This window comes from Pinus tabuliformis, chromosome 2_2 (assembly GCF_031772625.1).
Source record: "Pinus tabuliformis cultivar Carrire ecotype Pingquan chromosome 2_2, CPIR1, whole genome shotgun sequence".
Taxonomy (NCBI): Eukaryota; Viridiplantae; Streptophyta; class Pinopsida; order Pinales; family Pinaceae; genus Pinus; species Pinus tabuliformis.
In genome coordinates, this window is record NC_142300.1 from 648,759,925 (window position 1) to 648,904,103 (window position 144,179).

The window sequence follows — 144,179 nt, forward strand, 5'->3', positions numbered from 1 at the left end:
CAAAATGAACCCATACATGTTGAAAGAACAATTTTGTAGTTTGTTCAGCTTTAATCTGTTTATTACAAGGTATCAAAATACACATTTTGCTGAACCTATCCACAACAACATATAAGTAATCATGACCTTTCCTAGATTTGGGCAGTCCTCCAACAAAGTCCATGCAAACACTTTTCCAAGGATGAGAAGGAACTAGTATTGGAGTATACAAGCCTAGTTTTCTATTGTTGGGCTTGCTTTTAGCACACATGGTACACCCCCTTACATATCTAGAAACTGTCTCCTTCATTTTTGGCCAATAAAAAAATATTTACAGTTGTGCAACCATTTTACCTACCCCAAAGTGACCTGATATTAGAGAAGTTTGTGCTTCTCGAATTATCTTCACTCTTTCAGTTTGAGGAATGCATAGCTTCCCACAATGATACAAGAGTCAATCCTTAAGGTGGTAATCCAATTATTCTACTCGTTTTCCTTGACTTAAAGTTGCATACACATCCTCAAAATCTATATCTTGAGCATATTGTTCAATGTAACTGTCATGCAATACTGAATTATGCTTAAGTATAGAAAATGCATTTATAATTGGTCTAGAGAGCATATCCGCAACTTTATTGTGTATGCCCTTTTTATATCTGATGACTAAATGAAACTACTATAAAAAATCCATCCATTTATAGTGTCTCGATTACTGCAACTTAGTTTGCGAGTGTAGATATGGAAGTGGTTGATGATCAGTATGTATAACTATCTCTTTGCCCATTAAGTAATGTTTCCACTTTTTCACACTCTGTACTAACGCATACGATTCTTTATCGTACGTGGGATAGGTAACCACTGTAGAATTAAATGTCTCAGAATGATAACATATGGGTTTACCGTGCTGTATCAACACTACTCCCATGGCATAGTCACTGGCATCTGTTTAGATCTCAAATGGTATTTGAATATCAGGTAGTGCTAGTACAGGTGTTGTACTAATCTTTTCTTTCAATGTGTTGAAGGCTTTCTGTTGCTTGCCTCCCCACTAAAACACCTTATTCAATCTTATTAAAGCATGTAAGGGAGCTGCAATTAAGGAAAAGTTAGAAATAAACATTCTCCAATATTGTGCTGCTCCTAAGAAGCTTCTAACTTCTGTAGCAAATTTGGGTTTAGGCCAGTTTACAATGACTAGAAGCTTAGAGGGATCTATCTTCAATTCACCACCCCTACTATATGTCACAAATAATTCAAATATGTTTTGCGAAATTCACATTTTGAGAGTTTAACATAAAGTTTTTCTCTTTTCAAAACATCTAGTGTCTGCTTAACATGCTTTAAGTGTTCTTCCCATGTTTTGCTAAATATAACAATGTCATCCAGATATACAATAACAAAATCATCAAGAAAAGGTCGGAGTACATCATTCATTAATCTCATGAAAGTAGCATGAGCATTGGTTAAGCCAAAAGGCATAACCAGCCACTCATACAATCCCTGCTTTGTTTTGAAAGCAGTCTTCCATACATCTTGTTCTGCAACCCTGACCTGATGATATCCACTATGTAAGTCTAACTTGGAAAAATAAACAGCTTCCTTTAACTGATCTAACAAATCATCTATATGAGGAAGGGGATAACGATTCTTGATTGTTATCTTATTCAATGCTTGGTAATCAATGCACATTTTCCACGAGCCATCTTTCTTCTTCACCAAAACGATTGGTGATGTGCTAGGTCTGATGAACCCCTTCTTGAGCAACTCCTGCACCTACTTCTTGATTTCTGCATTCTCTAAAGCAGACAACCTATACATTCTGATGTTAGGCAATGGAGCATCTTGCTGCAAATTAATATCATGTACTATTTCCTTTGTGGGTGGCAGACCTTTAGGTTCTTGAAACACGATATAATATTCTAAAACAACTTTTTCTAAATTAGCCTACTGTTTAGCATCACAACCCTCAAATACACTAGTTTTATCGTGTTTCTTTTCCTTTACAACCATCAGTAAAAATTGTTTGCATGAATTTACAATTCATTTCATCTGCCTTGAGTTTATGAGAGTATAATTATTCTTGACCTTATGAGCTCTTACAATATATTCGATTCCATATTTAACGAGGAGATACTTGTTCTCAGCTCTATAGAAAATAGCTTTTCTATAATACAAGTAAGGGCTTCCTAAAACAATTCCACATATATCAAAAGGAACTACATCTAACTCAACCTCATCTACAAATGTTGACCCAGAAGAAAACTTAAATTTACATTGTTTAGTCACTTGTAGCTACGCTTTATCACTTAACCAGCCTAATGGGTAAGGTTTCTTGTGAGGTGTAGTCAATAATCCCAACCTCTTTACAATTGCTTCAGAAATTAAATTTACTTGTGAGCCACTATCAAACAAAGTATCAATCTTTTGATGTTTGGAAATAACTCGAATATGGAAAATCTCATGTCTTTTTCTCTCATTTTCTTCATTAATAGCAAATTGTGTAGAATTACTAGTAGATGCTTTAGAATTTTTTCCTTTTATACCTATGGCTGCAATGGTTGTTTCATCTCCTAAGTCTGACCCCAAATCTTTCTAAATAGTTGCAGCAGTCCTCTTCTTCTTGCCCTCGAACTTCTTAGGTCTCAGCTCCGGATGCAAGATCCAACAGTGCTCGTCATCAAGCCCCTCTTTCTTACAGTGAGTGCATGAAGACTTGCCCTTCTATGCGATGTTGGCCTTCCTCTCTTTCCATTTCTGTTTTCTTTTCTCCCTATTATTTCTTGCAACGGGTTTGGATGATCCCCCAATTTCTGGGTTCCCATTCTTTCCTCTAGCTTCTAGATGTGTAGCTTGAATAGGTACCTCATCTATACTAGTGGGATTAAACATGAGGATAGTGTGCCTCATGTAGCTATGTAGACCACCTATGTACTTCAACAAAGTCTCAGGTGAGTCTAAATAAATTCCTAGAATCAAAACCCTCTTCCTGAATTCTTGGGTGTAGCCTTGTACACTTTTCCCTTTCAATTGGCGAAGAGTTTGCCAGCTCATCATGGCTTGTTGCATGTAAGCTAGGGGATAGAATTTCTTTTTTATTGCAAAAAAAATTTCACTCTAGACAGAAAGAATCTTACCATGTTTCTTCATGTCATCTTGTGTCCTGCCTTCCCACCATACCAAGGCAGTGCCTCTGAGGCATAGGCTGGCCAGCTAAATCTTACTCTTGTCTAAGTCGATACTCTGCACTTTGTAATAAATTTCAATTTGTCTGATCCAATTATCCAGCTTCTCTGCATTCAACTTTCCATCATATATTGGCAGCTCAAATTTAACATCTAATTTAATCAAAGATATCTTCTTTGTGTGTTTAGGGCTATTAGGAGGTGTGAGAAAGCTTTCTTCTTTCCCTTTTCCTTTTGAGTGGTCATGGAGAAGAGACTCTTCTTCCCCTTTATCCTGTTTGGAGCCTGAGGAATCCTCATCCTTATGTTTCCTAAAGTCCCTATACATTTCCTCTACCATGGACCTCATGGCCAAGAAACTATCTATAAATTGAGGGTCTGGCCCCAAATGACTTTCCTCTGACATTTTCTTCTGAGGATGGACTCTTCCAATTTCTGGGTTAGTCTCAACCAACTCTCCGTCTCCTAATTTAAGCTTTGATCTAGTTAACATTCAACAGCAAAATCCAACACAACTTGTCTAACCTTAACAACCTAAGAGCTTTGATACCACTTGATCTGAAATTCACCCTTAGATGACTTCAGAGAAATAAATAAAGGTATTACAGATTTAAGTGTTGGGGTGTACCTATGTTACTTTATGCAACGAATCAATAAGATTGTGAATTACACAGACATTAAAGCAGTAAAAGAACACAATAAGCAAATACATGAACACAACAAATTTAATAAGGAGTTCACCCAATCCTCCTGGGCTACGTCTCCTGGTCCAGCCTTCAGTGGTGGCCTTTTCTATTGTGTCTTAAAGCATAGTTCTTACAATAAGGAGCTCAATTTGAGTCTCCCTTTAATAGAGAATAATCAGTGGGATGGTACTTAGATCCCCCAAGTCTCTAGAGTAAACAGAGTCCCCTCACTAGATTTCAACCTCAACTGGTCCTTGTAGTATGAGTCCAATTCGGTACTCACACCTGACAGGTCTGCACAGAGGAGTTGCTTGAATTCCTCAAGCCTTCTCAGGAGTTCACAGACTCTCAGACTCTCTCTGTCTCTGTCTTTGTCTGCTCGATGTTGCCTTCTCTCTACAGGTTAGCTCAGCTTCTCTGTTCTCTGCAATTTTCTTCCTTCTGGTCTCTTGACTTTCTACCTTTCTTTTTCTCTTCTTCTATCTCTTATCGTCTCTTGTCATCTCTCGTTGTTTGCATTCTTTGTTTTTCCGTGGCTTAAAGCCAATCTGTTCCTTGACTGTTCACTTCCTCTTCTCAACTCTTCAAATCGTCTGCCTCTGTCCACTGGAATTCCCCTACTTCTGTGTCATCACCACTATGTAACGTTTCACAAAGAGGTGGCCACTTGTCTCCTCACTAACTAAGCACCAGCTTTTACTTGAACGATCGTTATTTCTGTTGCTCCAAGGTTTCCTACGAAATGAATCATCTGCCAGTGCAGCAGCCATGCCAGACTCCAAATCTCATGTGCCTCATTCTATTTCCCTGTCAAATCCGGTCATCCATCGGGTTGATCCTCCGCCATCGATCTGGAGCCTCCAGATCCTACGGTCTCTGTTCATATCGCACGGGTGAGTTGCTCGACCATTACTCACGCGATGTAAGCAGTTTTCTCTCTCATCCACCGGACACGCATCACTTGATGTGTGGCATCGCGTGAACCTCGGCCAAACCCGCTTACCACTTGAAATGCACGCGATATCCTGCTGGTTTTGGGCATGGGACCCACCTTCTGACGGTTTAGGCATTTCTCCATGGTTTCCTATTTTCGTTGTGACCGAGCACTTAGGGTTTTCCTTCACTGAGGGGTTTTCCCTGCGATATGCGATTAGCGCTTCGCGCATCAGAAATGGCCTCCATTTTCTGATCTGGACTCCCCATTTTCCAATTTGCACCAATGCGTAGTCTCCATGGGCTAACGATTAGCGCCCTTTGACCAAGGATCCTCGTTGTTCCGTGCTGGCTACAAACTGCCACTATCCAGAGGTCCTTCCTGATAAGCTCATTATTCATAAGATTTTGAAGCCTGACATAATTTGAAACAATCATGGAAACTCTGATAGTATTCAAGGATCCAATTTGGATCAGTGATGTACAATTCAAACCTTAATTTACAGAATTTATGGATGCTTAACCTTTGTATTGATATATCTATAAAATTTGAGCCCTTATGAGTCCAAATTTTGGCCTATAGTACCATGATTAAGTGATTTCTTAAACTCCTAAAAAATCTTCACCATTTTAAACTTCATTGGAAAATGTTATAGAGAAAATACCAAAATGATTTGTTTACTACTATTTTGAATATTACTCAAAAACCCTAAATTTCATAAGATAAACATCATAAAATATAATGAGTCAATTTTAATTTTTTTTTCATGTAACTAGCTATGTCATCTTAGAATTATGAAAAATTTAGAGTCTAAAACTTCACAAAAAAGATTATATTGAAAATTAGGATGACTCTTTTAAAAATAATTTTAGTAATAGTCATAAACCCTCTCAACTAGATGATATATCTCTGAAAATATAACAAACCAAAACCCAAAATTTTGACCCCTTATACTATGATATTTCTCTTGTATCTCCATAAAATTTTACTATTTGAACCTTCCTAGAGAAATAACTATACCAAAAATTCCAAGATGACTCATTTAAAATTGAATTTAGGATTAGTCACAAACCTTATATTCCATTGGGTATATCTTTGAAAGTATAATGGACCAAAACTTGAAATTTGTATGACCCATATCTTGATATTTTATTTTAGTCACTTCAATATTTCATAGTTCGAAATGTCCTTGAAAAACGTTATAGTGCAAATGCCAAGATGACTTAATTGAAGAAGAAAAACCCTTAGATCATAGCTTTGATACCAAATGTGATGAAAAAAATTCCTAGAAAATGATAACAAGTCAATGAATACAATACACTTCAAGGGGCAGATCTATTTTACAATGATCACAATGCACAAGACAAGATGAGATGATCCTCAGACTAGGTTTCCTCGGTGTGTGTGTGTGTGTGTATATCTATATATATATATATATATATATATATATATATATATATATATATATATATATATATATATATATATATATATATATATATATATATATATATATATATATATATATATATAATGTCTCGAAAATGATAATAAGTCATTGTATAAAATACACTTCAAGGGGGAGATCTCGTTGTACAATGAATACAATTCACAAGACAAGATCAGATGATCCTAAGATTAGGTTTCTTTGGTGTGTGTGAGTGTGTGTAGGAGACAATCGGTACAATTATAGTGAAATGGCATATTGAAATATTTTAGATGACCCACAAACATAACAATACAAATATAATAACTCAATATATAGGGCTTAATATGGGGTTTTATGCTTATCAATACGGCTGAAAACTAATGTGAACTTTTACATATGAAGGAAGAGATGAAGATCACACCAAGGTTTTTGTCTACCACTCTACGATTGATTCATCCAATGTCAGATGGGAATGATATAGTTATCACCTACTCCGGATCTTGGGGGGAGGCCCCCAAGTTCCGAAAATTTAAATGCGAGAAGAAAATAGGAGAACGCACAGTAAAAAAACCACAAAGAAATTTTTTTTTATTAAAACAAATAATAACTATAAAGGCTACATTGTGGTGGACAATCTGTCCTTTTACAAAATGTGACTTGTTAATTATAGCTTTTTTGGTCACAATACCACACGTAATTCCATGGATGGGTAAATACCATAGGTGAATGAATACCATGAGTGGATGTCACTTACAATACCATGGATAAATTCCATGAGTGGATAAATACCATGGGAGGATGAATACCAAGGGTCGATGCCCCTTACAATACCATGGGAAAATACCATGGGTGGATGCCACTTACAATATCATGGGTAAATTCCATGGGTGAATGAATACTATGGGTGGATGAATACCATGGGTGGATGTTATTTTCCATTCGGATCATCACCTTTGATGGATAAATGGGGAAACCAATCACCATGATAGGAATCACCTTCGTGCATTACAAAATGACTCTCCAAAGGACTATGTACATGTTCCCATAATGATCCTTCTTCACTACCATGCATCTCACCTATAAAAGCCTCTAGCATCTAGTTTTTAGAAGATGGCTCACATATAAACATATATAAATTTTGATGGTCCTATTCATTATCCTCTATCAAACATCCACATGAAGCATGCCATAAAATTTTAATGTGGGAATGCATTTTAGCTCATGATTTGGATCTTGATGGTTGTTTTTTTGGAGAGATGAATAATTCCATGACACATCAATGACTAAGCATGTTGCTATCCAAAACATATTTAAGCCTTGAAATTACCAATTTTGAAATATTTTCATATGTTAATTGGGTACACGTTGAAGTTATCCATGCATGGAAACTTTATTGTTGGACATCGAATCTTCTAAGGGCTATGGTGTGGAATGTGAACAATCACAAAAGTCGAAAAGACCTATTAGAATATGAAACCAAGGGTAAAAAAAATTTGTAAATATGTATAACATTGTGAATAATATGCATTCAATTATTTATCTTATATTTTTTTTACATTCTTATGTTGTTCATGCTATTTGAGCCGGTGAATACTTTCCCTGCTCAAATTTGAGCCAATCTTTTTGTGGCCAATTTAGTCCTTCCATTTTAGCCATGATTCTTTGCAAATTTTGATTTATTGAGTATGTAAGACCTGTTCCACTTAGATTTGGCATTCCTTTGCCCCTATAACTCCGTGGTTGTTGCAACAGGCCTAAGAACCCTAATGTTTCCTGTCGTCTTTGTCAGCGAGTATTTCTACTCAATGCTTAATCATTCCTTTTCAGGTGTGATTCTATAAAGCTAGAAATTAATCTCCACACCTATCAACATATAGATATGTTGCAACCTCCATTAGGTTCTTAGTGTTTTCATTTTTAGTGCGCTCTCTCCTATTGTGTCCATTCTCACACTCTACCAATAGAAGGGGTAGATTATACAAGATAATGGATAATATATTAGCCCCAACAAATCACTCACATCATCATCATTGCTTTCTTGTTCAATAAAGGAATCCAGGTCAATGTCATTTGAGGTTGGTTGCAACTTTTTTGTTTGCTTTTTGTAAGCTAGTTTCCCGATTTAAAGCCAAATTCAACACTATATTCTAAAATTTTAACCCTTCACCTTTTCCACTGCCACTACAATCTGTCTTCACCTAATTTTCCCCTTAATCATACATAGAATCCATGTGATTTCACTCAATCTTAATGCTAGTTATTGCAAGTAAACATGCATGCACAGAGGTTGTGAGTTTGAATATGTGGAAGTGTAACACACATATCATAAGGAGTGTGAGAAGAGTGAGATATTTTGGGAAAGTTTTGTAAATCCAAGTCGCTCTAAGAGACCACAAATCGATGCATCATGTTGGACTATGCATCGTGCTAGAGTGCATTGCTAATGTGATGGAAAATTTGAGACATTGGGCTCTACAAGCCTTACGTATATCAATTGTTATCAAGATCATGTGTCTAGAATTCTCAGATGCTTAGACATGTGTTTAATGGAATATAAAAACAAGATAAAAGATTGATATCCTTGGAGGTGAATTTCCATTGGGCCACACTTACTCAAGCTTCCTTTTCTGTGAATTTTTTCTCAACCTCAGAATGATTTTGGCTAGTCTCTACATCAAATTTGATTTTTTCTAGAGACAAATATCATTTTTGTCTTTATTTCCAATGTTCGAAAAAACTTTACTATTTAAAAAAATGTTTTAGAGATGGGTGTTGGTTTGAGTCGGTTCTCCAATTTATTTGGAGCATTTTACCTTTATCTGGATGTTTAGTAAGTAGTTGTTGGAGCATTAAAGAGTAATTCTCATGCTTGCACAATTGAAGAAAATTCTTATGTTTTCCATCTCTAAAATGAAACTCGAACCCGAGAGATATAGTGATTTAATGGCTAAATATTCTTAGCAAAATAAATTGTAGTGGAACTTTCTCTTGGTGCATTTCTTTTGGTACATTTGAACTTACAACCATGTCTTTTTATCAATTATTGAGTTTGAACAAATAAACTATTTGAAATATGCATCATGTAAATGGGAAAAGTGAAAATATGGTGAATGGAGACAAAGTCTGACATTGCAATTCCTTGAAATTCTCAAAGTGAAAATATAGTGCATTTTTGGTTAAAGCTAACACTCGTATTTTGTTGACTTAAGTTGTTGAGAAAATGGCTTGAATTGGTGAAGTATTAGAGTTTCTGAAAACTTTGATACAATCTACTATTGATGACACAATGAAAATCAACAAATCCTTTCTTTCTAACATCAAAATCTATCAACAAAATGCACAATAAAAAATTGATTTTTTGCAACTCAAATCTCAACTACAACAAGAAGAATTAGAGTAGAAGAGTGGTGATTCTAAGATAGTTTTTTTCATAATAACTCGCTCTTTGAGTCTAAATTTGAGTCCCATAAAAAGAACAAAAATTATCAAATCAGTGATGTTGAGGTTGATTCAAATAAAATTCCCATTTTAAGGGCAATTTTGCATAAATATGTAGAATTTTAGGTTGCACTTCCCAAGCTCAACATCAAAATATGGGAAGTGCTTTCCAACAAAAATAAAAAACGAATCTTGGATATGATAAGGATGTATCCTTTCATATTACAAACTATTCCAAACCCATACAGTTTCAAAGCACTTAGTTTCTTCATGACAAATCATATTCACCTCTTCCAATTCCCTCTCCTCTTCCACAATGACCACAAATTGTCAAATGCCAAAATTGTGACAGAGTTAGCCATGTGAAAGATCATTGTTTTGATATTCACCCTTGTGAGAACTATGGAAAACAAACTCATCATTCAAAAATATGTTCCAAAATAAAGCCTCCTATAAGAATGAATATTCACCTTGGATTAATCACTTCTTGGAAATCGGCTTCAACAACCAAGAAGATATTTCGCTGATACCATAGAATTTTTTCTCAAGTATTAACACGCCTTGCAGTAGATATTTCTCCATATTCTAACCTTGTATCTAAAAGGGGGAGAACTAATGGGTATCTACATATAGAAATTCCTTGTATATTCAAACTGCAAATTGTAATATGCTAAAACAATTGACTTGAATCTACTCTACTCATCAGCAAAAACAATTAAAAGTTTGGTAAATCATACAGCATACAAGACAAATAATTCAATCATACATAAAAAAATTATTTCCTGGGGAAATCCACGGCTAAAAACCCCTCCTATCTATATATTTCATTAGTCAAAGAATCTTGATGAATACAATATGCTATGCTCAACATTGAGCTCAACTTGCACAAGTATTTTCTGTCCTTTGCCTCACTGACTTCCTTTGGCCGATACTTAGCCAAATTTCCAAGCCTCCAAGCCCCTAATTCCTTGCATTGTTCCTCAAGGAATTAGCCCCTATTTAATGGGGAAATTCCTTAATTATGAATTGTGCAACCCTCATAAGCCTTTTCCTGATTGCATGCACCATCGGTTTAATTTAGATGATTTTACAACTTATAGTACATTGTCGCTGAACTTCAATCTCATCTGGGTCTTTCTATGATCTAACATGCATGAGTTATTTATGAGTGAATCTTCAGTTTACTGGTTGATCACTGTGAGCAACACCACACTACACTTCAGGTAGCACCCCATTGTTCGACAGGTTGCACCCCACTACTGCAGACTGCAATCCACTACTGCATGTTACACCCCAATTCTATAGGTTACGCCCCACCACTGCAGGTTACACCCCACTACTAGACCTCCCACTAATTCCTCCATCAGTTGGAACTAGTTTAACTGACTTTAACTCAGCTAGATTGACTTAAATCATTACAACTCAAAATAAACTCAACTAGTACTCCTAATTGTAGGAGACACTCTACATGACTCTAGTTAGACCCTCGACTCAAATGAACTAAGCTAACTAAGTCAAATTACCTTAGTTAACTATTACAAGTTGTCATGAGATGTGGAGTTACAATTTTATTCCCAATTTAATTCAAGGACAAATTAATTTAGGATTTTTCTTGATGTTATTTTTAACATTTCTTATTGTTATTTTCAACACTCCCTCTTAACAAGAAAGGAATTCAACTCTATATCAATCTCGTACCTTTGGAATGTTTTTCATTCAACTATTGTCACTGTTTTTGTTTCTACTACAACATTTGCAACCAAAAAGCATCCAAAAAAAACTGAATCAACTGTGTCTGCAACTATATACTAGGAAAACTGTGCTATTATTGACTCTACTACTGAGCCTCCTGCTTTATTTTCAACACTTCTCTTCACTCCTCAGTATCTTACTAACACTTATCCTCCTACTACTGAATACTGTGGGCCCTTGTAACAAGGTAATTATCCATGAGACAAAAAACACCTCAATGGATCCTGCCCAAATTTCTGCACTCTTGGGACAATTACTTCACATCGCCCCACCTCTCACCCGGAGGTATGGTTGCATGTGATCCCTTTGCCAACTTAGCTTGAAATTCCCCCCTACTAGAGGTATCTTCTTGACTGGTTGTCTCCACTCAGTCTCCTGTCTACTTCTCCATCTGTGGTTTCTCCACAACTTGCTAATGCTAATTCTGAGGTTGAAGGTTGAGAGGTAATTCATGCTCCCTCACAACCATCAAGTCCATAACCTCTTCCTTTCTAATCAATGCTTTGCATGCATGAGATAAATATGATCAACTCATATTGTTGTCGATACTTCCTTGCTGCTGTAAGTACTGTAATAATAAGTATTATATCCCCAGATCCTGAAGTACTAGCTTTCATAGGGCTGCTCCCTATGAAGCTATAATCCCTTTGAGTCTTTATCTCCCTATGAGAAATATATCTACTCCTCAATCTACCAATATCAATTATCAAAACTTTTTTTTTTTCACTAAACATTGGCTCATTGATCTACCCACTAGAAACCTTCTTGCTCCATTAATAATTTTACACATAGGGTCTTCTGGATCTTCCTTGAACTAGAGATCCATCAATCTGCAAGGAAAACTTTGAATTATTCTCTTCTATTGTGATTTCATCTCCGATAACATGTATAATTTGGTACAAATATAGCTCTGATACCATGTAGAAATTCATTGTAGATTCAAACTGCAAATTGTAATATGCTAAAATAATTGACTTGAATCTACTCTACTCATCAGTGGAAAAAATTAACCAAACGATAAATCATGAAGCATACAAGAGAAAGAATTAAATCACACATAGCACAATTATTTCATCGGGAAAACCACAACTAAAAACCCCTGCTATCTATATATTACATTAGTCAAAGAATCTATATGAATACAATATGCTCTGGTCAACCTTGAGCTCTACCTACACAAGTATTTTCTATCCTCTACCTAACTGACTGCCTTTAGTTGATACCTATCCAAATTTCCAAGCCTCCAAGCTCCTAATTCCTTGTGTTTTTCCTCAAGGAATTAGTCCATATTTAATGGGAAAATTCCTCAATTATGAATTGCACAATATTCATAGGCCTTTTCTTGACTGCATGCACCATCAATTTAATTTAGATGATTTTACAACTGATACTACACTATCCCTCAACTCCAATCTCAATTGGGTCTTTCTTTGATCTGACATGCATGAGTTAATTATGATTGAATCTTCAGTTTACTGGTTGATCATTACATGCAACATCACACTGCACTTCAGGCAGCACCCCACTGTTCGACAAGTTGCACCCCACTACTACAGGCTTCACCCCACTACTACAGGCTGCACCCCATTACTACATGTTACACCCCAATATTGCAGGTTGTACCCCACTACTGTAGGTTGCACCCCACTACTGCAAGTTACACACCACTACTGTAGGTTACACCCCACTATTGTAGGTTACACCCCACTATTGCAGGTTACTATTAGAAAATTATATATTACAAAGAAATGGAACATATGAAATATTACAAAAACAAAAACAAAGAAAATGCATAAAATAAAAGAGACACAAATATATGTCATTCACCCAATTTTTGCTACGTTCATGGAGAGTTAGGAAGTCCTTCCTTTTATATTATCCAGCAATATGAAGATATAAAACCTACAAGAGATCTGTTGTAATTTCCTCTTTTCTCTCACACAATATCCTCTTTCTTTATTGCTTAGAATACACATATGCACAACTGCAATACAATTTCCTCATATAAATCGAGGGATTTCCTTTAAGGGGAAAAATACTAAATTAAAGATAAATTATATTGTCATATCATTTGCCTAATGAATGACCGAGATTGACTACAAAATTATAATATTTTACAAGGAAATTTTACATCTATTTTTAGCTTGGGGGTCACTGCCGCCAAACTGCCGTTGGGGCGTGGTGCCTCCTAGACCCCCATGGGGGGGCAAGTCTCCCCCCAATATGGAGGGGTGTATAATATTCCTAGGGTATACATCTGGCTTAAACAAAGACCTCTGAATTAGGAAGATAATCAGGCTCCACACCCAACAATCTCCCACTTGGAGACTGATTATAACAACTCCACCGATGCTTCAGTTGGTGGATAATGAATCCACTTTGGAATTGGTCATTTCTCATCTTCATCATCATACTTGAAGAAAAATTGAAAATGATCAAAATCTCAATTTCTCCCTGGTTACAGCTTTTGTTAACATATCTACAAGATTTTGGCTAGTGTGTATCTTTTCCAACTTCAACTGTCCATCTTCTAACACTGACCATATGAAATGGTACTTGAGATGTATATGTTTAGTCTTGGAATGGAATGTTGAGTTTTTTACAATATGAACAACACTCTAGTTGTCACTGTATAACCTTCCCATCTCTTGCTTCTTACCTAATTCATCCATAGACCTTTGTAACCAAATCATTTCTTTACTAGCCTCAGTAACAAGAACATACTTTTCTTTCGTTGTTGAAATTTCAACAACACTCAGCAGTTTTTGAAACCAAACTAACACTTGTTCCACCTATAATAAACACATACCATACATGGTTCTTCTCATATTATCTCTATCACCTGCCATATCTGCATCAACATATCCTTGTAAAGCAATGTTTGAACCACCGCTTGATTTCTGGTACCTCTCAAATACCATAGAACCCACTTCATTTTCATCTAATGTTATTTTCCAGGATTGTTCAGGTACCTACCTAGAACTCCCACTTCATGTGAAATATCAAGCCTTGTACATACCATTGCATACATTAAAATTCCAATTGTTGATGTATATGGAACTTTAGACATATAATCCATCTCTTCCTGAGTCTTGGAACACATATCCTTAGTTAGAAATGGCTAGCCAAAGGTGTACTAATTTTTTTTTTCATTCTGCATATTAAATATATCCAACACCTTTTCTATGTACTTACTCTGAGACAATGTTAACTTGTGATTTTTCTTGTCTCTAATTATTCTCATACCAAGGATTTGTTTTGCACCATCCAAATCCTTCATTGCAAACGGATTTTCCAAATTTTATTTGAGCACATTTATTTCCTGCATGTTAGACCCAGCAACAAGGATGTCATCTACATACAATAACAATATAATATAGATGCCATCATTTTTCCTTTTGAGATAAACACAATGATCAAAATGACATCTAGTATAACCTTGTTTAGACATAAACCTATCAAATTTTAGATACCACTACCATGGAGCCTGTTTTAGGCCATACAAGATCTTCTTTAACCTGCACACTAGTTTGTCCTTCCCTTTGACCCCATACCCTTGTGGTTTCTTCATATAAATCTCTTCCTCCAAATCCCCATGGAGAAAGGTCATATTTACATCTAACTGCTCAAGATGAAAATATTCTGCTGCTACTAGACTTAAAATAGTTTTGATTGAAGTCATTTTAACAACATGAGAAAATATTTCATCAAAGTCTATACCTTTCTTCTATGCAAACCCCTTGACCACAAGTCTAGATTTATACCTTTTTCTACATCCATATTCTTCCTTCGGCCTATAAACCCATTTATTCTGCAATGTTGTTTTACCTGCAGGCAACCTAATTGAGTCCTAATTCTGGTTATGTACTAAGAATTCCATCTCTTTTTTCATGGCTAGCTCCCACTTCTTCCTCGTTTCTACCTTCATTGCTTCTTCATAACATTCTAGTTCGCCAAAATCAGTCAACAATACATAATATAATGAAGGAGAGTATCATTCAGGTGGTCTACTTATCCTGGTAGATCTTCTAACACCACTTTAAGGTGTTTGAGTTGCTTTTTGTTGTTGTTGTTATTGTTGTGGTTGTTTATCGTTATGATTTTTAGACACCTTTACTTTTCCTGTGATCTCATTAAGCACTGTGTATTCTCTATTTTATTTTTCCTATTTCTTTTCCTGTGATCTCATTAAGCATTGTGTATTCTCTATTTTATTTTTCCTATTTCTTTTCCTGCATTTGATCCTTATACAAGACCCTTTCATTGAATATGAAATCTCTAATCCTAATTATTTTTTGACTTTCATAGTCATATAAGTGATAACCAAAATCATTAACACCATATCCAATAAAGGTACATTTATTTGATTTTTCCTCAATCTTTGTTCTATTTTCTTTATTAATGTGGATAAAGGATTCACAACCAAAAGTCTTTAAAAATGAGAAATTTACCTTTTTACCTGTCCATGCCTCCTTTGGAATACCACCATCCAAGGAACTTTAATGCCCCTTGTTTATTAGATAAAAAACACTATCTACAATATCTGCCCAAAATTGTAAAGGAATCTTGCATGGAATCTCATGCACCTTGCATGCTGCATGATTGTCCTGTTCATCCTTTATGACACACCATTTTCTTGTGGTGTTCTTGGAACTATCTTCTCTCTGCGAAATCCATGCTCTGAACAATACTTATCTAACTCTTTGTTGCAATATTCTCCTCCATTTTCTGATCTGAGACACTTCAACTTCTTTCATGTCTCATCCTCAACCAAAGCTTTCTATTTCTTGAAAGTATCAAATACATTAGATTTATTTCGAATACAATAAATCCAGGTTTTCCTAGTTGCATCATTAATAAAATTAACATAATAATGAGAGCCACTAAGATATGATACCTGAGCATGTCCCCATACATTTGTATGCACAAGATCTATTTTTTCACTATTATTTTGTTTCCCAACTCTGAGAAATCTAACTCTTTTTTGTTTTCCATAAACACAATTCTCACATAAATCCAAATCAACATGTTTTAAACCTCGCAACAAATTTCTTCAAATCTTGTGATGTCACAATGTTGTATCTACTCCTGTGGAGGTTAAATCATTAACAAAATTAGAAATATCATTGCATAAATACAATGTACCAACATTTTCTCCTTTTTCTATTATGAGAGCTCCTTTAGTGACCTTACAGGCTTTATCTATAAAAGTAGTTACACAACCTTCACCTCCCAACTGCCCTGTTGAAATTAAATTTTTCTTCAGATCTGGAACATGCATTACCTCCTTCAATAGACATTGGTTTCCATTCTATTTCTTTGTGAAAACTTTACCCATTCCAATGATTTTACAGGCTTTATCATCACCCAAACAAGCCTGTGCAAAATCTCCTTGAACATAATCATGAAATTGTTTCCTATCAGGTGTGGCATGGAATGAGGTCCCTAAATCTACCACCCAGGCATCAATAATATTTTCTAATGAAAGAATCAAAGCATCTTGCAACACATCACTTGTCACATTCACTTTATGATTGTTTTCTTGTTGTGTGTTTCCTTCTTTCCCCTTCCGAGACTTACAATCTTTCTTCAAGTGTCCTTTCTTCCCACATTTCAAGCACATTATCCGTGATCTAGACTTGGATCTACCTTTCCTTGACTTACCGCAATATCCTAGGCTCTTTCCTTTTTCCATTTTTCTACCCCTAGTCTCTGCAGTCAAAGCATTACCTGATGTCTCACTGGAGGTTTTCCTTCACATTTCCTTGCTAAGGATAGCACCAATGACACCATCAAACTTTAAATTACTAGAACCAGAGACAGAGTTACTAACGGCCATAACTAATCCATTCCAACTTTCTCACAATGATCATAGAAATAACAAAGCCCTAACTTCATCATCAAAATTTACCCCTACATAACTTAACTAACTGGTAACCATATTAAATTCATTTAAATTATTAGCAACAAATCCACCTTCTAACATCTTCATGTTAAATAAATGCTTCATAAGAAATTCCTTGTTAAGGCCGAGGGTTTTTCATATAGTTTGACCAATGCCATCATTAAACCCTTTGTTGTCGTTTCCTTTGAAATATTAAAGGCCACCAACGCTGCTAGGCACAACGTTATTGTTCCAAGTGCCTTTGTGTCGATAATCTCCCATTCTGTGTCTGCCATAATCATCGAATTCTTTGTTTTTCCACTCAATGGTAGGTATAAATCTTTCTGATACAAATAATCTCCCATCTGCATCTTCCATCACTGGAATTTTTTGCCGTTAAATTTCTTGACCCTAAACCTACCATCTTCTGCCATTTCTCCCACTCAAACCAAGAACACTTCTCTCATATGGGTTTAACGGAAAAATAGACCATTAGCTCTGCTACCAATTATTAGAAAATTATATATTACAGATCAATGGAACATATAAAATATTGCAAAAAGAAAAACACAGAAAATGATAAAACAATAGAGACACAGATATACGTGGTTCACCCAATTTGGGCTACGTCCATGGAGAAACAGCTAGTCCTTCCTTTTATATTATCCAACAAAATGAAGAGATACAACCTACAAAAAATCCTCTGTAATTTCCTCTTTTCTCTCACACAATATCCTTTCTCTTTCTCGCTCAGAATACACATATACACAGTTGCAATACAATTCCCTCATATAAATTGAGGGGTTGCCTTCTAGGGAAAAAAACCTAAATTAAACATAACTTCTACCATCAGATCATCCACCTAATAAATGACCTAGATTGACTACAAAATTACAATATTTTACAAGGAAATTGTACATCTATTTTTAGCTTCAGGGGCACTGCTCGGACCCCCCAGCTGAGGGGGATGATCCCCCCCACACCCTCCCGCATGGAGGGGTGTATAGTCTTCCTAAGGTATACATCTGGATGAAACAAAGACCTTTGAATCAAGAGGATAATCAGGTTCCACACGAAATAGTTACACCCCACTACCGTAGGTTACACCCCACTACCGCAAGTTACACCCCACTATTAGACCTCCCACAAATTCCTCCAACAGTTGGAACTAGTTTAACTGACTTTAACTCAATTAGACTGAATTAAATAATTACAACTCAAAATAAACTCAACTAGTGCTCCTAATTGTAAGAGACGCTCTACATGACTCTAGTTAGACCCTCAACTTGAATTAACTAAACTAACTAGGTCAAATTAACTTAGTTAAATATTACAAGTTGTCATGAGATGTAGGGTTAAAATTTTATTCCTAATTTAACTCAAGAAAAAATTAAATTAGGTTTTTTCTTGATGTATTTTTTAACATTTCTACTTTCTATTTTCAACACTATAAGACTCAAAGGTACATAATGTGAGCCTAAGCCATAACGTGAGCCTAGAGTGTAATATCCCTCTTAACACTAATTTTTATTTTTAAGAAAAAGGGAATAATTATTTGTATAGGAGACTAACTCATTTTCCTCCTAAATGCATTTATTTCAGAGTATTTACTTTGATAATTTAAATATTTGTTTCTTTATTCTTTTCTCACATTGATCCCAAAGAAAGGTGTGGCCTTGAACCCAAGAGGATTTCATCCCCTTTCCCTATCTAACGTGATCTATAAAATTATCTCAAGTATCCTGGTTCGACGAGTGAAGCCCCTCCTGAATGGGATCATAGGGCCCGAGATGTTAGGTTTTGTGGAAGGTCATCAGATAATGGATGGTATCCTGGTTGCACAAGAAGCAATTAAATCCTTATCCACTTCAAAATCCCCAGATATGTCGATTAAATTAGATCTTTCAAAATCTTATGACTGTTTGAACTAGAACTATCTTTCGACAGTCCTGGAAGCATTCAGATTTTCATCCTCATGGATTAGTTGGATCAAATCTATGATTGAAACCCCATTCTACTCCATTCTTGTAAATGGGGCTCCCTCACGCACCTTCAGGGGATCTGTGGGTATGAGGCAGTGAGATCCTTAACCCTCTTCCTTTCCATCAATGCTACAGAAGGATTAAGCATGCTTATAAAGGTTGTGGTGGAGAACATATCCCTTCACGGGTTAAAACTCACCCGAGCAATGCCTTCCATCACTTACCAACAATTTGTAGATGAAAACAAGTTGTTCAGAAAGCCCACCCTCAGAGAAGCAAGAGAATTTGGATCCATCCTAGAGGAATTTCAACAAGCATTTGGAACATTTATTAATGGTGACAAATCTGATATGTTCTTTTTCAATACTCACCCTTGAAATTAGAACCATATGGCTCGAACTCTTTCCTTCAAAATTGGATCTCTTCCATGCACTTATCTCAGTGTCTCTTTGATGGCTAATTCCTTGAAAGTCTCGCACTAAAAGGACCTGCTAAGTCATATCGACCAAAAACGCTCTAGATGGACCTTTCAAGTTTTAAACTCTAAAGGGAAATTAATCCTCCTAAAAGCTATTTTGTAGGCCATCCCAATTTACCAGCTCTCGGCCCTTCCGTCCCCCCGTAGTATATACAAAGATCTCATAGGAAAATTTTGGATCTTCCTATGGTGAGGTCTGCAGATATGGTCGAAAATGGGCCCTGGTTGCATGGGAAAAATTATGTAAAACAAAGGTTTACGATGGCCTTGGTTTGAAGGACCCAAAATTTTTGTCTCAAACCCTCAGTGCTAAAGTCTGGTGGTAATGGTTGCAAGGTGGACAGAAGGTTTGGAAGGAGGTGTGGTCATCTAAATATGGCTCGGATGGATGGCAGGAGCCCCTAGGATCCCATAATAACATGCCGAGTGGATCCTCAATCTGGAATAGGGAAAAATATAACCAAGTGTTGATTCAAGACCATGGGTTCTGGGCGATAAGAGATGGTAGAAAAGCTATATTTTTGGAGGATGCTTGGATGAAACACCCCAAACTCAGTTTGGAGGACAATCTGTGGGAAATTGAATCCTTCACCACCCATCTTGGCTTGGAAAATGTTAGAGATTTTTTGAAAGACTCCACTGAATCATCGAAGTGGAGAGTTTGGAAACCTAGAGATCTTTGGCCAGTTCTAGATCTGCCTCTAGATTGGGAAGCCCTCACCCTGATCCTGCGACAGTGCACCATTCTGAACAATGGTGAACCAGAAAAAATTTGTTGGGGGCACCTCCCAAAAGGTATGTTTTCTCTTAAAGAAGACTATTCGATTCTTTCCACTTATTCTGATCAAGATCGTGACCCATTATGGAAAAAAATATGGTACTCAAATTTGTGACCCAAGATTTCTTTCTTTCTTTGGATTTTCTGGCATTGTAAGCTCCTCACATGGGATAAAATTAGGAAAGAAGGCTTCTGTGGCCCCTCTCATTCCCCCTTGTGCACTAGGGAGGAGGATTCAACTGATCACTTACTGAACTTTTGTTCTAAATTGTGGGAAATTAGGGACCGACATGCTATATTATTCGGAGTAAGCAATCGATCAGACAATAGTTTAAAGGAATCTTTAGAGTAGTGGCGATGGACGCTCTTCCAAAATCCCATTGCCAACAGAGCATGGTGTATCTCACAGGGATTTTTTCTTTGGAACATTTCGAAAGCAAGGAACATAGCAATATTCCATTAAGAGAACATCTAGACTGACTAGGTCTTAGAAATGGTGATGAGTAATATTAAAGAAACTATGTTAATCTCTCGTTGGTCGGATGAATATTGGAAGGAGATAGCTAGGGAACGAGAAATATTAATCACGCTCAACCTCAATCTAATCCTCTCCATCCTTGGCCCCACTGACTTTAGTGCTCTTAAAGCCCGCTCCCCAAATGTTTTCAGTAGCTCGTCACGAGGATTCCTCAAACTGAAATTTGATAGATCCTCCAAGGGAAACCCGGGTCTAGATGGCCTAGGGGGAATAATTCAAAATGACAAATGGAAAGCTGTGAAAATATATGTAGCCTCATGCATTAGCACCAACAATAACATGGCAGATTTTCTGGTGCTGGAAAAATGACTACAAGTTGCAGCGGATATGGGGGTTGCTAAGATGCAGGTGATAGGAGACTCTCAAATAGTGATAGTCATGCTACAAAAATTGATAAATGGGTCCCCTGTAAACTGGGTGATTAAGATTTGGAGGCTGGAACTCATCGGTGAACATATTCTCTCAAGGATCCCTTCTTTTGAATATGCAATTATGAAGCAGGTTGACCGAGAGGGCAAGAAGGCGGCGGAAAAGCTTGCTAATTGGGGTTATGATCATCAGAACTAGGAACTCATTAGGGACTAGCCCCCACCCATGCAGGATACATCCATGGAATATGTGAGTAGGATCGTGGCCTCAGAGGAGGCCTCCCCGATGGGGGTTTAGGAATGGAGAGGAGCATGTTCCCGAGGGAACACGTGGGCGCCTATGGTAAGCACGTGGCTACAGGATGGCGGGTTGGCCTCACGAACCTCCCATATTACCTTGAGTATGAGAGATAGTAAATAATTATGTGGGAAACCTCAAGTCACATTGGGTCTTGTAGAGGGTGGTGAGCACATTAACATTATGGAGGCTGGTGGGGGTATTCGATGGTCATTCTGTAATGGGTATAGTTTTGGATCCTATGTGTGGAGTGATGGGAGAATAGGAGGGTGTTGCAGAGGTCCTCTGGGCTAGCCAAAGGGTCACCATTGTCGTAGAAGGTTTTGGCCCTATCGATGGGTGTGGGTAGCTATCAATTTTTGAATTGGGCTTGGTAAAAGCAAGTATACAAGGAACATGGTGTATGTGTGTATAACGAGGGTGTTTTTTTTTTTCTTTTGGTTTATTTGGTTCGGTTTCAGTCTAGGATGGTTGTGATATTTCCGTTGGTGGAGCGAGATTATTGAAGAGTGCCTCCTTAGCTAGTCCATAGGGTCTTGGGCCATGAGGTGGTGCCATTGGCAAGCCTGTCGTGGGTTTTGGTTTGTTAGAATTTTGAGGGGTCGCTTTGGGGGGTGTAAGCTGCTGGTTCAATGTGGGAAAAAATTTTGTAAGTCATGGATGCCTGACACTGGAAGTAGAGGCGGTTCCGCGAGAGTTAGTGGTCTTAACCCCTACGTGGATTGTTTGGTAGCTATTGGAAGGGTGGTCTTCGTCTTGCTTATATGGTGTCGGGCTTTCAAGATTGTGGTTGATTCCATGCTTAAGGTGGTCCTCAGCCCAGGTGCTGTCTAATTCAGGTAGGCCAGGCTTGGCTAAGTCCTGGCCTCAGCTCGAGCTAGTGCCTGGTAGTGGTGAAGGGAGTTTGGAAGGTCCAAGTGCAGAGGGTTCAAGTCATGTGGATTTAGGAGGAAAAGGTGGTGGTCGTTCGGGGCATTCTAGATGTGCAAGGTCAGTAACTCAAGGTCATAGACACGAGGGCTCAGCTAGGAGTCAGGCCTGCCTCACTTCTCCCATTCTGGATCGAGGGGGTTTGGTTCATCGTGGTGGTTCTAGGCATCGTGTATCGGTGCATTAAGGTGGCCACGGTCAGTGATAAGGCTGCTGCATGGAGCACTGTAGAGATGTGGTTTAGTCAATTCTAGAATGTCTGGAGAATTCAGAGTGGGTTAGACATGAGGAGCATGCTAAATTGATAGAAACTCTAAACAAAATGCATTATTTCCAATGTCATACCCAGGAGTGTATTGTGGTGGTCTGGCGTGGCCAGATTTTTCTATCAGAGAAGGTCGAGAAACTGGAGGCTTGGATGGCCCATTTCAAGGAGCATGTCCAATGCTCCTTTCATCCTCTGCCACCTCCTGGTACATCTATGAACAACCCAGCCTCCATCACCTCTGACGACTAGCATGGATAGAGGTGTTTTATATGTTTTGTCTGTTTATTGGGGCCTATGGCCTTTGAAATTGTGGATTGTGTCTCTCTTTGTTTTTTTGTTTCATTGTCATATGCTTTCAATGATAGTCAACAAACCTAGTCGGGGTTAGACTACCTATGTTTTTCCTATGATGTATTTCATTTTGAAACTATGAATAGAAATTTGACTTACAAAAAAAATTGATCACAATATGTTTTCTCTACAATTCCTAAATTGATATTTTTTTTATAAACTTCCACTTGTTGTTTTTATTTAAATACCCTAGACTATTATTCATTACTAATCTCATTTTTATTTTTTAGCATTCTATTCCAAAGAATTTCTTTTTACAAAAATCATATAAATTCCTTGTCCTTCCGAGAATCATACATTAAATTCCTTATCACGGATACAATTTACTTTAGTGCTCTTGTTGAAATTGATCTATCAACCCTTGACCATTTATTACTTACATAACATTTCTTTTTAACACTGTAATGTGTTTTTTTCATTTTTATAAATCAAAGGGTTTTTCAAGAAAAAATATATTTTTCATTTACCAACAAACTTGTTTTATATGCCATGCTACTCTCTTTCACTTATACTAAGTTTTCGACATCATTTTATCCTTTAACCAAAACTCCATGTCCTTGTATAAAATAAACATATATCATGAGTATGATATATATGCATTTTTTGGTTTATGATGTATATCATTGGACTTATATTAATTCTTACAATTCCTTTCATTTCTCTGATGTAGTATTGTTGTTCCCGAATTCAATTCATCACATTTGATATAATTTATAAGGTTTTTTATGTGAACTCTCTCTAGAGCCTTCTATGCATATATGTAGCATTCTTCTGCATCTCCACATACTTTCCTTTTGACACGACAAATCAATGGTTATCATGTAATCTGAAGAATTGACGATGATTAGAGTTTTTAGGGTTACTTTAGATGTAATGACTACTTCGTTGGTTTCTATATGTTCATTCATTTCCTCATTCAATTAAAATTTCGTGAAAGTTTCTTTTCTAAATAATGGCATGGTAAAACTAAGTCTACTTCTCTGCCATTGACCGCGTCATTATCTCTTCCAGACATAAGGCTATACATTGACTTTTGTTTGAAAGATATGCTAGAATTAAGTTTTACTAATGTGCCATTTCTAAGATGTTCCATTCATTATTTTGTTAAATTTTTGTGCTAATCTCTCATTATTGACTTTGTCAGGTTCTTACGGCTATGTCTATGTTGTTTCCGTATTAAGGGTTTGTTACCCAACTTTGGTCATCGACCATAAAAGTTCCCTAGAGTTTATTAATGTGGAACTATGTGTCTTATTTGTTTTCCCTTCACTAACAACACCTCTCAGGTGAACTTTTGATGTAAATTTTATTAAAAACTTGTCTTCTTTTATGAATTTCCCAACTAAAGTTTTTGGGTTTTTAATTTATGATGGTTTGGAAAAATTTACACTCTCTCTTTGAGATATATTTTCGTCGGAGAGGTTGTTGAGGTTCTAAGGTTTCATACCTCTAGCCTTTAACTCAACAACCGAAACTGGTAAATATGCAAAAGTTTCCCCTTAAATACATTAATGTTTCAAAAATTGTGACATCTATTATTGATCATTCTTCTTGTAATTCTTTTCTAGAGTTTGTACCCATTTATTTTTTGTTTCCATCTACTTTAAGGGGTAGAAATTATCAATTTGTTATACAAAATATGAATAACAATATTATGGTCTCTCTCCATTCATTTAATATATTAAAATTCATTTGGGATTTTAGGAATTGTCTTTTAATTCTAGGCATTACACGACCACATTCACAATATTTTGTAAGGGTTTTGATTTGTTTATTTCAAATTACCATTTTATATGTATAAACCCTATATGGTTATTGATTATTAAAGTGTATTCATACAACTATGATGTTTGCTAACCTATAGTTTTATAAATGTAAAATTATTGTTTATGTTTCTCTATAGAGTTACATATGTGTGTTATTAATATTTTTTTACTATAGACAAAGTTATAGATAAATTTCTTTGTACACTTTTATTTTCCTTTTTCTTTTATATATGTATTAATAAGGACTCTCTGGTCGCATTGCATATATTGTTTCCCATATCAATACTAAATTTATTTATTCTTACACAGATAATTGGAATAGGATGAGGTTATAATCGTTCCAAGGTAATTATGAAACTCACTTTTAAATTATTATTTCATTACTAATTTTTTTCACTTATTCCTTTGTAATAAACAATTATTAATGAATATCATTGTTTGTTTTCGTTTTCTACAGGCAATTTTCAACACACTAGTTGGATTACCTTTTTCCTTGGATGTTTCCAATTTCTTACAAAGTTACTCCTACAACTCATAGGACATTTGACTATCTCTATCTAGGTCGGATGATCCAAAACTTTGATTTCTTAATTCTTCTGGACGTGACTACTGTGCTCAAAGTCAAATCTCTGAAATGTTTGGTTCTAAATATTTAATAGTTGGTATTTTTCTTTATGTATTTATTAAGATATATCTTCTTCCATGATGGAAGTAACTTGAAGGCTCAAGCCTCTCTTGTAATAATAATTTCTTTGGAACATATTGATTCCATTTACTTTTGGTTAATTGTAAGTTCCTATCTTTTATACAATATCTTAAGGGTTATATATATCCCTTACAATGTTATCCACATGTAGACTCTGAGTCACTTGACTATGTAGAATTCTAAAATGCATGTTTATGTTTCTAAATACCATGTTTTATTTTCATCATATTTTAGATGTATGTTATTTGAATTTTTTTTTTAATATAAACATTTAAATTAAGTGTAAATTTTATTATTATTAGCCTAGTCATTTATATTTTAAGAGAAATATAATCGTTGTGCCTATTTATGTCTTTCAGGGTTTGGGATATTTGCAAGAAAAACTATTCATTGGAATGTATAGGTTTCTATTTCAAATATTTTCGTGAATATTTATCATTTCTGTACATTCTTGTATATATTTTCATTGTAGTTTATATATGTGTGTGTGTGTGTGTATGTGTGTGTGTGTGTGTGTGTGTGTGTGTGTGTGTGTATCATTTTGGACTCAGTCATCAAAATTACATATATGTGCATGCATATATAGACTCTTATACTTCGAGTGAATACTTAAATTTACCTTGTATATTAATTAAGGTTATTATAAAATTTTGTGTTTAGACATATTTGCACATGAATTGTTTTAGTTTCAACAAATTTCCATACAATTTTTATAAATAAAGATAACATAAGTTAATTTATTCTATATAACTATTGTAAAATTTCGAATCTTCACAATTCAATTTTCATGACATCTAGAAAATAAACAAAACTCAAATTTTTCTTCAAACCACATTATAAATTTATGCAGAAATGAAAAATTCAAATACTGACATGAAATATAGATTTGGAAAACTAGTAATTGAGTATTTGGCTCCTCCTAGCCTTCATACTACATCCAACAAGTATCCCCATGAGCATAACAGGTTTGAAAATTCATTTTTCTTGTCCTATTCACTTGCTACTCTCATTGTCTTTCCTAAGACAACATGAGTCTTTCTCAACAAGAAGACAAAAAATGAAAAAAACTCCTTTTTTTTTTTTTTCTTTTTCCATTATCCATTTGGAACTCATTTTGGTAGTTGGTAACTACCTCGACCTCACTAACAAGTGGTAGGTATTTATTAGATCATTAGTGATATTTTGTTTCTCACCCTAAAGGCAACACCCTTTCTTTTAGGGAAACAATAAATTGTACAATTCCATAAAATCATAATAAATTTAATCATTGAGATTATATTCCTAGGACTTGTTACTGGGTATTTAATATTCACCAAAAATTTGTAGCGTTATCTCTTTTAGCTAAGCGTACTCCACCATTAATTTTCCAAACATCTTTTATTTTACTAAAATCATATTAAATACATATTTATTGTCATTGATTATCAGTAATAAATTAGAAATAATTAAATTCTTCATGTCTTTCAAATATTGAAAACGAAAACACATATATACAACTAATTACATGAAAACCTCAAGTCATGGGATATCACATCCTCCCACGCTTGAATATGACATCGTTCTTGTGTATGATCATAGTCTTCCGAAATACATTCTAGTTTGTTAAAACATAGAAGGATATGCTTCTTTAAAATCATCCTCCAACTCTCGAGTTTCCTCTTCCATATTGAAATGTTTCCATTGAGCCTTTAGCAGAGTTATATCTCTATTTCGAAGCATGACTACCCTCCAGTCTAGAAAAATTAGCAGTTCTTCTAGGAACTCTCCCTCTAGTTCCACCTATACAACATTCTAATCAATTATATTAGATGGATCATGTACATATTTCTTTAACAATGATACATGAAAAACATTGTGAACTTTTATATTTGTTGGATGGGCAAGCTTATAAGAAACTAGTCCAATTCTAGCTAAAAATTCAAAAGGTCCATAGTATCTAGGTGATAACTTGGCATAGTTTTCAAGTCTAAGAGTGTTTTTCTTTGGTTTCACTTTTATATACACATGATATCCCATAATAAATTCCTTTTGAACTCTTTTCAAATTTGCATAGCTCTTTTTTTTTACCTTATGTTGTTTTTAAATTATGTCTAACTTGTTTAAGCACTTCCTCCATCTCCTTTAACGTATCTGGCCGCAATACTAACCAATATTTAGTATGGTCCTAAGTTAGAGGTAATTTTCAGATTATGCCATATAGTAACTCAAAGGGACTCATCTTCAAAGAAATTTGGTATCCATTACTATAGGAAAAATCAACTAGATGCAAGTAGTCTTCCCACTTAGTTGGTATGTCCATAACATACATCCTTAACATATACTCTACGATATAATTAGTTATTTCCATTTGACCATCAGGTTGATGGTGGTAGGTTGTGTTAGCGCTTGAAATTTCACCTCAGGCTGAGAAAGGTAAACCTCAAGGCAACATCAAACCATTTAGCCTCGTAGCTAGCCCTACGGGGCAGGAGAAGGCTCTCGCCAGTCTATCTCGGTAAAATCTTCAATAGATGAGATGACCAATAAGGTAACACTGATATTAGGCTAGTAAACTGATAGAAAGGGATTTTTAATAAATGATGGGGTTTTTCTGGGCTGCATAGGGCAAGACATAGTTTGAACAAAGAAATATAATAAAAAACACAGATTATCGACTGAGGCAAGGTAGGCAAGAAATTTAACATCAAATTGAGATTAAATGGGATGGCAAGACTGCTGAGGAGCTGACAAGGGCATAGGAGATGAATCCTTGTCAAACAGAAGAAAACATTAAATATGAACAAACTTATAGGCAGAGCATATAATACTATGAATTCTACCTAAACACTTCATTTGTTCAATTAGAAATGGTCATGAAGTGAAATGAAACATAACAGTTTACATATGAAACAAAAGGAAAACTTATGCTAACTTTCATACCACAGGAATCTCAGAAGTCAGAGCTGTGTAATTTCATTAAAAATCTCTGTCAAAAACTGTACAATGAAAGCTCTGTTCTCCACCAGCTCTCAGCACTCAGAACTCCCCCTTCTGACCCCCGTTTACAAATGATTTTTTAATACATAAACAGCTCAGAAGAAAACCGATCCATGAAAAGATGGAACTGTTTCAACTGGCACTATGAAAAATAGTAAAAAGCCACTCATATTTTCCTAATGATCAGCGCATAGACCGAAAAAAATTTCCCTACAGGTCGATAAAAAAAATGAGTTGTTCAGCTATAATTGCAAGAATCAATCTGATGGCCGATAAACTGGGGCAAGGATCTCCTGAAATCATGACCGAGGATCAAAATAGGCAAATTCGTTCCTATATCTTTGCTTATGGTTGATATCTTTGTTTAATTTTTGCTTTGCGGTCTTTGACTGCCGCGTTACAGTTGTCATTTTAAATAAAACTGATTTTAATAAAAATAGCCTTTACACTAAAATTCTGCCCATTCCAGCTCATGATGACAACTGTGCCTCAGAGAGGGTTACATGGTTGCAATTAGTTGGACAGTTTGCTTTTCCGAAGAAACACTTTTCAACTGAGAAGAAAGCATGTCTGCGTCTTCAATTTCGCAGGTAGATGCATTGCTTGTTCTTTTACCATCGTTTTCTTCTACCCAGCAGCAAAATTGCAGGATTCTTTATGATTGCCCTTGCTATTGCAATGCGTTGCTTCTGCCCTCTAGACAGTTGCACTCCTCTCTCCCCACAATATGTGTCATACCCATCCTTCAAACACGATATGAAGGTGTGAGCATTGGCAGCCTTGGCAACCTCTATAATCTCAGATTATGTTGCATTAGGTTTTCCATATAAGATGTAAACTCCCTTATACATCTCAATCTTAATGTCTTTACATCCAGTCCATCGATTGTGATCATCCCTTGAAATGGATCGTAGAATCGTTCAATCAGTGCTATCACTGTCGACTTCCCTGATCCACTCTGCCCAACCAAAGCTAAACTACTCCCTCTGCTAATCTTCAAACTGAATCCGTTCAATATTATCATATTTGACCGAGTTGGATAGGAAAAGCTTACTTTTCTGAACTCAATGTCCCCTTGGATGTTCAGTGGCTTTATTTGCTCTGGATCATCTGGATTCATTTTGGTGACCCTGTCAAGTATTCTGAACACAGCTTTTAAGGCAGATGAACCTTTAGCTAGGTCTGAAGTCATACTTCCTGCCTCGGCTATCACTCTCCCAGTGCTTACAAGAATGACAAAGGTCTTAAATACACTACCTGAACTGATCAGTCCCTGTTCCACAAGCTTTCCACCGTACCAAAAATCCAAAGCCCAAGTCAAGAATGTCAGGCTTTGAGCACTTGCTATTCCAAAACCAGCTAACCATGACTGTCTCAGGCCCTCCTTAAGAATCCCCCATTGGGTAGCTGCGAATAGTGCTAAGACCATGTCTTTGGAACACAATGCTGTGATTGTTCTGTGGTTTGCCACTGCTTCAGCTGCCATTTGGCTGCCCCGATTTTGGGCCTTTCCAGATTTGCTGGACATGCTTGTCAACAGAACTTTTCAGGTGTAAAAACAAAGAATTGTAAGGGGCTGCACAACTATCACCAGGATTGCAAGTCGCCATGCTACTATTAATCCCAATGTCATTGCCAGGATTACTGCTGAGAGAGTTTGGATGACAAGAGATATACGATCAGACACCAAAGATTTAACCACATTGGATTCATTGGCAAGCTTGGCACAAATTGCCCCACTGGAATTATCTTCTTGGTCAAACCATCCAGCCTCAAATGTCAAGACCTTGGCAAGCATTTTCTTGCGTATCCTTTTAGTGAGTGATTCTGCCATAGCTGCAAAGTTGTAGTGCTGTAGGGGATTTAAAATGAATGAAACAAGGCATAAAGAGAAGAACACCAAGGCATATGACCTTATCTTTGATTTCATTTCTTTGTGATCATTGACAAAAAAGACAGAGATCATGCTTCCCAAGACAAATGCATAAACAGGTTGCACTGCCCCGAATATAATAGCGCATGTACTGCCAACCATGGCTTCTTTCCACTCAGGAGCATTCAATGCCAACAATCTGCAAAAAGAGCCCTGCAGCTCATGGGTGAGTTAGTTGTAGTCGTGTTGTCCAAATAAACAGATTTTCCTATCAATTGAGGGCTTGATCTGCCAACTTGATTGACATTGCTTGTTCTCGTAAAGGAAACTTGAGTCTGAACCCGTAATTCTTCTTCAATCCTTGTCTGCTACTGCAATTGGTATTTTCTCCATATGAGAAAATACTACACCCAAAGGGACAAGATCATCCTTGACAAATGAAAGCCCCTACAGAGATCTCAATAATTGCTGTCTAATATTGTACTCAACCTCAGAGAAAGGTCATGGAGGTGTGTTATCCAAGTGACGGGAAAGATGCTTTGTCCAAGCTTCTGGTACAAAATCCTCTGAATACAATTACTGGAAAAATGTTCCTAGCTTCACAGCACCCAATAGTGAGGTCGAACTTTCAACAACTATCACTTCTGCTTGTGCTTTCGCAGGGATAAGAGCTGAGGAAACTGCTGCCATTTGAAGAGCAGGTGAATCTGATACATATTCTAAAAACACATTTAATGATTTCTTCTTCAAAACAGGGTTTTGAAGAAGAATCAATCTCACACTGACATAAGACGGAGTCTAACAGGTTGTACTAAAGTTTAACTTTGTTCCCATTCCTTCAAATAATCCAGTCCAAAATTTTGAAGTCGATTTCACATCACAGTCTAAAATCATAATTTTGGGCATACCGTGAAGTATAACTATCTCTTTCATGAATATTTATGTAATATTAATAGCCTTAAAGGTAATTTTAACAAGAATAAAATGTGTAGCATTTTTAATCCTATCTACCATTACCATGATTGAGAAATTCTACCCTCTAGTACTTGGCTTCTAGTAATAAAATCCATGGATGTGGTTTCCCATTTCCATTCTAGAATAGGTAAAGGTTGCTACAAACTTGTTGGATGTTGATGGTAAGCCGTCACTTGTTGGCACTCTAGACACTTAACCACATATTTTGTTGTCTCTTTTTCATGTTGGGCCAATAATAATCCTCCTCAACATAGTTATCAGTCTTTGATATCCAAGATGACCAACTATTGGTTTCTTATGTAATTCATTTAAAGAAAATGTTCTCAATTCTGGGTGATTAGGAAAGTAAAATTTTCCTTTGAACAACATAAAATATTTGAATATTTCATGAAAAATCATTTTCTTTTTCACCTAACAACTCTATTTTCTACATTTTATTTTTAACTTGCATGTATTCTTCATCAAATTTTGTTGTTTTTGCTACCCTTTTTATCAAATTTGTTTGTTGGCTTGTTTATGAAATTGTACAGATTTGATATAACTTTCTTCTCAGGGAATCAATAATTTTATTTTTATTTTCCTTTAATATGTAAAATTTCAAAACCATACTCACTTAGGAATGCCAGTGATTTAGCATGCCTAGAATTCTTGTTTGGCTTGTCAAAAGTATATTTGAGGCTAACATTGTTTATCCTTGACTGGAATCTCCTTCATATCAAGCAATTCCTCCACACTTTAAAAATGTGTATGATGTTTTCCAGCATTAAGACATGTCTGTTATAGTTCTTTTCATGTTCCTCTATTTTCATAGAATCACAACCGATTACATAACCCTCTTGCATAAAAACACCTCCCAATCCCTCTTTACAAGCATTTGTTCATACAACAAAATATTTATAAGGATAAGCTAGTTTCAGGATGGGGGTAGTGGTTAATAACCGCTTTAGTTTCTCAAAAATTAAATGGTTCTTCTGACTCCATTCAAATTTTTTCCCCTTCTTTTGTAGATAAGTGATAGGATATGCCAATTTAGAGAAACTTTCTATAAATATTCTATAATAACTTATAATTCCCTTAAATGACTTGACATCAGCTACATCCTGAAGTACTAGCCACCCAGTAATATCTCTTATCTTTTCTGGATCCACAAAAATCCCTTCCCTAGACACTACATGTCCCAAATACTAAATATGTTCTTGTTAAAATAAGCATTTTTTGAATTTGGCATATATCTCATTCTCTCTAAGTGTTTGAAGGACAATCCATAGTGTTGATCATGTTCTTCATTACACTTTGAGTAAACTAGAATATCGTCAAGAACATGAAATTTTTTGGTGAATTAGTCAGTCCAAATGGAATCACTACAAATTCATACTGTCCATATCTTGTTCTCAATGATGTTTTATGTATATCTTCATCCTTGATCATTATTTGATGATATCCATGCTTTATATCATTTTTTGAAAATATTAATGCTCCTTAGACTTGGTCAAACAAGTCATTGATCTACCGTAAAGGATATTTATTTTAATTGGTCATTTTGTTCAATTGATTATAGTTAATACAAAGCCTAAGGGTTCCATCTTTCTTCTTGATAAATAGAATTGGTGCACTAGGTTTTATGTACTTCTTATCTAGAAGCTCTTGCAATTGAATTTTCAACTCCATTAACTCAATAATACTCATCCTATATGGAGCTTTGGACTGGAATTTCTCCAGGAATGAGATCAATAGTAAGATGGGGCTTCACCTTATGGATTTTACTAATGATCTCATTCCTGGAGAAATTCCAGTCCAAAGCTCCATATAGGATGAGTATTCTTGAGTTAATGGAGTTGAAAATTCAATTGCAAGAGCTACTAGGTAAGAAGTACATAAGACCTGGTGCACCAGTTCTATTGTTCCCTTACATTATTATTGTTATGTCGGCTCTAATTATATTATGACCCCTTAGACTCCTATATATAGAAAGGAGGTCTTTTCAATTGTTCATTTGTGTAATGTAAACGAGGTTTCCCCCTCGAAGAGGCTGATTTCTAAGGCGTTCATATATCTTTTCTATCTTTTTGTGAGCTAGTTTCATAACATTTGGTATCGGAGCTTGGTCTTGAAATGATTGTAACCCTATACTTTCAGATCTCAAAGTTCTGAAATTTTCTCCTACAGTAGCCCTCTGAGTCCTCTTTCTAACCCCAAAAGTCTGATCAGAATTTGATTCTCCAAGAAAGAGTTATGCCCAATCTCCTAAGATGGCCTAATTATATAATTTTTCAGTAGAGAAAACTTGTATGATGTGCCACATGTCACTGTTTCAACCTTCAGATCTGAAAGCTATGCGAAAAAAACTATAGTCCGTCCGTTTTCTGCAACTTCTTATGAAATTTCAGTTTGTTGCTCAGAGAGAAGGTTATGACGATTTTCCCAAGGTCACCTGTTTAGGATGTAATTCGGGAGTTTGCAAAAATCCTAACTTCCTCAGATCATATATCCGAAAATATAGTGAGACAAGATATGAAATTCGGACTCGAGATTCAGAACGATTTCTTCTCAAATGGGTTTTTTCTTTAGCTTCTACAACTTCATAGAGAAAAGGTTATAGCGAAGATACCAATATGACCTGCTTTAGATGAAATTATGGAGCTTGAAGAAACCCTAAATTCCTCATATCATATATCTAAAAATATAGCGAGACAAGATCTGAAATTTGGACAGGCAGTTCAGCAAGACTTTTTCTCAAATGGGTTTTTTTTTTGCTTTTGAAACGTCACAAAAATAAAAGTTATAGCAAAATACCACTATGACCTGTTTGGAGCAGCGAAACCCTAGAATCCAAAGCTCTGACACCAAATGTTATGAAACCAGCTCACAAAAAGATAGAAAATATATATGCATGCTTTATAAATCAACCTCTTCGAGGGGGCAACCTCCTTTACATTACACAAATCAACAATTCTTAGATGATACAAATGACAAGACCTCCTTTCTATATATAGGAGTCTAAGGCGTCATAATATAATGAGAGCCGACATAACAATAATAATGTAAGGGCACAATAATAACAATAGTGGGCTTCTATGGGGTACAATAATAACAATACAGGGACTACATGGGCACAACAATATAATAAGGGGGCTGTACTAATAACAATAAGGGGTTACACTAGTAGTATAGGGACCTAATAGTTTCATCCATGGTCTTTGGATTATCAATCTGAATCCTTTCCCTATATGAAAAAGGAAAATGACTAATGAACCTTTGTATTTTTGGCATTTTACTCCTTCAGATATGGTAGATATCTCAACAAACTCATAAAATTATTAACAAAATCATCCATGGTAGACTATCCCAATATTAAATCATGAAACTCTCTAGCTTTTTCATCAAAATACCTTTTGATTAGATATTTATTTTTATATTATTTTCTAAAGAGTTTCCAAGTTAAATATTTACTTCTAATTCTTTCATAGATTTTTTCTCCTCTCAACATAAGGTTTTCTTACCAGTCAAATCATAAGTTTCTATCTTGGCCTTCAAATTTCTTGGATAATTGTAGACTTCAAAATACTTAAACATATTAAGAATCCATGCTTCCACTCCTTCAGATTCACCATCAAAATTTGGAGCCCTGGTATTTTTAAACTTTGCTTGCATCTACGATGTCATCGCCTTATTTATAGATATAGAAGTACTACTTATATACTATGTTCTTCTCCCATATCAAATTCATGGGACTTAATTTCACTAGAAGTTATAGAATTAGTTGTTTCTTTTGGTTCACTTGTAGTTCTCTTACTGTGACTTTTTTTTTGGTTATTGACTCTTTTTTCTTCTAATTTCCTCAATAGATAACCATTAATCTCATCATGTTCTACTTTAGCCTTAGAAAATGTTTCTTGATTGTCTATTATGCTATCTGAGTCTTCCTTCAAGCTGCACACTACTTGCAGTAACTAAAACTCTTGATTTTCCGCAATACTAGTTCCTCCACCCATCATTCCAATTTCAATATCAGGTTCCTCACCACCTCCAAGTGATCCTATAGAGGTATGTCCATTATGTTCCTCAAACATATTTTAAACTTTTATAACACTCCCTTGACAATATGAACATGACATAAATAAAATAATTGTTTCAGTTTTAGGACACATAAAAGGCCTAGTTATGTCACATAACATATATCAGTCAACTTATATTAATGTTTACAATTCTTTTCATCACTTCGATGTGGTATTATTGTTCTTGGATTATATACATCACATTTGATATAGTTCATAAGGATTTTATGAGAAATACCTCTAGACCCTCCTATGTGTATGCGTAGTGTTCTTATGCACCTCCACATACTATGTTTTGACCTACCAAGTCAATGGTTATGGTGTGATCTAAAGAATTGATGGTGGTTAGAGCTTTTATGGTTTCTTGAGGTGTAATGACTACTCCAACCATTTATGTCTATACATTCATTTCCTCATTGTGCTCTGTAACTTTTCTCTTTGTAATTAAACTTACTCAAGGGTTTCTTTGTTGAATAATGGTGTGGGAAAACTATGTCTCTATCTTCATCATTCACAACATCATTATCTCTTCCAAGTAGAAATTTATACTCGTATTTTTTCTCAAAACATAATGATAGAGGTAACCTTTACTAATGCACCATCTCTAAGATGCTTAATTCATTATTTTGTTAATTTTTTGTATGAATTAATCTCTTTATGTGATAATCACTCATTATAGACTTTGTCATGTTCTTATGACTTTCTCTACTGTGTTTCCATGTTAAGGGTTTGTTACACAACTTTCTCCATCAGCCATAAAGGTTCCCCAAAGTTTATTAATATAGTAGTATGCATATTCACTAGTAAAAAATGATGAAATTAATGAATAGGTGACTAAAAACGTTAGTCACCGCAATAATTTCAAGTGAATTACTATTAAATTTGAGCAATCGTAAGTGACCAAGCTAAAAATGACTAACTTAAATGATTAATTTAGTCTAGGGATAAAATATACAACTAGCTAATAAGTGACTAAACTAAAAGCGAATAACTTAAATGTCTAATTTAGTCTAGGATTAAAAAATATGACTAGATAATAAGTGACAAAATTATTTCATGGTGAGACTACCCTACAAGCCACCAAATTTCTATCATATCCATGAAGGTCAACAACAATTTGTGGTTCAAGATATAGCTAATTTGGAACAAACTTAGCTTTAGAACCTAGGATTTTTTTCACCTCTAATGTTTATGGACAAAGAGATCAATTTCTAAAGCATGTGGGAGCCAAACTATCACCTTTCCCATGTTGACTCCTTCTATTGCTTTGAAAATAACAGCAAGAAATGATAAAACTAGAATCCAGAATATTCCAATTTTAATTTGTCCTTGAATTAAAATTGTGAATTAAAATTCAAATTTAGTCTCACCAACTGCTTGAAAATAATTAATTAATTCATCTTGAGTTAATTAGTTGGAGAAATTCAAGTTAGAAGTCTTTCTCAAGTCATGCAAGAGTTATCCCTTGAATTAAGGAAGTTATCCATTAAATTAAGGAGATGAGGTTGAGTTATATTTGAGTTGTAATTAGTTAACTCATTTTACTGAGTTAAGTCCAATTAAATTAGTTCCAAACTGTTTGTGGAATTAAGAGAGAGTTATCAATCAATTGATGCATGCATGCATGCAACTAGTGCTACTCAGTTAACTGGAGATTCTCTCATCAGAAACTCATGCATGTCTATTCTGAGAAAGACCCAATCGAGTTAAATGTCAAGGATAGTGTATTATTAGTTGCATATGTTTTCCTATAAAAGAAACCAATGCATGCAGTCAAGGTAAGGTTCCTTGAGGATTGTGAAATCCTGACAGTGTGTGAGATCAATATGAGAGATCAATGTTCCACTTGGTTGAGAGTCTTCCACTTGGTAACAGGAGGATCACCCAGGAGAAACTACGCAAGGAAATAGGAGGCTTGGAGGGTAGAGGAGAAGGATTAGGAGAAGTCTTGATTGCCTATGAGCATCCAGGAGGATTGTGTTGAGAGTTGGCTAGCTGTGAGAGCTAAGGCTTTGTGTAATTCTGATCTATTTTCACCTTATATGATAGTATGATAGTGGGGTTTTTAGCTGAGGCTTTCCCTTGAGTATTTTCTATGTTTCATGAGCATTGATTCTTCTTCTGGTTATATGTGTTCAACTCGTTCTTGCTCAAACATTTAAGCTTCCACAAATTGATTGTAGAAGTAGGTTAAAGTATTTTTCTTTGGTTATATTGCATTATTGGGTTAACCTGCAACATATCTACAAATATAGATTTGTAGACAGAATTTATACATGGTCTCAGAGCTGGATGTCTAGAAAATTCTACATGTTATCAGAGCCAAGTTTATTGGAGTTGTGAATAGTATATTGAGAAGAGAATTTGAAGTTTGAAGTTCGGGGTTACAGGTGAAAATCAAATTCCTATCATACTTCAGGTTGGTCAATGGCATTCTATGGCTTGAGACTTGAGTATGCCTTGGAAGGCAGCTCAAATTACATAGCATGGAAAGATAGAATGGAGGTTGTATTAGAAGATAATGGTTTAAAGGATTTCATTGATCAAGAAATCCAAAAGTCAGCTTCAAGTAATGCACAAGAATTGGATGAGTGGAAGAAGTGTGTAGCGAGGGCGAGATGGATCATCCTTGGGGGAGTTCAAGACCATATTGTCTTGAGTCTCCATGGGAAGGATACTCCATATTCAATGTGGAAGACATTGAAGGACCTTTGCTAGAATAGTAGTGACCAGAGGAAATTGGCTCTCAAGGATAAGCTTCAAATAATCAAGATGGAGACGGGCGATACTATTTCCACATACCTGAACAAGCTCACCACCTGTAGAGATGAGCTTGGTAGTGTGGGAATAAATACTATCGATGATGATATGGTGAGCCTTTCTCTACTTGGCCTTCCAAAGAGCTGGAATAGCTACCAGGACTCTGTGAATGGAAGGGAGAAACTGTCGAATTGGAAACAACTACGGTCGGATCTCATGCAGGAGGAGATCAAGAGGAGCACTCAAGATGGTTCTTCATCCAAGGATGATGATGAAGAAAATCTAGCCTTAGCAGGTAATGCAAGGAAAGGGAAGGGGAAGGCGTCCCATTCTGAATCGAATCCTTCTCATGGAGGGAAGAAGGGTGACAAGTCTAAAGTGAGATGCTTTAATTATCACCAGATGGGACATTATGCAGCTAATTTCCCATCGAAGAAGTCCAAGAATGGATCCTCGGAAGGATCAGAAGGTGAGGCATTAGCCTCTCAGTTTGAAATGGACTTTAGCCTCATCGCATGCATGGTGTCATCGATGATGTGTTGTGGTTGGTTTCTTGATAGTGGAGTCTTGTTCCACATGACCGGTGATAAAATTTTATTCAGTGCCTTGGAGGAGAAAGACCTCAAGGTTCGCATAGAGGTGGGTGACGACGAAAGGTGTAGTGTTTCAGGAGTGGGCACAGTTTCTTTTTAGAGGGAGCATGGAGCTCCTATCACCTTGACAAATGTGAGGTATGTGCTTGGACTGAATAAGAACTTGGTATCGATCACGATGTTGGAGGACAAAGGCTACGATGTTGTTTTTAGTAAGGGAAAGGTTTTCCTTAGACACATCACCATAAGACAGGTGAAACAAATCGGTTCACGAGTTAAGAACCTGTATGCTCTTGAGGTTCAAGATGCATGAAAAGCCTTGAGGAGCAAGGAAAATGTTAGAGACTTGGTGGTTGAGAGGGAGAGTAAATTACCTCTCAACATGCTCACCCAAAAGAAGTCTGAGACAATTGTGGAGGAACCACAATTGGTGAAGCATCTTCAGGAAGTTGTGGAGTAGCTACAACTAGAGAAGCTGAGAGGAGACTGAGTGGAGGCATCCATTCATCCAGAGACTTCCAGTAGGGGGGAATTTCAAGCGAGGTGGGAAGAGGGATCACATGCAGCCATACCTCTATGTGTGAGGTGGGGCAATGTGGAGTGATCATCCCAAGAAGGCTGAAGTTGGGCAGGGTCCATTGAGAGTTTTTATCTCATGGATTGTACCTTGATATGGGACCCCAAAGTACATAGTAGTGGGAGGAATCAGTGGGATTGATGCATTCAGAGATAAAAGTGATAGAGGCTAGAGCAGTCAGATACCGAAGAGTGTAGAGAAGTATTGACAATAGTGCAGAAAGGTAGATTCAATAGAAGCACAGAGTTTCTAGTCGACAGAGGCAATATCAGTCAGAGACTTTGATGACAGAGGCCTCGTTCTGATTCAGGTTGGATGTTTTTTTGTTTCTGGAGTTGTTGGAGCAACAACACTAGAGAGAAGTGTTGCATGCATGACATTCCAAAGGTTCAGGATCGGGATCGAGTTTAATTCCTTTCTTGTTGAGAGGGAGTGTTGAAAATAACAACAAGAAATGATAAAAAATAGAATCCAAAATATTCCAATTTTAATTTTTCCTTGAATTAAAATTCGAATTTAGTCTCACCATCTGTTTGAAAATAATTAATTAATTCATCTTGAGTTAATTAGTTGTAGAAATTCAAGTTAGAAGTCTTCCTGAAGTCATGCAAGAGTTATCCTTTGAATTAGGAAATTTATCCCCTAAATTAAGGAGATAAGGTTGAGTTATATTTGAGTTGTAATTAGTTAACTCATTTTACTGAGTTAAACCCAATTAAATTAGTTCCAAATGGTTTGTGGCATTAAGAGAGAGTTATCAGTCAATTGATGCATGCATGCATGCAACTAGTTCTACTCAGTTAACTGAAGATTCTCTCATCAGAAACTCATGCATGTCTATTCTGAGAAAGACCCAATCGAGTTAAAATTCAAGGATAGTGTATTATCAGTTGCATATGTTTTCCTATAAAGGAAACCAATGCATGCAGTCAAGGTAAGGTTCCTTGAGGATTGTGCAATTCTGACAGGTTGTGAGATCAATATGAGAGATCAATGTTCCACTTGGTTGAGAGTCTTCCACTTGGTAACAAGAGGATCACCCAGGAGAAACTGCGCAAGGAAATAGGAGGCTTGGAGGGCAGAGGAGAAGGCTTAGGAGAAGTCTTGATTTCCTATGAGCATCCAGGAGGATTGTGTTGAGAGCTGGCTAGCTGTGAGAGCTAAGACTTTGTGTAATTCTAATATGTTTCCACCTTGTATGATAATATAGATAATGGGGTTTTTAGCTGAGGCTTTCCCCTGAGTATTTTCTGTGTTTCATGTACATTTATTCTTCTTCTGGTTATATGTGTTCAACTCATTCTTCCTGAAACATTTAAGCTTCCACAAATTGATTGTAGAAGTAGGTTAAAGTATTTTGCTTTAGTTATATTGCATTATCGAGTTAACCTGCAGCATATCTACGGATCTGGATTTGTAGACATAATTTCTACATATTGAACATCATGGAAAATCTCCATAGATTAGTTATCCTTACTAAAACAAACATTTAATTGGAAATGATCATTAATCCTATGACATTAATACTTCACTATACTTTTTGACCACACAAGGATTATTTTGATGTCTACCATTCTTATTTCATGACAAGACTACTATACAAGCCACCAAATTTCTATCATATGCATGAGGTCAACACCAATTTGTGGTTCAAGATATAACTAAGTTGGAATAAAAGCTCTATAAGCTATGTTATTTTTCCACCCATAATGTTTATGGACAAAGAGATATCAATTTTCTAAAACATGTGAGAGCCAAAGTATTAACTTTCCCATGTTAACGCCCTTATTAAACATCATGAAAAATCTACATAAATTACTTATCCTTATCAAACGAACATTTAATTAAAAATGATAATTAATCATTACCCAAAGCTTGTTTTGATATCACCATAATTCATTTTTGATAAATCAACCAAAATCCCCTCAAATAATATTTGGTAACACAAAGACCTAAATTTTTTCATAAATTAATAAATATTTATAATTAGAAATACCTCTTATTAAAAAAAACTAACATTTTATTTAGTAAAATTTAATTCCCTTAAAAAACACACTAACATTTAACAATAGCCTTTCATTTAAGTTCCATTCAAAGTTTCATGGATTTGTTTCTTTTAAATGTCAAAATTGTTTATTTCCCTCCATTTGAAAAGTTTGTCCATGGCAAAGAAGGAGCAAAATTCTTTATTTCCCTCCGTCTGAAAGGTTTGTCCACTGGGATCCACAGGGAAGAAGAAGAAAGAAGTGTGTGACCATTGCATCGCACTCTAGCTTCAAAATTAACGCCTATTTGCAAGTTTTTGAATTTTTTTTATGAGTAAAATCATTTTATTCCGAAATAAACACATTAAAAGTGGCTTCAAAATTGACTCATGTTTGTAATTTTTTGAATTTTTTACCAGTAAGATTAGTTTATTCCCAAATAAACATGTCAAAAGTTTTATAAAGATGTTATACACAGGGCGGCAGCAACACCTCACAGATGAAAAATTCAGTAAAATCAGTTTATTCCCAAATAAACACGTCAAAAGTTTCATAAAGATGACATACACAGGGTAACAACAATGCCTCAAGGATGAAAAATTCAGAAAGATCGAGGGTTGAGGCCACTTTCGGCTTCGCATGCCGCTAGATTTGAGATCTATTCTCTGCAAGGGGCTCCCAACATCCCATAATGACTTGCTGGGACAAGCATCTTGTGAATCACATTCCCGTAAAAAGGTCCTTGTGTTCATGTTCCGTTTGGTGGTGGATTTCATGTGAATAGAAGAGACTGACTAGTGTTCATGTTCCTCTTTTTAGTGGACTTCATGTGAAGAGAGGAGACCGACTAGTGTTCATGTTCCTCTTTCCAGTGGACTTCATGTGAACAGATGAGACCAGCTAAAGACATTAATCTATCAATACAACCCTCATCTTTGGTATGGATCCTTTCCTCATTCTCAAAATCCCATTCTTCCATTGACTACTGACAAACTCAAGAGTCGAGTGGTTTCCCTTGGAGTTCCTGCTTCTTCCAGTTTTTTCATTACTTTCTATAAATTTTCTAGCATATCTTCAACTACCTATTATTTAATGCCACATCAACATCATTGGAGCCCTTCACTATCACTAGCTATGTTTGTCATGGTCCCCTCCAGGTTTGCAAGTATGACAAATTTCTAGTGTGTTGCTGCCATTTAAAGCCATGTTTGATTGCAAAAGTGGACCCTGTGTGATTTGGGTCAACATTTTTTTGATGATTTTATGTGGGTTTGAGCTATGGACAATTGGCCTTGCTATTATTTAGATGTGGGTGTGAGGTGGGGTGGATGAATTTGATGTGGTTATGAGCCATGGTGAAAGACAAGCCAGCCCTCAATTTTTTTGAAGTCTCATAATCTGAATCCAAAAATAGTATTATTTCACAGAAGGAGGATCCTCTTGTTTGATCCTCATCCTGACAACAATACTGCAGAGGGTGAAATATTCTAGAATGAATGCCTTGAAGGATTATTCTACTTCCAAGAATCATCCAATGTATCAAAATTCAATTAAGTCACCTTCTCATGGCGTAGAACAACATATGGCAAAGACCCAGATATGGAAAAGACCCACAACAACAATAATAATAGCAGTAACTATAGCAGTCACATGGATGTAGATAGGTAGTGTTGTTTATGAATGATTTTCATAGCCTATTTCCTTCTCCTAGAAGTGCCCACCAACAACAAGTTCTGCATCAACAGAAACTCCACCAGCAATCCATTAAACAACATGGAATTTAATCAGTTGGGTTCCAGACCCCACTCGAGCCCAGTAGACCGAGACAAACGAAGCAAACTTCGCAGCAGACTCAGCAAGAAAAATGCATAAAGGTAGAGCCAATGGATGCTTATGACTTTCTTAATTTGGATAAAAGTAGGACAATGCAAGAAATGATTGAAATAGACTATGGGAAGGGCAAGGAAGGGGAAAGAGAGCATGTCTATGGTAGAAGACATGCATAGGGGGAATGACTATAGACAAGTTCAGTCTCAGTCTACATTGAGGACGACCGCCAGTCGTGAAGCAGTGTTGTAGACGTTAATGCGAAGCCACCCATGAGAGATGGGGAGGAACCTACAAAGAGTGAAGGAATCAAAATTGCAGACCGAACTGCATGTATCAGGTTTTAACTTGACCATCCTCACGCTTATCTTTTACTTTTCAGTTGCAACTTCTTAATGTTGAATTGTTTCAAAGTTAACATTTATTTATTGTTAGGCACTATTAGGTGCTATCCTAACACTATCCAATCGACACCTACTATTACAATGAGTAGGATTTTAGAAATATAAGGACATTCACCTCAAAATAGTCAGTTTCAACTGTCGTTTCACTGATTAATTCAGCCAACCATTCTATCGCCTTTTTCTTATGCATGCATAATAAATGCTTCTCATGGACACTATTTCATGATATTTCCTTTCATGGTTAATTTTTTCCAAGGGAGTGTCTCCGTTACTTTCTATAAAGTGTGAGAGGTGTCACTTTGTTTCCAAATTGGTGTTACATTTTTTTTAATAAAGTGACAGTCCAAAAACATACAAAATATGAATTTGTATTTAGATGAAGTAAAAAGACTACCTTTACCTAAAATTTTCCTTACCAAAACTGAAAATGGAAATGTCCTAGGCAACTAGTCTGACCATTCATTATTGTCTTTCCTTAAAGTATTTTCCCTTTTAAATTTGATCAAATGTCAATTAAATTTTATCAACTTTCTTTTTTAAGGATTTTGATTGTTTCTTGGTTTCTCCCCAGGCCATATTTGTTGATACTATTTACTCAATAAAGAACCACTCTATTAGAAGAATGTATTTTTGCAAACTAGTTACCTCATGTAGACTTTGATTCCTCTTTAATAGTAGACAAAATTGCAAATATACTCTTTTTTTTAACATTGAATTTCCAGAAACTAAATTGAATGTATTAGGATCATTAACACACAATTCAATACTAGATAATATTATAAGATTAGATAAGGTGGTTTTATTTATTTTCAATAAATGATTACAAGAGTAGCTCAATGGGACTGAACAATACATCCAACAAATAGAAGGACAATGTGGGAGTGTGAAAGACATTTCCTAGAACAAAAGTAGAAAGAATTATAAGTACATGAAGGAATATAAGTGCTAATATATTTGTTCAAGTGATAGAGACTGAGATCAATGCAATGCAATTGTAGATAAGATAAGAGAATATCATGTTTAATGTCCAACTAATGACCACAAGAGTTACTTAGTGGGATTCAAAAGTAGAATTAGTGCAAGTACATAATGGGAGTGCAAAAGAAACTCCTAATCCTACTCTACAAAAAATAAAAAACAACCAAAAGCTAATCCTTAATGCTCCAAAATAATATAGATACAAAGAAAAACTCATGTCAAACATAAGATGCGGGCATTAGAATCTCATTGCATGTATCATTAGAGCTAGGCATAGGATGAGAGGAGGAAGAATAAATAAACACAACAAAAGAAATGGTTTTAGAAAAAAGGCTTCTAAAAATGTGTAAATGGAAGAGCTTTTTACAAGAGGCACGTCCCGAGATGTGGGCCCATATCTTCGCCATTGTATATTTATATTTATTTTTAAATTTATTGTTTTGATTTTATGGGATTGATATCTTTAAATCTTTCAAGTCAAGTCTTAGTACCTAGACTACCAATACAACAAATTTGACCTTTCCCCGGGGCTTTGACAGAATGTTTGTAACCTGTACATCAGTCTCAATACAATAGAGCCTCCTCGCTCATCGACGTATCATATCCTAGATAAGTAGTATCTAATGTCTATATGCTGGAGCAATCATAGAATACGAGATTCCCCAACAATCAAATACCCCCTTGGTTGACACAGAACATCATGGTGGTATCCATCATGTGTACAAACATCTCACTGAAGAGCTTCCACAATCAGGCAGCTTCACATTAGATCATACTCGTAGCTATGTATTCAATCTCAATTGCTCTTATAGCAATTGACTTCTGCTTCATGCTCAATGAGAATATCGAAGCAGAACCCAAAGAGAACCAACACTCAACAGTTCTTCTTGTGATCCTCCACACTGCCTGCCTAGTCAGCATTCAAATAATCATGCAGCTTCACATTTTTGACAGTTTATCTCAATTCATGAGAGATTGTGCCCCGAAGATATCTCAGGAGATTCTTTGGCACCAATCTAGTGAGGCTCAACCAAATATGAGCCCAACATGCTAACTGAAAAACATATATCAGGACGAAAGTTCACCAAGAACATCAATGCGAATGAGTTTATGAAACTCAAAGGAATTTCCCAAATCTGGTCTGGCATCACTACCATATAACTTCTAAAATTTAAGCTCCATCGAGGTAGTCATGGGCTTGCAATTCACCATTCTAAATCCAAAATCCAACTCCCTCTTAAATTTTCAAAGGAGAGGGTCTGCACCTGTCAAAAAGAGGTCGTCCTCAGAAGGTGTTGGAATGAGAGGTCTATCATCCAAAACCTTCAAGCAATGGTTTGGATCAGATTCACTCTTAGCGAATCTAAGCTTCATCAAACATCTACCAATCCTCTCATACTAAGCCCAGGATGTTTTCTTCAAGCCATAAAGGGCTTTCTTCCACCTATATACATGAGATTCCCAATCATGAATCTCAAACCCCTTGGGTTGTTACAATCTTGTGGACCTGCTATGTGATGGAAATGGTCCCCTTGTAAGATTTTTCCTTCGGTACATCTAAGACATGTACCTTCATGCTCTTCTTCAATTCATGCATCCGAGTCACCATCTGACTCACATCGGGCAGGGCCCCATAAGTAGACCTCTGGTGCTATAGATGAGATGTGTCAACTGATATGGTCCCTAATGGACCATCTTGAAACTTAATACAAATTTCCAATCCTGAACCCATGAGTAACAACATCTTTGAAAATTCTATTTTCAATCACATACCTTTCCATCAATGAATGCCACCTTGAAACCTTTGACTTCCATTGCTGAAATGGACACCAGGTTCTTCTTGCGATCATGTACATAAAAGAGATTCTTGTAAATGAATCGAGTTACCCTCATTCAATTGAAGGGAAACATTCCCTACACCCTTTCCGAGATAGGTGGCATTGACTCCGAGCATAATCCCATGATTGTTTCTATCTATACCAAATCCAAGAGTGCACCCTTCTATTTGATGAAGTGCCTTGAAGCACTATAATTAATAAGATAGATTCCCAAAGAGTCTGGAGGAGAGGGATAATATAAGGTAATGCTTCTTTATCTTATGAGAAACAACATTTGATTCTTCATACCTGGAGTTCCTTGCTTTCTTCGAGTCAACTATATCCTTGATGACCTGCATTACCTATCATTTCTCTAATCATTGAAGATGTCCTTGGAATGATTGTTATCATCATCAAGTGATGTTTCCCTACCATTCGGACACTCCTTCACATAATGGCTGAACTTATTACAAACAAGGCATCTTCCTTTCCTTCCACCCTTAGATCTGAACTTCCCATGAAGTGATCTTTAGGTAGGCCATCAAAAGCTTTTGCTGCACCATATTGATAATGTTCTCTGCTTCAACTTCACCCTTGGTGAATTTTAAGAGGGATGAGAAATCCACTGATCCTATCTTCCTTTCCCAATTGTCTTCAGTGATTTCTCTTTCACTCTTGCTTAGGATTTGCCTTCACCTCAGCTCTAATACCATGTTAATTTTAGGTATATTCTGTGCTTAGATCAATTTATTTCAATATTCACATTTAGCTTGATATCTTTTCGAGATTAGCAATAACACCAGCATTAAATTAAATTGCAAATAGAACATAAATATAGATCGTGAAAGACAAGCCAAGACAAAAGGACACATGATGTGGCGCTAGCCAGGGACAAACCCCAATGTGGGGAAACCCTTGATCAATTATTCTTATATGTTTCTTCAATAGTTCAACAGAGAGAGAGAGAGAGAGAGAGAGAGATAGTACAATTACAACAGAAGTCAACACTTTGACTTATCTAAATAAGAGCATAGATCATACCTAAGAATATGATACATGAGATAGCTGAACTTAGTTGAAGACATGCTGCTTCAATTGATTCTCCAAGGGGACTCCTTCAACTATAATTGTGCTACACCTCCTCATTATGTTGCACCTCACTATGCAACACCATGCTACACCCATCATCACTATGTTGGACCTCATAACCATATTGTCCCATGTGTCATTGTTGCACTATGTTGCCACAATTGTCCCATGTGCCATTGCTGCACCATGCTACCACAACTGTTCCATGTGCCATACCTGCACCATGCTAGCCACTATTGTCCCATGTGGCATACTATTGTCCCACTGTTAGTGACATCACCATTCCATGCTGTTTGTTGTCCCATTGTTTTGTTGTTGTCCCATCACAACTTTCTATCCCAATTGTGCCATCATTGCACTATGCCATTGCTGCTAGCACTATTGTCCCATCACAATGCATTGCTGCACTGTTTCTCTCTGGTTAGGGCATCACCTACAACCCTATTCCTTCACACAACTCAACAATCAGCCCTCCAAAAGACTGTGGTTTACCAAGGGAGTATGCCTCCACTCCTATGCTACCTTTGTCTTCTTGTTTTACCTTAAACATTGCACATAGATGACCTCTAGCTACTAGCTATGGCCTGCAGCCTAGCCCATCAGCTAGATGTAGCTGTGAATCCCTTATACACCACCCAAACAGCCCTTAAACAACATTGTTTTCTCCTCCAGATTTGTATAATATACCTAGGGGGGATAATATGGGGTACAAAGGGAGGTACCCAAGGGAATAATGTAATAATGGAATGGGGCATAGTAATAAATAAAGTGGTTAACCCATATCATATAAGGGACCACAAGTACTTAGCAATAATGTAATAAGCCCATAGTATTAGATAGATGGTATTGAGGGAACCATGGTAATGATCCATGCTATTGTATGTATGAGGCCTATATAGAGGCTAGAGACTCCACATGGAGAGAGGTCAAGGATTGTTGTATGAACAAGCATATGGCTTGTGGAGTGTTCTCCCTCCTTAAGGAGTGAATGTATGGTGTTGTCCTACCTTAAGGGTTTGATTAATAAAGAAGCATTTCTATCTATATTTAGATCTTGTTATTTCTTGGGTTTATTTCTATTATCTTATTTTCAGATCTATAACAAGTGGTATCGAAACACTTTCTTGGGCAAAGTGGAGAATATTTTTTTTGTTATTTTTGCAGAAATTTTTTGGGGTGACAAATTTGCAGATCAGATCCATACGTTTTGGTGCAAAATTTGCAAAATCTAATTGCAGATCTGGATTTTTTGTATACCCAAGTTCAAAAAAAAAAATTGGTCGAATCAGAGTCCGGATGAAGGAGATATCGCTGATCTAAAAAGCAGTGGTGTTGTAGACATTTTTCGGGGCAGCGAGTTTACAGATCAAATCTGTATGATTTGGGGTAAAATCTGCAAAATTTAATTGCATATCTGGGTTGTTGATGAAAAAATACTCAATTTGCAAAAAAAAAATCAGTCGAACCAGAGTCTGGATGAAGGAGATCTCGTTGATTTAAAAATCAGTGTTGTTGGAGACATTTTTTTGGAGCAGTGAGTTTGCGAAGCAGATCTATATATTCTAGTGAAAAATAGGCAAAATCTAATTGTAGATCTAGATTTCTTGTGAAAAAATACCCAAGTTCAAAAAAAAATCAGTCGAATCGGAGTCCGGATGAGGGAGATAACGCTGATTTAAAATTAGCCCTTTTTTTTATAAATTTTTTGTGATGGTGGGACAGTTGCAGTGCGAATCGGAAATTCCAATTCCTAGATCGGGGTTCTACCACATGGGAAGATGCAGAAGGGTTGTTCCATTTCTGAAAATAGGTCATAGTAAAGATTCTGAGCAATAGTGACTAAACTGCGACCATTTCAAATTTTCAGCAAGTAAGTGAATTTTTCCCAAACCCTCTTCATGGCGATGCTATATTTTACAGGAAAAGATGATAGCCCTAATATTGAAGAATTCATACAGAGACAAAAGTTCACATATGGGAAATTTTGGAAGGCTACAGTACCACTTAATTTCCAAGATGAGACGTCCAAATGGTTGCGCTCATTTGACAACAAGCAGTGGACCAAAATTTCAGATGCAGAATTTGAAAGAATCCTTTTAGACAACTGGTCTCACGCTAGAAAAAAGGAGAATGAGACATGTAAGGGGTTATTTTATACTGGTGTCTCCTTATTGTAGGTTCATGGATTGATTTAGAAGGATAAGATGATTGTGTCTATAAATCCTAGTTGCAAACAAAATCTCATAAATGTCAATTTGGCAAAAAAATTGCAAGTGCCAGCAAAACACATTGAAAACACATAGGTTAATGATGAGGATGTGCAAGTTTATAAATATTTGAAGCTTTTGATGGATAAGTATGTGTTGCATGGTGATTTTTATACTTCATATATGGATACATGGATGTTGTTTTAGGATATCCTTGGATGGAATCTGTGGGTATTGTCAATATTAATGTGCAGAAGAAATTCCTGAAGCTCTGGTATAAAAAGAAGAAAATTACATTGCAGGATATTTCCATTAAGACCCAAGCAGAGACTATGGAGGCAGAAGCACAAAGCTCTAATGACACTTACACATTAGATGATGAGCCTTTGATGGTCGATAATCAAACACAAACAGAGGTTGAAGCAGAACAGGTTACTGATACATCAGATGAGGACTCAGTGGTTGAAGTAATATTGGAAGATAAGAAACAACAGCATGCACCACAGCATGTACCAAATACAAATCAGGCTCCATTAGGTGGTTAATTAAAGAAAGATACACTGTTAGTTAAAACTTCAGCTATCACCACCCACATCACCCCGCAAGAAAACAACCAACAAGATGGCAATGAATTAGCCACAAGGACAACAACCCCCACATGATAGACAGAGAGGAGCGGCGATCCACATACTACACATCAACACAGAAGAGCCGCCACAGTCAACTTCCATCTCAAGCGAGTGAGGCACCAGCTAGATCGAGGGTTCACCTTTCTCTTGGATGGCTAGATGCATGTGCATGGTACCAGTGGACTACTCTTTTGAGTAGATCTTATTATTTGTATTCTTCCCATGTTTCAAGGACAAAACATTTCAAGGGGGGTGGAATGTAGTATACCTAGGGGGGATAATATGGGGTACAAAGGGAGGTACCCAAGGGAATAATGTAATAATGGAATGGGCCATAGTAATAAATAAGGTGGTTAACCCGTATCATGTAAGGGACCACAAGTAGTTAGCAATAATGTAATAAGCCCATGGTATTAGATAGATGGTATTGAGGGAACCATGGTAATGACCCATGGTATTGTATGTATGAGGCATATATAGAGGCTAGAGACTCCACATGGAGAGAGGTCAAGGATTATTGTATAAACAGGCATATGGATTGTGGAGTGTTCTCATTCCTTAAGGAGTGAATGTATGGTGTTGCCCTACCTTAAGGGTTTCATTAATAAAGAAGAATTTCTATCTATATTTAGATCTTGTTATTTCTTGGATTTATTTCTATTATCTTATATTTTTGGATCAGATCTATAACAAGTGGTATTAGAGCTATAACAAATGGTATCAGAGTTATAAGCAATAATGTAATAAGCCCATGGTATTAGATAGATGGTATTGAGGGAGCCATGGTAATGACCCATGTTATTGTTTGTATGAGGCCTATATAGAGGCTAGAGACTCCACATGGAGAGAGGTCAAGGATTATTGTATGAACAGACATATGGCTTGTGGAGTGTTCTCCTTCCTTAAGGAGTGAATGTATGGTGTTTCCCTACCTTAAGGATTTGATTAATAAAGAAAAATTTCTATCTATATTCAAATCTTGTTATTTCTTTGGTTTATTTCTATTATCTCATATATTTGGATCATATCTATAACAAGTGGTATCAAAGCTATAAAAAGTGGTATCAGAGTTATAAAAAGTGGTATCGGAGCACTTTCTTGGGCAAAGTGGAGAATTTTTTTTTGTTATTTTTGTAGGAATTTTTTGGGGCGGCGAGTTTGCAGATCAAATCTGTACGTTTTGGTGCAAAATATGCAAAATCTAATTACAGATCTAGATTGCTTATATACCCAAGTTAAAAATAAAAATAAAAAATAAAAATTAATAAATAAATAAATAAAATAAAATTGGCTGAATCAGAGTCTGGATGAAGGAGATATCGTTGATCTAAAAATCAGTGGTGTTGAAGACATTTTTCGGGGCGGCGAGTTTGTAGATCAGATCTGTATGATTTGGGGCAAAATCTGATACCACTTGTTATAGCTTTGATACCACTTGTTATAGATCTAATCCAAAAATATAAGATAATAGAAATAAACCCAAGAAATAACAAGATCTGAATATAGATAGAAATGCTTCTTTATTAATCAAACCCTTAAGGTAGGGCAACACCATACATTCACTCCTTAAGGAAGGAGAAAACTCCACAAGCCATATGCCTGTTCATACAATAATCCTTGACCTCTCTCCATGTGGAGTCTCTAGCCTCTATATAGGCCTCATACATACAATACCTTGGGTCATTACCATGGTTCCTTCAATATCATCTATCTAATACCATGGGCTTATTACATTATTGCTAACTACTTGTGGTCCCTTACATGATACGGGTTAACCACCTTATTTATTACTATGGCCCATTCCATTATTACATTAGTCCCTTGGGTACCTCCCTTTGTACCCCATATTATCCCCCCTAGGTAGACTATAAGGTAGACTATAATTTGAGTCCTTCTTTGCCCAGCAATATGCACCCAAGACGACTCTCAAACAAGCCTAAACGTAGCCCATTGTAACCTACAATAACTTAGCCTCTCCACAAAAAAACCACGCTACTCTTTAAGCTTCCCCACGTTGTCCCTTTGGTCCTTCAAATTGTGGCTAAGTTTCCTACAATCCTTGCTCTAAATCTACACTTGAAACAACCCCAAATAGATTTGTATAACCCTTAAAATTACGTCAGAAATACATTGTCCATATAGCCCTTCCACGCTGTCTAGGGAAGCCTCCTAACCAAAATTCGAAGCCTCCTTCTCCTAATATATTTTAAATATATACTTAGAGATATATATCCACACATGGATGCGTATAGTTTTCATAGGTTAGGGCTTGCTAGGACTGCAGCTAGGGCTGTTAAGACCTCCTCCATAGCTGTGTAGATCCTCCTTCTTAGGACTACGTTATGGCATCCTCCTTAGCATTGCATTAGGGCTTGTAGAGACTGCGTTTAGGACTTCATACTAGGGCTCCTTTGCCTTCTGCGTTTTAGGGCTTCCTCTCTTAGATTTTTCTTCCACTAAAGCCCAGAACAAGTGGAGAATCAGGAGTTGATCCATCAACCAAACTATACTATCTCTGCCAACTATGCCCTGCACTACTAGGCTCTCCTTTGCTCTGCTAAACCATGAAGAAGAATAATTGATTGAGAATGTCTCATACCATTCTCTACTGATGAAGAGAGTGTCATACCACTCTTGTTGACCCCAGATCAGTTCTAAGAGAGTGATTCATATCACTCTTACTGAACCGAAGTCAGTTCAAATTGATCCCATATCAATATTAAAAGAGAGTGTCTCAAACCACTCATACTAATCCCATATCAGTTCCATTGATCCCAGGTCAATGGCGGTCATCCTAGCATACGAAGTACGGTAGACACTGTTAGTGTCAGTATTTGCATACTTCCATCAAGGATCAAATTTTCTCTTTGCATTTTCATTTTAGGGGTCCCATATTGAAATTTTTACATCATTTCATTAGGTCATGTCAAACTGATCCACTTGTTAGCGCTTGGAATTCACCTAGGCTGAGATAGACAAACTCTCAAGGCTACATCAAACCATTTCACCTCGTAGCTAGCCCTACGAGGTATGAGAAGGCTCTCTCGGGTCAGATTCGATAGATCTTTCAATATGATTAGGCTGACCAATTAATAATAAAGATTTTAGGCTAGTAAATTGATAAGGGGGTTGATTTAATGATTTTTTGGGGTTTTTGGTGGCAATTGGTGGAAGTGCAATTCAAGGTGTGGGGATTGAGCACAGTTTTCACAGGGGGATCTAAGGGGCAAGGTAGGAATGAGTGCTGATGCCTTAATTTGATATGGATGATCAGAGATGATAGAGGAGAAGCTAAAGAGGGCAAACACACAATTCGAATCCTCTCTAGACAGTAGAAAACATTAAAATTGAACAAACTAAAAAGCTGAGCATGTCAAAACATGAGTTCAAACTTTACCACTTCATCTGTCCAATTTAGAAGCATAAGAGAGATGTGAAACACATAAAAAAACTTACAAGAACATGTAGAGAACACACCATCAACAATCAGATCCACAAGAATCCTCAAAGATGTCTGTAAAACCCTGGCTTTCCTTGCCTTCAATTGCAGAAATAGATGCACAATATACAATAAATCTTCCTTACACAAGAGTCCAACCATGAAAATGAGAAGGAGAGAGCATAATATAGACCATCTAGACCATCTAACTCCTTTCCCCACCTCTAGGGGTCGAGCTCAGCTTCCTAGGAGCAGTTTGAACAAATTCTAAACTAAGAACTAGAAAATAGGTAGCCCAACAACTTGCCTCTATTACTTAGCTAACTCATCCATGCATTAATTTTTCACTTTTTACATCATGGAAGCTTCTATAAGGGTAAAGAAAGATAAAATCTACCAAAGTGCCATGAAAATATTACATTTATCCATCATCTACAAGTAAAAATAGTCAACCATAGTCAAAACAGTGTTTTTTGACCAAAAATGTGAATTCTGGCAAATCTGGAAGTTCTGGTCGCGCCCCTGGAAGTTCTGGTCGCGCCCCTTCACAGCTATTTTTGGGTGGGTTCCACTGGTCCAAATCAGGTGCAAGATGGCTCATTGGAAAGCTTGGCCTGTCTAATTTCCATCCCAAGTGGAACTTCTGAATTTGGTGTTTATTTGACCCCTCAAAAACCATTTCTCCCAAGGTCACTTTCTGCAACTCAAAAAGTGGGCAGAAAGTCATTTTTTAGGTGTATTTTGAGCTTTTGGAGGCTCAAAACTCAAAATCAGGCTTCTCCCAAGTATTGGTAATTTTTATTTTTGAATGCCCTTTCCAAAAATGCCAAGTTTGCAAAATTCCGAGCAGCCCTTCAAACTGGTATCACCCGGGGTGAGACCAGTTCTTGGGAAAAACCTGTAAATTGCACAAAAAATTCACAAATGACAAAATTTTCTCCAAATTTCTTGAAATTTGGGCTGGGAGTCCCCAATCAAGTACCATGCTGAGTCAAAGAGGCTTTGGCCAAAGTTTGGAGTGGATCGGGCGTTTTCCTTCGTTTTTGTGCTTTGGCCAACCGTCCTTGGAGCACCTTTGTTCTCGCCGGTATTTTTGACATTTCTCTCAAACCCTGACACTTGTGTAAAAAGTGAAAGAGGTTTTTCTTCCTTGGCATGTTTTGGACAAAAACCTCTCTCATTTTTCCAAAATTCATCTTTGATTGCTCAGAAACAGCTTTTGAGTGAAACTTGTCCCGATGTGTGAAACAAGGGATTTTGTCGAAATGGAGCGAAATGAAGGGGATAGAGGGCTTCTAAATTCTTGGGGAAATTTTTGGGAGTGGGGAGGGATGTTAGGAAGCAGGGGAAAGTGGAATCTCAGAGATTGAGTGAGGGGAAGGGGTCGAAAAGGACAAAACACAGGCCAAACCTAGAAAATTGCCATGTTGTAGCTAGAAACTAGGGTTTGTGCAAAAATGAGGAATTTGGCGGATCTAAGGGATGGGAAGTGTTTGATAAGGTACTTTAAGGATAGGGAAAGGTGTATGAACATCAGGAAACAAGTTTTTCCGGTGATTTGACCATCCAAGTGAAATTGCCTTCAAAACCCTAGGAGAGGGAAATGACCTTGCCTAGGTGCAACTGAAGCATGAAAAAGGTGTGAAATGACTCATTAGACACTGACATGATAATGACAACCCTCTGAATGATGATACACTCAGCTGAATGATGACATAGACTGACATTTGGGCAAACCCTAGACCTAATGCCTAGTGACCAAATTTTGGCTTGAAGACTCATTGAAATGACAAAATTTGACCTTGACACTTCAAAATCACTTTGTAAGAGCACATTTGATCACTGTAGGAAGGCTGGAAAGACTGACACTAACATTGATCAAATTGATCCCATATCAATATTAAAAGAGAGTGTCTCAAACCACTCATACTAATCCCATATCAGTTCCATTGATCCCAGGTCAATGGCGGTCATCCTAGCATACGAAGTACGGTAGACACTGTTAGTGTCAGTATTTGCATACTTCCATCAAGGATCAAATTTTCTCTTTGCATTTTCATTTTAGGGGTCCCATATTGAAATTTTTACATCATTTCATTAGGTCATGTCAAACTGATCCACTGATGGTTGTCTTCTCTTTAGAAAATATAATTTCTCCCTCATAGCGTATACTTGCTAACCCTTCTTCAGGTCGTCTTCAGTTATGGTTTCATGGTCAATTTGCAATCATGCTTTCATTAGGTCATAGGGCATGTTTCATTAGGTCTTAGGGTTTCATTTCCAAGGTTAAGAGCATGATTTAAAAGTGTAAATAAAGGGCAGAAAGGGTATGAGGATGATAAATAAGTCAAGCATGATGGCTAATAAGTCATAGTCATTATATAATTATCTTTTAAACTAATGTAATTTTCACCTCAAAAAACATGTTTTTGAGGTGAAAACAGAGTATTTTGAGTTAATTTGTATTTGTTATGTAATTTTAAGTCACTTTGTGTAATAAATGATCCCAGCTACACCAATTCATCTCTCCTTGCTACAAAACAAAGAAACACTGCAAAAATCAGTTCAAGTTGAGCATTATCCACCTGAAAAGAAACAAAGAAGGAAAGGCATTAAAAACAAAGTTTTGAAAAATGTCAAGAAACATTAGAAAGTGGGTTTTTCTAGTGAAAAATCAAAATCTACTCCTATATAAGGTGTTACATCTCATTTTCAAGTTCATCATTCTCATTTGGCAAAGAAGGAGTCAAAAAGTAAGGAAAAGAGGAAAGGTTGAGTGAGTTTTGGGCAAAGGAGAAGTGGTGTTGCGTTTCTGGAGGTTGGCGCTACGCGTTTAGAGAAGTGGTGAAGTGTGCTACGTTTCTGTAGTCTGGCGTTGTGCATTTCAGGAAAGAGAGTTGGCGCTACACATCTTGGCTCACTGCTGCACATCTAGAGATTTCCACAATGCAAAATTACACTACGTTGCACATTGAGAGGTGGCACTGCACGTCTGTAGGTGGCGTTGCGCGTTGAGAAGAAAGACCAGAAAGCCTCCAAACTTCGTAAAAACTTCCAAAAAACCCTCTCATCTCTCAAACAAGTAAGTGCACTCCATCTACCTCATCATTAAAGTTGCAATTGCAGGGTTTGAAGGAATTTACCATGCCAAATATGAAACCCTAGTTTCTCCCTCCATGACATTCTAGAAACCCTAATCCCCTCTATTTTTCCCACCACCTATCACTAAACCCTAAACCCCTTCATTACATCACTCCATAACACCTATACCCCCTCATCCTTTATCCCACAAGTTATATTTAAAAAAGGGCCCAAACCCTTCTCCCTCACTTTCATAATTCATATCCTTCCCTTCATTTTCTAGTCTACCACAATACCTCATAAGGTAATCTCCCATCCCCTCACTCCTAAATAACTCTTACTCATTCCCTTTATCCCTTTTCTTGGAGTGGACAGCCTCAAACCTTGCAAACATGGACAAAGAATACCAAGACTATGAGGAGGAGGAAAACACAGGCAGTGACAGTTCGACAGATAGACCTCAGCATCATAGAAAATCACACAATGGAGGTAGAATTATTAGGGAGGAGCCATCAAACCTCATAGAATTGCATGCCTCTCAGTTATTGTTTCAGACATCTAGGGTGCTATGAGTTCTATGAGAAGGTAGAGAGAGTTCAACACCATCCTAAGCTCACCAGGCTTTTTGTAGCCCATCTTCAAGACAACAAGGTGACTCTTGCTGGGTTGATATTCACAGTCTAACCCTCCATTATTGCAGATGCAACCAGGATTCCGGATGTAGGGGAGAAATGGTATAAGGCACAAGACCTGGATGAACATTATTATGAGCCTTATATCAAACCTAGGTATAGAAATGAGGCGAAAAGTCTTTTTCCTTTAAGATTCCTTGAGGACAAGTATGCCCCATGATGAAAATAATCATGAAATATTTCACTTATGAGGGAAGATTTTCCCTGTTGTACAACTATCACATCAGGCTTCTCATGCATTTTACCAAGGTGAGGATGTTAAACCTCCCTTATTTCTTGTTCAGGAATATTGAGAACATGTTCCATTTTGTGCAGAAAAAGCCATACCCTCAGTAGATGAGTAGTCTCTATCATTATTCCCTGATCAAGATGATTGTGCTCCATCATCTTAGTCTCCTCAACATATCTTGGGAGACATTCATTGCTCATGATATCTTCAGGGGTCCTCAAATTCCTCCACTAGTGTCTCAAGAATCAGGAGTACCTTCTAGTAGTGCTCAGGTAAAGACAATTGAGAATTCCAAAGATACTAGAGCTACTGAGGTGCCCGAGACCTACATGACATATCATAGGGGCACAAGGAGATTGTTTGAAGCTGATAGGCAAGTGTTTACTCCATAGGATGTGGAAGGGACCTTGCTTTCTTCATCAACTGATAGGCAAATGCTAGCTCCATAGGATGTGTAAGGGGCTTTGCCTTCTTCATCAACGCAGCAGGTACAGGTGCAACTGCTGCACAAAGGGAAAGAAAAGATGCCAGAGGAAAATTTTGATGATGAGGAGGAAGAGAGACTTTGATTTGACAGAGCACGATAAGCCGGAGCAGCATTATATTCAAACAATTGACCTTGAGGTTCAGGATAAAGAAACAATAAAGGACATCATCATACGGGAAAAGTAGGCTCAAGTCCAAGAATTGGTGGAAAATTTGGAGAGAGACAAGTATGTCATCACATATTTGGAACAAGAGAACAAGCAGTTGAGTGACAAGCAGGTCTTCATGGATTTGGAACGTCTCAAGGTAAAACGACAAAATGACAAGGAGACATCGGTCACTTTGTCTCCTATTGAGAAGGAAATTGAGGATGATAGAGAGACTTGGCTTGAGAGAGTCAATTTTCACCTAGAGAAGCTATTGCAGAAGGCTAATAGGGACAATCGGATGTTCAGGCACATGGCCTACCACTACAAGACCCAGAACAAAATTTGCAACATGAGGATCAAAAAGATGAAAGCTAAGCTAAGGCGTGCTCTAAAAGGAAAAAAAGAGGAGGATAGGCTTAGGTTTCTTGCTGAAGCTTCCTTAGCTCATCAAGATTCTTGATGGTGGTGTTGTTCACCAATTTTTATCAGGTTTGGAGGAGTTTTTTCTTTTTGGAAATTTTGGAAATTGCACACAGAAAACCTGGCTCAACACACAACGCCACTGGTGCTGCACTTTTCCTATGAGCATCCAACGAACAAATGTCTTGCATTTTTGGATTCAAAGCGATGAGTACATGCATCCTATGGATTTTCTAAGTTTTTGGGGCAGAACTGGTCCACCTAAAGGTAAAAAAACACCCTAAAAATGACCTTTCTGCCACTTTTTGGACACACAAAAGAAGTCTTGGGAGAATCAACTTTTGAGGAGTCAAATGAGCTTCAAGTGAAGAAATTATAGATGTTTTGGAAAGTAGACTTGAAGCCCTTTCCAATGAGCTATAATGATCTCAATTTGGATACAGGGAAGACTTCCAGAAAGGACCTGAAAGTGGCATTGCGCATTGGGCCAGTGGCGCTGTGTGTAGGGCAAATTTTGCACAGGATGGCCATTTTTTTTATTTTTGATTGTGTTCATGGATTTTCTCTCATGGAGGATGTTTTAATATTTTAAATGATGACTTGTCTTGTAAATATGATGGATAATTAGTAGTAGACGGTAGATTCATTACATTAAAAGTCAATTTGAGCTCAAATGAATCAGTTTTCACTTTTAGAGGCAAGTTGTTAAGATGCCTATATTCCTGTTTCTTGTTCAGTGTTAGTTAGATTAGCTCCTCATCTTAGGGATTCGACCCTTGCGGATGGGAGGAGGTTGAAACAATGCCTATATTTTCTTCTTCTTTCTCATTGTAGAGGGTTGGACTCAACTGGATGCTCATACCTTGATTGTACATCATTTTGTAGCAGTTTAGTAGGGGAGTAATAAGAATTGCAGCTATTTTTATGGGATCCATGTGGTATGGAGTTTTAGTACAGTTTTTTTCTCTTAAGATCATATGTTAGTATGTTTTGTGTATTTCAATAATCATTTCATTGCTTCTAAGTGAATGTTTTCAAGTTGATAGGCATAATTCATTACATCACTGCTCTGCTTTGGGGAAATATTCACCATTATATGCTTTCTATAGTTTGTGAAGGATCCATGGTAATCACATGCTTTTCCTAGCCTCTCACTAGTCTTAAAACACCTCACTCATCAAGCCCTAGAGTGCTAAAACTTATGCCTACCTTGCCCCATTGAACACCCTACAATTTTGACTTAATTCCATAGCCCTAAATTGTCCAACTCCTCCTGATCCAACAAAACCCCTTCAAAATCCAATTAACACTTTGTGCTACTATACCTAGCCTAAAATCCTTTTCCTGATCCACTCATCTTGGCCAAGATCCTTACTAAGAGAGCCCTCTCCCGGCCTAGTAGGGCTAGCTACTTGGCTAAGTGTGGTTTATGGTTACCCTGACATTGCCTTCCTTTAGCCTGAAATTCAATCCAGGTGATAATAGATACAATGGTGTGTCCATTGATAATACTACTATGGTCCCTAACCCCATTTCCCTACTCATTGGCTAGAGGAGAGGTACTTTCAATGAGTCCCAGACTGCATGGGTAAAATGCCTTGACAGGAGAACCACTCATCCTGTCCATAAGTAGCCATGGGGTATCACAAGGGAAGGTTGAATCATTCACCTTGTACATAGCACACCATTAAGGGAGGGTGAGTCGCCCTATGGTCGCTTGTTGCTCCAAGAAGTACCCCAAGCCCCTTGGAGCTCCCAGAGCTCAATGCATGCATCATGCAGGACCCTCATAAGAAGTTCTCTCAACAACTTGAAGTCATTTGAGAAAGTCACAAAGTTGACCTTTCCCTAGGGCTTCGACAAAATGTATGCAATCTATACATTAGTCTCAATGTGATAGAGCCTCCTCGCTCAGCGACATACCATATCCTAGATAAGGTAGTATCTTATGTCTATATGCTGGAGCAATCATAGAATACAGGATTCCTCAACAATCAAATAGCCCCTTGGTTGACTCAGAAGATCACGGTGCTATCCATCATGTGTACAAACAACTCACTGAAGAGCTTCCACAACCAGGCAGCTTTACACAAGATCATACTCATAGCTATGTATTCGATCTCAGTGATACTTATAGAAACTGACTTCTGCTTCATGCTCATCCGGGATATCGAAGCAGAACCCAAAGAGAACCAACACCCAGAAGTGCTTCTTGCGATCCTCCACATTATAGCCTAGTCAACATTCGAATAATCATGCATCTTCACATTTTCGGAAGTGTATCTCAATTCATGAGAGATTGTGCCCCGAAGATATCTCAGGAGATTATTTGGCACCAATCCAGTGAGGCTCAACCAAATATGAGCCCAACATACTAACTGCAAAACATATATATGGACAGAATTTCATCAAGAACATCAATGCGGATGAGTTTATGAAACTCGGAGGCCTTTCCCAAATCTAGTCTGGCATCACTACCACATAAATTTTGAAATTTAAGCTCCATCAAGGTAGTCACGGGCTTGCAGTTCACCATACCGAATCTAGAATCAAACCCCCTCTTAATTTTGTAAATGAGAGGGTATGCACCTGTCAGAAAGATTTCTTCCTCAGAATGTGCCAGAATGAGAGGTCTATCATCCATAACCTTCAAGAAATGGTTTTGATTGGCTTCACTCCTAGTGAATCTCAGCTTCATCAAACAGCTATCAATCCTCTCATACTAAGCCCAGGATGTTTTGCTTCAAGCCATAGAGGGTTTTCTTCCACTTGTATACATGAGATTCCCGATCCTGAATCTCAAATCCCTTGGGTTGTTCCAAGCCTGTGGACCTGCTATATGAGGGGAATGGTCCCCTTGTAGGATTTTTCCTTCAGTACATCTCAGACATGTACCTTCATGCTCTTCTTGAATTCAGGTATCCGAGTCACCATTTGACTCACATCGGGTAGGGCCCTATAAGTAGACCTCTGGTGCTATAGATGAGATGTGTCAACTGACGTGGTCCCCAATGGACCATCTTTCCACTTGATACAATTTCCAATCCTAAACCCATGAGTAAAATCATATTTGAAAATTCTATTTTCAAACATGTACCTTTCCATCGATGAATGCCACCCTGAAACCTTTGACTTCCATTGCCGAACTAGACACCATGTTCTTCTTGTGATCAGGTACATAAAAGAGATTCTTGTAAATGAATCGAGTTACCCTCATTCAATTGACGGGAAACATTCCTTACACCCTTTCCAATATAGGTGGCATTGACTCCGAGCATAATCCCACAATGTTTCCATCTCTACCAAATTCGAGAGTGCACCCTTCTATCCGATGAAGTCCCTTGAAGGACTATAATTAATAAGCCAGATTCCCAAAGAGTTTTGAGGAGAGGGAAAATATAAGATAATGCTTTTTTATCTTATGAGAAACAACATTTGATTCTTCATACCTGGAGTTCCTTACTTTCATCGAAGAGTCAACTATATCCTCGATGACCTGCATTACCTGTCATTCCTCTAATCATTGAAGATGTCCCTGGAATGATTGTTATCATCATCAAGTGATGTGTCCCTACCATTCAGACACTCCTTCACATAAAGGATAAACTTATTACAAACAAGGCATCTACCTTTCCTTCCACCCTTAGATCCGAACTTCCCATTGAATTGATCTTTAGGTAGGCCATCAGAAGCTTCTGATGTGCCATACTGATAATTTTCTCTACTTCGACTTCACCCTTGGTGGATTTGAAGAGGGATGAGGAATCCACTGATCCTATTGTCATTTCCCAAATGTCTTCAGGGATTTCTATTTCACTCTTGGTTGGGCTTTATCTTCACCTCAGCACTGATACCATGTTAATTTTAGGTATATTCTATGCTTAGATAAATTCATTTCAATTTTCACATATAGCTCAATATCTTTTCCATATTAGCAATCACATTAGCATTAAAATAAATTGCATATAGAACATAAATATAGATCGTAGTGGACAAGCCAAGACAAGAGGACACAAGATGTGGTGCTAGCCATGGACAAACCCCAATATGGGGAAACCCTTGATCAATTCTTCTTATATGTTTCTTCAATAGTTTAGTAGAGAGAGAGATAGTACAACTACAACAGAAGTCAACACTTTGACTTATCTAAATAAGAGTATAGATCATCTCTAAGAATATGATACATTAGATAGTTGAACTCAGTTGAAGACATGCTGCTTCAAATGATTCTCCAAGGTGACTCCTTCACCTATCATTATGTTGCACCTCGTCATTATGATGCACCTCACTATGTTGCACCATGTTGCATCCATCATCACTATGTTGGACCTCATAACCATGATGTACACATTATACTATTGCACCTTATGCTGCCACTATTATCCCATGTGTCATTGTTGCACATTGCTGCCACAACTATCCCATGTGCCATTGTTGCACAATTCTACCACAGTTGTCCCATGTTCCATAGCTGCACCATGCCAACCACTGTTGTCCCATGTGGCATATTGTTGTCCCGCTATTAGTGACATTACCATTCCATGTTTGCTTATTTTCCCATTGTTTTTATGCTATCCCATCACAGCTTGCTATCCCAATTGTGCCATCATTGCATTATGCCATTGCTTCTAGCACTACTCTCGCATCACACTGCACTTTTGCATTGTTTCTCTCTGGTTAGGGCATCACCTACAACCTTATTCCTTCACACAACTCAGCAATCAACCCTCCAAAAGACTATGGTTTACCAAGGGAGTATGCCTCCACTCCTATGTTTCCTTTGTCTACTTGTTTTACCTCAAACATAGCACATAGATGGCCTCTAGCTACTGGCTATGGCCTGCGGCCTAGCCCAGCAGCTAGCTGTAGTTGCGACTCCCTTATACACCACCCAAACAACCCTTAAACAACATTGTTTTCTCCTCCAGATTTGTGGCCTTCCTTGCCCAGCAATATGCACCTAAGATGGCTTTCAAACAAGCCTCAAAGTAGCTCACTGTAACCTACATCAACTCGACCTCTCCACAGAAATATCACGCTGCTCTTTAAGCTCCCCCACGCTGTCCCTTTGGCCCTACAGACTAATGAGCCCCAAAAATGGGTAACTTATTGGGCTCATTTTTCCTATTATTCTCGATTAATCCACCATTCTTCATAGTTTATGCATGATTTTGAGTATATTTATGTTAATTGAATGAATGAGAATAGTCACTTGACCATGAAGTCTAATACGTGCTTATTGCAGATTTTTGGACATCTTTTGGACCAAGGTCAAGCATTTATGAGCCAGTTGATAGCCAAATACAAGGGAACGAGGCTAAGGATTAGTAGGAAGGGTGTCTCCTGCACTAAATGGCCCTTTCCTCGAGTTCTCCACCATCAGCTTGGAGTTCAGCAGCCCACCAAAGATGATTCCCAAGGGCAGCCGAGCAGCTTTTGTGAAGTGGTTGATTACTTGCAATTTTGAGAAGCCAAGCCCCTTGAGTTAAGGAGGGCTGTTGGAGGTCTTCATGGTGCATAAGTAGGAAGGCTTCCAGCCTTGGTAGTTTGGCTCTTGAACATTTTTATTTCGCACTTTAGTGCTACTCTGCCTTTCAGCTCATTTTAGAGCTTTTGCTGTAAACATTTTTCTGACATGGTCATTTTTTGAGTAATGGAGATCAGTTTCACTTTGCATCAGCTCTGAGCTTCTTCTTAGGAGGTTGTATCTCTTGAGGTTGGGCCCAACCCAAGTTCCAGTACCTCCTCTGTGTACTTTTATGTGTTTTTGTTGCATTCATAGAATAATTTCTGCTATTTAGATTAAAATCTTGGTTGGTTACATAGGTCATTTTGATGATTGAAATAGCTTTTCATGATTCAGGTTGATCTGATAGTTTGGTAAATAAAAAGACCTACAAAAAGGCCACCAAGCAATCCTTGATCTCATCTCTCCCTCCTTGGGACCATGAGCTGAGACTAAGGCATACTTGCTACCACAAAAACATTGTTTTTGCCTCTTCATGCAATTGGTAGTGTTAGATTTTTTAGTTGCAAAAGTTGATACCAGTTGTGATTACATGCTTAGATCTGTTCTTGCTTAGTTTTCATAGTTATCTTACATGATTTTCTGCCAATAAACTTCTGTTCATCATGATTTCTGGTTGGTAGGTCAAATTAGGTCAGAATAGCTAGATCTTTGGTTTTCCTAGTCTTGGTTTGATCATTTCAGGAAAATAGTGTGCAGAACACCTGTGATACCTCTCTACCTACCCTTCCTCCATCATACAACCTGATCCAACCCCCTAACTCGGATTCCTTCCCTTCATTTGCCACATTCTCTCACTTTGCCCTAATTTCTACATTCTTGTGCAACATTGCTTCCTCCATCCTTGAACAAACCCAATCACCTTAATCACTCCTCAACCTCATTCACCTGGTCCTAGACCCCTTAACATCCTCATCCAACCTCCATTTTCACTTTTCCACCGTTTTTCTACCATCAACCCTCTAAAATCCTCTTTCGGAACATCCTGTAAAACCTTTGTAGACTTCTTGTAGAAGATCACATGAGCAATTTTTCGAGATCTGATCACTGTGAAAATCTCTGGAAGGGTGCTAGGGACCTCTTAGGCCCTCTTCACACCTTCCCAATCTCCTGCAAGCACCCACTCCATTTCCTTTCGCCAGTCAACCTCTGCACAAGTCAAAAACAGTTAAAGCACATGCATAATAATTCTACAAGATTACTCAAAAATACAAAAAGATGTTCCTTTTCAGATTTCACTTCAGAAGTAGCTTAGTCACATGCACTTTACCTTCCCAAGAGTCAATGGCATCCATTTCTGCAGCTTTCATCTTTTTTTCTTGCACCAGTAGGGTTAGTCGGTAAAACTAGGGTTTGCTAGGGTTTGCATTTCCTTTCAGCTTTCCGCTTCTTTCTGCAAGTAGATTAGCCTCTGTTGAGTTAGCTTTCATCCATCACAGTTAAAATATTCTTCTAAGAGCTCATAGAAGTTGGCTTAAGCTCCTAGCGGACTTGTGCCAACTGATCAAGTGACAGCCTGTGGCAAGAGCTAGTACTTGTGCATATAGCACCGTCGCTTCCAAGTTTGTTACGAACTACCAGGTTGATAAAAGTAAAGAAGGGAGTCCCAGGAGTTGCAACATTATTGCTGCAATACTAGAGCCCACCATCTTTTTTGCGCCGTTGTCGGGGAAGCATCAGAGTATTTGTGATTACTGCTTTTCTTCTATTTTCTACTGCAACCTTCTGCTCAGTAGTTTATTTCAGCAAGCATAGAGTAGTTGTTTCATTTCCATTCTGCAATTTCATTTCCGCAAAAGTAGCTTAGACATTTCCAGCTTTCATAGATTAGCATTTCAATTCCGCAATTTCAATTCTGCAAGCGTAGCTTATCATTTCATTCCTGCAAATTTATTTCAGCAACATAGATTAGTCCTTTCCTGCTTTCATTTCAATTCTGCATTTTCATTTCAGCAAGATAGATTTTAGTTAGTTGCAGTTCAATCTATTTCAGTTTTGCAGGTACAAGCAGAAAAAACACCAAAAATCAACCAAAAATATTCCATTTCATGCCTCGTAGGAACAGAGACAATATAGGAAAATTCTTACCCAACACCCCCACCACATCACTGAGTCACCCTTCTCTCTTCTTCGGTGGCAGTGATCCAGAAGAACCTATAGGTGAACCTCCAGAGATATATGAAGATCCTATAATAGAAGAAGAGCAAGAGAAGATTCCTCTTGAGACCATGGCTAAACACAGAAACGCGATAGGAGATGAGGAGAGGATAGAAGGTGCCTTTCCCATCCGAGAGACCAATGGGCACACCAAAATGAAAAACATAAGTCCCTCAGCCTTACCTCACTTCCATGGATTGACCACTGAAGACCCTAATACCTTCTTGTTTGAGTTTTTTTTCCTTTGTCAAACTTATTACTATACAGAAGATGAGCAAAAGTTGAAACTCTTTCCCTCTACCCTCAAGGATGCAGCACTACGCTGGTTCATGGGGTTACCTGGAAACAGTATCACAACTTGGGCTCAAATGCAGCAAGCCTTTAACAACAAATACCGGGACTACTGTAGGTCAAAGGAAACGAAGGGAGAAATCTTTCAGATGACCATGGGAAGTGATGAATCCTTAGAAGACTATGAAGAAAGGTTCCAACTTAGTTATAAAAGGGCCAGGTGCACACTTGACCCTGAATCTCTGAAGCTGGTTCTGCTCCGAGGAGTCCCTGAAGACCTTCTAGATACCCTCCATTTGCTAGCTAGAGGAGACATCTACCAACTACCTTATGATGACATAAATATTGTGTTTAGAAACCATTCTAGGGCAGCCCAGAAAAGAGGTAGGGAGAATTCACTTTCAACTAGTGCCACCTTCTCTAAACATGATTTTACAAATTAGATGGAAGACATTAAAAGTGAGGTGAGACAAACCATTTCCATGCAACTGGATACTTTCTGAATCCAACAAAAGAAAGAGGAAGCTGAGAGGGCTTTGGCTATATTTTGTCCCAGATGTACAAGGAAGCATCCTAAGAACGAGTGTCCATTGCACTCAGTAGAGGTATGTTTTGTTTATGAGGAAGACCACCCTACAAACCAGTGCCCAACCTTACTCAGACTTAAAGCTATGTACCAAGGGGCTGAAGGAGCCACTGAACCACTCTACTTCCTCAATCAAAGGAGGTCGCATGGATCTAGACCTTACCAGTAGGGGATGCAAAGGACATCCCAAAATTATTACAACCCCAGCCAATCTACTCACATACCTTCTTGGGGTCCCCCTGCTCATCCTTCCTAGTCCGCACCCCCTCCTTGGTCTTATCCATCTCAATACCATACTCAACCTGCTGCTCATTCATTTCATTCTCATATTCAGCCACAACCTCAGTGGAATGCACCTCAGCCGGGGTGGAGGCCCCAATACAACTCTCCTCCAGCTATTTTTCCTCCACCACCTGCTCAACCACAACCATTACCTCCTTCTCCACCAAGACAACCCCAGATGCCTGCTCAACCAAACCCAAACCCCAACAACAGATAGGCCCAAAAAGTATATACTGGAGAGACAACATGCCCTACCGATGTTGTGGAGATTCAGGAGATCAACCTACGATCTGGGAAGGTCCTTCCAAATCGCCAGCCTCCTCCTTCGAAGGATGAAGAAGAGAAACAGGAAATTGAACCCAAAGCCATTCCACCCTTTCCTGAGAGACTAATGGCAACCACACAACCAAACCCAGAGGAGACTGAACTTCTAGGAGAACTTAAACAATTGTGTGTAAAAATACCACTTCTCCGGGCCATAAAAGATGTACCAATCTACAACAAATTTATCAAGGAGAAGTGTTTCAGGCACCCAGGCAAGCGCAAGAGAGATTCCTCAACTATCAATGTCATAGGACAACTGTCCGATCTAATGTTGGGACAAGTAATCTGTCCAAAGTATTTGGACCCTGGGAGTCCTGTAGTTGATGTCCACATCAATGGCACCATAATCCCCCACACCCTGATTGATCTAGGGGCTGCCATTAATGTGATGACCAAGGACAATATGCTCAAACTTAACCTTTAGAGTTCCCTAAGAAAGACCTCGACAATACTGCAATTAGCATACCGCTCCATCGTGACTCCCAAAGGGATTGTGGAAGATGTCATGGTCTCTGTTGATTCTTGGGAGTACCCTGCGAACATCTTGGTCCTTCAGCGAAAGGCAAAACTCACTAGATACCCCCTCATTTTGGGAAGGCCTTGGTTAGCTACTGCGGATTCTTACATCAGTTGTTGAGCTGGGAGCATGACCATCTAGAATGGGCCTATGTCCAAAACGTTAGTCCTATATCCTCCTACCCAAGCTATGCTAGAACATGACTTACCTCTCTGGTTGGAGGAGGGGGATGAGGATGAAGTCTACTCTGCACCAGTGGGCACAGTGGAAGCCACCTCGGGAGGTCCTCAAACCTAGGATGACCTGATTGAGAATTTGATTCAAAATTCACCTCCCAGTGTGCTGCCATTAAAGGAGTTGGTGGAAGGTACCCAAGCCAGCACTTTAGTGGACCTCTGTATGGCTGATCCGACCTCTCCCAGAGTTAAGAATGCAGAATTTGACCCTGAAAGAACCTTAAAGATCAGCTCATCCCTATCCCCCTCTCAGGAGAAGGTGTTGTGTAGCTTATTGAACCGCCATTTGGATGTTTTCTCTTGGAGCTATAAGGAGATGAAAGGAGTCCACCCTTCGGTCTGTACCCATCACATTTACATTAAAGAGGAATGTAAACCAGTCAGGCAGCCTCAGAGGAGAATGAATCCAGTCCTTAAGTACATTGTCAAAGAAGAATTGCAAAATTTGTTGGATGCAGGATTCATCTACCCCCTCTCCGACATCAAGTGGGTTTCTCCTCTGGTACTTGTACCCAAGAAAAACGGGAAGTGGAGAATCTGTGTAGATTATCGAGAACTTAACAAAGCCACCAAGAAGGACCATTTCCCTTTGCCTTTCATAGATCAAGTGTTAGATGGGCTGGCAGGGAAGAAGTTCTTTTCTTTCCTAGATGGGTTTAGCGGGTATAATCAGATCCAAATCAGCCCGGAAGACCAAGATAAGACCACTTTCACTTGTCCATGGACTACCTTTGCCTACTGGGTCCTTCCCTTTGGGCTATGCAATGCTCCTGCCACTTTCCAGAGAGCAGTACTGGGCATATTTGCTGAGTTGGTTCATGATTCAGTGGAAATCTTATATGGATGACTTTACTCCTTATGGGTCCAACTTCCAAGAAGCATTGACTAACCTGGGAAAAGTTTTAACCAAGTGTATTGAAATGAACCTGTCCCTTGGTCCTGAAAAATGTGAATTCCTGATGACTAAAGGGATCGTGCTAGGTCATACAATTTCTCAGCAAGGATTACAGGTGGATCCCAACAAAATTGCTATCATCCAAAAGGTTCCACCTCCTCAAAAGGTAAGAGATGTTTAGAGTTTTCTAGGCTTAGTAGGATATTATAGAAGATTCATTAAAGATTTCAGTAAGCTAGCCTCGCCATTGTTTGGTCTTTTGGGGAAGATGTTGATTTTATATGGACTGACAACTGTCAAGAGGCTCTAGATGAGTTGAAAGATAAGCTGGTAACTGCCCCAATCTTGAGAGGTCCAAACTGGGTCCTACCTTTCCACATCCACACTGATGCATTGAACAAAGCCATAGGGGCAGCCTTAGGACACGTTGAAGAGAAGCTACCATATGCCATATACTTTGTCAGAAAAAACCTGTCCAAGGCAGAATTAAACTATACTGTAACCGAAAAAGAGCTCCTAGTTGTAGTCCATTCCCTAAATAGGTTCAGACACTACATCACTGGTTATCAAACATTCGTACACACTGATCATGCTGCGATTAGGTATTTGATGAATAAACCTGATGTAAATGATCGTATCATTAGATGGTTACTTTTATTGCAGCAATTTGACTTAACCATTGTTGACAATCCAGGTAAGGAAAATGTTGTTGCTGATTTTCTGTCTAGACTAGATTTGCCTGCATTTAAAGAAGGGACGGTGGATGACCACATGCCAGATGAACACATGTTTGCTATTTCATTACTCTCTCCATGGTTTGCTGATATAGGAAACTACTTGGTTTCAGCACAGTTCCCTCCACACCTATCCTCAAAAGAGAAGAGAAAAATCATGAGGAAAAGTGTCCCCTTCACTTGGATTGGGGGCAACCTGTTTAAACTTGGCCTAGATCAGATTTTGAGGCGTTGTATTAGGGAGGAGGAAGTTTTTGACATCCTCCTAACCTGTCATGATGGACCCTGTGGAGGCCACTTTGTAGAAAAAAGGACCACCTTGAAAATTCTACAGGCAGGCTACTATTGGCCCACTCTTCATCAAGATGTCAGAAGATACATCAGCCAATGTGACCGATGTCAAAGGATGGGAAAACCAACTCCGAGGGATGAAATGCCCCTCCAACCTCAAGTGACTTTCAAGCCATTTGAGAAGTGGGGCATGGAATTTGCAAGTCCTATCAACCCTCCTTCAAAACAAAAGTCTTACAACATTGTGTGCACGGACTACCTAACAAAGTGGGCAGAAACAAAGGCAATCAAGGCAGCGACAGAAGAAAAAGTGGCTGAGTTTTTGAGGGAAAATATCTTCTACAAGTTTGGCTACCCAAGAGAATTAGTCACAGATCAAGGAAGTTAGTTTACCTCTAACCTAATTGAAGACTTGCTCACTCATCACAAGATTAAGCACAGAACTTCCACCCCTTATCATCCATAAGCAAATGGGCAGGTGGAAGTCACTAACAGAGCTTTGGAAGAGATTTTGACTAAAGTGGTGAGCAGCAGCAGAAAAGATTGGGCAGATCGCTTGGTTGAGGCCACCTGGGCCTACAACACCACTTGGAAAACTACAACAGGTTTCACACCTTATGAGCTGGTCTACGGGAAGAAGGCTCTGTTGTCCATAGAATTCGAGTACAACACATTGAGGTTGGCAGCTCAGCTGGACCTAGATCTTAGCCATGCATAATAGGAAAGATTACTAGAGCTAAATGGATTAGATGAACAGAAAATGCAAGCCCTCCTCCACTCAGAAGTGGTCCAACTCCAGAGAAAGATATGGCATGACTGGCCCCTTAACAAAAAGCAATTTCAGCCAAGAGATTGGGCATTGTTATATGACTCGAGATACAAGGATTTCAAAGGGAATCTGAGGAAAAGGTGGCTAGGTCTATATACAGTGGAGAAATGCAACGAAAATGGTTCAGTCCTTATCAGGATGATTGATGAAGAAGCCATCCCCATGCTCGTCAATGGGCATCGATTGAAAATCTACAGGAAACCCCTTTCTAAGTAGGAATTCATTGAAACTCTGGATAAATCAATGCTAGTAGTGGAGCAGGGTCCTGTCTCCACTCCACCCACACCTTGAGCATAAAAAAAAAAAAAAAAAAGAAAAAAAAAAACAAAAAAGGAATAAAAATATCCTTGGGTGAAAACCTCTTAGAGGTGCCCAAGGTAGACAATGAGGGTGAAAACCTCCTGGAGGTGCCCCAGATGTCTCTCAAAAAAAAAAAAAAACAGAAAATAAACCTAATCTCTGTTGAATAATTGCAGGTTGCAAGGAGGACATTGCAGGTTAGGAGGATCGCACAAAACAAGGACAGAGGTCAGCACCAGGCTGCAAGCATCCCTCACAAACAATTCCTCCATGACCACTCCCCTTTCCTAAGATTTGATCTCATTCGGGTTAAGATTTCACCTTCTACAGGAAGTTCTGTGTCTTCTACAGGAAAGTTCTATGTCTTCTACAGGAAGATCCTGTAGAACCTACAGACAGGCCATAATTGATCTCGGGAGAGAATCTGAAGGTTGGGAATCTGCCTGTTAGGCCTATAAACATCCTTGTTTCTGTCCATCACCGTATTTCACCCTTTTTCATCTCTTTCCACCTCCGTTGCACTCATCCAATTATTTGTTCCTGCACAGTCACCACACAAAAAACCCTGTTTTCTTCATACTGCCAGAAAAAAAATTTAGTGACAAATCAAGCAGCAGTTTCTCACTCACCATACCTGTCAATCTCCATCTGGACTCCTCATCAGCCGAACCCCTCGTCAGCAGTATAGCCCTACTCATTCTAGCTTGCATTCCAGGAGGAGAAGCAGCTACAGGACATCCTACAGGAATCCTATAGCAGCTGATCCCTCTAGAAGACATACTCTGGAGACAGGGATAGCCGAAAATGGAAAAGGAGACATGCAGAGGGATCTTCTTGAACGTAATAATATTAGTAGCAGCCGAGGCTAGGCATATAGTGTGCATGCAACAACAACAAATGAAGGAATGGGTTCCAAAACCCATACATGCAGCGACAACAAAAGAAGTAATGGGTCCCAAAACCCATGCATGAAGTAGAAGCAAACGAAGGAGTGGTTCCAAAACCCGAAGTCTGAATAACGCGGTCGTGACCACACAGGTAAGTTCCTAAACTCATTCGTCAATTGCATAAATTATATTTTAAAAGCTGCATGCCTATGGGAATGGTTCGGATTGAGTGGAATCGATGGCCAATCAACTGGCCACCCTCGGTCAGTTACATATCCTCGTGGGATCCAAACAAGCCCCGTTACATTCAAAATCACCAACGAGATGTGTAGCCAGCACGTGTGCGGTGTCCATTTATGAAAAAATCATGGCGGTGGCGGATAACGGCAGAGGGGAGGTGATGGCGGTCAGAAACACGAAGAGAAATTATGGCTATGATGTCAGATCAACGGTCCATTCCAGCCACCTCACCCCCTCACCAAAAATCACGTTGTAGTTAAAAGATGCTCGGCTAAAACATGCACCACCTTCTGTTCATCCTGCACTTACGACATCCTCGACTAGAGTATGCGTCCACCGCTTCCAAAAACTGTTAACTAGTCATCCTCCACCGAGTTTTCGGCCTGTTTTCGAAAATCTCCCACATATCGGGCTCACTCAGAAGCATAGTGACATTCTACAAGAACTGGGGGCCTTCTACAGGAAGGGTTCTATAGGAAAGACTGCACAGCTTTCCGGAGCAGGAAAACCTGGGATTTTTCGTCGAATTTGGAGCTCCAAACGAGGTAGGCTCGAAAAACTCCTTTATGAATGATGTGTTTGTGCAAGGTGGTGAATTGAACGACATCAGATTGGAAAATCAGAGGAAAAGTCTGCCTATGTATTGGAAGTAAAACGTTTGCCTGCATATTGCACTGAGTTTCCCAGTTTTTCTGCATCAGAAATCTCCTCCACGTTTTCTTTTTAATTTCTCCTGTAGCGAAGATATATGTAGCCATGGGGCCAGCCTGTGTGTGTAAAAGAAATTTTGAATTTGCATATCTGTCTATGTGCTGAGAAGAAAACTTGATCCTTGTGCTCTGTCTATAAAAACAAAATTCTTCCTTTCATAAACAGACGGTCGAATTCTGGGTGACAGCAGTCTTCAAACCAGGGAATTGTTGCTAGTTGATATTGGACACATGAGAAATTCCTTCTTAGGTTCAGGGGAAACCATAAAAGGCATTTCCTTTTCTGATTAAAGCATAAAAAGATCACTCTCAACATGCCAGGAGGATTCATAAGGAAATAACCCTCGGACTCTAGCAAACTACATGAGCATCCTGAGGTTGTGGACCTTTTCACCCAAGCAAATTGGATATCCTTCTTTGACAAAATTCAGGGTCATGACGAGGAGATAACTGAGGAGTTTTTAATTTCCCTGAAACCACAATCAAAGACACATTCCATAGTTAGTTTTAGGGGTTTGACCCTAGAACTTACCCTTGAGATCATCAGTCAAGTAACTGGTCTACCATTGGGGCTCCCTTGGAGCAAAGAAGAGAGGTCATTGGGCCAAGTTGCTAAGAAAACATTATTTCTGCCCGAGGAGCATCCTGTAGAAGACAAAAACAAGGTTAGAAGAACCAACTTGCCTCCTCTCTGGAGTGAAGTTAGTTTCCAAATTATGAAGTACATTACATGTGAAGGGAGGTTTAGCATCATCTATGGTTATCATTTCAGGTTGTTGTGTGAACTAGGGCATGGGATTGACGTGCCTCCAGCCAAGAAGCTGAGCATTCCCTATTTTCTTCTTCATTCACTAATTGAATGTGGTACAAAGTTAAATGAAGGGATCCCGAATCAATTGGCCCATAATGGGCTCATCAAACTATTGGTGGAAGATGCTTTGCACACCTACATTGTCCCCATATCTTGGGAGATCTTCAGAAACATGTCCAAGGATGACAATATCAGAATTCTGGCCAAAGACATCACCTCATCCAGCAGTGAGGAGGGAGAACACACTGAAGAAGGTGAGAAAACCAATGGTGAAGGAACACAGGACATTCAAGCACAAAAAGAACAGAAAGAAAAAGGGGAAATGGGCCAGATTGCTGAGCCTAAAACAGAGGAAGAAACAACAGCACAAACACCAAGGGAAAAGAGGATGCAGAGTAGAGAAGAGAAGGCCGAAAAAGCCCAAATGAAGGCTGCCACAACCAAAGCAGGCACACAGAAACAAAAGGAAAAGACACATACTGAGATCTCAGCAACACAGACAGAAACAGTTGACACAGGGATTTCTATAGGAAGCAAGGAAAAAGAACAGCAAGAGGAGAAATCACCTGAGATATTGGCAAGGGAGGTAGCAGTTGTGCTTGCTACCTTAAGCACACCTCCAAAACAAAAAGGGAAGAGAAAGAGGCAAACCTCCATGTACTTTAAAGTAAGGAGGAGCACAAGGATCAAAGTGGGCAGACCCTAGCCACAGTCAAAGGAGCCAATTGTCATTGAGGACACAACAACTAAACCAAAAGAAGAGTCTCCTTCAAAGATATCTATCACCTATGAACAAGGAAGCCCAAAAACCTCCACCTAGAGAGAGAAAATTAGGATGATGGACTCAAAGACAACTCTACAAGAAGCTGAGACATCTCTATAGGAAACTCTAGCTAAGTTAAAGGAGACCAAGAAATTGGAGGAAAAGGCAGCCAAACAATCACAAGGAGAAGAAAAGACCGAAGAGATACTGGAACCAAGCCCTCCGCCTAGCTTGGGCTCATACTACAACCTGTTAGAAGCCAGGAAGATAATTCCCCAGAAATTTGCGGTGCCACTCTTCTTTGCACTAGAACAAGAAAGGGTTAGGACTCACACTTGGATAAGGGTTGCCAAATCCAAGGGTGTGGCAGACATAGGCCACTTGGAAGAAAAACTCAAGGAATCAAGGAAAGAATTGGCCATTGTGAGGCATGTGGAAAGCAGTCAAAGGGCCAAACTACAGGAGGAGAATGAACTGCTAAAACAACAGTTACAGCTACAGGGAAGTCATAAGGAAGATAGGCCCTCCATTCTGGGAGAACAACAGCAACAAGAAGGGCCTCTAGCAGACAAGGAAACAACTGATGAATGGTAGACAGAGGACATGCTGTAGGCTGAGGTTGAGGCGCTAACAGAACTGCTACAAGAAAAGGAGTCACAGGGAGTAGAGGAAATACAGTTTCTAAAGCAACAGGTGCAAGAGAAAGAAGCCCAATTGGCCTGCATGGCCAGCTGGGCAGTAGAAGCCTTACAATGTAGGCAACCTACTAAGTCATATGCCTTATATCTTAAATATCAATGGTTGCAATTCCAAATTAAAACCTTGGCCCAAAGGGGCACCATTCCATTTCAGAATTACCATCAATTCATGGCTTTGTGTGACATTAGCTCAGTAGAAGATAAGGCCAAGTTATCAAACTTCTATTTACATAGATTGGCCCTTCCAAACATGAACCTGTGGGACCCCATGTTGCATTGGGAGATGTGTAACTTATGGCCATGGCCTCTTGGTTAAATCATGAGGAAAAGAGGGCAGCAAAGATTCAGAATATTATTAACAGGGAGCTAAGTGAGCCACTCATGATCATAGCAAAACCAGAGGATCCCTCAGCCTCAATATATGCCCCTCAGCACCTGGCCAACAACCCTCAGGTTCTCCCAGATTACATTGAAAAACAAGGTCAGGCCATTGCTCACTTTGACGACATCGAAAGATTGTTGGGGGATAACTGCATTCATGCTTGCACAAGGAGATGGAACACACTGTCCCACAGTATGAAAATAAGAGAATACCACTCCCCAACAAGGATGAGGGAGGCCTTGGCAAGAGTACCACTCTATAAAAAATCAATGCAAAATCTGTAGGCCAACTGGATCGGCCTAAAATTCAATCCTCCCTTTCTTTTAGGACTGCTGGAAGGGGTCAAAGAAGAAGAGGAGCACAGGCAATGGGAGGAAGTAGAGAGAAATGTAGGGTTTTATGACTGAGAAGAAGACATCACCTCGGAAGCCTGGGATGTGAGAGAGGCAGTCAAAGTAATCAAACATGATGAGCTGGATTAGTTGCTCAGAGGATGAGCAACCCATTTAGAAGGGGGGTGATGATGAGCCCCAAAAATGGGTAACTTATTGGGCTCATTTTGCCTATTATTCTCAATTAATCCACCATTCTTCATAGTTTATGCATGCTTTTGATTATATTTATGTTAATTGAATGAATGAGAATAGTCACTTGACCATGAAGTCTAATACATGCTTATTGCAGATTTTTGGACATCTTTTGGACCAACGTCAAACATTTATGAGCCAGTTGACAGCCAAATACGAGGGAACAAGGCTGAAGATTAGTAGGAAGGGTGTCTCCTGCACTAAATGGCCCCTTCCTCGAGTTCTCCGCCATTAGCTCGGAGTTCAGCAACCCACCAAAGATGATTCCCAAGGGCAGCCGAGCAGCTTTTATGAAGTGGCTGATTACTTGCAATTTTGAGCAGATAAGCCCCTTGAGTTAAGGAGGGTTGTTGGAGGTCCTCGTGGTGCATAAGTAGGAAGGCTTCCAGCCTTGGTAGTTTGGCTCTTGAACATTTGTATTTCGCACTTTAGTGCTGCTCTACCTTTCAGCTCATTTTCAAGCTTTTGTTGTAAACATTTTTGTGACATGGTCATTTTTTGAGTGATGGAGATCAATTTCACTTTGCATCAGCTCTGAGATTCTTTTTAGGAGGCTATAGCTCTTGGGGTTGGGCCCAACCCAAGTGCCAGTACCTCCTCTGTGTAATTTTATGCGTTTTTGTTGCATTCATAGAATAATTTCTGCTATTTAGATTAACATCTTGCTTGGTTACATAGGTCATTTTTTATGATTGAAATAGTTTTTCATGCTTCAGGTTGATTTGATAGCTTGGTAAAGGAAAAGACCTACAAAAATGCCACCAAGCAATCCTTGATCTCATCTCTCCCTCCTTGGGACCATGAGTTGAGACCAAGGCATACTTGCTACCACAAAAACATTGTTTTTTCCTCTTCATGCAATTGCTAGTGTTAGATTTTTTTAGTTGCAAAAGTTGATACCAGTTGTGATTACATGCTTAGATCTGTTCTTGCTTAGTTTGCATAGTTATCTTACATGATTTTCTACCAATAAACTTATGTTCATCATAATTCCTGGTTGGTAGGTCAAATTAGGTCAGCATAGCTAGATATTTGGTTTTCCTAGTCTTGGTTTGATCATTTCTGGAAAATAGTGTGCAGAACACCTGTGATACCTCCCTGCCTACCCTTCCTCCATCATACAACCTGCTCCAACCCCCTAACTCAGATTCCTTCCCTTCATTTTCCACATTCTCTCACTTTGCCCTAATTTCTACATTCTTGTGCAATATTTCTTCCTCCATCCTTGAACAAACCAAATCACCTTAATCACTCCTTAGCCTCATTCACCTGGTCCTAGACCCCTTCACATCCTCATCCAACCTCCATTTCCACTTTTCCACCGTTTTTCCACCATCAACCCTCCAAAATCCTCTTTCGGAACATCCTGTAGAACCCTTGCAGACTTCCTGTAGAAGATCACGTGAGCGGTTTTTCGAGATCTGATCGTTGTGAAACTCTCTGGAAGGGTGCTAGGGACCTCTTAGGCCCTCTTCACACCTTCTCAACCTCCTGCAAGTGCCCACTCCATTTCCTTTCGCCAGTCAACCTCTGCACAAGTCAAAAACAGTTAAAGCACATGCATAATAATTCTACAAGATTACTCAAAAATACAAAAAGATGTTCCTTTTCATATTTCACTTCAGAAGTAGCTTAGTCACATGCACTTTACCTTCCTAAGAGTCAATTGCACCCATTTCTACAGCTTTCATATTTTTTTCTTGCACCAGTAGGGTTAGTTGGTAAAACTAGGGTTTGCTAGGGTTTGCATTTCCTTTCAGCTTTCCGCTTCTTTCTGCAAGTAGATTAGCCTCTGTTGAGTTAGCTTTCATCCATCATAGTTAAAAGCTTCTTCTAAGAGCCCATAGAAGTTGTCTTAAGCTCCTAGCGGACTTGTGCCAACTGATCAAGTGACAACCTACAGCAAGAGCTAGTACTTGTGCATATAGCACCGTCGCTTCCAAGTTTTTTACGAACTACTGGGTTGATAAAAGTAAAGAAGGGAGTCCCAGGTGTTGCAGAATTATTGTTGCAATACTGGAGCCCACCACAAACTATGGCTAAGACTCCTGCAATCCCTACTCTAAATATGCACTTGAAACAACCCCAAATAGATTTGTCTAACCCTTTAACTTACCTTGGAAATATTCTCTCCATACAACCCTTCCATGCTATCTAGGGCAGCCTCCTAACCATGGTTCCAAGCCTCGTTCTCCACGCATATTTCAGAACTATACTTAGAGATATATATCCACACATGGATGCATAGAGTTTTCATAGGTTAGGGCATACTATAACTGCAGCTAGGGCTACTAAGACCTCCTCCATAGCTACGTAGATCCTCCTTCTTAGGACTACGTTAGGGCATCCTCCTTAGTACTCAGTTAGGGCTTGTAGAGACTACGTTTATGGATTCATACTAGGGCTTCTTTACCTTATGCATTTTAGGGCTTCCTCTCTTAGATTTCTCTTCCACTAAAACCCGAAACAAGTGGAGATAAATCAAGAGTGAAGTGTGTGTAAAATAACTCTCAAGTTGTCTCCTTTTATATTAAAACGTTGAGCACCTGTGGGGTTTATTTGGTTGTTGGCTCACCTTAATGAATTGTCTATTAACACAAATAAATTCATAACTCCATGAATACTTATCGGAATCAGATGATCTTTAGATCAATCCTACACCTCTCAATGAGAGGGATCCAAGAAAAATATCAGTTTCCATAAATAAGATGGCCCACATGGAGTTTGGCCCTAGTTGCCAATTTTAACAAATAGTTAATCCCATGTTCCCAGGATAACAATTAGTCTATGGGATAAATTCTCAGAGGTGTGGTAGTTATTCCAAAAAAAAAATTGATATAGTGTCTAAATGGATCAAATTTAATGACAAACCCTATAAAAATTGTGTCACAGTAAGAGTTATCCTAATGGAATATTTATTGTTTTTATTCTCAAATCTTACAGACAGAGGCTTACCATTTGAAGAGCATCCATGGATGATAGGATTGGTTAGTTAGGTTTCTTTGTTTATGAAACTATAGAGCTTGAGATTTTATCACATTGAATAGTTGTCATCTTCTGTCACATTGTGGGTTATCCTCTTCGACCTATTGCTAGCACCTTGGCATGAATGTGTATTTTCTTAGGTGCAAAACTTTGGGTTCTTATTTGGTTCCTACAAAGCTCACAATAGAACTAACCGACCTCTTATACACAATATTGGGTGTTGATTTTAACACGAACTTAACCTTTACCTACTTTAATTCCACTTGCTAAAGGACAATTTGTGGGAGAAACATATTTGAATATGAAAACGTCCCTTTGAATTGTAAGATCTTCTCTGAAACAAGGCATTTGGAAAATTAGTGTGCAAAGGGATATGCACCCTTGGCAATCATTAGGGGTGTTTGTACAGGAAGTGTAAGGCACATAATTCTGGGTAGTGTACAAAATCAATTACAAAAATCCTTCCTCTTGGCTAAGTTGCAGTAGTTGAAGTGTATTTACCCTTTCAAAATCACCCATGATTTGCACCTAGTTTCGATTCTCATCCACAACAGACTACTGGACATATCACATTTCTCTATTTTGATACACAATATATTATCATTATTCTTGACATCAACCTCATACTCTTGGTGAAGCCACAACTTACTACTAGATCTTACCATGGTACTAATATCCTTACTGCCCCTTTCCTGTTTGGAAGGAGTAGATTTTATTTCTTCAGTTGTTTTACTTTCAGTGGAATTAAGTGGTCTTTCCAACGTTTCATGTTTTTGTATTCTTATTTCCTTTGTTTTTGCCTCCTCTCTATTTTTTTTACTTCCCATTTTATCTCCTGGTCTTCACTTCTCTGGATATTTTCTTTAATTCCCTTCAAATTACTTTAAACCTTTTTATTATGTCACTCGTGCTTAGAGTATGTTTGTACAAAATAGTACATGTCTCAAGTGAATCACACTTGGAAAGATCTTTCCCATGTCTATATCAATATAAACTTTTGCACATGTAATGAAGGCCTCATCTATATAAATATTATGACAGATAAAAAGCTACCAATAGACTCCAAGGTTCCTAGTAGCTACCAATAGACTATTAGTTGATATAATCATGAAGACCTTGTTCATATATGATTACCAACCATCTGAAGCAGTTGTGAAGGATACCATGTCAATAGCACTAAGAGAACCTACATTTGTAAAAACATTTGATGCTCCTCTTGTTCAATCTGCTAAGAAACATGTGAAGGATGGGTTGTTTTTTAGATTCCTTAGCAATGTTATTCATGGGAGTGAACAAGTAGCCAACAACTTTCACATTAGCTTCAACACTAGCATGACTTTCATCATGAAGATTTTAAGCTCACATTTTTTGTCCCAAACCAATACTACTATCCTCATGATCACAAAAGTAAACCAACACTCCTCTCCCAACTAGCTCAATCTGTTGCATAGTTTATGCCAGTTGGATTTCATAGTCACACCTAGCTGACCCAAAGATATCTCCCATGAGACATTCAAAATGAACCCTCACCTATACATCTAGTCCATCACCCATGTTACTCTCTACGATGGAAATATGTTCCATGCCATCGAACTTTGAACTGTATAAATATGCCTAAAATGGTCCCGACATTGTAGGAAACCTAACAATAGCACTTATTTCAACCAACTTTTCACATTTATTCCTATACCTAACAAGATATGCAATGGATATAAGTGGTAAATTATGCTCCTTTGCAAATTTTTACAACCTTGGTAAGCGAGCCATTGAAACATCATCATCAACTATTTCATTAAGAACTGGAGTAGGATTTAATATTGCTACTGTTGGAAGATATGCAGATGCATCTGTATGACCAGATCTCTGTAGGACTCCCCCTTCTCTATATTTTAGAGGCAAGGTATGACCAGGTCTCCTAAAATCACCAAGTTTGGAATATGGAGATGTGAGGGCCAAAATTGTCTTCCACCTTTCTTTTGTTGATACCTTAATAGTTGTACCCTATTATGCATCCATAGATATTCTAAATGCAGTAAGAAGCTTCTATTCATTTTCTTTGTCCGCTACCATAAGTGGAAATTCAAGCCTTCTTAGGACTTCTTCCTTATGGAAGATGATTTCTACAGTTGATTCAAGCTAGTTACAGTTTCCACTTTAGTGTAAAGTTCTATATTATTCACTTCTGTATTATCCATTTTGTTTGATTATTTTTAAATAGTCATATTTTTTTTTATGACAGTAACATACACATGAGCTGCGATGGAGTTGCAAGATGTGTTGGTTTGGATCTTACTCGGCACTTAATTTTTTTTATGCTTGGATTCATTGCAGAACATAGGTGACTTTGTCCCATCTTCTCATCACCTTTCTTTAAACAATTGTCTAACTTGTGATTATTACTAGTTGCCTCCCAAGGATCCATATCAGGCATATCAGGTAAAGTTGTAAGGACACTATTAATTTTTCTCGCCAACAGATATTTTGGGTCTCTAACAGAAGAAACAACAACTAGTCTCTATTCAAGGTTACTAGATGGACTCTTTGTATGTAACATAAGAATAACAGGTTCATACATAGGAAGAATATACACATGCTTCCCATGCCTAACATATTAGAATTCATGAGCTTGCACTTCATCCCCTAATCTTATTTTAAGATATTATCTAACAACTTTGTTCCTTCTGACCTTATGCTCTTCACAAGTGTCATCAGCCAGAACAATGAAAATCGTATCCTTTCTCTTTTCACTCTTAACAAGGGTGCTATTGCCCCTGAAAAATTGCACTTCTTTCATAGGTTCCTCTTGCTCCAATCCCCCACTAGATTCATTACCTGAAAGTACTTCAATAATGCATTCATTACATATGCAACTAAAATCACATATGCAAAGTGATTCTATTTGCATATGTGTTTTAGGCAGATCACCTAATGGAAGAGGCATGTCTTGAAAGTCCTCATAAAATTCTACCTTTATGATAATGAAATTCTCGAAGGGATATACACCATGGAAAATTTAAGAGGCCATGAGTATTGATTCAACAGTGGGATTTTGGGGTTCCTTTTGTAAACAAATGTTTTTTTTATTCTCCTCTTGAAATTGATTGATTCCATACTACCCACATACATACAACAATTGCTTAGGGTCTTTTCTATGCATGCGGAGAGGAGCTTCAATTTGAATGAGAATAGAAGACAATGTCTAGGGTGCATATGTATTAAGGCTTCCTCTACTCTGTTGCATCTCATTCCAATGAACACCTCTAAGGTCATGAAGGCAATTATAAACACTTCCATATAAAGCTAAAAATTCAACTGAGATGTCCCCTTCACTAGAAATAGGGTCATCTACCCTTTCAGCTAGAAATAATAGTAATGCTAGATATAGCTCCCTTTGCTTTCGATTTGAATATTTCAAGAGTGGAATGAAATTATTCAGGGTACAATCTCTTTGGAAAACTGAAGGAGATCTATTAGTTGGTTCATACTTCAAATGTCACCCTCATCCACTATAAATTTTCTTTCAACATAGGTTGAATTTCAGCAGTGTTCAAAACAACAGTGTAATTTATAAATAAACAGGTCAGATATACAAAGCCCACACCAACCTTTGCTAAAAAACACTAAGGCATCCTTCACAGAATAGTGTTCTTTCCTTCATTACAAACCAATAAAGGTTTCATTGGACAATGATGCTGTTGCTAATTTTTTCTTCTCAAATTTTGAGACATGCTTGACCAAAGTCTTATTTAGACCTTCCTCATTATTTCCACTATGGAGGGTTTTCTTTATCTACAGATTTTGGTTTAGCTTAACGACATCAGGGGAATTTCTCTTGTTCAAAATCCAAGGTAATACCATTTACATGATTCACATCAGTTTCCATATTCTATTTCTTGGGAAATCCTAATTTTGGTTGATGCAACTTTGTACATTTTTCTTTAGTGGGAGTTAATTGTTCTCTTTCTGGCACATGGGTCTTTTCAACCAGGATTGCACCCAAAACTTCTGCATTTTGTTGTTATGTTTCTGCTACTTTTGTTGGGTTTTCTAACACTTGGATTGTTAGCTTGTTATGCTTTACAATTTCTCTTACAAGCTAAGGATTGCTTTCAAAATAAATAGTCTTTTTTGTATTTTTAAACAAACTTTCACCATCTTATGCGGGTAAAGACATTTGAACCATTTTATTGCAAAAATGAGAATCCTTTTTTGGGCTACAGGAACCTTGGTCACACAACTTATGACATCCTTGGTCCTTATGGCCACTTGTCTACTTCTTGTATAGCCATGACCATGCCTTTCCCTTTGCTTCAATTGTGGAATTTTTTTTGAATTCTTCTAATCTTCGAATCCTTTTTCCTTGTTAAGCTCTTCTAGCCTCTTCTAATACACTGCTTGTTGTTCCCAAAACTTTGCATACTTTTCCTAAAAAAAATCTTGAGGTAGTTCCATTTTCACATACCATTCAGGATGGCAGGACTTCTACTCTTACACCACTATAAAAATATAGGGAAAATTTTCTGACTTTTTTATTTAAAAAGAACTAGTGCTTCTAGCAATTGTAGCACCACAAATTTAACTTTTTTTCAACTTTCCTGACAAAATAAATCTAATTTTAAAAGGAGGAGATAGGTCTATATTTTCTAAATCCTTCCAATGCATGATTAGATCTAAGGGCCCAAGCCTTGAGGTATTCCATGTCCATCCAGACAAAGTTATTAAAATCGAATTTTTAATGGGAAAAGACAAGTTCATGGACTCTAAAGCTTTCAAATGTGAGATTGGCTCCAAAGCCCCACGACTTTGGATATCTTGTGTTCCTCCAAGAAGTCATTTTATCCATACCCTTTTAGAATTACTCTTTGATGGAATATCCAAGGGGAACACAAGACCTGAAGATGCTAGGGGCGCCAACTGAAACCTATCTGGGAATTCCATCCATAAGCTATCTTGAGGATGAAAAATGATAACAAACAAAATTGTTGAACCTATTGATATCTTCTAGGGGATTTTCCTTTTCCAAAATCTTAACAAGAAGTAGATTAATTATGTGATAGATTATTTGTTGAATGTCTCCACCCTTTAAAGTACTCTAGGAAGACAATTTTTTGTGTGGACTGTGAGGACTGTGTTGCTTTTGTAATTCTTTGAGGGTTTAATGTGATGCAAGTTACAAAAAAAATAAAATAGGGAGGTTGATTTAATATAAGTTAAACTTTGGTATTGGATACATATCATAGGAAAATGTTGAAATGGATAAAAATGTTCCTTAACAGAATAATCCTACCCCCCTCCCTCTCCACAGATGTTTCCTTGAGAATCTCCATCGAAGAACCCAATCAGGGGGGTCATGTGTGATGCTAGGAAATTTGATCCATCTTGTTAGAAACTTATATATTACAGAGCAACGAAACACATAAAATATATTTCAGAAATACAAACACACAAAACAAGAAAGACACAAATATATGTGGTTCACCCAATTTAGGCTACATCCATGGAGAAACAACCAGTCCTTTCTTTTATATTATCCAGCAAACTGAAGAGATACAACCTACAACAGATCCAGTGTAATTCCCTCTTCGCTCTCACACAATCTCATCTCTCTTTCTCACTCAGAATACAGATCTACATAGACACAATACAATTACCTCATATATAGCAAGGGGTTGCCTTCTAGGGAAAAAAACCTTAAATTAAACATAAATTTTACCATCAGATCTCCATCTAATGAATGGCCCAGATTGACTACGAAATTACAACATTTTACAAGGAAATTTTACATCTATTTTTAGCTTCGTCCCCCTGCAGCATATATTTTACGGGCGGCAACGATTATGAACTGGGGTCCAATGTGGCGATACCTCTAAATAAAGAAGATAATCGAGCTCCACACCCAACACATCTCAGAATTTTCTAGTTTGAAGAGAGAAATATTCCCTATAGAGAGAAACAATCTTAGAAGATTGAAGAAGAATGAAAATACTCATATTTTGGCATATTACCATGTTCTTGAGCAACCAGATACCCCAGGCAACAGAAATAGGAAGAGTGCAAAATGTTTTATACTTCCCCTAAGTGAAAAAGAAGGACCTCAAAGGAGATCTGATCCAGATTCTCCCTAATGCCCAAAACCAGAAGAACTGCATGCCAAATTTTCTTAGTAGTAGGACAACAAATAAAAAGATGATCAACAAATTCATCGAACTATTTTCAGAGGAAACAATAGTTTGGTCTAGTGAGGCATCTTTTTTGCAGGTTCTCCTAAGTTATAACTTTGTCTTGAAGAACAAGAAAGGTGAATCATTTTAGGTTGTTGGGAATATTCCATTTCCAAATAAATTTTTTCCACCAACTGGAATCTTGGACCATTGTAGAATGGGCTATTGCATCATATTAAGCAAGACCAACCTTTTCCTTACCTGAGGAGGAATACAACTCCAGACTTGGAAGTCCTTGGAGTTACTTAAATAGACCCCATTGATAATTTAGCTCCTTAATGAAAGAGTTCCACTCCTCTGCCAAAGAACCATCCAATCCCAACTTAGCATAACTCAACCAGTAGTTCTTAGAAGATAGAGAAAAGACCATTCTTTAGCATTATGGAGGGAGAAGAGGCATTTTTAATTTATAAATTGGATCAAATCAGAAGATAATTTGAAGACACAAGAGCCACCTATAAAAGGGTCCTTTCCTAAGCTCACTTTCTTACCATCCCAAACTTTCCAGGAAATCCAATTAAAAAGGAATGGGAGAGAGTCCATAAGGGCCTTCCAAAAAATGGATCCCCTCTTGACAAGTTTCTTTGCTTCTCCTCTAGAAACTTCCATCACCAACATTCTTTTTAGATGCGTTTCCTTAAAAAATTGGCCCCAAAGTCCCACACCAAATAGGCCTCTCTACATAATTTTTAGGGCCAAAGCTTTACCAAACCAATGTAGGATTTTAAAATCCCACCCACCAAGACTTTTGGTTTAAACAGGGAATCCAAATAGGCTAGGAAAATACATTTCTTACTATTTTACCCTTCTTCCATAGGAAGCTGAACATTTTTTGCCTAAGATTATTTATAATAGAAATAGGGATACTAGCTACATACAACCAATAGACAAATGTTATGTAGCACAGATTTTACTAAGACTTGAATGGAGTAAGAACAATGGAGAAATAATTTCTTATTGGTTTCCTCTCTATATCTACAAAGGAGACATATCGCAGACCTTATTTCCACTTTAAGAAATTGGCTGCAAGTAAGGATTTTACCCATGAGAGTATGCCACATCAATATTTTTGTTTTAGCTAGTGCAATTGTCTTCTAAACGTTGGACCAACACCAGTTATAATTTAGTTATAAATTTAAAACTTATTTATATCCTAACTCTATTGTGAAAACCCCTCCAACTTCATTCAAACTCCAGATTAAAGAATCGTAGTCTTGTGTTAATATAAACCAATCCATTTCTCACTCACATATAAATGTATGGAAAGTAGGAATAAAATCCCCAATCAAGCATGATATTTAGAAAAGAGCCACCCTTGTGACTAACAACTTGTAGACTTTAGTTTGTTGATTTTATTTAACATGAAATAATTGGATTCATGTAGGTGACAAACCAAGTTATCTAACAAAAGTATGTATTGACTATAGCACATAATAGTATCTTTTCCCAAGCTAATTTTGAACCATTCCCAGCCTTCTAGGTTATAAATTTCTTCACAAGAGGGAACACTAATGAAAAATATTTCAAATGATTAGAGCCTCCCTAAAATCATTTTAGCTCCTAGTGGATCCAATCAATAATTGAACCAAGAGAAATATAATTTTGCGCAAGAATTTTTTGCAAAGTATTTTAGAGGAAATGAATAGATTTAGCCATTAATGAACACCCAAAGGTAAAATAGCCTTTAATCCCCAATATCCCATAGCCTTAGTTTTTTTTGTCTTTTCCTAGCCATCCCAATGATACCTCTTAAAATTTAAGCACCCTTTCTAGAGGAAACTGTTCGAATAGTTTCTGATATTTTTTCTACCACTCTTTGGGATTGAGGAAAGAGTGTTAAAAAATAAGGATAGTTTCTTGAATTTTATTGACCAAAACCAATCTACCTCTATGAGAGAGCCATTTGTGACACCAAAGACTAATCCAATATTCTAAATTTTTAACAATCCATTTCAATTTGTTTCATCTATGAAGAAAACCCATGGCGCATCCTCGTTTTTACAACACTATTCAGCCTCATCCTTATGAAAAACACCCTCCAATGTTTTCAATGCTTCAAACACTTCCTATGAGAATCGTTGGGCCAGAACTATCTCCCTTGAAGTTGCAGGTTCCTTCTCACTTAATATGGGTCATATCTCATTTTTTTCAACCAATCATGCTAACCTATCTTCCCATGAGTAGTTTTTTTCCAAGAGGTTTTGATTTCAAAGGAAACACACATCTTAGTGAGTTGTCCTGTGTAGCCTCCCATGCACATCATGTCAACACATGAATATCATTTCAAATTGATGTCAAACTATGTGTCACTTGCTTCATTGCAATACCACCTGGTTTGTCATATAAGTCATTCTACCATCCACCAACATCATGTGCTCTATACAACAACCAGACTATAGGCATAACTTGTCTAATAAACCTGCATATGACCCACTTGGAACTTCATACACCTAATATTCTCCCCTTTCTCATTACATATATCGATTGCTTCATCATGTATCAAGTACACTCATCCACCTAGTCCATAGTTGTTCTAACCATTTGTCTAAGAACATGTTGGTTACTCGATTATGGTCATTCCTTTTCCTACCACACAATTTGTGTTGATGAGCTTTATATAGGTCTATCACACAATGTATGGGCCTAAAACTAATATTGATACACCACATGATATGTGCATCCACAACCCTTTTTTCAGTTTGTTACATGGTGTGTGCACCCAAGCCCCAGTCTCGACTTTTCACATTGTATGTGTGCCCAATATGTCTGACCATCCCTATGAAAGCCCCTTAGCATGTGAGATTCCCAAGGTTTACCAAAATCCATTTTATAGGGTCCATCTCAACCTTTTTCATGTCGAGTACATTGTGCAAGACTGTAGACATTCATTCCATGACTCAAGCTCTTATGTTTCCCTTGACAAGGGCTTAAAAAACTCCATTTCCAAGCATATATTTTGAATTTTTTTTTAGAAATAAAATAAATGAAAGGAGTATTACCATTTTTATCACAATTATAAATAATAAAAATGAAAAAAAATTCTACCCATTCTCATTAAAGAATGTGAAGTATTTGACAATATATTCAACCTTGTGATGTGAACAACTATACTCTTGGGCCTCCTATCTCAACCAACTTTGAGTGGGCCATGACAAAGTCACAGGTTTGAAACTGACCCCACATTGTTGACCACTAACAACTCTACAAAATGAGGATTTTTTCATTGGTTGGGATTTCAGAACATGGATATTCCTTTCCTCTTCACTGTTAAGTAATTGAAATATCTCAAAACTTCCACAACTTTGTTAGTTCCATGAAGATGTACCAATATTACTGGCTATTCTGCTATTTCTGCAAAGGTGGAATGAACTTCAATGTTGATGCCTCATTAATTGATAACAATTTCTCCAAATTCAGGTAGTCATTGTTGCTAAACAAATATTTCCAAAACTTCCTTGAAAATCTTCTAATTGTTTCTCGACAAGTCCATTTCTGAAATTTAGGAAGCCCATGATGAAGATGTTGGTTTCTCTCATGATGAAGATGATGACAAAGACCAGAGACAATGCCAATTGTCCATTCAATTTCGATCCAAACTGATTGAGTTGATGAGCAGCCCAATCTGGCCATTGGTATGAAGCCTGCAATGTAAGTTGATGGAAAATACTACTTATAACTAGATAAAAAACCATTAGAAAATTGGTTTATTTATTGATATTGCACTATGACTTTAGATGCAAGCACCTAGACCCCTACATATTTATTATCCCAACTAAATTCATTCATGTCCTACGTTCTCCCACTAAGTGGACATGCATTGTCAACCATCTAGTTCAAGTAGTATTGATCTTTTGTTGCTTCATGAAGCCATGTTGCTGCCCATAATAATTCATCCTATACAAGGCATACCATAATATCCAAACCCAAGTTAGAGATCTATCTCTTCATGCACATAATTTGTGCTAACTTGCTTTGAGTTGAAAATAACTTACAACATATCCAATAATTGACCCATAATATTCTCTGAATTGTTTAATACTGCTATCATACTTGAGCATTTGTATGGTTGAAAATAGACTCATTCATCATATCTTGTATTGCTTATTTATTTTGCAGCCTTCATAGGGCTGGATAGTTTTTCATTTTAGGGCTTTTATATGCCCTTTTAATTTCATAATTTGTATGTTAATTAAAATATAATGTAATTTTTCTTTCCAGACCTAGTTTTCATTGGGATTCAAGTTCAAGGGCTAATTTATTTGCTGTCGTAATAACTTGTGTTCTGAAATATACTATCTTAATTCCAAATTTTGCAACAGCCATAACTTTTTCTTCATTTGTAGTGTTTGTGGTTTACTCTTTGACTAAGTTATGCTAACTTGATAAACATCCCAAGATGGTCTTATAAGGTTTATATGCTAAAATATGCAAAATCCCCTCACAAACCATTTTATTTCTTACCTTGAAAGTTAGGTTTAAGTTGTAGTAATAAGTATTTAGTATAGAAGGCCCTAGACTTGATTTTGTCTTTCCTAACAATTCCTTGAGGCTACAAGGGAATCCTATCTTGTGTTGGATTTATATTTCACTAAGAAGAGGAATTGGTTAGTTATGTGACAATGGTAATATTCCCATGTTACATTTTCTTAGCCCCTTGTGAATGTTAATTTTTGTGTAGCTTGGGAGGTAATCCAAGCCCTAACATTCGAGGGTTGGAGGTCAAAGTGCCACAAATGGTCTTGTGGGCTTGAGGACCAAGCTTGGGAATTTTGGCACCTATCATGTTTTGGGACAAAACCAGATGATTTAACGACATGTGATGGATGGGGATGATAGTGCTAAATACGAGTTGTCATTTGGGAGAAAATGAATTTTGAAGTTTACATGGTAATTATGCATTTTTCAAGTAGGTCGACTTGAAGTAAATCACAATTATACATGTCTGTTCATGTTGTTTTCGTGGAGACATTGAAAGGCTATATATAGGATACGTGAGGTCTCATTTGGAGCATCCATTGTGGTACATACATCTCAAGAAGAGCTCTGAAATTAGAGGAGGCTAAGACGTAGCTAGAAAGGGCCCAAAAGGACAACGTAGAGGAGTCTAAGGAGCAGGGTGGAGTTCTGTGTTGGGATCATTTTCTATAGGTGACAGTAAGGTTGTTTTAGGGTTGTCTTGGGTGTGTTCTAAGGGTTGTTAAAGGGCCAAGTTTTTTGGGCTGGAAGGCCGCAATGCTAGTAGAAGCTAACCTTGTTGCTTGAAGGCTGTATTGGAGAAGGCCACAGCTACAACAAGGTGTTGTGCTAGGTTGCAGTGTAGACTTTCCTGTAAATTCTCTACAAATATACCTCTAATATCATGTAAAAAATCTATTGTAGATTAATCCGATAATTCAATATACCAAAGAAAAATACTATAATCTACTTCTACTATCAATTTGCTTTGCAGAAGCTTAAATATATATCTGAATCAAAGCTGAATAATATAACCATAAGAAGAAGAGTCAATGCACATGAAACACAGAAAATACTCGGGCGAAATCCTCAGCTAAAACCCCCACTATTTATATTATCATAGAAGGTGAAATATCTCAGAATTACATAAAGCCTTATCTCTCACAGCTAGCCAGCTCTCAGTACAATCCTCTTGGATGCTCACAGGTAAAAAAGGCTTCTCATAAACCTTCTCCTCTGCCCTCCAAGCCTCCTATTTCCTTGCGCAGTTTCTCCTGGGTGATCCTCCTTCACCCAGTGGAACACTACTCTCACACACTGCTCTAACACACTGTCAGAACTGCACAATCCTCAAGGGTACATTTCCTTGACTGCATGCTTTGGTTTCCTTTATAGGAAAACATAAGCAACTGATAGTACATTGTCCTTGTCTTTAATCTCAACTGGGTCTTTCTCATAATAGACATGCATGAGTTTCTAATGAGAGAATCCTCAATTAACTGAGTAGCACTAGTTGCATGCATGCATGCATCAATTGACTCATAGCTCTCTATTAATTCCACAAACAATTTGGAACTAATTTAACTGGACTTAATTCAGTAAACAAATCTAACTAATTAGAACTCAAATACAACTCATCTTATCTCCTTAATTAAGGGACGACTTCCTTAATTTAAGGGATAACTGTTGCAGGACTTCATAAAAACTTCTAGCTTGAATTTCTCCAACTAATTAATCCAAGATGAATTAACTAATTATTTTTCAAGCAGTTGGTGAGGCTAAATTCGAATTTTAATTCATAATTTTAATTCAAGGACAAATTAAAATTGGAATATTCTATTTTTGGCATTTCTATTTTTAGCATTTCTTGTTGCTATTTTCAACGTGTAGGCCTTAGCAAGTAGCTGGAGTGGCTTTAGGGCATTGTTAAGGAGAAAAAAGCCTAGAAGGGAAAGTGGGGGCATGGGAGGTGCCTCTCCAAGGCAAGACACAACCCTTGAGGGCTTATCTTACTAACTGCGTGGAGGATTAAGGGCGATATGGTATGCTCTAACTAGAATTGCAGTGGACAGCAAGTGCAGACAAGGGACAACAATGTTTTGAGGAGGTTTATCGGTCAAAGGTGTTGACTAGATTTGGATCAGGGTAAGGCAATTGTGGGAGTCAAGGAGAGGGGGAAAATATGTTGATCATATGCCCTAGTGATATATCCCACAGAGATAGTGTAGCGTGGTGAACAACAACATGCTTAGAATTGTATTGGTTCAAGGGTTGACTCTTGCAAGGATCTGTTTGATGTGCCAATTGTAGAAACCCTTAGGAATTGTTTGGTGGATCCCATGTGGACTGTTGGACGGCCTACCAAGAAGCGAAGGTGACAACAATGACATTAGATCAAGAGGAAAGAGGACAACAACAAGGTATGTTGCAGATCGAATCATGTACGATGGATTGATGGTGTCCTAGGTGAGGATACGTGGCAGATTGGTGGAGTCTGTGGGAAGCCATGTGCGACGGTCTCCGAGGTGTGGGGATGCCATAACTAGGAGCAAATTCTATAGCATGGACTTTATCTCTTGTGGACTGTTAGAGGGCAACATGAGAGAAGACCAAGTGTGGATGAGATTGGACACTTATGGTCTGCCGGAGGACAGTGTGATAGTGTCCAAGTTAGATCTTGGTGAGCAACACCTTAATGGACAAAGGTAGTTGTGAGAGAGGTAGTTGTAGAGCTCAAGGGTTGACGAACCAGAGGAGCAATGGTGGAGCCCGAGACTTGTGTGTGGAGAAGGACTTCTACAACAGATGATGGGCAGTGCTCCTAGCCTATGTTCATTGTGGGAGATGGACATGTTGCAGTGATAGTGGCAACCCTCTGTACCCTATGTTTTTTTTCATCGATGTAGCGCGGGGATACAATAGTGGGTTGAAGTCCCTGACTAGCTAAGGAGCAACAGTGGGAATTTGAGTGTTGTTCGCAAGTGGAGTTGTGAACAACTTGACAAGAATATCGATGTGTTTTGGCCATGATGGATGAAGGCACAACTAGAGAGCAGATTGGATAGTCGAGGTTCAGTGGACAGATGGACTTGGAGCATTGAGAGAGGCAGGAGCTATAGGTCAGGAGCCGAAGGACCAGGCAGGTACAACATATGACCGAGACGAGCTAAGGAAGAATGTGATAGCTAGATGGTCAGAGTATCTTATCTTGTAATAGTAGATGTATGAGGACCATTATCCTTGGTACGGGAGCCCTAGAGTATTGCATTATAAGTTGTTAATATAACAAAGCTGGGTTGAAAAATTAAAAAGTTGTATATTATCTATGCATATGTGATTTACTGCTTTATATTTTCACTATGCAAAGTTATTTATGGTTAAGATTCTTGGTTTGGTAGTGTCAGTGATTTTAAGACTCTAACCAAGACCCAAGTTCATGGAAATTCAACACTGAAATTCTTTTCACCAAGGTGAAATATTTTGTCATAAGAATCCCATAGAAAATATTTATTCATGGTTGAATGGAACATTGAGTCCTTGCACAATATGTTTGTAGCTGAGCATTTTTATTTTTTGTAAGTTTACTATTTCTAACATCTCGGTGTACCGATCACTTAGTCTCATCTTGTACGATCAATTGGCTTGTCATTCCGAAGTTGGAGTGGATCTTGATGAGTTTCCTTCTTACTTATGATTTATCTTCCATCCATTAAAATACAGAGTGGTCATTGCCTTGTGAATATACTTTCTTGATGTCTGATACCAATCCCTAGAGAAGGAAGGATAAGGATCTGACTTACTTCCTTCCATATATTGTCCAACATGAAAAGTTGTAGAATATTTAGAAATTACAATACAAAAACCCATTGAATATGTCAATTCCATCTACATTTGTCGTTATGGAGCTAACTGGCATGTTTAAAACAATCTTCTCCGGTATTTTATGGTCACACCCTTTTATATACAAGAATATTGATGCTCATCCTTTCCATAAGCTTGCAGGCCTCTTCTTGTCTTGACATATGAACTGTGATATTGATTTTCTATCTTTCACATTTAATTTTGAATAAATCATAATTAGAGCTCATGGTATAGGGACAATGAGTAGTGATGTTCCATCCATTTGTAACTAGTTTTCTGGCTTGTAGGAAATATGTTGCATTTGTTGAGTGATCTACCTTCTGGTTTAGTTCTCTTAGCACATGGTAGAAATCGATGAAATCAAACATTTTTTCCTATCATTTTATTCTTGAGATTATTCTTGCATGATTAAGAACCACTAGACTGGATAAATTTGGCATGTATCTCATAATAAGAGAATAATCTCCTATGCTGACTAATTGATCAATTATTTGATGCCTCCCTAGACCCCACCCACATCTGTTTCTATTCCCCCCCATCAAGATCAATCACATACCCCCCCCCCCCCCCCTTCCCGCCATACTGGTCAATGGATTGTCCTTTGAGTCTATTGAGAAAGAGTATTTTTTCTTAGATCTGTCATTTTTTTGATTCATCCTCATCCATTCAAGGTTTCCAAATCTCCACTGATCTGGGTTTCTCGAGGATGCATTTTTTATGTGCCATCCCTCTTGGCAATAGATGTTTGATCCAACTCTTTTCCTTTTGCTCTAGTATTTGGATATTCTTCCTCTTCATTCCATTAGCCTGTATTGTTTTCATCAACATCCCTAAACTTTGGCTGCTACTTTTTTGACATATTTTTTTCTTGATGGATGATAATTATGGTTCTAGCCAACCTCATTTGAAGAGATATGAATTTAGGTATGGCCGGCAAGGTGTGTTTTAGAATTTGTTCATATTTTTTGTGCCATGAAGTGAACATCTCTACTCACGTTGAAGGCAGAGCCAACTAGGGAAAAATTTAATGTGGCCATGTCAATAAAAGGTATCATTATTATTGTTAGTGTGTTTTTTTAACTAGTGACACTCAGGCCTCAACCATAACCCCATGCTTCCCACTTACTTTGTTGCATGGGAGTCCACAATGGCCATTTGTGTAAGTCGGGGCATTCCTTAATCTTTTTCCTCTTATTACAAGTGAAGAGGTAGTTAAAGCTTATTGAATTGCCTTTGATGTCATGGAAAGGGTGGTGTAAACTATATTTACAACAATATTTGCTCATTTATCTTGAGACAACCAATTGTGAAAGATGTAATAATATTTTTTTCATAAGATGATGGATTGACTTCTTAAAGCTTTAGAATCATGGGATTTAGCAATGTTTATATAACCATTGGTCATAAGACACTTTTGGTTGTTATTAATATGATTGTCAATGCTCAACGTGTCGATTGTTTAAATATGAAAATGCTACCATCCTATGATTTCCTCACCTAGAATCTAATGCATCCAAATGGATTTATGGGTGTTATTGTCACTTCCCATAAATATTGTTGCCCACATATGGATAAATTCTAGAGCCACCATGTGGAAAAAATGATAGTCTCCTTGTAATTGTGTTGGAAGATGTTGCACTAAAAATTGTCACCTTGACATTCTGCTATCTGTGTGAGTTCATTACCACTCATACTTTCCTCCTTTGCAAGTCTAAAACATCAGTTCCTCATATCAAGTCTTGAAAATAAGAGAAAAGCTCTCAAAAGTTTTTAAAACTCTGGTTCCGCACTTTCTCTTTGTCTTACCAGCGGTTCCGCACCTAATGGTCATGTCTCTGGCGCACCTGACCACACTGTCTCTGTGTTAAAGGTGCAGACCCCGTAAAAGTTAAAAAGGCGCAAGTATACTCTGAAAAACTCACTTTCAGTTATTTCTAGAAGCTTCTGAAAGGAATATTGAGGTGGCAAGTTCACTCTTTTAAGGTTCATGTAACCCATACCTTAAGGAGCTAACCCCTTAATGTGAGGAGCTTATTCCTTTGAAGGAGGATTCTATCCCCAGTGGAGTTTCCAATTTGTTGGCTGGATAAATCGATCTTGCGAACAAGACCAATCTCCCTAGTATCAAAAGATAGTCTAGCAACAAACAGACAAACAAACCTATCTTTCTCTAGACATATGTGATTTATAAGTAAATACGAAAAAGGTGTTAAGATCCTACCTTAGATCCAGTGCTTGTTCGTAGTAGTCATTCTCCAGTCATTCGAAAGAGTTATCTTTGAAGACCTATAATCACAAACAAGAAAACATTAAATAGCACCTTTTACGGACTGAAATGGACTATTTACAAAAAAGGTATATGTTGACTAATTACGGTCAATAGAGTTCTCTCCTGCATTATTTTATCCTTTTTTAGGCTCGAGGGACTAAATTTACGAAAAAGTACCCCCATGGAGTTTTCTTAAGTTTTTCTTCTGACTCCCTAAAATTGAAAAACACCGAGTTTTTCCTATACTGGACTCGTTAAAATTTAACAGTAAAGGACCTGTTCAATTTTAAACATGAATGAACCACTCCCTCTTAGGGTTCAAATTTTAAACTAAGTTGGACTCATCTGAAGGGTGAGCTTATAAACAAGCAAATGTTATCCTCCTTAAGCTTGTCAAAAATAAAGAGGTACTTGCCAGAAATGGTGGGGGAAAAGAGAGAAAAATGAACCTGTTTGTTACACTTTGTTTTTTAAAAATCCGTTAACCACTCTTGAACATGACACTTTTTGTTCACCTGGGTTGGGAAAATCCTTTGCCTAACAGTTAATCAAACCACATTGAAAGTCTTCAGCCGGTTTCTGGGTATTAGCTTTGGGTCAATTGTCACCAAGCCATCTGTAGTGTCGTTATGTGTTCAAGAGAACAATTCAAACAAACCATTCATCTGCAAGATATCTGTCATCCATTTTGACCATCCCTGAGTCAGTCCTTGCCAATATATTTCTTCAAAACTTGATCTATGATTTTGTGTTTGGGCGTGCCTACGACGGATCGCTTTCTATCGACTTCAACTCATTATCTAGGAAGTTGATATAGAAATCGTCAGTACCTTGAAATCTACATGCCCTAATGGTAGGTTTCTCGCCTTCGACGATAGGTTGCATCATTGACCTTTGATCGAATGATTCTATGATATGTTCGACTTCAGCTCATTTATTCACATTTCATGGATTGTACTGAGTACTTTGAGAGCCATTGACATTACTAGTGGTTTCTCTCACACTTGTTAACAGTCCACATCATTCACTGGTAATCAAGTGGTTTCTACCATGTTCGACTTCAACACATTCATTCACATGGATAGAATCGTACTGGTTCGGGAAGCGGAAATCAAGACCCTGGATCTAGTTTCTACCATCCAGGCTGCGAGGAATTTTTTTATTCATTATACAGTGAACTATTCATAAACAGATGGTTGCATCCATACTGTGTCTACACATGTTTATACTCTTGATGTATTACAAAATCATTCCTGTATCATAATAGTTCAGTCAATTTTCTAGTCAGTTTTGATCTGAGTATGGGAATGCCTACCTCAGCGATGATATGTCTACATATATATATATATATATATATATATAGATATAGATATAGATATAGATATAGATATAGATATAGATATAGATATAGATATAGATATAGATATATATATATATATATATATAGATATATATATATATATAGATATATATATATTTTGCTTTGAATGTTTTTACAGGTTCCGACTGGGGTGTCAACAAGATGATCCTCAAAAAGATAAAGTACTTCACTCTTCATACATGACAGACTCTATCTTCATCTATTACAGACTTCGCACTTTAGGGGGCAATCTGTTGCACTGAAAATTGTCACCTTGACATTCTGCTATCTGTGTGAGTTCATTACCACTCATACTTTCCTCCTCTGCAAGTTTAAAACATCAGTTCCTCATATCAAGTCTTGAAAATAAGAGAAAATCTCTCAAAAGTTTTTAAAACTCTAGTACCGCACTTTCTCTTTGTCTTACCAGCGGTCCCGCACCTAATCGTCATGTCTTTGGTGCACCTGACCGCACTGTCTCTGTGTTAAAGGTGTGGACCCCTATAAAAGTTAAAAAGGCGCAAGTATACTTTGAAAAAAATCACTTTCAGTTATTTCTAGAAGCTTCTAAAGGAATCTTGAGGTGGCAAGTTCGCTCTTTTAAGGTTCATGTAACCCATACCTTAAGGAGCTAACCCCTTGATGTGAGGAGCTTATTCCTTTGAAGGAGGATTCTATCCCTTCATAGGTGAAGCTATAACCTCCTCCTCTGCACTATAAAAAAAAGCATTGAGCTGGTTAACTGGTGAGAGTTAGAAGCTTAGTATTTTTTGAGGTAAAATTTTGTTGGAACTTAGTCTTCTTTAGTTGAGTTTTTATGAGAGATTACATACCTCTATGTATCTCATTTGGAAGAGTGCAAGACTTGTCAAAGTAAAGGAAATTCCTGTTTCGGACCCCAGGAAGAACTTGTTCAACATCAAGGCTGAAAAGGTTGTAAAGTTATTCTACTATTCAAAGTTAATACAAATATATTTGTTTTTTCTCAATATACTGTTAATTCATTGTTTATTTTATGGATTCCTTGATCACCATAATAGGCATGATTTATAATATTTGCTATGCAGGTGCTATTTAATGTTTGCTTGTTTGTGATTACAGGTCTTCAAAGATAACTCTTTCGAATGACTGGAGAATGACTACTACGAACAAGCACTGGATCTAAGGTAGGATATTAACACCTTTGTAGTATTTACTTATAAATCGCATTTGTCTAGAGAAAGATAGGTTTGTTTGTCTATTTTTTGCTAGACTATCTTTTGATACTAGGGAGATCGGTCTTCTCTACAAGATCGATTTATCCAGCCAATAGAAGATGATAAAGTGAGTATTCTATTCTTAAAAACACTGCATTATGATGTAGTTTCTTTGCAATTTTCTTGTTTTGAAATTCATTTGCTAATCTTTTACACAATTTTTTATGTATGATTTTTGAAATTTCTATCATCATATGAATTTCATGTTATGAAACTAGCTCAAAAAAAGATAGAAAAGATAGATCAACGCGTTAGAATTCAACCTCTTTGAGGGGCCAACCTCCTTTACATTACACAAATGAATGATTCTTTGATGATTCAAATGACAAAACCTCCTTTCTATATATAGGAGTCTAAGGAGTCACAATATAATCCAGCTGACCTAACAATAATAATATAAAGGCACAAAAATAATAATAGAGGGATTCTATGGGGCACAGTAATAACAATATGGGGACAATAGGGCCACAACAATATTAATAAGGGATACAAATAAAATAGTAATGGGGTAATCACTAGTATTATAGGGACCTAACATGCCCCTCTCCTTCAAAAAATTGTTGTCCTCAACGCTTGAGTAGTTTTGGATGCTTTTGTATGAAATTCTCATCCTTCCATGCGGAATCTTCACCGAATAAGTTCTTCCACTTGATGAGATACTCCGAAATTGATTAATTTCATAACTGTCGAGTTCTTGTTTCTGTGACTGCTTGTGGTTCCAATATAATTTTTCCTTTCTCGTCAAGTTCTGGCAATATTGTTTGAACTAGGAGCTTGTCGCCTATAACCTTCTTTAAACATGAAACATGGAAAACTGGGTGCACTCGAGAAGCTGCAGGAAGCTCCAATTTGTATGCCATAGTACCAATCTTTTGCAACACCTTGTACGGACCATAATACTTTGGTGATAATTTATTATCCTTCTTAGTTTGCTTGAGGGACATTTGTTTATATGGTTGTAGCCGTAGGAATACCCAATCACCTACATCAAAACTTCTTTCGCTGCGATGTTGATCTGCCTGTTGTTTCATTCTATTATGTGCCAACACGAGGTTATCCTTTAAGAGTTGGAGGACTTGTTGTTGATGCTCGATGTGATGTTCCACTGCTTGAACCTTAGAATTTTCTCTTAAATATGATGTGATGGATGGTGGCTGATATCCATAAAGTGCCATAAATGGGGTCATTTTTGTTGCTGTATGGAAGGAAGTGTTATACCACCATTCAGCCAGAGGCAACCATTTGACCCATTGTTTCTGTTTATCAGATACAAAGCAACGAAGATATCCTTCCAAACATTTGTTTACTATCTCAGTTTGCCCATCAGATTGAGGATGATAAGATGAGCTATGAGCTAACTGAGTACCGAGACAAGAAATAATTTTGTCCAAAAATTTCCAGTGAAAATGGGATCTCTGTCACTTACAATAATCTTTGGGTTTCCATGTAGCTTTTGAATTGTTTCCATAAATGCAGTAGAAACTATACTGGCTTTAAATGGATGTGATAATGCACAAAAGTGTGCATACTTGGTAAGTCTGTCAACTACCACCATGATGACACTCTTTCCCTCAGACTTGGGTAAACTGTGATAAAATCCATTGAAACCTCCTCCCAACACTGGCTTGGAATGGATAAGGGTTGTAATAGACCCGGGGTCTTAATTGTTTCAACTTTATTTTGTTGGCAAACCAAACATTCTGCCACAAACTTTTGAATATCCAATTTAAGGCCATCCCAAAAAAATTCCTTCTTAACCCTGTGGTAAGTTTTTAAAAATCTTGAGTGCCCTCCTAAGGGAGAAGTGTGCAATTCCATAAGAATCTTTTGTTTGAGTTGGGAATTCTTACAGAGGTATAAGCGATCTTTGTACCATAACAAATCATTTTCCAGCTAAATGTATCAGATGTACTGGAATCTTGTTGTAACTTTTGAATAAGTGCCCACACTTCTTCATCATTCTTCCATTCCTCCCTTGCTTCGTTTATCCAATCTGGTTGGATAATAGAAATGGCGCACAACAATGCTTCCACATCCTCATCCTTTCTTGAGAGTGCATCTGCCACCACATTTTGCTTCCCTTTTTTGTAGATGATTTCAAAGTCATAACCCAACATCTTTGTGACCCACTTTTGTTGCTCTTCAGAGGATAATCTTTGTTCTAAAAAGTATTTAAGGCTATCATGATCCGTTTTTACCTTGAAGTGTCTTCCCATTAGGTAGGGTCGCCATTTCTTAAGTGCATGTAGTATTGCCAACATTTCCTTCTCATAAATAGCTTTGTGTAAAAACTTTCCCTTGATTGGACGACTTTCAAAAGCAATGGGTCTTTCATCTTGCATTAAAACAACACCAATTCCATTTCCTGAAGCATCACATTCCACAATAAAGGTTTTTGTGAAGTCCGGTGTAGCTAAGACCGGTGCTTGGCACATTGCCTCTTTAAGATGTTCGAAGGCCTTTGTTGCTTCTGGAGTCCATGAAAATGCATCTTTCTTCAATAATGTTGTTAGAGGTGCTGCTATTCTCCCATAATTCTTAACAAACTTGCGATAATACCTTGTCAACCCGAGAAATCCTCGCAGATGCTTTATGGATGTGGGGATTTTCCATTCCTTAATGGCTTTAATTTTGCTAGGGTCTACCTTAACTCCTTCATGAGATACAATATGACCCAGATATTCCACCTCTTGTACTCCAAAGAAACATTTGGATCTTTTTGCATATAATTGTTTCTCCTCCAATAGTTGTAGCACCCTGTCAACATGTTCAACATGATCCTTCCAAGACTTGCTGTAGATTAGTATATCATCAAAAAATACTAACACAAATTTTCTAAGGAAGGGTTTGAAAATGGAATTCATCAAACCTTGAAATGTAGAAGGTGCATTGGTAAGGCCAAAAGGCATGACCAAAAATTCATAATGACCCTCATGAGTTCTAAATGCTATTTTCGGAATGTCTTCAGTCTTCATTCTGATTTGATGATATCCTGAACGAAGATCCAACTTGGTGAAGTAAATTGATCCATGCAATTCATCCAGTAATTCATCAATGACAGGAATGGGAAACTTATCTTTAATAGTGAGCTTGTTGAGCTCCCTATAATCCAGACACATGCGCCATGATCCATCCTTCTTGTGCACCAATACTACTGGAGCAGAGAAAGAACTTTGACTAGGTTGAATTATACCAGCCTCTAGCATTTCTGCAACCATACGTTCAATTTCACTCTTTTGGGCATAGGGATATCTGTATGGCCTGATGTTTGGAGGAACACTTCCTGGAATCAGATGAATAGCATGATCATGATCACGAATAGGTGGGAGACCTTTGGGAGTCTCAAATACCTTGGAATGATTGTCCAAGACTTTTTGGAGATCTGGAGAAATAGATGATTTCGATGTGGAAACATCTAGCAAACATAATTGTGCAATTACACCTCTTTTTTCCTTTTTTAGAAGCTTTGTCATACCATTAGAGCTGATTATCTTTCCCAGTTTCCCTGCAATACCCCTTAATTCAACTTCCTTTCCTTCCATAGAAAATTTCATGAAAAGTTCTTGAAAATTAAAAGCTATTGTACCCAAGGATTGTAGCCATTGGACTCCTAGTACAACATCAGCACCTCCCATTGGAATGGAAAGCATTGGGCTAGTCAATACATATTCTCCCATGGATAGCTTGATATTATGGCACTTTCCAGAGAAATTTATTGTTCCTCCATTTGCAACCATCACTTGACACTCTGGTGCTGGATATAGGAAGCAATTCAATTCTTTTGCTACCTTACAATGAATAAAATTGTGGGTACTTCCTGAATCAATCAACACTATTACCTTTTTCTTCTTGATTTGTCCTTCTATCTTGATGGTTTGAGGAGTGGTAATTCCTGCCAATGCATTACAAGATATGGTCGGATTCATTTCTTCTTTATCTAGGCTTTTTTCCTGGAGTATATCCTCTTCTTTTGACCTTTCTTGCTCCTTTTCTTCTTCCTCTTCACAATCTATGTAGAATAATTTCTTCTCAGCACACTTATGACCTTTAGTGTATTTGCTATCACAACTGTAACAAAGCCCTTTTGCTCTTTTTTCTTCCAATTGTTGTGGTGTCAACCTTATAGGTTGTGGAAGACTAGGGACAACAACACTTCCATCTTTATAGTTGTGAGTGGTATGCTTCCTGGTTGCCATAATTTTGCTTTCCATTTTTCTTGCTAACCTGAATGCCTTCTCTAATGAATCAGGTTCCCAAAGGCAAACATCATGTTGGATATTATCCTTTAAATTTCCTATGAACACATCAATCCTATGCTCCTCTGGAATATTTTTTACCCTTATGTTCAATTTTTGGAACTCCTCAATGTGCTCCATTATTGAACCCTTTTGTTTGAGACTTATCAATTGGCTAAAAAAAGTGTTGCTTTTTGTATCTCATAATGTGCTCTCAATTCTTTCGTAAAAATTGCCCAAGTGATAATTTGTTTATGAGAGCAAAGCCATTGATACCATACAAATTGATTTGGTTCCAAATATAAAGTTGCAATACGTACCTTTTGTGTGTTTTGCACATTATTGAGATCGAAAAATTGCTCCATCTGTAATATCCATGTTGTGGGATCCTTGCCATCAAACTTCCTCATATCGATTTTTGGAATATGGTGGGTCTTTGATCCCACATTAGAGTCTATGAAATCATGATTAACATTTCTTTTGTTCGCATCATGAGTTTTCTTTACTACCCTTTCACCATTGTAAGTATTTCTTATAGAAAATTTGTCAAATTTGTCTTCAAATATACCATGTCTTTCTTCAAATCTACCATGTCTCTCTTCAAATATGTCTTCAAATCTATCTTCAAATCGTCCATCTTAGCTTCCACGCCCTTTATCTTAGATTCCACGCCATTTATCTTAGCTTCTGTTAGCTTTTGTGAAAGTGACATTTGTTGCACTTGGTCTTGTAATTTTGATATATCATGTAGAATTTCTTCCTCTTCTTCATGAGTCATGCTAGAGCTTTCAGGTTTCTTACTAGGTGTTTGCATTTTCTTTCCTTGAGGCATCAGTTACCAATAATAATGCTCTACTATGCCCTTTGAATTCCTTCAAAATAATTTTTTCAAACCAAGCTTAAGAAAAAATTTTAAAAAATCTACACACATTTTTCACTTTGTAGGAGCTCGATATTGCCTCTGATGTATCTCTGTAATTTCGATTCATCCAGTTCTGAAATTGTGACTTGCAGTAGCCCTCTATGTCTTCTTTCCAATGCCACTAGTCTGACCCAAACTAGATTCTCCAAGGAAGAGTTATGCTAAATCTCCCACAGTGACTGATTATAGACTAGTTCAGTAGAGGGAACTTGTATGACATGCCACGTGTCCTTGTTTCGACTTTTGGCTCTAAAAAATATATACAAGAAACTACAGTCCGTCCTCTTTCTGTACCTTCTTACAAAACTTCAATCTGATGCTCAGAGAGAAAGTTATGAAGATTTTCCCCAGGTCACCTTTTTGGAATGTAATTCAGGAGTCTGCAAAAAGACCAACTTCCTCATATCATATCTCCGCAAATATAGCGCAAAAAGCTCTGAAATTCGAACCCAAGGTTCAATGCGATTTCATCTCCAATGGGATTTTTTTTCGCTTCAGAAACATCGCGGAAAAAAATAAATAAATAAATAAATTATAGCGAAAATGCCATGATGACCTATTTGGAGAAAAAAAACCCTAGAATCCAAAGCTCTGATACCAAATGTTATGAAACTAGCTCACAAAAAGATAGAAAAGATAGATCAACGCCTTAGAATTCAGCCTCTTCGAGGGGCAACCTCCTTTAAATTACACAAATGAATGATTCTTTGATGATTCAAATGACAAAACCTCCTTTCTATATATAGGAGTCTAAGGAGTCACAATATAACCTAGCTGACCTAACACTAATAATATAAAGGCACAAAAATAACAATAGAGGGATTCTATGGGGCACATTAATAACAATATGGGGACAATAGGGCCACAACAATATTAATAAGGGATATAAATACAATAGTAATGGGGTAATCACTAGTATTATAGGGACCTAACATTTCATGAATAAAGGATTACTTATTGCTGTTAAATAGATGATTGTGCAAGAACTACCTCCAAATTCAACTATGAAGGATTTGCTAGACAAGATAGCTTATGGCAGTTCACTTTTTACATTATATGGTTTGCCAACACAATAGGAGCTAAGGCATTTGAGCCAAAGACTTTGGAAATGTTTCTAGTAGGGATTCCTATGGTTTTTAATGTTGTGATTACTTCACTTCGTGGTTATTTTGGGCAAGCAAATGTTTTAGGAATGCTAGACAAAACACTGGTGGACAGGTAAAATCTGCAAAATATATCCCTACATTTGAATCTTGGGAAAAAAACATATGATTGTTATCATTTAAATTATCCATAACTCTTGGAGCCCAAAAATCTATTTTATTTGGATAACCTTTATCTCTAACCTCAAAAGAAACCCTATTATAAGCTAAAGGACCATTATCTCCTCTTGAATCTTGAAAAAGTATGATGGAATGAAACTAGGTGAGGACAATATCCAGGTTTACCATGTCAGAACCTAGGTTCATTAAGATGACGATCTTGGTTTGAAGATATCCACTGTACAAATGAGGACCACCCATACTTATCGTTGCCATTTCTCTTTCATCATCAAGCATAACATAATAAGGACCTGTAACCTGTGGAGGCCCATGGTAGTCATTGCAATGCAATTTATTAGAATACATGCCATGTCCACAAGTTTTATAGTTAATCTCTACATCCAATGTGGCCATTTCTTATTCTGAGATTTACCACCTCCAAAAATGGCATCATTCACATCATTTTGAAGAAGTATGCAAAGATCAACATAATTTTTTTCACATTTATAAGTTCCCTCACATTTGTTGGTTTTTGAAGCTCGAACACTTTCATAACAAAAAGGAGCAAAGTCAAACAACAAAAATGGTCCAGTCTCTTTTCATCTACTGATATTAGAATGAATTTTTACTAGAGGCACTGTTTGTTTGTTTATTTTGGTTAGAAAAGGGTTTGCTCTTGGTTTTATGTGAATTTCAATTTATCATATGTAGCATGTTGAGAAATGGGAAAGAATAATGTGTGACATTTATCTTGCATAAATTGACAACGAATGAAAGGATACAGAGTTTAACCAAGCTATGATTCACTTTTGTAAAGGTGGAGAAACTTCTTAAAAATTTGTCTAAGAATACACCATATACAGAGTTTGAACATAAGAAATATATGGTTTTTTTTCTTTTGCAGATATGTTCTTTTTTCTACCCAAGATATCATAGCAAGAAAAATATTTATATTGTAGAAATTGTTTAAGGACATCATTGAGGTCAATTTTTCTGATGTCATGCTTGATTGATACCTTCTCATATGTCAGGAAGACTTTAAATATGAATTAATATGTTCTTGAAATAAATCGGATTCAAATTTTATAGATATAAAAGATAAAAACAAATGTTAATTCCTCCATTTGATTGTTACTTGACTTTACTGTGGGCAGGTTATAGGAATTGTGATTGGAAAAAGGATGGGGATACAATGTAGAGCATGTCTTGGATATGATTCATTCGCTGTTAGAGATCCTTCAAGCACTTGAGCCATCGAATTTGGAAATTTTTCTAGTAGGGATTCCTATGGTTTTTAATGTTGTGACTCTTTCACCTTGTGGTTTTTTTGGGCAAGAAAATGTTTTATAAATGCCATACAAGACAATGGTGGACAAGTAAACAGTTTTTTTATAATTGCAATCTCCATTCCATGATATCCTCTCTAAATTGTTTGATTGTATTTTGAATGTTTCTTTTGATTTTGTTTTGTCCTTTAACTATGAAATAGAAAATACTTTGTTTCATGTTCATTTAAACAACAACCAAAGCTTGAAGATGAAATTAGTATTACATGATATTGATTGGAATCCTTATATCTATTTTGTGTTAAAAAAAATTCATGACTATAAAAAAAAGCTTACTTTCATGTTGTTATTTGAACACATGTTGTTTATATACTTGACCAAGTTCATGCTTTCTAAAATGGAATGTTGTGAATAAAATGACAAGAATTAAATATCACACCTCAAATTATTTGTTTTCACAAGTTATCTACAGCTTGAGCTTTTTAGCATGTAACTTAGTTGGCATGATTGTGTCTAAGATTTCCTTGAAGGCTGAATACTAAATTACTAAGGCATTATTTTATATGGTGATATTTTATTTTCTTTGTTTACACAAGTCATCTAGCCATATTATAGTTGCCACTATCACCCCACTAAAGAAAACTTGTTCGAGTTTCTTGCTTGTATGGGGAAAAATGGCTTTGACATTGTTGATGTTGAGGTATATGTCATATAAACTCTTCATAGTCTACTTTAGTTTATATTCTAGTGTTCATTGTATTTAATGTCTTACACTCTACATTGTGTATTCTTTTGTTTTTGGAAAATGAACTCAGTATTAATGGTAAGAAGCAGGAATTGAAGAAAGAGGTCGAGAGTAATAACACTGGAGCGACAAATCCAAAAAGAAAGAGACAAGAGAGATGGTCTATTAATACCCTTATAGTCAATATCCCACATAAGACACACATACAAAAACTTATGGTCAAGTCTTCAGAGTTGGTGAATTCACCTGTAATGCCTTGGCAACACAATGATAATGTTTTGAAGTGATGAAACATCATTTCATGTGTAAATTGTAGTCCAACCAATATTAAGTTGGAAACTCATATTGTAATACTTTAATGTTTCATATAATACAATTTATGTGGTTGAAATGATTTATAGTTGCATTTGATATTGTTTAGTATTGTAAATAACATATGCAACTTTTCGTTTTCATATTAGATGAACATGCACATTGTATGACATTTTTTAAATTTAGTTGCAAAATCATACTAATTAATTTATGCTGATTAATAATGAACACATAAAATCAATCTAAAGCTACTAAATTAGTAGGTTATATTGATTAATTATGAACAAAAATAAAATGAATATACGACTAAATTAGTCATTTATAATGATTATTGATGAAAGTAAATGAAATGAATATAAACTACTAAATTAGTCATTTATATAATGAATATGAAACTACCAAAAAAAGATAAATGACTACTGCAAATGGTAAATTTGTGACTACAAATGATGACTAAATTTTACATATATACGACTATTAGTAGCTAATTTACAATATCTTATAGCACAACCAAAATTTAGTCATATTTCTCTGGCCATTAATTGGTTTCAAAATATGACTAAAATTTGCATATATATGATTATTAGTAGCTAATTTACAATATCTTATAACACGACTAACATTTTGGTCATATTTCTTTGATCATTAATTGGTTTTCTCGGGCGATCATATAGTAATATATTTTGTTGTATATTTGGTCATTAATTGTGACAATTAATGACTAAATCAATGACTAAATATACTACTAGACGATAAAATTGAGACAACCAATTAATGACTAAACTAAAAACGACTAAAAGTTGGTCGCTTATAAGGTACTGTAAATTAGCTACTATTGGTAACCGACTGAAAAATAATCGTTTATATACAAATTTTAGTTGTTTTTTAGGTAATTAATTAGCCATTTTGTACTAGTGATTATTTATTTTCCCTCTATTAGAAATACCTATCAAGTGTTATTTTGATGCAAATTTAATTAAAAACTTGTCTTTTTTATGATTTTCCCAAAATAAAGTTCTTTGTTTTTAATTTTTGACAGTTTAGAGTAACTTAAAATCTTTCTCCGAGGTATATTTTTGTTGGAGATACTGTTGAGGTTCCAGGTTTTGTATCTTTTTCCTTCAGCTCAATGCCTTCACATGTTTTAGGTAGATATGCAAATATTTTCCCTTTAAATATGCTTACCATAACAACTTCAAAATTGTTTAGCACACTTTTTCCTCTATTACTAATCATTCTTCCTATAATTCCTTTTTAGGGTTTGTACCCATTACTTTTATGTCTCCACATATTTTTAGGGATATAAATTATTGATTTGTTATACAGAATATGAACAACAATATTATAATCTTACTCACCATTCATTTAATATATTAAAATTCCTTTGGAGTTTTATGAATTTTCCTTTAATTCTAGGAATTATACAACCACATTCACAATTTTTTTATTTTATTTTTTATGGTTTTTTGTTTGTTTAGTTCGAATTACCATTTTATATGTATATACCCTATCTGAGTATTGGTTATTAAATTATATTGATACATTTATGTTTTTTGCTTACCCATAATTTTATAAAGACCTGTTTCTACTTCTCTATTGAATTACATATATGTGTGATTAAGAGTTGTTTACTATAGACAAAGTTATATATAAATTTCTTAGTACATTTTTATTTTCCTTTTTCTTTTAAATATGTATTTATAATGATTCTGTGGTCGCATTTCATATAGTGTTTCCCATATCAATACTAAATTTATTTATTATTATGTTGATAATTGGAACAAGACGAGGTTATAATCGTTCCAAGGTAATTATGACACCCGCTTTTAAATTGTTATTTCATTACTCTTTTTTTTACGTGTGCCTCTATTATAAATAATTATTAATGCTTATCATGGTTCATTTTGTGTTTCTATAGGTAATTTTTAGCTCACCAGTTGGATTACCTTTTTCCATCAATGTTTCCAGTTTCTTATGAAGTTACTCCTGCAACTCATAGGACATTTAACTATCTATTTCTAGGTTAGATGATCGAAACCTTTGGTTTGTTAATTTTTCATAGACATGATTGTTGTGCTCGAACTAAAATATCTAGAATTTTTGGTTCTAAATATTTAATAGTTGGTTCTTTTCTTTATGTATTTCTTGAGATATATCTTCTTCCTCGATGGAGGTAAATTGAAGTCCCTGGCCTATCTTGTAATAATAATTTCTTTAGAACTTACTTATTCCATTTATTTTTAGCTAATTAAAAGTTCCTATCTTTTGTACAATATTATAAGGGTTATATATATCCCTTACAATGTTATCCACATGTAGTCCACATGTAGAGGCTGTTATTTGAATCTATACAATTCTAAAATGAATATTTATATTTGTAAATACCATGTTTTATTTTCATCATATTTTAGATTTCTATTATTTGAGAAATTTTTTGAATATAAACATTCAACTTAGTTATAATTTTTCATACTTTTTATTGTAGCCCTTTATATTTTAAGAGAAATATAACCATTTTGTTTATTTTTGTCCATCATAGTTTGGGCTAGTTCCTTTTGCAAGAAAAACTATTCTTTGGGATGTATAGGTTTCTATTTTCTACGTTTTCCTAAATATCAATCTTCCAAATATATATCTTCTACATAAATTCTTTTATATATATATATATATATATATATCTAGAGAGAGAGAGAGAGACTAATTCTTTGAACTTACATATATGTGCATGCTTATATGCTATACATTGAATAAATACTTAAAATTTGGTTTGTACATTAATTAACGTTAGAATAAAATTTTGTATTTAGACAAATTTGCACATGGTTACATTTTAGTTTTCTACAACTATTTTTCATGCAAAATTTTATAAATAAAGATAACATAAGTTAATTTAGTTTTCATGACTTGTAACAAATAAATAGATTCAAATTTTCCTTCAAGCCACATTAAAAAATCATACACAAATGAAAATTTCAAAATAACGACTTGAAATATAGATATGGAAAACTAATAATTGAGTAGTTTGCTCCTCCAAAGCTTGATACTGCATCCAACAAGTATCCTCCCATGCATAACAGGTTTGCAAATGCCTTTTGATTGTCCTATTCACTTGTTTCTCTAATAGTCTCTTCCTAGACAACGTGAGTCTCTCTCATTAAGAAGAAAAAAATAGAGAATCACATTATTCTTCCTTTTCCACATTGCCATCCACCACTCATTTTGGTAGTTAGTAACTACCTCCACCTCACTAACAAGTGGCAAGTAGTTAGTAGCTCATTAATGAGATTTTGTTTCTTACTCCCAATGACAACATTCTATCTTTTAGGGAAACAATAAATTGGCCAATTCCATAAATTCATAATAAATCTAATCATTCATATTAGATTCCCATGACTTATTACTAGGAAATTGATATTCACCAAAAAATTGTAGCCTTATCTCTTTCAAACAAGTGTACTGTAATATTAATTTTCTACACCTCTTTTATTTTACTAAAATCATATTAAATACGTATTTACAATAATTCATTATCAGTAATAAAGTGTGATAATTAAATTCTTCGTGTCTTTTAAACATTAAAAAATAAAACACATATATACAGGTAATAACATGAAAACCTCAAGTCAGGGGATGTCAGATAGAGCTAGGTTCATCCATACCTAAATTTAGAGTTGTAACTAGAGACAATGTCATGCCCCAAGAGCAAGCATTTTTGGAATTGTTCCAGGAACTACATCAAGCATATTAGGTTTAGACCTCAATGGTCTCCTTTTTCATAACATTAGGAAGCACTTCTACTAGAAAAAGACTTCAACTTCTAACCAGATTTGGGACTATTCTAGGAATTGAACCAAGAATTCTAGTGTTTTTGGTTAGCCTTAAACCACCACAAGTTGAGACCTTGAGTTATACCACCTTTTACAATCATTTTAGAGAGCACATTCAACCAATTGTTCTCATGCATTTTTTCATTTTTTATTTCAACTCTCTACTTGGACTCGTATACACCCCCTCAAATTAAGGGGCAGTGGATGTTGGATAGCTAATCTACTAATGGTTATGATGTGGATTGTGAACGATCACAAAACTCCAAGAGACCTCTTGTAATATGAAATCAATGGACAAAAGAAATGTATAAATATGTATATTATTGTGAATAATATGCATTCAATGATTTATCTTATCTATTGTTTACATTCTTGTATTTTTTAACATTTATGCATATGCAATGTGATAGAAATGTTCCTTATGTTGCAAGAAAATTTACTCATTAATGAAAACAATAAGATGTTAATAATAAAATATACATTACATACCTCATCAGAATTAATTTATCATATCAGAAATATCATTCATGGGTCCAAGGAAGCTGTATGACAACTAGACATATTGTGTACCCTCATTAGGTAAAGTCCAAGGAAGCATTAATTTTGTTGATCTTTTGAAGGTTATGAAGCCTTAATGATTGTACAAAAAACAACATCGTTGTGTAGTTGTAATTGATATATTTCTAATGGTATATCCTTCTTTGAAAATCTTCTCCCAGTTGATAAGTTATGGCCATTTGAAAATCAACATTCATTAAGGGTCCAAAACTATAGGGAGAAAACCCCCCAACATTAATATATTAAACAGTGCCCATATTTAGGAAGATCTAAGCCAGATGGTGGCTCATCATGCATGAACTTTAATATAATTAAAGTTTGGGCATGTTTGATCTGATTGGATGACTCCAAGAATTAAATGAGAAGGTTAATAGTGGATGATGTTAAGAGGTGCATGGAATTTAACTAGTCTCGTTGACCCAAAAAATTGATGACACATGGTAGGAATTCATTGAAGGAACAAGTGGAAAATCTGAGTGGAATTTCAAGGCACATGGCATACGAAGGAAATGACACTTGACGAGTTTTGACACATTACCACTTGGTGAGTTTTGGTTGGCCCAATGCAATGACATGGTCGATTGACACTTAGAGTGTGATGACTATCCCAACATTATGATGTAGTATCTTGGAAACATGGAAGCCAATCACGTGACATGACATGGTTGCAAGTACGATGTGGTGTGACACATAATTCAATGATTTCAGGATGATGATGTGTCACAATTAGAGGCTGACATGTGGAAAGCATATTTGCTTCACTATTGTTGGTGAAAGAGCATAAAAATGATGACATATGGAACCCCTCATGGGCTACCATGTAGCTCGATAATGTCATGATGATGTCATCAGGAAAATGGACATGGACCCCTAAGGACCGGATCACATGGCAAGGTCGCACTGAGTTAAGCATGAAAATATTTGGGTTTCAAAATATTTACTCTATGTTGGTCATATGGACATGGTCACCTAGTCATATTTATGGCTACTCTCTAGACATGTAGGATCAATTATATTGTTTAAGGGAATGAATGTTTTTGGACCTATTCAGCCATAGGACCACTAATCAACTATATATACCCTCAAGCCATGAGCTACAAAAAAACATCATGTGAAGTGTGTTGTGAAACAATTTTTATATATTGCTCTAGTTCAAAATAAAAGGTTATGGTTATGAGTAGAATGAGTAGAGGCAGAGCACTATTGAGACATTTTTCTCTTTTGAAGAAAAGTAACCACGACCTCAAATTCTTCATTGGTTTGTTAAAAGAAAGATCTCATGACATCATTATGGGAATCTTGAAAGATTATTGAAGTAAAAGTCTATATGGATGTATAAGTCTTCATATAAGGAGTAGCTCTTAGAAACCTAATTAGAAGCATAAGTAGTACTTACGGGTAGAAGTAAGTCATCTAGTATAGAACTAAACATAAATCATTGGGAAGAAGCATCTCCAATATGAGGATAATCTGGATCCTCTGCTGGAATTTTCATTAGAAGGTTCATCTCTTGAAATTTGTATCGCTAAGAATTCCACTTGGGATGGGATTCATTGTTTAGAAGAATGATGGTATGATGAAAAAGGAATGCAACACGTCAAAGATGATTGAATCACTCTCAATCAAGGACAAGAAGCTACTGAAGAAAGTTTAGATGACCAAAGAAGGAAAGAGGTATGTATGCACATGTTTGATAAGTTAGGTCATGTCATCATATAGTTGCAAATAACTGGGATAAATACTCTACTTCATATGTATGATCAAAATAAAGGGTTCTCTTCTATTGGAAAGATGAATTGAAGGCATGGTTCACATATTTACTAGATGAAATCAACATAATATGTCCTCATATGAAATATGAGGTGGTTGACAAAGATGAAGGAACTATGATTGTAAGTTATTGGGAAGCAATATGTGAATAAAGAAAGGAAGAGATCATGAAAGATGCAACTATGGAGAAGGCAATCAACATCCAATGACTAAAAGATTTGACTATGATATCTTTGTGGGAAAGATATGAAGACCCTTATGAAGTCTAGAAAAGAAGGAGACCCTTGACATTGTCTATCTTGGAGATGTGTCAAATATATGTGTGGGATGTTAATATTTCAAGAAAACGGATGTCATGATGAAGGGCCATCGCAAAAGGTAATTTTGATTTGATATTCATTTTTGGTTTTTGAATAAAATATGGATGGATTAATGTAGGGCTACCAGAAAAAAATAGTTTTTGGATGTCATATACAACTAGCACTCATGTCATGGGATGGAAGATCCTAAAGGAAACATGATGTAGAAGAGGTAGCAGTATGAAGGAAAGTCATATTTGGACTAGAAAATTACTTTTAGATAAATGGAAGGATGGCATGACTAACTTGAGGAAAGTGATGGGCGGTTGATTCCATACAAAGATGAAGGCTCCATAATACTAAAGATAAAATTCATGACATCGAATGGAGGAGCACTACAAGCAACTGAATGTCCCATGATCTCAACCAATGAATTGAAATTTGCTACTGGAAATAGGTCCCTAGTTAAGAGGGAGCCTAGAAACAAGTTTCTAACTTGGTATAAACTTGGAAGTAAGTCCCTAGAAGTCTAGACAAGTCCTTAGCTAAGAAGGAGCTTGGAAGCAAGTACCTGGGACCCTGGACATGTCCTTGGATAAGAGGGAACTTAAGAACATTCCTTTATAGGAATGGGTATATCCTCCCTAGTCAAGATGGAGATATAGAAACATCATTCTTGTCTTCATTTGGAAAGAAGGAATGGAGGATTGAGTAAGCATTTGGCATTCGATACTCTTTGAGGATGTGGTAGGGAATCCAAGATAAGAATAGTCTTGGAAGGACATATCCTATGAACACCCAGTTCGGCTATGTTCTGAGAGAGACACTGATGAGGGTGTCTATAGATCATTGGTATCTCGAGCATTCTGATCTAATCTTGTGGAGAGATAAAGTTGTTAGTCAAGGCCTTTCTATGTGACAATTTTGGATGATATGATGTTATATAGATGGGTTACCAATCTGACTTTTCTTATGAGAATTCTTCAGATTGAGAATGTCCAAGTACTATGTATGGATTATGAATACCTCCCTAATTAAGAGGGAGCATTGAAACATGTAACTATATTCGATATTCATAATGATAGATGCAATCATGATTTTATGTACTTAATGAAAAGAGAAAAATAAATTTATTATTGTAAGTCTTGAGGCATGGGTATCATGCTCAATAGAATTTATTTTTATAGGTCAAAGCACCCATTGAGTGCTTCTAGGCTTGTTATAAAGTCATTGAGTCATTGTCATGTATGAATGACCCATTTGGGCATGTTGCATATTGCAAATAAAAAATTATTGATTCATAATCAAGTCAAAATACCTCCATGACCTCGTCATGGCACAATGATCAAGTCAACCTACATCAAGGACACTTCAATCTAAAGAGAGTAATTTGTACCCCTCACAAGCCTCTAAATAAGAAGGAACATGACCTCGTTTGGACACTCACTCAAGCAAGTTTGATCTCCTCAATATAGAAGCTAGAAAAGGACGAAAAAGAAGAATAAGAACAAGATCAAAGTTTTTGGGCCTCTCTCTCTCTCTTTTGTTAGGGTTTCTACAGTTTCTAAGCTAGACAAAATTTTGAAGTTGCATCGAAGCTGTGAAGCTGCAATATCGAAGTTGTGAAGTTGAAAGGTTAAATTTGTGAAGCTGCAAGGTTGAAGCTATGAAGTTTCAAGATTGAAGTTGTGAAGCCTAGACCAAGACTCATCATCAGGACTGATTTACAGAGTAGAGAAAAGTGTGTTATAAATAAGGTGTAGGTGGGTTGCTAAGATGATAAGTCGACCTATTGATTATTTAATAATATTTTAATATTATTTTAATTAATTCTTGTAATATTATCATATTATATTTATTGAATGTATTACTATATGTGCGCTATTTTTTTTTATTTTTTTTTTAAGATACTTATTAAATAATTATTATTGTTACTAATTTTATTTTATTTTATTTTTAATTTATTAATTTTTTTATGTTAATGTTTGTTGATTTTGTGCAATGTTAATAAGGTTTGATTTTTATAATTGTATTACTTTTTAGTAAAATCACTGCTTAACCTAGTCTAATTTTTGTTAAAGTGCAAAGATTGTAGGATAATGTTCTATATGTTAATAAGGTATTTATTATTATTAATATCATAAGCTTTTTTAATATTGTTAATTTAACTATTAATTATAATTTAAAATGTGAGATTAGTTTTATATTGTTATATTTAATTAATATAATTAATTTATAAGCTATATTTTTTTTTAAACTAGAAACAAAGTTCTTAAGAGTTTGAGTTAAAGGATTAGGTTTGACTTTTATAATTGTATCAATTTTTAGTAACCAATTTCTCTTCTCTGTAAATCAATCCTGATGACGAGTCTTGATCTAGGGTTGAAACGTCGACAAATGAAAAGATGAACACTGTGGAATATCCAAATTCAGTCTCTCAGAAACCACTCCACAGAAATCTACAAACCAATAGGTTAAAATTGTTGAATTTACATCAAGGTCAAAGTTGATGAAGCTACCAGGTCGAAGTTGAAGTAGTTTTTTCTGGGATCAAATTTGAAGTAGTTGTTGTTGGGGTCGAAGTTGTTGGTGAAGTTTCTGGAAGGTTGAAGTTTGTTTCTAGAAGTTGTGTAAGAAAATCTCATCAAGAAGGAAGGATGACTTCGTCTTGGAGATTCTTTTTCAAGGTTCATAGTTCTTCAAATTCATAAATTGAAGTTCTATAAGAAGGGAAGAATTCTCGTGGGTTTTCCTCTTAGTTGGAGAGGTTTTGGCCCTAATTGATCGCTTATATCTTGTGTCTTATTGTTTCATTATTCTTTATGATTTGGCAGTTGTTTTATGATAGAGAACACTAATAATAATAAAGGAAAGAAGAATTTAATAAAGTAAAGTAAAAACACATCACAAGTAGTTATCAAAGTAAGAGAAATCATCTAATCTAGCTACCCTAGGTTTCTCAACAAGCCTCACAGCCAAGACAGAAAGACTTCAGTAAAATCAAGTGCTTCATTTGTTATAAATTAGACATTATGCATCACAATTGCCATAGAAGACGAAAGGAAAGGTAAGTAGCAATAAAAATAGGTAGCAACCTTTACGAAAACTCAAATGAATAATTCTTTTGCCAAGTTTAAGAATTTTTTTTCAATGGTATCTTGTACCTTTATCGGCATGGTTCCAAGAGATGGGTGGTAGGTGGATAGTGGAGCATCTCGTAAAATGACATCATCTTAGCATTTAGTTTTCTAGTCTAACAAAGGAGGACTTAAGAGTACAAGTTGGGATTGGGGATGATGCCAAGAATTCAGTAGTAGGCATTGGTACTATTCCCTCTTGGTCGAGTTAGGTAACTCTTTAGAATTTACTAATGTGCTATTTGTTTCAAGTCTAAAGAAAAAAATCCTTTAAATTTCAATTATGGAAAATAAGGACTTTGCAATACAATTCAAGAAAAGAGAAGTCTTTTTTTCCTATGCATGGACTTCACCAAACATGAAGCAAATCATAATATCATATATTGTTGGGACTAATCTATTTATTTTTGTATTGCATATAGATGACTTGTTTTTTACACATACAGACAACCTCATTGCAAGGTGCAAAGCAACTATGGAAATTGAGTTTGAGACAAAAGACGTCGACATGATGCATCACTTCTTGGGTTTGGAGGTTTAACAAAGACCAAGGAATATTTTCCTTTGGTAGGATCAAATATATGTTTTGTAGTGAACACCTTGAGTCAATTCATTCCCGAACCGAAGCAGTCTCATTAGGTGGCATCAAAACATGTTCTTAGGTATATGAGAGACACAACAGAGTATGGTTTGATATTTCTTGGAGATGGTTAGGTGAAGATACAAGGATATACAAACTCATATTGGGCAGGTAGTGCAATAGACAAGAAGAGCACCTAATGGTGTTGCTTTATTTTGGGGTCAACAATGGTATCCTAGTTCAATAGGAAGTAAATTTCTACAACACTTAACTCAATAGAGGCAAAGTATATGGAAACTAGTACAATTTATAAAGAAATTTGGCTTCACAATCAACTTGCAAAATTATTCAATCAAGAGTTGGATCCTATGATGATCTACAATGACAAAAATAGTTGTATAAAACTCTCTAAGAATCTAGAATATCATGATCGATTTAAGCATACATAGATCAAGTATCACTTCATTCAAGACATGATTCAAAAGGGAGCATTGAAGTTCTAGTATATTCCCATCGATCAATAAGTAATTTATATTTTGACCCAACACTTACTAAATTTAAATCTTGAAGCATTTAGAAACATGCTTGGCTTGATACAGAATCCCTTCCTTGCTAAAAGTGAGCTTTGAGAAGTGTAGCTCGAGTAGAAACTTCTTGTATGAGGTAGGTGTGAATGTGTAAGAAATGGTTCAAAATAAATTCTAGTGACCACTTAGTACTTATTGGGAAATAATATCATCTAGTCATTTCACTTATTAAATAAAAGTGGAATATCAATTTTCCTATATCTCTTAAATCTTAGAAATCTAACTGAAATATTCTAGATATTTTTAGAATATTAGTGAGTTGGATCTGATCTAATCTTAGTCGCACATCTCATTTTTGAGATAAGGTGGTTGTTGATATTAGGGAGATTAGTTTATAAGATTAAGTATATTATTTATCTTACTCAAAGCATAAATAGGACAAGATGGGAGAAGTTGTAAAAATATGTTGGACATGAATAAAACTTGGGAGATCAGAGAAATATCGGTTGATCAGATTCAAAGCATAGGAGAGGACTCAAGGTTAGATCAAATAGGACTGTGTTGCACAATTTTTCAATAAGGTGTAGATATATGTATCCAATAGACAAAATTTAGCAAATCGAAGTATCTAGCAAGAAAAATTAGTAAATTTGAGTGAACAATAGGGAAATCTATTAAAGTTGAGTGACCCACAAGTAGATTAGTGTAGATTTGAGTGTCCATGTTAATGTGAATAACATTGAAAGGTCTTCTACATCGATTGTGTCTTAGCATGTGGAATACATTATTTGCCTCTATTAGTGATTTATGTATTCTTTCTTAAGTCCAACTTAGGAAAAGTACAACAATTAAAGTGAATTAATTATTGTGGACTATTAAGTTAGTTTGTAAGGATAAATAATTTAATTACTTAAGTGACTTAGAAATAATCTCAATCATTGATATCCATGATGGTTCTAGAAGGGAGATTGGGGTTAGGGATTTGGACTCAATAAATATTCTAAAGGGAGCCTAGCGAGGAGGTAAAGACACAAGACAAAGAGCACAATATTGTGATTGAGTCATCATTCAAAGACAATGATTTTCTCTATAGTGCAAGTGGTTCAGTGACCATCGTGTAGAGGAGAAGTTTGAGTAGATTCGTGTGAATTCAAGGAGGCCGAGAAGGAGGATATTGCAATTTCGAGTTGCTAGAGGGAGATCACATTTTTCTAGAGGATGTTAATTTGTTGTTGCGTTAGGGTTTTTCCAGTGTGCATTAATGGCAAGGCACAGATCGAGTTGTTGAAGGGTGTGGATATAATTGTTGAAGACTGACTTCTTCAGGCCAATTTTCGTCTGGAGGTAGATTTCCTTTAGGCTAATTTTCCTGGGAAAAATTCATTCTAAGGGAGTCGAGTTGCAAGTTCCAAATTTGTATTTTTCCTTGTATCTTTGTGGGTTGAAAACCCTATATTTTCCAAATAATGAAATGGCAGAGAATTGATTGTGGGTTGATTAAATTTGGAATGTGTAATTGATCTCTCTAGTTTATTTCCACTCCATATTTAATTATAGAAGTTAAAAATACCAATGATTTTATTTTTCGGTAAATCAATATTAATTTAGGAAAATAAGTAAATTGTTGGGGATAAATTAATTTTCAATGTGAAAATAAATCAGGCTAGTATTAGAAATTTAGTAGTTAAGTAGGCTAGAAACATTAGTTTTAAGGTTCCCTTGTAAGCTATCCTCATTAATGATAAGTTAATCTAAAGGAAGGCCAAATTGCAATTTTAAGATTCAATATAGAAAGAGAATAGTCACTAGTGGTTATAAAAGAACAATTGTGTTTTCTACTTAAAAAAAGGATACATTGGAAACTTGAGAAGGTACACAATCATTTATCACTACAAATTTCTACAAGCACATATTTCATAATCATTATTGAAGATATAAGTGTCAATAATGATAATAATAAAAAACAATGATGAAGTAAATCATTTACAAATTATAAAGTGCAAACTCATTTTAAAACCTTTTGCAAATTCTAAATTGAAAACTCTTCTACTTCTTGGCATTATAACCATATCTTTCATGAGATTTGCAAGTTAAGTTTTTTAAGGAGTCATAAGGATTTTTATTTTGTATTGAAGTACAATTTTGAAGTAGATAAAATATGGCCAACATCAATAATTTATAATGTTAAAATCCCACAAAATCAATGCGAGAAGTTAACCAACCAAGTAGAAAATGGAATAAATTATGCTCTATCATAACCTCTTGGAAATCATCAATAACGCAATTCCAAAACCAATCCCTATGACTAATTAGTATAAGCAAAAGGATAAAAAAATTCTTACCACTTATGTTTCTCCTAAGGATGGCATCATTTCTCATATTCAAAGACTTACTAATGTTATTGATATTTGAAAAACGTTTAGAATATTCTACAAAACATCAAATAAGTTTTGAATTTGTTATTTCAAAACCAATTAACAAGTTTGAAAATGGTAGCATCATCTTTAAATACAAATCCCACTAAAAAATTCTAGGAATTAAAGAATGAGTTTCTAGCAATTCACATGGAATTTAAAGATAAAGAATTTATAACCATGTTGTTCAATAGTTTATTAGATACCTATTAAGTTTTGTTACATCATTTTGTGTATCTTCTTGAAATAAAGTTCTCACATTTGAAGACATTGTAGAATCATTGATCCAAGAATATTTGAAATAAAAGGAAAATGGAATTAAAGAACCAAATATAGCTTCTACGAGAAGAAATAGAGAAAGAGGTCATGATAGAGGTCCTAGTAGAGGAAGGCAAAACTAGCAAAAAAAACATCGGTCCGGATCTCTGGAAATCAAAAAGGTACTTCTCAAATTTTCAAATTCCAAGATTTCAATCATTGTAGTAATAGAAAAAAGAAAAAAATAATCTTTATGAATCATTTGACATGACTATTATATTTATCCTTGTTATCTCATGAGTATTATACTAGTTTATATGTGGATTCTTAGCTATTGTATCCTTGGTATTTCTATTGTTATCATGTTGATCATGAATATGTTTTATGACAGTGTTTATGTATGGCTCTCATCATGTTTTTACTTGTAATTGAATCAACAATGTATCTATGGCCTAATGGATGAAATTGCAGCTAAAGTGATAAGGAAACAATGCCTCATAGCGAATATTAAATAAGTATGAAACCCATATGCTTAGATTTGTTGTTCAGGCCTGTAAATTGCATTCATGCCAAGTGTTTGACAAAATATCAATCCTGGTTGGGGATGGTCAGGCCTAATATTGGAGTTATTTTTTAGTTTATTAATCTTGTCATCACGTGTTTAATGGATTTCAGAAGTTACAACAAGTTCTAGGAGGTGGTTGGAATTATAGGCTTGAAAAGTGCCTTAAATTCCCCAGACTCTGGCACAGGTCTATTGGAAATAGTCCCTAGATGCAGGCATGCATGCTTGTGGGAGCATCCAGAGCTCTCTAAACGTTTGCATGCCCATAGCATGGGAGCGTCGAAAGGTTTAATAGCCTAAAAACTCAATGGGACCCAAGGGCCGGTTAGCAGAAAGGTTGGGATGGTTCCTAGGGGCCCTATTGTTGATGTTGAAGGTCTGTATGGTGTGTTTTCGTCGATTCCACTTCTTTAAGGTCACCTAGGAGGTTGAATCATATCATAGTAGTCTTTCGTCACATGTTTACCTTGGTTGGCCGGTTGCTTTGGTAGATGTGGGAGGAGGGAGTTAGAAAGTGGTGTGAGATTAGTTTGTGCTATATTTGGGTCATATATGATACCAAAGAGTGCTATCAGATCATGGTTCACCCCTTGAACTAGATGGGTTGTGTGTTGAGCATGCATCCATGCCGGTTGCATATGTGTTCCTTATGCTTGTAGTCCATGTGCTTGTTGAATTTTCATGGTGTTGATCATGGTTGTAGTGATGTTGTCATGTGAAGGTTGGTGGTGTTGTTGTGGAATGTGTCATCATGAGTGTATGGTTGTATATGCATTTTTTATGCATGTCAGTGTCTATATGTTGCTATGCATACATTGTCATGGTTATATTTATGCGTGTATGGTAGGTCAAGCATCCATTGTGAAGTCATTGTAAGAAATTAGATCATCATGACGTTATTGGTATGTTATGATGCTTATGTGTTGGATGAGATAGAGCAGGAGAATCAGACCATCAAAGTGAAGTTGCAGCATTGGACCTCAAGGCAAGAGCATGTCGTCATACAGGTTTGTATGTTGGGCATGCAGGGATGTAGGTTAAGGATTGTTATTTTCATTATGGTTATGTGTGTGTCTTTCATTCTATTGATGTTATGGTTACATACATGATAGATGTTAGTTTATTAGTGTAGTCATATGCACATGTGTCGGATAATCATGAATGACAGTAACATGTGGTTGTATGCATTTTTATTTTTGTTTTATGTTAGATAACTTGATGATTATGCTATATGTTGTTGATGAGTATGTTATAGGTTAGCTTGTTGTTATTATATGATAGTTAACTTGATGATTAGCTTATATGTCGTTGATGAACATGATATATAACTTGTTGTTGTTATATGATAGTTAACTAGAAGATTAGGTTATATTTTGTTGATGAACATTATATATAACTTCTTGTTGTTATATGATAATTATCTTGATGATTAAGTTAGTAACCTGATTATTAGAGTTAGTACATTAAGATCTTGATGTTATATGCATCATACTAAGTTAGATTGGTCTATGCAAATGGTTAGGGTTATGACATTTGGGTATGAGTTAATATGATGTGATATTATGTCATACTAATCTAGACTGATGATGCATATGTGATTGGTATGCACAAACGAAAATCATTTATGAGTTATGATGTGAACATGTTAGCAAGTGACTATTATGGATATCACGACCTTATTTATGTTTGAGTTGATATGTTGTGAAGTTTTATCGTGCTAATCTATATTGATTGTATAGACAAGATCACATCCCCTAAGATACATTAAGGTATGAACTTTCTTATGTCGTTTACTTTGTGCATGATTGTTTTATTATGACGTCTATTTGGTGTTTGAGTGCTCGGTGTTTATTATGTTGTCTAGTTGATTTATTTAACATAGTATGTTTATAAGTTCATTGAATGTTTGACAAATTGCATAATATGAGTATGTGTTCCAATGATCTTGTTTTAAGATGATTGTACTAATATATATGTGTTGAGACAATTGATATGTACTTGAGTGTAGTAGGTGATCTTTGTAGTATTATGTCTAATGACTATGAGTTGACTATGGATTATGACATGATTGTTAGTCTTGGTAAAGGTTGATTTCAAATTGATATCTATGATTGTCTTGATATTGGGAACGTGTGGTTTACATGTGTGAAGAGTTGCAGGAAACATGTTTGAGATTAACATGACAAGGCAATATTTTATGTGTTTATATAACCAACAGTTGGGTGATGTGACAACACATAGTAAGCCTTGATTCCAAAAAAGTAAAAAGGTAGAAGAAAGGAATTGGGTCTTGAGAAATCTAGGGCATCATAAGTTAGGAGATTTATCTTCTTGATAATTGCTTGTGATATACTTTTACTTATTTGATTATGATCTTCTCTTTGTTATGTTATTATTGTGTTCTTATCATCAAGACAATTACCAAATGAATAATAGAAGACAAGAGATATAGTATCTAGGCTTGTCAGCCAGGGCCAAAACCTCTAACTCTTTTAGAGGAAAACCCAATAAAAAATTATTCTTATAGATCTTCAATTGAAAAATACCAAGACCATGACAAAGACCCTTGACTCTGCTGTCCTCCCAAGATCCTTGTCACTATCATTGATGCTCTGCCTCTTTCATTGCTCATCTTTTTCTAGATCTCGAACTGCTCTCCTCGGTTTCTTCTAGAGAATTTTTGTCTCTTCTCTTCTACATTGCTCTTCTCGGCTTCCCTAGAGAATCTTGTGTTGACCAATCTAGGGAAAATAAAGTTTAATATGATTATTCTCGTCAGGTAACTATTTTTGAGGTATTTTAAATTTTCTTCTTAACATAATCTTCACTTGTTACTATTAAAGTGTCTCTTCTTATTTCATCAATTAGCTACCAAACAAAAGAGATCAGAACACAAGATGTTGCCTTTTTGCCAAGGCCAAAACCTCTCACACTTTGAGAGGAAAACCTGAAAAAAATGCTTCTTATACAAATTCCAATTGACGAATACAAAGACCATGACCCATAACCTATTGTGCCACTCCAAGACCAAGACACCAATCCTCTTCTTCATCACTGTTGAGATCATCATCACTGCAACTTCACCAAAGTCATCATTACTGCACCTTCACTGAGATATTCATCATAACAATGAGATCATTTTTGATGCACCATTTCCATGCCTTTACTGAGATCTTCACTTGTAACTTTGTCTCCATCAGGATCATGACTATACCAATATCATAATTGGATCCATCATGACTGCATTTGGAAGTATATCGAGACAGAGTGTGTCACTGTGAGATCTCCTCATCACAAATATACTGATAGCATGACTACATCCAAGATGAATGCCGAGACAGAGTGTGATACTGTGGGATCTCCGAGATCCGTTTCATTACTGCTACGCGAATATTTATGACTTTTTTTCTTCCTACACCGAGATCTTCATGATACTGTCGAGTACGCTGAGACAGAGTGTTTTCTTCCTACACCGAGATCCTTATCATTATACCTATGCCGAGACTGTAACCATTAACACTGTGAAGAGACCGAAAAACTTCATCTCAGTGGCACCCATCTGAAAATTACAGTGATGTTGTTCATCCGAAATCTGAACCTCACAGTCATGTGAAGAATCTCAGACCTGTACCCATCCGAAATTACAGTGAATCAAAGTTCCTGCACCCTATTGTACCCATCTAAAATCTTGTACCTCTGTACTCATCTGAAGTTGCAAAGATGTCTTAAATGTTTTCTTTTAGTGATGACCCCAGCCGCCTATATATAGTGGTTAGCCTTGAATATAAGACGACATTACAGTGAACCATTGTGTCTCCTAATTTTGGGCAGACATGACTCCTTTTATTCGATTTGCAGGTCGACATGACGAAGAGGATTGTGATTGTCATTTGGAGGTTTTTTAGACTTTTCTATAGACTTGTATACATTACAAGTAGGCTCAATAAGAGCTCATTCATATATGACATTCAGTCTTTGACTTAAAATAAATCCTAAGGCTCTCAATGAGAGCCACTAGCAAATAAATCAACCTCTTTCTCGTGAAATCCATGCAGTAAGGTATACAAAAATAATTGTATTCTTTTTATTTCTTCATTTACAAATATCATGTCATTATGAAGACAAAACCTTGTTACACTTCCTTCAACACTCCCTCTTAACTAGGGAGGTATTCTTAATGGTACTTGGTCATTCTCAATCTGAATAATTTCTCATAAGTAGAATCATATTGGTAACCCATTTGTATAGCATCATGGTAACCAAGATTGTTTCAACTTTCCACAGCAAGGCCTTGACTGACATTTGTATCTCTCATCATATTATAGCACAATGTTGATGAGACCAATGACTATAGACACCTTCATCATTGTCTCTTAAGGTATATACCCACCCAGGTGTTCACTTAGTATGACCTTCTAGGACTATTCTTATCTTGGGTTCCCAACCCTCAAATAATACCATTCCTCTTTCCTACTCTTATCTTGGATTCCCTACACATACTCAAAGAGCATCAGATTCCATATGATTACCCAATCATCCATTCTTTCTTTCCAAGTGAAGACAAGAATGTTGTGTCTATCTTTCCCTGTCAACTAGGGAAGATATGCCAATTCCTATAAAGGAATGTACCCAAGCTCCCTCTAACCAGGAACTTTCCCAAGCTACCTCTTAATCAAGGACTTTTCAAAGCTCCCACTTAACTAGGGACTCTCCGTTCCATCACCAACTTCTTCTTCGTGGGTCCTTCAGTTGCTTGATCAATTTATTTCCTTGATGTGAAGCTTCTTCCTTATAGGGAATTAGCCATCAATCACTTTCCTTCTTGGTTTGTCATGTCATTCCTTTCTTCATGGAAAGTGGCCTTCTTGATACATATCTGGAACCTTCGTCATATGGCTACTTCTTCCTCATTATGTTTCTTTCAAGAATTTCCATCCACCACATGAATGCTAGTTATACTTGTACTTACAGTTCTTATTCCAATAGCCCTGCATGAACTCATCCAAATATTATTCAAGAAATCAAAACATAACATTAAATCAAATCGTACCTTACTATATGGCTCTTCATCATGACATCTTCCTATAGGTATCAACATCCTGCATACATGTTGACACATCTCCCAAAATATCCATTGTCAAGGGTCTTCATCTTTTCCATCAGAGTTTTCACATTTTTCCAAGGATATTTCCTAATCAATTCTTGTTGGTCTTTTGGATGTTGATCGCCTTCATTAGGGTTTCATATCTCATGATCTCTTCCTTCCTCATACATTCCATTCCCGAGAGTTTTCAATCAGATTTTATTCATTGTATTCAATCACCTCATACTCCATATGAGGAAATATTATGTTGATTTCATCTAGTGCAACTTATGCCTTCCCGCATCCTTTTAGAGGAGGAGATCCTTTTTCTCTTGATCATGCTTCTCAAGATAGAAGTAATGATCCATGTTACCTGCAACCATACGACATGACATTATAATATTAAACACAAACATACATACCTTATTTTACCTTTATGTCATCTAGGTTTCTTCCAGCAGCTTCCTTGATTGAAAAGATCTTCAATCCCTTGATCTGCTTCATGTCATCACACCGTTATCCCGTGAATTCCATAAGTTGGAGTTCCTGATGAAACACTTGCTTCCTCTCTAGATTAGTGAACCCTCCAATGAGGATTCCATCATAGAACCTTGAGGATCTTGCATATCCCCATCTGGTAAATGTTTCCTTTTTGACTTTATGTATGATGAGCCTTGTCCTAGATGACTTCTTCATTTCCTGCAATGTCTAATGAGATTCCCAAGAGCTATACCCTTCATGTTTGACTACCATGGATTTTTTCCTTCATGATTCCAATGGTGATGTCACGAGCTCTTGTTTCTAATTCTTTCATGATGCCACGATGCATCTTATTATTATTGTCATATCTATAACACAAGATTTAGGAGCTTATGATAGGACCCTTTTGTGAGGGATACCATCTTGATCATAGTAGAGATCTGTTACTCCCTCTTTCCTTGGTCCTTTTCTTCAACTTCGTCCATCTTTTCGGTGGTATGAGTTTCTTTCCATAATCTTTCCATAGCATTGAATTTTAGTTATACTATTATGTCTTGTTTGAGGACCAAACTTCCCTTTCCTTTCTACATATGTTTGAGTCCTTTAACCTTCAATACTGCCATCAACTTGTCTTTCTCTCTTTAGCATAGAGACCACAAATTGTTGAATGAGGTAACCTTATTGTTAATGGACATTTGTTACCTTTCTTATTAGTTAGAACAATGATGATTATCTTCATCTCCTAATTAATATCTTATGAAGATATTCCTTCATTCTTTGATACCTTCAATCAGGTCTAAGTGATATGACCTTCATCATTGTATTTCAGAGAGTATATCTTCTATCATTTCATATCTCTCTTTTATGTCACCTCTCTTGCTACATAGGGATGAGAGGACTTAGGACTTATTTCATATTCATCTCTTTCGAGGACTATATCTATCCTCCTTTCTTATGCAAGGAATCCAACCAATTTATATATCTCCTTGAAAACATGAAGTAATTTAACCAAACTTGATTATAGAATGAAAAGATACTTACTTGACAAGTGAATATGAACTCTTCCACTTAATCACTTTGATGATGGTTAGAGAATATGTATTAGGACTTCTTCTTGGATGATCTTCTTTCAAATGAGAGAGCCTTTCCTTAATAGAAAAGGTTTCTCCTTTTGATGAGGATGATTTTCTGCTTCCTCGGATGATCTTCTTCTAGGGAAAGGAGATGATCATTTAAAGATGTTTATGCCTTATTGCCTTCAATATGCTTTTCCTTATTTTGTAGTGTAGATCAAGGCTGCTTCTAGGGTTTCAACCTTTTTCAAGATGATTTTATCTTCAATTTTGAGGTCTTTTTAGCTTCATCTCTTTGTAGAAATCTTGATGAGAGTCTTGGTGTGCTTTTGATGATGACTGTGGAGTCAAAAGTTCTTGTTATTTTAGACTACTTCTTTGATCTAGGTCTTGATCCTTCAATGTAGATATTGATCTTTTTTCTTTGATATCCTTCAACCTGATTTGATGTCCTTCTTGAAGCTTGATCCTTGTATGTATTTTTTTTGCCCTTCCTTTGACTTCAACACCTTAGCTCTGATACCACGTTGAAGAATCTAGGGAAAATCAAGTTTAATATGATTCTTCTCGTCATGATAACTATTTGTGAGGTATTTTAACTTTTCTTCTTAGCACTATCTTCACTTTTTATTATTAGAGTGTGTCTTCCTAGTTCATGAAATAGCTACCAAAACAAAAGAGACCATAACACAAGATGTTGGCTTTTTACCAGGGCCAAAACCTCTCATTATTTGAGAGGAAAACCCACACAAAATTCTTCTTATAGAGATTCCAATTGATGAATACCAAGACCATGACCCTTGACCTATTATGCCACTCCAAGACCAAGACACCAATCCTCTTCTTCGTCACTACTAATATCATCATCACTTTTGCTTCACCAAAGTCATCATCATTTCACCTTCACTGAGATATTCATCATAACAACGAGATCATTGCTATTGCACTATTGCCACATCTTTGTTGAGACCTTCACCTTTTAACTCTGTCTCCATTAGGATCACGACTATACTAAGATCATAATTGAATCTATCATGACTTCATCTGGAAGTATGTCGATACAGAGTGTGTCACATATATACAGAGATCTCCTCATCACAAATATACCGATATCATGACTGCGTCCAGGATGAATGCCAAGACAAAGCGTGATACTATGGGATTGTCGAGATCCTTGCCATTATTGCTATGCCGAGATTTGTGACTGTGTTTTCTCCCTGCACCGAGATCTTCATGATACTTTCAAGTATGCTGAGACAAAGTTTTTTCTTCCTACATCGAGATCCTTATCATTAAACCTATGACGAGACTGTAACCATTAACATTGTGAAGAGACCGAAAAACTTCATCTCAGTGACACCTATCTGAAAATTACAATGATGTTGCACATCCGTAATCTGAACCTCACAGTCATGCGAATAATATCATACCTATACCCATCTAAAATTACAGTGAATCTGAGTTCCTGCACCCTATTGTACCCATCTGAAATCTTGTACCTTTCTACTCATCCAAAGTTGTAGAGATGTCCGAAATTATGTCTTTATGTGATGACCCTAGTGGCCTATAAATAGTGGTTATCCTTGAATATAAGCCGACATGACAGTGAACCATTGTGTCTCCTAATTTTGAGATGACATGACAGTGAACCGTTGTGTCTCCTAATTTTGAGACGACATGACTGATTTTATTCAATTTGTAGGCCGACATGATGAAGAGGATTGTGCTTGTCATTTGGATGGCTTTTAGTCTTTAGAATTTTCTATAGACTTGTATACATTATAAATGGGCTCAAGAAGAGATCCTTCATATATGACATTGACTCTTTGACTTAAAATAAATCCTAAGGCTCTCAAGGGGAGCTACTAGCAAATAAATAAACCTCTTGCTCATGAAGACTGAACCAAGTTACACTTCCTTCAACATCTCAGTCTCTTAGTTTAACCCTATTCCAAAAACCCTAGAATAATCTTTTCTCTTTGATTGGTCTCTTCAAGAGAGAGAGAGACCTTCTTCCTCTTGCAAGATCCTTTACCTAAACAAGGTTACCTCAATGTAGCAGCAAGTTCTTCGACCTTCTCTATATGCCCTCGGATCTTCTACATTCGCATGTGGGAGAGTATATAAGCCCAAATGAGATCTCCCAGAAGTATCCCTTCCTTCGCTATCCTTCTCTTGACTTTTGCTTCTTTTCTCTAGATCTTCTTCGCACTTATGATTCTTTTCTTCACTGAATTTCTTGCCTCCAAGTGAGGCTGAGTGTGGCTATATATACACATTGACTCATTTCCTTTAGGCTAACATGATCATAAGGAGCTTTGTTGACATCATCTTCTAGGTTCCTTCATTCGTTGTAGACCGACTTGGAGAGGGCTAGTTGGAGGATTATTTTAAATATACAAGTTTGACTCTTTACAATGTGTAACATGAGTTCATTACATAACAATGACTCTTTTATTCTTTTATGACTAGATTACAAAATTCCTAAAGGCTCTCACTGGAAGCCTTGACTCAAAAATAAAATCTATTGCTCATGAAACCCATGAGAAAGCATTACAATGTTTTATTTTTCTTCTTTACATTTACTTACATAAAATAATAGTTACATGTCATTATGAAGACCAAACCTAGTTACACTTTTCAACAATCCCTCTTAACTAGGGAGGTATTCATAATGGTACTTGGTCATTCTCAATTTGAGGAATTTATCATAAGAAGAATCAGATTGGTAACCCATTTGTTTAGCATCATATCAACCAACATTGTTTAGAAAGGCCTTGACCAACAACTCTATCTCTCCACAATATTTGAGCTCAATGCTAGTGAGACCAATGATTTATAAACACTCTCATCATTGTCTCTCTCAAAACATACCCTACCCGGGTTTCTCAGGTTGTGCTCCGTGAGGACTATTCTTATCTTGGACTCCCCATCCTTCAAAGAATATTAGTCCTCCATGACTACTCTTCTCTCGGATGCCCTATCTCATCCTCAAAGAGTATTGGATGCCAAATGATTACCCAATCCTCTCATTTTGTCTTCCCAGGGGAAGACCAAAATGATGTGTCTATCTCCCTCTCAATTTGGGAGGACATATCTATTATATTAAAGGAATTTACTCATTCCTACACATGGAATGTACCTAAGCTCCCTCTTGGCTTAGGAATTTCCAAGTTTCTTCCAAGTAAGAAACTTTCTAGGCTCCCTCTCATAGTAGGGACCTTCAACAACTCCTTAGGTGGAGATGATTGGACAACTAGCTGCTCGAAGAACTCCTTTCTTCGATGTCATGAATTTGTTCTTTGTTGTGGAGTCTTCATATTTTGGGACTTCTTCATAGGGCACAGACCATCCATCACTTTCATCCATGAGTCATGTCATCATTCCTTTAATCGGAAAGTGATCCATCTTCATCTATCATTGCTTCATGTTATGCTACCTTTATCAGGCTCTCTTTTCCAGAAGGTTCTTGCATCCTTCTACATGGTTCTTCATGGAAGACATTCATAGTTCTTCCCTTCGGTAGCACCGCATAAACCCATCTAGATACTAGTTTATAAATAATGAATATTTAAATCATAATTAACTTTGTGATGGTCTTTCGTCATGACATCTTCCTATAGGCATCATCATCCTGCATATATGTTGACACATATCCTAAAGATATGTCTTGTCAAAGGTCTCCATATTTTTCCAGACTTCGATTAGAGTCTTCGTATCTTTCTGGGAGATATCATAGTCAAATCATCTTGGTCCTTCGGATGTTGACTTCCTATATCATGGTTGCATAGCTTCATGATTCGTTCCTTCCTTTCTTCACACATTTGATTCCCAAGAGCTTCAGAGTTCCTCAGTTGTAATCAAACACCTCATACTTCCATGTGAGGACAAATTATGTTGATTTCATCTAATAAATATGTGACCCATGCATTCTTGCATCCCTTTGAGGGAGAAGATTATTTCTTTGATCATGCCTCTTAAGAGCAATGATCCATGTTGTCTGCAACCATATGACATGATTTCCACAATAAATTTGAGCATACATACCTCATTTTCCTTTTGGTCGTCCATACTTCCTGTAGCAGCTTCCTTTGAATGAAGGAATTTCATTCCCTTGATCTACTTCATTTTCATGTTATCATGTCATCATTCTATGAATTCCACAAGATTGGAATTCTTGAAGAAACACTTACTTTTCCTCTTGCTTGGTGAATATTACATTGAAGATTCTATCAGAGAATTTTGAGGATCTTGCATATCATATCTTTCTAATGCTATGTTTTGACAGATGTATGATAACCCCTTTTCCAGATGACTTCTTATAATTATCACTTGATATTTTAATGAGGTTTCACAGAGCTATATCCTACATAGTTGATTTCCATAGGTTTTGTTCCATACATCCATCATATTACATATGTCACGGGATCTTACTTCTAATGCTTTTACCATGATTCCATTCTCTAATATAATGCATCATATCTCATTTAAGATGTTTCCTATCTACAACAGAAGGGTACCTTTTTAGTGAAGGAGATTATCTTAGTCATACTATAGATCTTTCGCTTCCTCCTTCTTAGGCTTCTTTGTCTCAGGCTCTTCTACTTCTCCGGTAATATGGGATTCTTCCTTATTTCTCTTTTTATTGTCCCTTTTAATATTAGGACAATCTCTTTGATAGTGCCCATATTATTGACGTCCATAGCATTGTACCTTAGCCACGTTCTTCTTCTTTTAAGGACCAAATTTTCCAAACTTTCCTTTTCTTCTTGACATCGGAGCATATGCTTGATTTTTCTCATGTGATCCTACATCAGTCTTTGCTTTTAGTCTAGTTTCTTCATTCTGACACAGAGACAATAGATATTGTAATGGATTAGCTTCTTTCTTCCCATAAATACTTGAAGTAAAGATACCCCATTCTTCCGGTAGTGAATTTAATACCATTTTTGTCATTTCTCTATCAGACATGACTTCTCCCAAATCTTGCATTTGATCTCTTATCTCTGAAATCCTCATAAAGTATGAGGCTATTCCATCTTCCTTTGTCATATTTATCTTGTATATTTCCTTCCTTAATGAGAATATTTCTCCTGCAGTGCTTACGGAAAACAACTATTCCAATTTGTCATATATAGCTTTTGCAATGTTTAGTTTTGATACATATGGGATAAGAGAGTCTTTGATGGATTCTACAAGAATCCTTTGGGCCCTCACTTCTCCCTTCATGAATCTAACATGTGCTTGAGTATCTTCTTTGGTAGGTTGGGCTATGCACCCCTTGATGTGATCCTTGAACTCATTCTCGATGAGATTTAGGTATGTTCTTTTCTTCCATGTAAGGAAATTTGAAGCCCCAACCAATTTGTTACTTTCTTTGCAAAAAGACATTTTGATATCATCAAATGAAGTCATAAAATCACTTGAGAATTTGTTGCTTGATTCCTCCTTAATATTGATGTTGATAGAAGATTACTCCAAATATTGAGAGAGAGTTTGCTTCAGGATCCTTCTTGAATGATCTAGCCTTCTTTCAATGATGACCTTGGAAATGCTTCTAGGGTTTCGATCTTTCTTCTTGCTGCCTTCTTGAAGGTGATCTTTGCTAGAGTGTATTTCTTTGATCTAGGGATTTGGTATGATGAAGATTTTGATCTCTTGCTTGGTGTCCTTTTATTTTCTTTGATCCTTATTTGAAGCTTGATCTTTGGGTTTCTTCCTGCTTGAATGCCCCTTCTTGAATTCAACACCTAAGCTTTGATAGCATGTTGAGAAATATAGGGCATCATAAGTTAGAAGATTTCTCTTCTTGATAATTTCTTGTGATATACTTTTACTTCTTTGATTATGATCTTCTCTTTGTTACGTTATTATTTTGTTATTATCATCAAGACAATTACCAAATGAATAATAGTAGGCTTGTCATCTAGTGCAAAACCTCTCATTCTTTGAGAGGAAAGCCCAGTCAAAAATTCTTCTTATAGATCTTCAATTAACAAATACCAAGACCATGACAAATATCCTTGACTCTAGTGTCCTCCCAAGCCCCTTTTCACTAGCTTTGATGCTTTGCTTCTTTCCTTTCTCGGCTTCTTCTAGATCTCGAACTACTCTCCTTGGCATCTTCTAGAGATATCGGTCTCCTCTTCCACGTTGCTCTTCTCAACTTCCCTAGAGAATCTCGATATCTTGGGTTAACCCTATTTCAAAAACCCTAGAATAATCTTTTCTCTTTGATTGGTCTCTTCAAGGGAGAGGGACCTTCTTCCTCTTGCAAGGTCCTTCACCCATACAAGGTTACCTTAGTGCAACAACAAGTGCTTCTTCGACCTTCTCTATATGCCCTTGGATCTGCTACCTTCACATGTGCGAGACTATATAAGCCCAAATCAGATCTTCTAGAAGTATCCCTTTCGTCGCTACCCTTCTCTTGACCTTTGCTTATTTTCTCTAGATCTTCTTCACACTTATGGTTCTCTTCTTCACTGAATTTCTTACCTCCAAGTGAGGCTGAGTGTGGCTATATATACACATTGCCTCATTTCCTTTAGGCCAACATGATAATAAAGAGGAGAGTTGACATCATCTTCTAGGTTCCTTCATTCGTTGTAAGCAGATTTGGAGAACGATAGTGACAAGGTCTTGGAGGATTATTTTACATAAAAAAGTTTGACTCTTTACAATGTGTACCATGACTTCATTGCATGACAATGACTCTTTTATTCTTTTATGACTAGATGGAAAAATTCCTAAAGGTTCTCAATGGGAGCCTTGACTCAAAAATAAAATCTCTTTCTCATGAAACCCATGATGCAAGAATTACAATATTTTAGTTTTCTTCTTTACATCTCTTTACATAAAATCACAATTACATGTCATTATGAAGACCAAACATAGTTACACTTTTCAACATTGGGCAAGAATTCCTTTCGCTATGTTTGGAAACGCTAATTCCGAACGAATGAGTGCTTTGCATAGAAGAAGTCTTCTTAACCTTTCTTTTTTCTGACATTATGAGAATATGTGTTATAGTCATGAACATGTATTTGACATGTATATTAGCTAGTTTCCAGTTATGGATGGATTCGTAAAGAGAATTGGACCGCCTTGAGATATGGCATGGATGTGTTCAGTTACAAGGCAATGTGTTTGGCACAACAAGGTAAGGTAATTAGTATGTTGTTATGTTTATTTATGCATTAAAAGTTATGCATTCATGGAAATATGTTGCAAGGGATTGCATTGCAAAGAGACTGCCGTGAAATCTTGAAGAAGATCAAGTTGATATTTCCTTTGGAAGCACTGGGAACCATGGAGATTGGGTCATGGTGTCTGCTGTTAGTCTTATACTTTTGGTCTTTTATGATTTTTTTGCGCTTGATTTGCAGTTTTGTTATGTCTATTGCATGATCATGCCACTTTGTTTGTGGCGTTGTATTGTTATTGGTTTTCATGGTTCTATTCTTGTTTGTTTCTTATGCTCACCTGTTAAGTTTTGAGTCTTGGGAATTGTTTGGGAATGAGGAAATTTAGTGGAGCTCAGAGAGAACTTAATGAAATCCAGTAGGCAATGTAAGACTCAGATGAAGTCGGTGCATGTATAAAGGAAGTTGAAGGCAAAAGTATGAGAGCCAGTTGGATTGGTTTGTTCCATTGATGTAAATGGACAATGATGGGATAGTCATGGGAAAGGTAATCAAGAAAGGTATGGTGAATGGATTTGAGGCGTCATATACCTTGGCTATGTGGGGAACTATTGTTCTCAATGTTGCGCATGTGTTGCACACATAAAGGGAGTTCTCTTAACCTTAACCTTATGATATATAGTAATTACGTTGTGATCATGATTATGTTGATGCCTATATGTGTATGTATGTATGTATGTCATGTCTGACAGGGTCATCAAGGATCATTCTTGCGGAGGAATGATTGCTTATGCAGATGAATGGCATGACGAGGTTCCTGGTCTTATGGGAATCAAGTGGGAAGAGTAGTCATTACAAATATATGAGGTCAGCATCAGGTGGATATGAATTAATATTGTATGCTTGTATTATGCCTATGTTTATGTTATGAGAGATAACACTGAGGGATACATCGGTGAAATGAAAGCAATATGGTATGTGACATGTTGAGACAAGCATGGAATAGACACAATAAGCAAGGTTTCTTGGTAGAGACAATGTGCTTTTGGATGTGAGATATTATTGTTGTTCATATGTTGTATATGATGCGTCTATGATATTGTGTGCATGCATTGTTGTGCATATATAGTGTGTACATGTTGTTTATGCGATGTTATGTATAGGGTGCTACAGATAGTGTTGTGTAAATGTTGCATATGCAGTGCTCAGTATAGATGGTGCTATGTACATGATGGGTATGCAATGTTGTGTGCATATGGTGTTGTGCGCATGTTGGATATGCAATTCAATGTACATTGTTAAAATTGGCAACTAGGGCCAAACTTCATGTGGGTCATATTATTCATGGCTGATAATATTTTTATTAGATTCCTCTCGTCAAAAGGTGTAGGATTGACCTAATGATCATCCGATTCCGATAAGTATTCATGGACATATGAATTTATTTTGATTATGGAATTATTATCAAGCCGACCTACAACTTATGTAGGCTCAAGAAGCCTAAACATCATGTCTATTCAACCTCTACGTTTTAGTATAAATAGAAGAGGACTTCAAGTCATTTCTACACACACTTGGATCTCTTCCTCTCTTTACTTGTCTTTGGGTTTTAGTAGGAGGAGAGATCCTAAGGTGATATCAGTGAAGTTGATGATGCCGGTGAAGCCAATGATGTCGATGATTCCAGTGAAGCCGTTGATGTCGGTGATGCCAATGATGTCAATGATGTCGATGATGATGATGTCGGTTGATGTCGATGATACTGATGTCGCTGATGCTGATGATGCTAATGCCGTTGATCTAGGGTTTGCTACTACTGATGTAAATCATATTTATGTACTATTTCTCTCTGCTGAATTATTGAAGATAAAAGAAGATTTGATCAAATGGTTTCCCCACACATTGTGGGGCTTGTCCCTGGCTAGCCGCCACATCTTGTGTCTCTTGTCTTGGCTTGTTTTCTGTTGATCGTTTAATGTTCTATCTGCACTTTACTTATGCACATGTGATTGCTAATCTATGAATAATAATAAGAAAGAAAAGTAAATTACTCCAAGCATAGAACATACCATAACTTAACATGGTATCAGAGCTGAGGCGAAGACAATGCCCAAGCAAGAGTGAAAGAGCAATCACCGACAACAGTTGGGACAAGACAAAAGGATCAATGGGTTCAAATTCACCGAGGGTGAAGTGGAAGCAGAGAATATTATCATAATGGTGTAGTGGAAGTCTCTGATGGCCTACTTAAAGATCACTTCATTGGGAAGTTTAGATCTAAGGGTATAGGGAATGTTACCCTTCAATTGAATGAAGGTAACTCGATTCATTTACGCAATCTATTTTATGTATCTGATCACAAGAAGAACCTGGTGTCCATTTCATCAATGGAAGTCAAAGGCTATAGGGTGGCACTCATTGATGGAAAGGTACGTGTTTGAAAATAGATATTTTCAAAGATGTTTTTGAGTTCAAGGTTGTATCAAGTTGTTGGAAGTCCACTGGGGACCATGTCCATTGACACAACACCGGAATTCTATGAGTCAGATGGTGAGAGGGATAACTAAATTAAAAAAGAGCATGAAGGTACATGTCTTAGATGTACCGAAGGAAAATCATACAAGGGGACCATTCCCCTCATGTAGCAGGTCCACAGGTTTGGAACAACCAATGGAGTTTGAGATTCATGAATGGGAATCTCATGTATACAGGTGGAAGAAAGCCCTCTATGGCTTGAAGAAAAACACCCTGGGCGTAGTATGAGAGGATTGATAGCTATTTGATGAAGTTGATATTCACTAGGAGTGAAACCGGTCCAAACCATTCCCCTAAGGTTGAGGATGATAGACCTCTCATACTGGCACCTCATAAGGATGACCTATTTCTAAAAAGTGTAGACCCTCTCATTTGCAGAAGTAAGAGGGAGTTGGATTCTGAATGTGGAATGATAAACTGCAAGCCTGTACCTCAAGGATATTAAATTTCAGAAGTTATATGGTAGTGATGTCAGACCAGATTTGGGAAATTCCTCTGAGTTTCATAAACTCAATCATGTTGATGTTCTTGGTGAAATTTTGTCCGGACATATGTTTTGAAGTTAGCATGGTGAGCTCATATTTGGTTGAGCATCACTGGATTGGTGCCAAGAATCCTCTGAGATATCTTCAGGGCACAATCTATCATGGATTGAGATACACTGCCATAAATATGAAAACTGCAATATTATTCGAATGCTAAATGGGCAGGCATTGTGGAGGATCACTAGAGCACTTCTCAGTGTTGGTTATCTTTGGATTCTGCTTCGATGTCATGGATGAGCAAGAAGCAGAAATCGATTGTTATAAGTACCACCAAGACCGGATACATAACTATGAGTATGACCTCGTATGAAGTTTTTTGGTTGTGGAAACTCTTCAGTGAGTACACATGATGAATACCACTGTGATTCTCCGTGAAAACCAAAGGTGGGATTCGATTATTGAGGAATCCTGTATTCAATGATTGCTCCAGTAGATAGACATCATATACTACCTTATCTGGGATATGGTAAGTTGATTAGCAAGGAGGCTCCATCGCACTGAGATGATGTATAGGTCAAAGCCCTAGGAAAAGATCAAATTTGTGATTTTTCCCCAACGACTTGGAGTCGTCAAGAGACCCTTGTAAAAGGGTCCTGCATGTTGCATACATTGAGCTTTAGGAGCTATGGACACTTGCAGTTGTTACTAGAACAACATACGACCACAAGGTGACTCACCCTCTCCTAGTGGTGCACACTGTGAAGAAGATGATTCGCTCTCTTGTGGAACAAGATGATTCACTCTCTTGTGGAACAAGATGATTCGCTCTCTTGTGGGACAAGATGATTCACTCTCCTGTGTAGTAGGATGATTAGTTCTCATGTGAGGTCTAGATGATGTGTTCTCCATGATGATTGTGTAGCAGGATGATTAGTTCTCCTGTGAGGTCAGGATGATGTGTTCTCCATGAAGACTATGTAGAAGGATGATTAGTTCTCCTGTGAGGTCTAGATGATGTGTTCTCCATGACGACTATGTAGCAGGATGATTAGTTCTCCTATGAGGTTGGGATGATGCATTCTCCATGACGATTATGTAGCAGGATGATTAGCTCTCCTGTGAGGCTTGGATGATGTGTTCTCCATGGCGATTGTGTAGCAGGATGATTATTTCTCCTGTGAGGACGAGATTGATTAAGTTCTCCTATTGAGGCATCCTACCCATGCCGTTTTTGACTCATGGGAAGTACCTCTCATCTGATCAATGAGGATAGGGACCATAGTAGTACTGATGGACGCATCGTTGTATCTACCATACTCTCTATGCTAGGATGATCTTCATTGATCTAGGATCAATGATACTGGTCTCGGACCAGTGGTAGGAGTTGTACCCACTATGACGCTGACATCGGGTCGGTTGAGACTGGTTTGGGACTAGTGGTATACACTTTGAGACTGACCTCTGGTCAGTGTAGTACTAGTCTGGGACTAGTGAGAGTGGTACATACTATGACGCTGACTTTAGGTCAGTTGAGACTGGTCTAGGACCAGTGGTACATACTCTGAGACTAACCTTTGGTCAGTGCAGTACTGGTCTGGGACCAATGAGAGTGGTACATACTATGATGCTGACTTCGAGTCAGTTGAGACTGGTCTGGGACCAGTGCTACACTCTCTGAGATTGCGATACTGGTCTGGGACCAGTGGTAGGAGTTGTACCCAATATGACGCTAACTTCGGGTCAGTTGAGACTGGTTTGGGACCAGTGGTACATACTCTGAGACTGACCTATGGTTAGTGCAGTAGTGGTTTGGGACCAGTGAGAGTGGTACATACTATAACGCTAACTTTGGGTCAGTTGAGACTAGTCTGGGACTAGTGGTACACTCTCTAAGATTGCGATACTAGTCTGGGACCAGTGGTAGGAGTTGTACCCACTATAACGCTGACTTTGGGTCGATTGAGACTGGTTTGGGACTAGTGGTACATACTCTGAGACTGAACTCTGGTCAGTGCAGTACTTATCTGGGACCAGTGAGAGTGGTACATACTATGACGCTGACTTCGGGTGAGTTGAGATTGGTCTAGGACCAGTGGTACACTCTTTGATACTGCGATGCTGGTCTGGGACCAGTGGTAGGAGTGGTACCTACTATGACGTTGTCTTTGGGTCGGTTGAGACTAGTCTGGGACCAGTGGTAGGAGACTAGTCTGGGATTTTGAGTCAGTGGAGGATGACACTGGTCTGGGACTAGTGGTAGGAGTTGTAATCACTATGACACTGACTTCAGGTTGGTTGAGACTGGTCTGGGACCAGTGGTACATACTCTGAGACTGACTTTGAGTCAGTATGATACATCCTCAATCATTTCTTCTTCATAATTCGAACAAAATCAAAGCAGAGCAGAGCATATCAGAGCATAGTAGTACAGATCAATACAGGGTAGAACAAGACAAAGCAGAACAAGCAAAATAGAGCAGAGCAGGGCAAGGGTCAGGCTATATAGGGCAGTGCATTTGATGGATGAATAGTAGCGACCGACAGACAGATTGCAAATGAAGTTCTCCCTAGTTGAGAGGGAGTGTTAAAATTGGCAACTAGGGCCAAACTTGATGTTGGTCATCTTATTCATGGCTGATAATATTTTTATTAGATTCCTCTCATCAAGAGGTGTAGGATTGATCTAAATATCATCCGATTCTGATAAGTATTCATGGAGAACACATCATGGAACTCCATTTTTATATGAATGCCTCTCTTGCTCTGATGTCCTATAATATGCTTTGTTATGCCTCCTTTGGTAACTCCTCTTGCTTATGGCTTGGCTATCCTGATGGCCTTGCTCCTGTCTCTTCATGGATCTGTTCTGATACCAAGAAGAAGAATATTGCCATCAATAACAAAGGGGGAGATTGTTGACCTAGGTTGTCATTGATGTCAATATGGCAATATTCTAGATACTAGATGATGATATGAAGCCAAGGGGAAGCAGAGCAGATCCATGAAGAGACAGGAGCAAGGCCATCAGGATAGCCAAGCCATAAGCAAGAGGAGTTACCAAAGGATGCATATCAAAGCATATTACAGGATATCAGAGCAAGAGAGGTGTTCATATATGCAAGGATGTCTTTGAAAAACACTTCCAAGCTAGAGGAGCCACATTGGAGCAAGAGGAGCTACAGGAGGAGCCATATATATATATATATATATATGCCAAAACTATGTTCTCAGAGCTACAGAAGCAAACAGAGCGAGCGTTACAGAGCATATATATATGCTAAAGTAGAGGAGCACACAGAGCAGATGGAGGAAATAGAGTGTTAAGAGGCCCTTTCTTTTGCGATCGCTGATAGCGATACATATGTATGCGGACCCAACGCAACATTGCAATATAATTTAATCTATGATCGCATCCGTCGCATATTGCAAGTGGTAAATCCTTGCCACATTGGAAACGCTGACTGCAATAAGGTTGTGGACCCGATGGGCATATTAACTATGGTTTAATACCATATCGCATCCGGTCCATCAGAGGAGTGGCGGATCAGTCGTCGGCCATCAACGGAGTCATGGGTCCGATATATAAAGGACCTGTGGGAGTCACGAATCACCGATTGTGATTTAAGTTGTGGACCCGATATAGTTTACATGCGGGTGTAATATTGCTTGAAGTCCACCCCTTAGTCTTTTGACTGGTTTTTTCTCATATTCTCTGTGTAATTAAATATTTGGCTTGCACGGGGTGTTTTAGGCCGAAAGGCTTATGATAATTGTTCCAATGGTTCAGGAGGTTGAACGTCAGTTAAATGGGGTGAATCATGGCGATAGTGATTGCGATTGGGACATGGTTGTCCATTAAACTATGCCGACTCTGTGTATGCCTACCATCATTAAAAAAGGAGAGCATTGTTACAAGTTTTTGAATATGTGTTCTCTATGCATGATTCGGTCCTCACCATTGAATCAACATGTCCTATGAGCATGAATAGACAAAGGAAACTATAAGCCGGGAAGTTGAAGAAGCAAGCGAGCACAGAGGAAATGACAGCGAGCATTGAGGAAGCTAAAGGGCCAGCGAAGAGAGGAAACCGACAGACAGAGGAATGAGGAATGAATAAAAGACAGAAAAGCAGAGAACAGTAAATTGTCAAATGTTGTTGAAGGTTGTTAAAATGTTGTGGAAAATAAGCTGGAGGAGACAGAGGCAACGAGAGGATCCAGCAGAATAGAAAGAGGGTTGAAGGGCCAACAGGACAACAAACAGTCGAAGGGGAGAAGGTGCCAGCAAAGAACATAAGCTTGAACAGGAAGTTGTTCTTTATGCAGAGCTTAGTGCAGCTAACAGTAGACTGACTAAAGCTGTGTGAATACATTATCAGAGAGCATGAAGGCTATTGGAGACTATGTGTGGACAGTGTGCAGATTTGTAAAGACTTCTTCATAAGAATACTAGATGTCATTGATGTTGTAGCTTAGAGACTACAGTGAAGCTATAATCAGACAGAACTTAGTAGAGAAGAGTTCTGAGAGAAAAACATTATTATCATATGAACCTTGACAAGATTGGGTCAGAACCCTTGAGGCTGGTGCCTCAGAAGTAAGTAGGATTGGAGTCCTTGGGGCTAGTGTCTCAGAAGCAAGAAGGATAGGAGTCCTTGGGGCTGGTGCCTCAGAAGTAAGAAGGATTGGAGTCCTTGGGGTTGATGCCTCAGAAGTAGGAAGGATAGGAGTCCTTGGGGCTGGTGCCTCAGAAGTAAGAAGGATTGGAGTCCTTGGGGTTGATGCCTCAGAAGTAGGAAGGATAGGAGTCTTTGGGACTAGTGTCTCAGGAAATGGAAGGATTGAAGTCCTTGGGAGTTGGTGCTCCTAAGTCCAAGATTGGTGTCTTAGCGAAATAGAGTTGGTGCTCTGGAGGTTGGAGCCTCACCAAAGTCCGAGTTGGAGCTTGGCAACTGATTACAACCACTTATATATTGTATCTCTTTTACTGCAAAGATTATATTAATAAAAGCATTAATTATTGTTATTCATCTTGTGTTCTGAATATAAATTGTTTAACTAGTAAAGCAATAGTCGAAAAAGAAATACTGATTCACCCCCCTAGTATTTCCAACAATTGGTATCAAAGTAAGTACCTTCATTCAAATCTTAATAGCTTGAAGGTCGACTTTTAGAACACAAATGGCGAAGTCAAGAAAGAAAGTCTCCAATCCTCATAAGGATGTATCTCCCTCTACTA

General features: G+C 37.0%; 1 pseudogene; it reads right to left on the bottom strand.

Annotated features, from left to right (window-relative positions):
• Positions 1 to 29,334: 29,334 nt before the first annotated feature.
• LOC149194290 (putative multidrug resistance protein pseudogene) lies at positions 29,335 to 106,275 on the bottom strand (annotated as a pseudogene).
• Positions 106,276 to 144,179: the final 37,904 nt, after the last annotated feature.